A 127,310-nucleotide genomic window follows, 5' to 3' on the forward strand; every position below is an offset into this window, starting at 1 on the left:
AGAACTTGACCTCCTTTTTTTCCCCCTGAGCACTCACCGTGAAAGGAAAGGGCACTGCCATGAAAATGGGCTGGATTGTGCAGGAAAGGAGTTGAGTGGAAACGGTTACGTGCGGTGAAGCAATGACGTTACCACGCCAAATACTGGGTTATGAACCCCCACCACCAATTTCCACTCCTTTCTTGTGTCTTCAGCAGCTTGTAACTTCAGCAGGGATTCCCTCTTTGACCCAGAATTTCCTACAACTGAACCTGTCTTGAGTTGAAGTTCGCTAAAAAAATTTAATCAAAAAGAGGCCACCAAACATGAATCATCGCAAGGGAGGAAAAATGCTTTTATTCACAGAATCACAGAATGGCTCTGGTGGGAAGGGACATTAAAGATCATAAAGTTCCAATCCTCTGCCATGGGCAGGGGCACCTTCCACAAGCCCAGGTTGCTCCAAACCCTGGCTTTGGACACTACCACAGCCACAGCTTCTCTGGCCAACCTGTGCCAGGGCCTCACCACCCTCACAGGGAAGATTTTTTTCCTTATATATAGGAACATAAAGTTACCTCAAAAAGCTTTTCCCTCTCACACATCAAGGGCTTGGAGCAGGGATGGGGACTTGGAGATAAAAGATTATTTTAATTCCACTTACAAAAACTCTTCTACTCTTGAGTTCTTATAAGGAAACAGCACTGTCTGCACTGCAGGGTATGTTACACACTTAGGTTCAGGTTTTCATGGATCATAGAATCACAGAATAGTAGAGGTGGGAAAGAACCTTAAAGACCACCCAGTCTCACCCCCTGCCATGGGCAGGGACACCTTCCATTAGCCCAGGTGCTCAGAGGCCCTTCCACAGCCTGCAACAGTTAAAGGCTGAAATTGCAGCCTCTGAAATTTCCTGGTGACAGAGTCACATACAAATTTCAGCTGCAGCAGAGAACACGGTTTGTACTTCCAGCAGCTTTCTCCTGCCCCTCCAGCCACCTTTGGCAGTTTTTTCCCTTGCCAACAAAGGCCCCTCTCCCAGCTGCGAAGGATGTATCAAGGTGGCCACCAGCAAACTGAGGATTTAATCACCCACAGCCTACAGCCCCGAGATGCAGGATAGGGAAACAATCAGATTTCTCTGCCCTGGGGCTCCTCCTGCTGTCCTCTCACGGGAAATTCAGCATTAGCGGTTCCCCAGCTCTAAGGGCAGGGAAAACACAAAATCACAGAATAATGGAATGGACAGGGACACCTTCCACTATGCCAGGTTGCTCCAAGCCCTGCCCAGCCTGGCCTTGGACACTTCCAGGGATCCAGGGGCAGCCACAGCTTCTCTGGGAAACCTGTGCCAGGGCCTCCCCACCCTCACAGGAAAGAATTCCTTCCCAATATCCCATCTATCCCTGCCCTCTGGCAGTGGGAAGGCATTCCCCTTGTCCTGTCCCTCCATCCCTTGTCCCAAGTGCCTCTCCAGCTGTCTCAGAGTCCCTTTAGGCACTGTCTCTCCAGAGCCTTCTCCAGACTGAACAATCCCAGCTCTCCCACCCCATCTCCAGAGAGGAGGATGTGTTGAACTTTCACCAGTCTTTGCAGTTTTGAGCCAGACCTTGCCTGAATATCCAAGGTTGCTCTGTACCAGCACAATACACCCACCCAGAGATCTTTAGGAGGCTGCAAACATGCAAAATCCCCTCCAGCTCTGCTGTCATGGCTCTGCTGGATGAGAGAAGCTCCAAAATCTGGCTTTTAGAGTTCACCAGGCAGCTGAAGTCCTTCCACTGCAGCACAAATCCCACCTGTGTAACTGCAGCTGTATCCCCACAAGTGGGAATTCTACATCCCCTAAACAGCCAGTCATGGGGTGAATAGTATAGACATTTTTATAACCCAAATAAAGATTTATGGCACCCAGAGAGAAGGGAGCAGAAGCTGTGAAAGTGTCTGAGATGGGCAGTGACAACAGCAAACCTGTTCAGGGGCTTCTCCAAAGCTCAAACTCACCAGGACAAAAAAAAAAAAAAAAAAAAAAAAAAAAAAAAAAAAAAAAAACAACACCCCCCCCAAAAAAAAAAAAACAAAAAAACCAAAAAAACCCAACAAAACAACAAACACCCAAACCTTCAGCAGCTCTGGACCACAAGCAGACAGAACTGCTCTGATTTTGTGTTCAGCTTTTCTTGAAAGTTTGTCATCAGCAGGACATGATCCCAGGCTAAAGGCAGGAGCAGGAGGAGATGGAATCCATCCGTGCCAGGGACACATTCCCTGGGCAGCTCTGAGACTTTCCAAGATCCTTCCCTGGGGGCAAAACCCCATCAGGGGTGGGAAATTTGGAAATCCAAGCTGACCCATGGACAGTGGAACAGGTCAGACTACACCTGGCCCTCCATTGCCAAGAATCATCCTCCACAAGATGGGTGGGAAGGGCAGAACCACCAGGACAGGCTTGAGGCACCTTTCCTTGTGAGACAAGCAGATCTAGGCTATATAATAGGGGCAAAATGAAAAAAAAAAGGGGGAAATAAAAACTTCACTAACAGTGGAGCTCTTATATTGCTTCCCATCACCACTACTGGATGCTGGATTCTTAAATCCAGATTTTTTTATTTAAAAGCTGGAACTCTTAAGACCAAAGCTAAAAACAATACATTAAAAACACTGACAATTTGCTCCTAGGTTTTTCCTTTCATCTCCTTGCAGAAACCTCTTCCCAAATAGAAGAGACAGCAAGATCTTCCAGAGCTCCTGGCTCTTTCTTTTTGGTGCCAGCAATGCACAGCAAGGAAGCGCAGAGACTTGAGCCCCCCAAAATCCAGCTCAGCCACACGAAGCATTCAAACATGAAGAGTCTGCAGGCTGAGAGTCCATGGAAAACTTGGGCTCCTGCACCCAGAGGGACTCAGATTAAGAAGATGATGTCATCAGACACCATGACTTGGTTGTCATCCTGCATGTGAGCCAGGGCCATCTTCACCTCGGCGGCCGAGAAGGGCTCAGGGTTGTCGCGGTTGATGGATTCCATCATGGTCTTCAGGCCCACGGACTGGGCGTGGGAAGCTTTGAACACCTCCAGGAGAGCAGCCTTGAACGCCTTCATCCTGGCCAGGGGAGAGGGAATCATCCATAAATCCTTCCCCTTGTTCCCAGCCCAGGATGCCTCAGCCCTTCCCCATTCCAGCAGCAGCACAAACCAGAGCTGGGAGCATCACAGATGCACCCTGAGCATGGGACAACAGCCTGGAGCCACTGGGGTAGGTGGACACCCAGGGACAGCCCCCACTCACCTTGGCTCAGTCAACTCCAGCTTCTTCCCTTCACCAGCTCCTGAGGCTTCGGGCGTTTTTGGAGGGTGTGCCTGAACTGGAGCAGAAGGAAGAATTACCTTCACCCTGTGCCTGGTGATCAAGCACCCAGAAAGCAAAAGTACCGGGCTCAAGAAGCGGGGGGTGATGACAAACTGCCTCCCAATACTGTTATTTATGCTGTGGTTTGCAGGTGGATGGAAAAAAAAAAAATCAGCAATAGAATCACAAAATGGTTTGGGTGGGAAGGGACCTTAAAGATCATCCATTTCTGCACCGTACCATCGGCAGGGACACCTTCCACTTTCCAAGGTTGCTACAAGGCCCATCCAACGTGGCCTTGGACACCTTCAGGAATCCAGGGGTAGTCACAGCTTCTCTGGGAACCTGTGCCAGGTCCTCACCACCCTCACAGACAAGAATTCCTTCCTAACATCCCATCTAACCTTGTCCCATATGGATTTGTGGCTCTGAATGGTACTGTAGCACACCAGGGACCACAGGTAACAGCATTGCTGCTTCCCAGGCTGTGCAGACCCAGCAGCACCCTCAAGGAGTCAGGTGTCACCAAAGCCAGGGACTCACCCTGTGGCATCTCCTCCTCAGCATCACTGAAGTCGTATGGGTCATAGGAACCTTCCTCGCCTTCCGTGCGCGCCTTCTTCCTTCTGGGAGGGGGAAGGAGAGGTCACCCAAGGGTCTGGGTTGGAAGGGACCTTAAGGATCATCCTGTTCCACCCTCTGCCATGGGCAGGGACACTTTCCACTATCCCAGGTTGCTGCAAGGCCCATCCAACCTGGCTGTGGACATTTCCAGGGATCCAGGGGCAGCCACAGCTGCTGTGCCAGTGCTATCCAGCCAGTTCCTTATCCATGAAATTATGATGTCCCTCTACTACAAATGGGGTGGGACAAACCACCTGGCTGAGCAAAACGTGTTGTATTCCCCCAGGGCCTGTGGCAACCTCAGAAGAGGCTAGTGCCCTTTGTACCATGTGCCTCCCACTCCTTTGCTGTGCTCCTACCTCCTTGTCCTGCGCTCCTCCTTGTCCTGCGACTCCTGATCTTCCTCTTTCTCAGTCTCTGAGTCATCCTCCACCGGCTTCCTGCGCTTTTTCTCCTTCTCCAGCACCTGTGTGGCAAAGGCAGGATGGACTCAGACCTCATTTTCACTCAAGCTGCTTTTAGGGACCAACCCTAACCACCCAAAATCCCAAAGTGGCGGCCTGATCTGACACTGTGTCCAGGAAAGTTCACACCAGCAGCCCAAGGTGCTCAACTTGCATCAAGTCCAACCTTTCCAATGACAATCTCAGGATCCCTAGGGAACAGAGGGACACCTTCCCCCTACCTTTTTGAAGTAGGCAAACTGCACCAGCTCCAGAGCTGCCTCAGCATCCTGCATATCCACAGTCTTGTTCATCCTGGCCTTGGCGTGGGCCGTGGAGAGGCGGATCAGGGTCTCCAGGGTCCGGGCTGTGATGGGGGAGGTCTGGGGGCACAGAGAGAGGTGTCTGTGTGACCCTCACTGAGAAGTGTCACATCCAAGGTGGAAAACACTCATAAGAAGAGAGGCCTGTGCCTCAGCTTCCCTCCTGCTGGCCCAAGAAGGAGCTGCTCCCAGGGCTCACCCTGGCCACGTCCGAGTTCATCTGGCTCTGGCTGCGCAGGCGGGAATACTCCTCGGCGATATAGCTCGCCGCCTCCTCCGTCAGCACGGGCTTGATCATCTTTGCTACGTGGATGTACTTCCTCATGAACTCCATGCTGACCACCTTCTCCCTGTGGGAATGCATGTACATCCACATTATCCACAGTGCAGATGGGCTTCCCATCCATTTATACCCCTTCAGGGGCACCCAGATGTGTAGGGAATTCAGCTCCAGATGTTGCCCACCTGCCTGGCACAAGAGATCAAGCAAGGCTCCCTTAGCATCCTACCCATGGATGAGCTGGAGCATCACTGACAATGTCTGGATCCTCAGGTCAAACCCATGAACTTGTTGCAGTGCATCCTCACATCCAAGCAAATGTTTCCAAATAAGGAAAAGGGTTTCAGTTTCACCTCAAGACTTTTAAGGAGGAAAAACTAGAATCTTCCATGCCCTTCTTACAGTGGTTGGCTCGCTGCCAAGACAAAGGCACCTGTGGGTGTCTGTAGCTGCTCTTCAGAAATGTAGCTAGTTTCTATTGGGCAGCAAGCCAAATGCCCTCCTGAAACATTAAGTACTTAAGAAGGAGCAGAGAGGTGCTTAGGGCTTTTTGGGGCATCTTAGCCAGGTGTAAAGACTTCCCTGCACCTGCACAAGGCTTCTGTTTTGTTTTTGTATTGTTCTTTATCTTCTCATTTATTAAAACCTTTTGATTTTCAAAGCACACCTGATCAGCCATCTCACAATTATTCTAAGCCATTCTGAGAACTGCTGGACACCCTCAGAGTGTATTGAACCCTCGTGGAGACAAAACCATCTGGCTCAGAGAGAAATTCAGTATGAACCCAGTGTTGGACACCCTCAAGGAGCTCCAGGGGATGCAGGACTCACTTGCGGCGGTTGGGCCCGTGCAGGAGGTCATCGTGTTTCTCATAGACCTGCAGCTCCTGTTCCTCCTCCTGTACAAAGTCAGGGTCATCCGTAGCCAGCATGTCCACAGCACTGCCCAGGGGCATGGCTGGAAAGGGGAATGTACAGAGAACAGGTATTTACCCTCTGGAGCACTAGTCCCCAGAAATAGCGCCCAAAAGCTGCCACCAAGGGGTGACACCTGGCTGAGGAGGGATGGGACTCACCATCCCCATCCTGCTCGTTGGGGTTGCGGTAGCGGTGCATGCGCAGGACATGGTCCGAGATCTCCCTGTCCTGCTCAGGGTCCATCTGGTCCAGCACAATGAAGAGCAGGTCAAAACGGGAGAGCAGCGAGTCCTGCAGGCCAATGTTCTCCATGGGCGTCTTGTACTGGTCATACTGGGGAAGGACAACATGAGGGGTTACAGGAGACCCTCAGGTGTGGGCCTGATATTTCTGGGTCTGAGAGATTTCAGCCTGCTAGCAGCTGCTAACTCTTTCCCAAGGAAAAATTTCTCAAAAAAACTTCTTCTCAAAACAATCTTGGCAAACAACTATCCTTTCTCAAAACAATCTTTCTCCAGGTGGTGTTTTGCTGTTTCTCTAGTTTAACCAGTGGGATTAGAGAGGTATTGTTCCTATTCACCAATCATGTATCTAACTCTGTATCGGAACACCTTATAAAAGGTAGTAAGAATTAGACAATAAAGCCTTTTTTTTCTATGTTCTTTGCCTTCTGAAATATTTGCAGTCTCTCATCTTTCTTTCGTGTCCTACAACAACACTCAGGGGCCAGTCCTGGCTGCCAGGGAGGTTGGTTTGCCTTCTTGAGCAAGGCCTGAAAGGATGGATGGATGCATAGATGGATGGATGCATGGATGGATGACCTGGCAGTTGGACACCACACCAAACCCAGCCTGCTGCAGTAGTGCAGCCACTTTTCCCCACCCTGCAAGGCTCTTATTTCCAAGGAAAACAAGTATTTTTTGTGACCCCTGATGAGACACCAAGACTGAGGCTCACCACCAGCATGAGGGTCCACTGGGCTGCCCCAACACCCAGGTAGAACCAAAACAGGGTGAGAAACCCCAGGAGCTCCTCTCTCCTCTAGGAGAGCCATGACCACAACAGACACCAAACCAACAAGTTCTTTGCTGCGCCATGCATCCAAGTCACTGGTTTGGGGGATCTTTTGGAATTCACCAGCTGCCTCCTCCCAGCACCCTCCCTTCCCCAGGGAAGGGTAAGAGCAGCACTCACCCGGCCATAGACGGGGTTGGCAGCAGCCAGGACGCTGCAGCGGGAGTTGAGGCGGGCCTGGATGCCAGCCTTGGCGATGGTGACCCGTCCCTGCTCCATCACCTCATGGATGGCTGTGCGGTCGATGTCAGACATCTTGTCGAACTCGTCAATGCACACCACGCCCCGGTCGGCGAGCACCATGGCTCCCGCCTCCAGGCGCCGCTCCCCTGGAATGGGACAGGGGTAAAACAGGGTCAAACACCACCCACTGGCCCTACACATCTCCTGCCCTGCCATCCCCATCACCTCTGGGATGAGGGTGAACCTCAAAGAGCAGCAGCGTCCTTGCAGGTTGTCTCCGACCCAGCTCCACAGCAGAGAATGCTTAGGGTAAGCATCAGGGTTAGGAATGTCTTCCCATGAGGAAGGCTGCTGCTAGCCCTCAGATGTGGGACCAAGTGGAAGAGGAGTAAAGAAAACCACCACCTGAGAGAGGTGGAGAAAATACCCCAAAACACAGGATCCCATGATCACGAATGATCATTACCATAAAGTTCCTGGTGGAGTAAGTCCTGCAAGTGTCACTGCAGAATGAACATCACAAAATCACTAAATGGAAAAGACCTCCCAGATCACTGAGATCAGCAGCCTTTGGATGTCACAGATTTCCTGCCAGGAGTAAAGAGTCATCACCCCAAAGCTCCTCACCTGTCTCCTGGTCCGTGGTGACAGCAGCAGTGAGACCAACACCAGAGGAGCCCCTGCCAGTGGTGGGGATTGCCCGGGGTGCCGTGCTCAGCACGTACCTCAGCAGCTGGGATTTGGCCACAGAAGGGTCTCCTGGGATGGAGAATGGCACATTTAGGAATAATTCATCCCCTGGATACCAACTGCACCACCACCCCATGTCTGGTTTGGGGGTGTTCAGGGCAGGGGCAGGTGGAGGGGAAAGGGGACAGAAAGGTTTTGTTCAGACTTCATTAAAATAAGGTAAGGAGATAACCTTCCCACCATCATCGATAATCCCATGGGAGGAAACAGAGAAGATGGAGATAAGAGCTTTGAGGTGATGGGGTCAAGAGGCAATGGGGACAACTCAGACTACAGAAACCCCAATGGGATAGCAGAAACAGAAAAACAAGTCTCCTTGATCATGGGCAAACACTGGGATAACGGCTCGCAGAGGTCATGGAATCCCCTGGAACCATGGAAACGTTTGAGTTGGAAGGGACATTAAAGGTCACCTCATTCCAACTCCCTGTCATGGGCAGGAACACCTTCCACTATCCCAAGCCCCGTCCAACCTGGCCTTGGAACTTCCCAGGATCCAGGGGCAGCCACAGCTGCTCTGGGCAACCTGTGCCAGGGCCTCACCACCCTCACCCTATTCCTTCCCAATATCCCATCTAACCCTGCCCTCTGGCAGTGGGAAGCCATTCCCTGTGTCTTGCCCATCCAGGCCCTTGTCCCAAGTCTCTCTCCAGCACTCCTGGAGCCCCTTTAGGCACTGGAAGGGGCTCCAAGGTGTCCCTGGAGACTTCTCCAGGCTGAACAACCCCAGATCTCCCAGCCTGGCTCCAGAGCCGGGGGAGGGGGGGTCCAATCCTTGCATTGATTTCCAAGGTTCCCTCTGCACTCATTCTAGCAGATCCACATCTTTCTTGTGCTGATGACTCCACATCTGGACACATCTCCATCCCTGGACATGTTCAAAACTAACTCGACAAGTCCCAAAAGAACCTGACATACCAGTGACACAGGCTCAGCCCTGCGCACATCCCTGGGCCAGACACCTCCAGATGTCCTTTCTAACCTCAGTTACTCCACAAAACTAAAATCCAGAATCCTTCACCTCACCCCCAACGACACCACCCAAAGGTGCCTCTGCCCAGCCCTCCCAGACCTATCAGCAAGATGTTGATGTCTCCTCGGATGCGGCTCCCATTCTCCAGGATCTTCTCCACCCCTCCCAGCAGCATGCAGAGAATGGCCTTCTTGATGTACTCGTGCCCATGGATGCTGGGAGCCAGCGATCTGGCCAGCTGGTCAAAGATATCCTAAGGCAAAAGAGGCAGAGTATGGCCCATGATGTGAGCTGGAGCAAGAAAGAACAAACAATACTTCAAAAGACCATTTCAGCCCAAATTTCAGCCCATTCCTATCACAGAGCCACATGGATGAAAATTATTTGGAAAGGAGAAGATTGTTGGCCAGAGTTTTCTTTCACAGTGAGATTTATCTGAAGTCCAGGACCATCCACTGTCACCCAAAAAATCACTGGAAACTGTGAGAGCAAGGCTTGCTCCTCTGTGCTACAAAGGAAAGCTCTGAGCCTGAGAGGCTGGAGCAGAACCCCATTATCTCAGTCTGGGATGAGAAAAGAGGTGCTTCTCCTGCAGAGAAATTCCCTGGAAACCTGCTGGTACGGTCAAGACATAGCAGAGCTGCCAGCAGGAAGGATGCTCTGCAAGCAGTACAGAAACAACAAGAAAAACAACAGGGCCTGATCACAGTCTAAGCAAAGTTCAAAGGAAATGAGTTAGAAAATCCAACAACCTGCTAAGAGGGTTGAAGAGTTACTTGCAACCCAACAAGAACCTCCTTAGGTACATGCCAAGCTGAAACTTCATGCCTGGACACAAGACTTGGATACCTTGGAGCGGCTCTTGCTGAACCTCTTGATCTTGGCCACATCTGAAGCAGAGTAGAGAGGTCGGACGTCTTTGCTCATCTGCTTCACGTGGCAGGCAATGAGGATGGTCCTGGAGAAGGGACACAGCTGTTGTCAGCTCTGCAAACCCCACAGAGACACAGCAGAAGCTTCCACAGGGCCACCACTTGCTCTAGGAAACCCTGGAAGGGGCTGGGAAGTTTTGACAGCTGTATTACCCTTGATCTAACTGTGATGGACCAAAGTGGAGCATTTTTTAAAAGCATCCAAACCTTTTTTCTGGCACACCTGGAAGTCACAGCTGTGCATTGTGAAGGAAGACCTCACCACAGCCTACAGCTTCCTCACGAGGGGAAGTGGAGAAGTGGCACCAATCTCTCTCTGGTGACCAGTGACAGGTCCTGAGGGAACTGCTAGAGCTGGGTCAGGGGAGGTCTGGGCTGGTTATCAGGGAAAGGTTCCTCCCCCAGAGGGTTTTGGGGCACTGAACCGGCTCCCCAGGGAATGGGCATGGCCCAAAGGCTGCCAGAGCTCCAGGAGAGTTTGGACAACACTCTCAGGGCTGCACAAGATGGCATTGCTGAGGTGTCCTGTGCAGGGCCAGGAATTGGACTCGATGATCCTTGCGGGTCCTTTCCAACTCAGCATATCTGGTAAATAGGATCAAGGTGCAAACCACTTCCAAGAGATTTAAGCCACTGTTTGACCCAACTCTCTGATGGCCACCCACCGCAACCCACCTTCCAGAGACCCAGCCAAGCAGAGTGAAAGGGCTGAATCCCAAGAAGACCCACCTGAAAGTGCCCGAAGTATAGCCCCCTTTCTTCCCTGGCAGGCAGCGGTACGTCCCCACCACCTGGATGCGGTCCCCAGGCTTCACCCTGTCCACCAGGTCATCGTCCAGAACCACATCCACTGAGCGTGGCAGCTGCCCCGCTGGGGCCTTCTCAGGCATCTCCTGGATGGTGATGGTCTGGTGGTCCTTGTACACTGAGAGGCCAAACTCTGTCTCCAGCGGGTTGTTCTCTTCGTCCTAAAGCAGGAACCCAAATTAAGAGATGAGCACTGTTTTTCAGGAGAGCAGGGAGGAGAGGTGGGGCCAGCTGAGCAGGGGGAGCAGAGGCTGCATCACCCGACCTGCACAAGGCTGCTGGAAAGCAGCTTGAGTGCTGCGTCCAGTCCTGGGTGTCTCAGTTTAGGATGGACATTGAGTGCTGTGTCCAGTCCTGGGTGTCTCAGTTTAGGATGGACATTGAGTGCTGTGTCCAGTTCTGGGTGTCTCAGTTTAGGATGGACATTGAGTGCTGTGTCCAGTTCTGGGCCCCTCAGTTTAGGAAGGACATTGAGTGCTATGTGCAACTCTGTCCCCTCGGTTTAGAAATGACGTTGAGATGCTTGAGCCTGTCCAAAGGAGGCAACAAGGCTGGTGAGGGGCTTGGGACACAAACCCTGTGAGGAACGACTGAGGGAGCTGGGGGTGTTTAGCCTGGAGAAAAGGAGACTCAGAGGTGACCTTATGACACTCTCCACAACTCCCTGAAAGGTGACTGTGCTCAGGTGGGGGTCGGTCTCGTTCTCCAGACAGCAACTGACAGAACGAGAGGACAGTCTCAAGCTGTGTCAAGGGAAATATAGGTTGGATATTAGGGAAAAGTTTTTTACTGAAAGAATAATAAAGTACTGGAATAGTCTGGGGAGGTGGTGGAGTCACCATCCCTGGATGCTTTTATAAAAAGTCTGGATGTGGCACTCAGTGCCACGGTTTAGTTGAGGTGTTAGGGATGGGTTGGACACAATGATCTTGAAGGTCTCTTCCAACCTACGCATTCTGTGATTCTGTGAATTCTGTGAAAAGGTTTTTCAGCAAGACTGGAGGCTGGGGCTCACCAGCTCCATACTGAAGCTGGCACATTCTCCCTAGAGGAACCTGCTGCTGCTTCACCTCACCTTTGTAGGGTAGATGGAGCTGGATGGGAAAGCATCCAGGGAGGTCATGTCTGTGTATCGGCGCTCAATTGTTTTCTTGGTAGCTGGGCAATAATGGACACTCCGGACAACTTTGGGACGCACCAAAGAGCCTGGGATTGGAAAAGAGAGGATTTAGGAGCTGGGATGTCCCACCCCTCTGTCAGCAGACACCCCTCAAAAGGGTCTCCAACACTAAAATGCACTTGGGTCACAACTCCCTGTCAAACATGGATAGGATTTGCTGATTTTGAAGACCACCCCAACACTTAAGACCTTCAGCCAAGCTCCCTGTTCCCTGGCCAAGGTGGACAGGACACAGAATCATGGAATGGTTTGGGTTGGAAAGAACATTGAAGATTACCAAGTTCTACTCCCTGCCACAAGCAGGGACACCTTCCACTACCCCAGGTTGCTCCAAGCCCTGTCCAAAGTGGCCTTGGACAAGTTCAGGGATGGAAGCTTCTCTGGGCAACCACCTCACCACCCCCACAGGGAACAATTCCTCCCCAGTATCCTATATAATCCTATCCTCTTTCAGTGTAAAGCCATTCCCCTTTGTCCTGTCCCTTCAGACCCTTGTCCCAAGTCCCTCTCCACACCACAGCTCCTGGAGGGTTCCAGCTCCTGCTCCAGAGCAAACCCCTGGCACCTCCACAGCCCCTGGGTGTCCCCCAGTCTCACACTTTGTCACGATGCCCTCCACGCAGACGATGCAGCTGAGGAAACAGGCTGTCAGTGTCCGTGGGGACACGTGCTTGGAGCCAAAGCTGCCCTCCAGCCCGATGTAGAAGTCCTCATACTGCTTGGCGTAGGTGCCATCGACAGAGGCGACAAAATCCTTCAGGGCACGCTGGAAGGCAATCAGCTCCTCGAAGGCGTTGCTCAGGAGCCTGCAGCACAGAGAGGTGACAAAGCAGACGGGTCAACCCCTTCCTCCTCAACACTTTTCCCACACCCCTCCTCACTCCATAAGTTTACCAGGAGCAGGAGGTGAAACAAACCAAAGGCCACGGCAGCTCTGTGTGAGGTGCACTGGCACCAACAGCCAGGAGGAAAACACCTCCAAGCATATCTAGAAAGCCTCACATGACCCTGGCCAGATTGGCAAGGCTAGTCCAAAATATCCCCAAGCATCCTCAAAAAGGCTGAGAGAAGTGGGGTTGTTCAACCTGGAGAAGACCTTAGAGCCCCTTCCAGTGCCTAAAGCGGCTCTAAGACAGCTGGACAGGGACTTGGGACAAGGGATGGAGGGAGAGGACAAGGGGAATAGCTTCCTGCTGCCAGAGGGAAGGATTAGGTGGAATACTGGAAATTGTTCCCTGTGAGGGTAACAAGGCCCTGGCTTTCACCAGAGAACAAGGTTTGGTGCTTTCTTGTGACAAATGACCTGCAGAACCAGGGCTGGACCTTTGAAACCCCTGTCAGGCCCAGTGCCCCAGGTGCCCGCAGTGCCCCACACCCACCTGCTGGCTCTCTTCTCATTCTTGCGCCGCAGGTCGTTGATGTTGACGATGAGCCGATACTGGTTGTCACTGATCATGTCCCGGACCTTGCCTTGGTAAATCCCTTGGTCTTCCTGCAAATGGGAGTGGGGGAAAGACACCCAAAAAGCAAGTCACTTTGCATGTTCGTCTGTGTGAAAACCCCCCCCAGGTGTTCATTCCTGCAGAGCTGGATCCCTTTTATCCCACCGGCTAAGCAGGAAATGGCAACAGAAGGACCAGGTGCTCCCTAACACCTGCTAGGAATGGGGGGACAGAGACCAGGATCTCCCAAACCCCTGGGGTACATGGCGGGGAGGATCAGGTGGTTCCCAACTCCCGGGGACTTGGATTAGGAGGGACGGACGGGCACAGGGACCAGGTGTTCCCGAACTTCGGGAGCAGACATGGGGCAGGGGCCCACAGGAATGAGATGGTCCCCAAACCCCGAGGATACAGAGGGGAGGGGACATGGGGATACGGATCAGGTATTCCCCAACACCGGGGGACACGGAGGGGACGCAGCACCCGCGCCTCCCAGCTCGTCTCACCTCATCGTCCAGGAAATCGAGGTAATCGCGCTGCGCCTCCCGCAGCTCCGCATCCTCCAGCCCGCCCGCCGGCGCCGCCATTCTGCCGGCCGCCCTGGAACGGATCCCTCCGCTGCTGCTGCCGCTCCTGCTGCTGCCGGGGAAGGCGTGAGAGCCGAGGGGAGCCGGGCTGGGCCCGCGATCCGATCAGAGCCCCGCGATCCGATCAGAGCCCCGCGATCCGATCAGAGCCCCCAGTTCGCCCCCGCCGCGCTCCCGTTTCGCGCCAAACGCGGCTCCTTTCCCGCCACCTCGCGGGGAACCCGCCCCCGGCCCGCCCCGCGGCGCTGATGATTGGTCGGCAGTGCCCAGTGCCAGCCAATGGGACTGAGATACAGTGATGGACAGGACATTCAGCCTATCAAAATGTAGGGGCGGTGCAGGGGGCGGGGCCGGGGTACCGGAGATCGGACTTGATCTCGGCCCCGGTTCTTGGACGTCACCGAGGGGCTGAAAGTGCCGCTTTAAGGGGAAAAAAAAAAATTTTAAAAAGCAAACACGAAAGCAACAAAAACACCCAGGTAGAATCCCAAACTACGAAAAACCCAACAAAAACTCATTAAAAACTAATTTAGGGTTTTGGTTTTTATATTGTATTCTGGGGAGCCCCGTTTCCGGGTGTTTTCACCCCGTACGGGCTGGGTGGGCGTTGCTTTTTCCTTTGTCGTGGTGTGACTCCAGCACCCCGGTGTGAGTCCAGCAGTTTGGGGGTGAACACACAAAATCAACAGGTCCCGTGGTATTTGGAATGGAAAAGGCGATTTTGGATGGGTCTTGGAATCACAGAATGGTTTGGGTTGGAAGCGGCCTTAAAGCTCATCTCATTCCAATCCCCTGCCATGGGCAGGGACACGTTCCGCTATCCCAGGTTGCTCCAAGCCCTGTCCAACCTGGTCTTGGACACTTTCAGGAATTCAGGGGCAGCCACAGCTTCTCTGGGCACCCTGTGCCAGGGCCTCACCACCCTCATAGAGAAGGATTTTCCCCCCAATATTCCACCTTGTCCTGCCCTCTGGCAAGTTAAAAAACATTCTCCCTTGTCCTATCACTATCTGCTTGTGTAAAAACTCCCTCTTTTTCCCAAGCCTCCTCTAAGTCTCCTAAGAGGCTGTTGTAGGCAGCAATCAAAAGGTGCCGCTGCCTACAGGGAAATCTGCTGCTCCTCCTTAAAAAAAAAAATCATTGTGGTATCCCTTAAAAATCTTTATGTAAACTCTGTTTCAAAATAGAAAAAGAATAAAAAGCATGACAAAACTATTTTGATCAGCGAGGCATACCGGGCACACAAACTTGGCCGTGTCCCCTGGATATTGTAGCTCACAGCAGTTTTTTCCAGGGTAATCCTGGGAATAAATATTCACCCCGGTGTCTGTCGGGCTGTGCAAACGCTGAGGCACAGAATTCCCGCTGCCTGATCTCTCCAGAAGGAGCAGCTGCGATTCGTGTTTCATTTCAGAAGAGGAGCAGGAAACAGCCTTTGCCCCGTTTCCCATTTTCTGTTTGTGTGCCTGGATCAGATCACTCACTGGAAATGCCTGGTAAGTCCGTGGCCAGTTGGGGATACGTGCAGCCCAAGTCTTGGATATTTGTTCTGCTCGTCAGAGATTTTTTTCACGTTGCTCTGTGTCAAAGTGAAAGTTCAGAGTTTCCTTTTTAGGCCTTTTAGCTCTCCTCTGGAATAATTTGATGCAGTATTCAGTTTGGCAGGTTGGCAGAAATAAAGGATCTTATGCTGTGTTGCTGTTTTCTTCCTTTTCCCCTTTTCATTTTTCTTTTCATTTCTTTGCTTTTTCCTATCCTTTTTTTCTTTCCTCCCTTTAATCTTCCAGGTTGCCCTGAATAGTCTCCCTGCTTCTGCACACTCAGCAGGACCCATTTCCCTCCAGCTGCTCCTCAAATCCACCCTTTCCCTCTGATTTGATGGACATTTCTTGTTTTCATGAGTGGAGAAAGCACAAAGAATGAACAGAAAAAACCTTTGGTGTGCCCCTGACACTTCTATTTCTATTTCTATTTCCATTTCCATTTCTATTTCTATTTCTATTTATATTTATATTTATGTTTATATTTATATTTACATGTACCTTTTTTTTTTTAAGTGGGCACATCATCCACAGAGGATTTAAACTGGCTGAAGGAATCCATACAAGTCCCCAAAGGAAATATGATTTATCCCATATAAATTGCCAGAACCCAATGCGAGATTTCACCTCTGAGATGCTTTTTCTCCCTCTCCAGCAGGCAGAATATTAAATCCAGCAATGGACAGTCTGCATGCTCCATTGCAGATAAAATATGGGTGGAAAAATAAAATATGGGTGCAAAGCACACTGTGAGTACAACACAGAGCGGGCACCAGGGTGGGATTCAGGCACATCTACGCAGATTGCACAAGACCTCACCCACATTTGGGTGATCAAAACAAATCCCAGCCCACGAGAGGTTGTGGATGGCTGCGGTTTTCCTCCTGCCAGGAGCTGGCAGGGCCACACCGCTCCTGGCTGCAAGGTAACAGGAGTTAGGGATAAAAATAGCCACTGTTGTTATTCATGACAGAGCCCTATAGCAACTGCTGCGTGCCTGAATAATTCATCGGAGCAGGGCAGGCCGAGGAGGACAGAGGGATGGAGAGAGGTGGAGAAGGCTAGGAAGAAGGCAGAAGCCTTCCCTGCCTTTTGGGACTCCCCAGGACTGTGCACGATGTCTCCCTGGCTTCACCTCCCTGCCACATTCTGGAGGTTACGGGGTGAAAAGGCAGGACAAACTCACAGGGACATTTAGTACTTCCTGTCCACTGGAAAAAAACAGGAATTAAGCACTTAGCACACAGAGGGGCACGTCTGCAGGGCTTGAAGAGAAGCAGAAGGATCAAGGGTGGATGCAGGAGCAATTTCCATGGGTGAATTGCACACGAGGGATGCTGGCCAGAGCACTCCAACAGCGCTCAGCGTGGATTTTCTCGTCCCTTCCTCACACTTCTGTGTGTCAGCATCTACCTGCACTTGGTTTCTGAGGTTTAAGGGGGGCCTGTGATCCTTCTAAGATTCTGGGATGTTGTGGGGTTTTGTTGCTGTTGCTGTTAGTTTAGTTGAGGTTTTTTTGTTGGGTTTTTTTTCCTCTTAGTTCAACTAAATGTCAATTTTCAAGCCACAGTTCAATTATCAAGTCGCCATCCGTTCACTTTCCTGGCTACTGAGTAGCCTTGCCTCGCCCATGAAGGGCAGGGGAGGGGCTTGTGGCTCATTCACAGCTCCAGAAACGGGGGGAGAGTATCCCAAATTCGATGGAGTGTCACCTGATCATCAAGCAACACATGGGAGTGGAGGTTTCAAATCTATTTGTAATAAAATAGAAGGATAATAACATGGAATACAATGCTTGGAATGGAAAAAAAAAAGTCACTTTTTAGAACTGAAATTATGTGAAGTGAGACCACCTATGAGATGGCTTTATCTGGGTAAATTTTATGCTTCCCAAGGGATTAAAGGAATTTATATTTACTGGGCTCTCCTGAAGCTGCAGTTGCAGCAGCTGACCCCTAACCAGGGGGTGAATTCACTCTCACAAGCAGTGTTGTCCTGACTCATCACAAATAATTTAATGCTGAAGGAGCCCTTCTCAATCCTCTCTCCTGACCTCTTCCCTAATTTGGGCTGGAGAATTTCACCCCATCACATCTTTACCCGGCTCAGGCATTTCTGACATCATTTTCTTGAACTATTTGCTATTCCCCCACACCCTGGTAAATCTTTAAACGGTTCTAGCTCCCGGTTTTTTTCCTAGTTGTGGAGAAGAAAAACATGGAAAACTACTATCAGGGTGTACAAATGGAATTTCTTTACTGAAAGGCAACTGCTGGTATCTCACCAGGAGAGCATAGGAAAGTGGGTAAGGAGTTAAAGCTCTGACCTTCAGTGTGTTTGGATGGGCTGTAACCACCTTCTTTCTTCTCAGAGTAGGAGCCCAGAGCATATGGATTTGTTTTTCCTCCCAGATGCCTCTAGCATGGCCCTATCACAGTGATGGGAACATAAAATCTTGTTGTGGTCCTGCTACTCCAGATCCCGCGGGGATTCCTCCTGTTTTCCTGCTGTGCAGGAGGAAAATACAGCAATTAATAGAAAACCAAAACAAACCCACACAGGCTGTGCCTGCGGGCATAAGAAAAACTGAATTCCAAATGAAACCAGAGGAGTGGCTGAATCAACAACAAAGCTCCGGAATGGGGCAACCCAACCACATTTGCAGGGAAGTCCAGAGGGCCCAGACCCAGAGCTGAGGTTTGGTATTGCTATTTTGGTCTCTTCATCTGCTCTCATAACTTCTGGCTGTTACTAAAGGCAGTTACAGCTGGTTCCCTTTTTAAATTTTTTTTCCTATTCTCTCATTTTCTCCACCCTCAAGCCTGGAAATCACCCATCTGTATGCAAAACACCTCTGCCTCTTCCTCAGAATCTCTGGGAGCTGCTTTTAGCCCTGGGGCATGATCCACTGATCACTTCAGCAAGTTATGTCCGGCTTTAGAATTACAGAACTGTTTGGGCTGGAAGGGACCTAAAAGAACAACCAGTTCCACCCTCTGCCATGGGCAGGGACATCTTCCATTCTCCCAGGTTGCTCCAAGTCCCATCTAGCCTGGATGTACATCACCCTTATTACAAAGAATTTATTCCAAGTATCTAATCTAACCCTGCCCTTTTTCACCCATTCCCCCTTGTCCTGTCTCTCCATCCCTTGTCCCAAGTCCTTCTCCAGCTCTCCTGGGGCCTCTTTAGGCACTGAAATGGGCTCTGAGGATCCTGGATCCTTCTCCAAGTGAACACCCCCAGGTCTCCCAGCCTGGCTCCAGAGCAGAGGGGCTCCAGCCCTCATAGCATTTCTGTGGATTCCTCTGGACTCTCTCCAGCAGCTCCACATCCTTCTGTTGTTGGAGTCCAAGGCTGGAGGCAGCTCTGCAGGTGGAGTCTCACCTGAGCAGGGCAGAGGGGCAGAATCCCCCCCTCCCCTGCTGCCCACACTGGGGGATCAGCTCAGGACTTGGGGGGTTTCAGGGATGGGTCATGTCCAGCTCTCACTCACCAGAACCCCCAAATCCTTCTCCCCAGGGCTGCTCTGGATCCGTTCCCCACCCTGATGGGAAGCTGGGAAACTGCAGCGCTCCGTGTAAGGCACATTAGTAACCCCATCAGAATGTCACAATGGGCTGTCACTGCTGTGGGCAAACCACGGGAAGGCAGGAAGGTCCCGACCCCAGCTTGCTACACAATCCTTGTGCAACACGTGGGGAGCAGCTGATGGTGCCAAAATTAAATTATCAAGTGCTCCTTTATGATTGCAGAGGTTGAACTTGGTAACCCAGAGGTTTCATGGGTTTTCTTTTTTTCTGAATTATTAATTAAATAAAGCCTTAGTGTTCTAATGCGTCCTTAGTGTTCTAATTCTGCAGGATTTTTATTTAAAACTTGTCAAACAGACGATGAGCATCAATCCTTGCCCAGTGGGAAGGAGTTCCATACGGGTACAGACAGGGCAAAAAAAAATTCTTTTACCCAACTACAATAACAATAAGTTAATATTCTTTATTACAGGCAAATACAGGGAAAAGGTAACTCATCCTACTTTCTGGATTACATTTGGTGCAAAGCTGCTATGTTGCTCCTCAGCAGCAGTGGGGACATGGTGTGTGTGGATGCTTCTTGGTGGAGGGAGACCCTGATCCACAAAACATCTTTTATTGAGTAATAACTCTAAGCATCTAAAAATAACAGAACAGCCTTTTGCATGTCCCTTCCAAAGTCCCTTCCAACCCAAACCATTCTATGATGCATATTTGGGCGGGGAATTAAGGCATTCAGGACATGTTTGAGGGCACAAAGCATGTTTGAATTCTATCAGATGACTGTAGAGGGTAGGGAGAGCCCAGCCTGGTACAACCCAGTCTTAACTCTGGGACTAATCTGGGCAAACACAACCACACCTGGGTTTTGATTTGGAGGGAGCTGGGTGATTCATTTCAGGGTTTAAAATGCCAATGGCAACAGGGACTGCAGCAGGGTCTGAGATGAACTACAGAGTGAGGCTTGGCACAACTCCCCTGAGAGCCAGTGATCCAAGAGATCTCACTGTGCAGCATCCACCAGGCTTGGGGTGCAAAACAGGCTGTCAGCACCCATCCAGGAGAGCAGTTATCCCACACAGAGCTGCCCTCTGCCCTTCCCATGGCTGCCCTGGGGCATGCTTTGAAGTTAAATGAGGTAAAAAAACCTTTCACTGGAGTAAGATAGGTGCAGGTGACCCAGCAGCATTGCAATGCCCATACTGCAGCAGGGATGTCGCCTCCCACCATCCCCATCTGCCTGGGTGGTACTTCATGTCCCACCTCCTATGCCCTCTATCACCCATTTCCCCTTGTCCTGTCCCTCCATCTCTTGTCCCAAGTCCCTCTCCAGCTCTCCTGGGGCCCCTTTAGGCTCTGGAAGGGGCTCTGGGGTGTCCCTGGAGCCTTCTCTTCTCCAGATGAGCACCTCCAGCTCTCCCAGCCTGGCTCCAGAGCAGAGGGGCTCAACTCCTTGGAGCATCTCCGTGGCCTCCTCTGGAATTACTCCAGCAGCTCCACATCCCTCTGATGTTGGGGGTCCCAGATCTGGAGGCAGCTCTGCAGATGGGGTCTCACCAAAATGAAGCAGAGGGGCAGAACCCCCTCCCAGTTTGAGGAATGGAGGAGGATGATGGGGCAGTATTACAGGTCTTTCAGGAGATGTCTTAGAGGGACAGAAAATGAGTGCAAGATGTCACTGAGGGGATTGGTAGCTCCCAGTTGTATCCCATCCACATCCCTGAGTACGATGACAGAGAAAAACTGAGGTTCCTTCCCACCTTCTTCACCCTGGATGTTTTCCCTCCTTGCTTTGGGGACACTAGCCCTCCTGCAGGCTGTGAGATTTGTACTGGGATGTGCCGAACCTTCACCCAGGCGGCAGAGATCTTATCAGAGCCACAGAGTCGCATTCCTGGGCTGCTTCTCTGTGGATCCTCTCCCTGGAGAACAAGCAGTCCCTTCTGTTTCCCTCATAAACCCATCAGAAAAGAGGAGTTCTGACAGGCTGAAGCAGCAAAACCCGCATTAACCAGCTGAGGCAGAGTCTGGAGAGGGCAAACTCTGTACTCATAAATTAACCTGCTCCTGAGGTCACGGTGACCCCTACAGCTGAACCCACCACTGTGGCTTTGGCGCAGCTCTGTCCAGGATGCATCAGCCTCTCCCAGACATTTCCCAGGCATAGCTCAGGAGCCGAGGCTGCTCCTGAAAGGCCATTTGGGTGAAAATACCTGTTTTCTGGAGCCCAAAGATTTTGGTGCTGGCAGTTGGCTTGAGGCCATACTGCCTTTAGCCTGGTAATCTTGAGGAAAATCATCTCCTCCTCCACACTTGCATGTCCACAGCACCGAAATTAGGGGGTTCCCCCCACTCCATGGAGTTCATCTGGTCCAGCCCCCTTGCTCATTTAGAGCCACACAGCACAGGTTGCCCAGGTCCATGTCCAGATGGATTTTAAATATGTCAAAGGATGGAGGCATCTCTTGCTGGGTAACCTGTGCCAGTTCTTGGCCACCCTCTCAGTAAAAAAGCATTTCCTGGTGTTCAGAGGAACCTCCTGTGCGTCAGTGGGTGCCCATAGCCCCCGGTCCTGTGTTTTACTTTAAACGCAGAATCTCCATCTTTGAGAGTGATCTCCGGGGCTGAACCAGGTGACCTCCGGAGGTCCCTTCCCATCCCCAGCCACCTTGCAGTAACTTGTAAATCCTATGAGGAGCGGCTGAGGGAGCTGGAGGGCTCCGCCTGGAGAAAGGGAGGCTCGGGGGGAACTTGTGGCTCCGCACAACTCCCTGACAGAAGGGAACAGCCAGGGGAGGGTTGGGGTCTGCTCCCAGGAACAGGGACAGGACAAGGGGACAGAACCTCAAGCTGTGGCCAGAGGAGGTTCAGGTTGGACAGGAGGCACCCTTCATGGAAAGGGTGGTTAGGCATTGGAAAGGGCTGCCCAGGAGGTGCCAGAGTCCCCATCCCTGGCGGTGTCCAAGGAACAGGACGCGGCACTCAGCGCTCTGGGCTGGGGACCGATCACAGGTTGAGCTCGATGACCTCGGAGATCTCTCCCGACCTGAACGGTTCTGCGAACCTGTGACTTTACACCCGTCTCCCGGATGTGTGACCGAGCTCTCCTCTGCACCCACAGTGGGTGACAGGATCTGGGTGGTGCGGCGGGTTTGAGCCGCGCTTTGTCCGGCCGGGCTGGGCCGGGCTGGGCTCGGTCCGCGGGGCCAGCCCGGGGCGGGGCGGGGCGCGCATGCGCGGGGCGGCCGCGGGGCTCCCGGAGGCGGCGGCCCCGGGACTCGGCAGCGGGACAGGGGAGGAGGGAGCGGACACTGAGAGGGGACACTGCGAGCGGCGAGTGCGGCACGGTAGAGCCGGCATCGAGTGCGGGAGGTGAGTGCGGCCACGGAGTGCGGGAGGTGAGTGTAGACATGGAGTGCGGGAGGTGGAGAGCAGGCACTGAGAGCGGACACTGCGGCCGGTGAGTGCGGGCGATCCCCTCCCTGCAGTCCCCTTCTCTCCCACCCGGGACACCCAGCCGAGGGTCCCCAGGGAGCTCCCGGTGCACTCCGGGCACCCCGCGCGGGTACCGCCGCTCCTGCATCCCCGCCGCGCCGGGAGCATCCTTCCCTGCGGGGAAAGCGGGATGCCGGGATGGGTGCGGGGGGTGGTCGGCGTGCGGTGCCTGGTGCTTGCAGGCACCCCTGGGATGCGGGGGGATGCGGGATCTTTCCATCTGTGCTGCGCACAATTCTGGTTCATCAAGCCAGGGTTGGTCCATTGGTCAGGTGGGTGCTGGGAGAGAGCTTAAGAAGGGGAGCGATGAGCAGGGAGACACGGATTTTGCCTTAAATTCCCCCGCTACCGGTATCTCAAGGGCTTCCTGAAGGAGAGAGGTGGGTAGTGGTTTTCCTCCGTGTTTGTTTGAAATGGCTGTGGGCGGATTTTCCTTGAATGACTTTGACACCCGGGGAGCTCTGGAGGCCACGGGAAGGAGATGCATAGTTCAGCCGTGAGCTGGGAGAAGAACCAGCTCCCGGTGTTTGCCTTGGAGCTGCCGCCTGCTCCTTTTGCAGACACAAGCTGGGGCGCGTCTCCAAAGGGTCACCGAAGGGTTGTTCCCTGCTGATCTTCTCCAGGACGCTTCGGGGTCATGTCCCCTCAATGTCCCCTCTGGATTTTTTCCTGGCTGAAAACACCACAAGCATCTACCTTTTTTTTTTTTTTTCCTCCTTTTTTTTTGGAGTGGGGAGTGGTGGGGGAAGGAAGTATTGTGAGCAGTCTTAAACTGTTCTGGTTTTCTTCAACACAAATATATAGATATATGATCTCAGGTAAACATTTAACAGTTGTTTGTTTGGTGTCAAACCAATTACTCTGTGGTGTGAGCAGGGTTGGGTATGGAGCATCCCAGTACCTGTGCCTAGGTGGCTTTGTCTGGAGCACACAGGTTTTTACTGTGAGGGAGAGGTGCACTTGTTGTGGGATGCTGTGGGACTGTGGCTTCAGGGCTGGGAAATGATTTACATATCAGTAGTGGGAGGTTTTTTGGGTGGAATGAGGCTTGGAGCAACCTGGTCTAGTGGAAGGTGTCCCTGGCAGGGGGGTTGGAACAAGATGAGCTTTAAGGTGCTTTCCAACCCAAAACATTTTAGGATTCTAGGATGGCTTGCTGCATATAAGGATGAGGAGGAGTGTAATGCTGCCCTGGCAGCAGCAGTTGAAAAAGAGCAAAGTTATGGAAACGTCATGAAAAAGGATGAATCCAGCAGGTCTGAAGTCTGTTTTTGCCCTCTGCTAGGGCAGGGAGGGGACAGGCAGCCATGAATTCTGAATTCTAGCAGCAGACTATGCTCCTGCCTTGGGATGCTGTGGTGATATGTGCTGCAAACAATTCCTAGAAACCCACTCAAGGCTCATCAGGCCAAACCACACAGTTGCACATTTCCTCCCATGCAGCTGGGGAAGCTGTGGGTTAACAGCCCTGCACCCTGCAGGATTTTCTGTTTCCTGGGCATTAATTGCTTTTATTTGTTTACACTGAAGCTGCAGCTGCAGCCTGTGGCCAAGCAGAGGGCTGTGTCCCTGTGGATGCAGGGAGGGATGGCAGGGAGGGATGGCCGTGCCAGCAAGGCTGGGGACAAGGGAGGTGCCACCACTGGGTCATGTGGGTGAGCTTGCTGCTACTTGCACATCTTGAGTCAGGCACCAGCTTAATTTTTTATTTGCCGGTTTACAGGGTGACCCTTGCTCATGGGGTCAGTGGCCCTTTCATCGCATAAACAATTAATCATTAGTAAATTCCAGAAGAATAAATACCCAGGGAGGCTGTTGGAGGCTGCAGCTGTACAGATGCCATACCTTATAAGCTCCATCCTTCTCAGAATCATGGTATGGTTTGGGTTGGAAGGGATGTTAAAGATGATCCAGTTCCAACTCCCTGCCATGGGCAGAGACACCTTCTACTATCCCAGGTTGCTCCAAGCCCCATCCAACTGGACCTTGGACACTTCCAGATAGTAAGGGAAAGCTGGCTCCCACCTCCTTCCCACCCTCCAAGCCCCACCAAATCCTTGGAATTGGGTAGGGTTCTAAGCAAGTGAATGCAGCACAGCCTTCATCCTCTTTGTGGAGGGAATCTGCCATCTGGCTCTTCCTTGGAGCTTCGTAGCCTCCAGGAGGGGCATCACTTCTGTCACTGCAAACCTAGAACCTGGCTGGGAGAGGCCATGGAGTTAAATGGGATGAGGTCCTAGATGTCCTGGACAGGGACAAAGACTTTTAGTGCAGGGGAGAGGAGAGCTTGTGGCTCCACGGAGTTGGCACAGGGCTGCAGTCTCTCTCTGGCAGAACCTCCTCTCTGCCCGCAACAGCCACAGGGCTTTGCATGATTTATATACATTTTTTTCAAGTGACCAAAGCTCTAAAATCGACAGCCTTTAAAAAAAAAAAAATGTTGTTATGTGAGAGGCTTTTGTGGATGACAGCAAAGCTGAGCAGCCTCAGCCCAGAGGTTCTTTTGGGGATGATTTGAACCCACAAGCAGCACACGGCCAGTCTGGTTTGGTCACTCTGCCCACAGGCAGATGGTTCCAGGGTTGTCCCATCAGTAAATGGATCTGAGCAGAGAGGGATTGGCTGGCTGTTCGAGGTCTCCCTGTGCTAACTGGAGTTCCCAGTTCTAGATCTGCACTGAAGGAAGATTAGTGCTGAAGGAAATTTAGGAGGTGAAAGTGGGATTGCCACTGTGACAAATCCAGCTCCTTTTTTAGTCAGTGCAGGGAGAAAACCCCCACATACTTTGCTGGCACAATTCCAGTTTCAGTCCATCAGTGATTCCTCCATGGCTGAATACAGCAGGCAGGGACTGGTGGGGTGGCAGGACCAAAACCATGCCCAGGAGTGTGCTGACACTTGAGCAACCTGATGGCTATAGTTTGGGACTGTGTCCCAGTCTGGTTTGATTCCTGGTGTACTCATCCAGGGATTTCACAGCCACTTGAAATCCAGCCCCAAAGCATCAGGTGCTGTGTTGGTTGTGTGTGGGAAAAGAAAGTGGTGAGCTGATCAGGAAAGCACAAACAGCAAAGGACTAGTGAGATCAGGAAGAAAAGCTGCAGAATATTACCTCACCCTTGGGGAAACTTTTATACAGGGGGAGTGGATTTGCCAGAGGAGGGAATTCTCAGGGTCTGTGAGTAGAATTAGTGAATATTAATTCACCACCTGGTGTTGCAGGTGGGTTTCTTTTTTTTTCTTTTTTTTCTTTTTTTCAGGAATTATTGGCTGTGTTATCAGCAGCATTACCAAACTAACCCAGTTAGGCATGAGGAAACTGCAGCTGTGCTATCACAGCAAACTAGAACTGTGCCATTCCCTAGCATGGTTTGGGAGTGATAGCACAGTCCAGGAGTTGTTCCTGGCTGACAGTTTGTGTATGGCCACCCATTTGAGAGGTGCAGCAGCACAGGAATGGCCAAGCCAGCCCAGCAGATCTCTGAGAAACTGATGTTATGAAAATCAACCCCCTCCCCTTGCACCTGATGCTTGGACTCTCACAATAAAGCCACCAGCCTCATCCAATCTCTGGTTTCCTAACTTTGGGGTTCCGTTCCCATGCTTTACTCCCCCAAACACCTCAGGCCCTCGGGGGTGCCCCCCTATGTTGGGATGCTTTGCTGCAGGGACGTGGCATTTGCCAGCAGCTTTGTTTTGCTCTGTGCTCTCCGAGCACAGCGTTCCCTGCACTGGCTCCGCTGCTCTCATCCCCTGGCCCCATCCCAAAGCGCAGGCAACGCTGAGCCCATGTCAAGAGGCACTTGCTGCTCAGCACGGCTGAGCTGGCTGCTGGCCCAGCTCCCTTCCAGGCCAGGAATTGCAGGGGAGCTGACACTGCCGTGGCTTCCGTGGGGGATCCTGCCACCTCCCGCTGGTTTTCGTGGCTCGTCTCCCAGCATCACGGGACGTTCGTTTCCTGAGGGATACAAACTTGGACAAACCCTGCTTGGGCTGCACGCTGTGTGTGTGTGTGTGTGTGTGTATAGAGAAGGGGAGAATTTCAGCCATCTTCTTTAATTTGAAATTTTCCACGAGGTTACTTTGATCTTTTTTCGTAACAGATCAGGTTGTTTTAAGTCGTGCCCTTCAGGAAATCACATGGCATCACCTTTTACCTTCCAGAATATCCCAACCTGTGCAGGTCCCTGTTGGAGGAGTAACAGGCTTATGTAGATCTAACAGGGTACCTGAGTGCCTTGAGGGAAATAAAATCTTCTGTGCAATGCACTGTCAAGTAGTGCCAGCACTGCCCAGTGCATTAGGAGCATGATACCTCATTTCCATCAGGCAGATGAGGACTGATACCCCATTTCATAGATGGGGAAGTGTAAGCCCAGTTTACAGAAGCCCCAAGCACCTGGCCTCTCTCTGGTTGTGGGGATTTCCACTTCTTTGATGCTGGAGTGTAGATAAGACCTTCACACCCTGCTGCCTGCCCTGGCAGGGCTGGTGCCTGGCACAAACCTCGGAATCACAGAGTGGTTTGGGTTGGGAGGGGCATTAAAGCTTATCCAGTTCAGTCCCCCCCTGCCATGGACAGGGACACCTTCCCCTGTCCCAGTTTTCTCCAAGCCCTGTCCAGCCTGGCCTTGGACAGTTCCAGGGACCCAGAGGCAGCCACAGCTTCTCTGGGCAACCTGTGCCAGTTGCAAATCCCAGTAACTCTCCACAGAAGGGATCTGAGCTCTGGGTGTTACTGCTGCAGTCTGGAGGAATTTTGGCACCTAAATCTGTGGGAGGAGAAGGAAGCAGGTAATACCAAGACTGCACAGGACTGCTGCTTGAGCCAGTCCATGGTCTCTTTATTTTCTCAGCTCTGGAGGGGCCTTTCCAAAACACGGGGCTGAATGGGATGAAGGAGCTGGCACTGTGCTCCCAGGATGGTCTTTCAAAGTTTTCTCCAGCCCTTCAGAATGGTTTAATTACAGGAGGAGATGTTTGTGCTCAGGGAGAACCAGTCTTCAGGGTTTGAGATGGAGCTTATCAAGTGCATCTTAACTGGGTGCAGCCCTGGGGCAGCCTCTCCCAAAGCTGAACTGCTCCCTGCCATCCTGGTGCAATAGGAACTGTGACACCAAAGTTAACCCCATGTAGAAAGGGGTCACAATAAAACCCCAAGCTTCAAAATGACCCGGAGTCCCCCCCTGGGACTTTTAGCTCAACTGCCAGAAGAGAGGAATTCAGACTTTTATGACCTACACCTCTCCAAACCAGCCTGTTGGCCACTGCTGTTATTTTCATGCTGTCCGCAACCACTTCTTTTTTTCCCCTGTTTTAAATGCCATGCATTTATTAAAGACTTCCCCAAAGTTGAGAACCCCCGGTCCTCCCTGCTTTGTTTACCAGGAATTGCTGCTTTTTTGGAAGCCTGTGTAAACCTCTGATGCCTGAATACCAGTCTGCAAGCAAATCTATCACACTGGTCCAGCCGCAACCTCAGACAGTGAACTCGGGGGCCAGACCGGTGGGAAAATCGACCGTACTCTGTAGGAAATTTTCTCATTCAAACCCTTCCATCAGACTGTGACCAAAAAGCAAAAGAGCTGGGAAAAAGCTCGGGTTTCCAATTACCCTCTTCAAAAGGGAGAGAAAAATTGGAACAGGATCGTTCTCCTCCTGTGCCGGGAGTTTTTATTGTGGATGTAATGATCCAGCCTGGCCATCATCCACGCCCTCCTTCTCGCCTTGCAGCTCCCTCCCTGAACAAACGATACTTGGTTGCTGTTAATTGGAAGCAGCCAAAATAACTGAATCCCCCGGAGATGGGGGTGAGGACGGAATCTCAACGAGACACCCCGTCGATGAATGTGGCTTTCAGCTGCTCCTACGCCCCCGTGAAGGGAAAAGAATAGGGGCTCTGTGAAAGTGAAACAGCCAGTGCTGACCTTGGGTTTCTGGGTTGGTGTTTTTTTGTTGTTGGTTGTGGGTTTTTTTTTTCTCTTTCTCTCTCTTTTCTAACGTTAATTGCTCGTCACTTTGCCCCGTCACATGACCGCTGGAAACTGCCAACTTGTTCTCACTCGCTGCTATCACAGGGTTTGAAATAAGCAGGCTACCAGGTTCCCGATTTAGCGCTGTTCAGCCCGGTATCAGATGTGTTCCTTGTGATTTCGGGCTATTAATTCGAAAATCTCTGCCCCTCACAGCCTGTTTAAAACTGGCATTTTCCAGCTCTGAAAGCCGGCCTGGAATAATCTGTGCTGTTAGGGAGATGTGCAGTGCCCGGGCTCGCTGCATGCACTGAGCTCTGGGGATGAGAGACCGTGGCAAAATCCTGGCATGAGCACGGGCGGTGCCAGCCGGAGCCAGGCTGTGCCCGGGACAGAAGCTGCCTGTCTCTCTCACACCCTTGTCAGCATGCAAAGCAGGCAGGCCATGGACTGCATTCCCATGCATTCCAATTCCCAGGCTCAATTGCCACCCTCCTTATGTGTTGCCTTTGCTCTTTATGTGCAGTTTTCAGCAGGTTTCTCTGCAGGAGATGAACACTGACTCTGCTCTCTTGGAGCTGGTCTCTTGAGCAGGTCTGTGCCCTCTTGGACCTGGTTTTCCTGGACCTCAGTTCCCATTGTGCTGGGGTTCACTCTGCCATTACTCTGTGTTCTCCACATGTAAGGAACTTCAACATGTCCTTTCTTCTTCTGCCTCACCATCATGATCATGGAATCATAGAATCCCAGAATGGTCTGTGTTGGAAAGATCATTTTGTTCCAGCTCCTCTGCCATGGGCAGGAAAAAATTTTTCCCTGTGAGGGTGATGAGGCCATGACACAGGTTGCCCAGAGAAGCTGTGGTTGCTCTATCCCTGGAAGTGTCCAAGGTTGGACAGGGCTTGGAGCAACCTGGGATAGTGGAAGGTGTCCCTGCCCATGGCAGGAGGTTGGAACAAGATGATCTTTGATATCCCATCCATGCCAAACCACTTCACAGTTCCATGATTTGTGAAAGAGCTCGATTAGCTAAAAGAAGCCAAATAGACTGGCTGTACATTGGAACAGGGCAGAGCAAGTGTTGCTTTCTGTTCACACTGTGCCCTCACAGGAGTTCCTCAGAGTCAAAATTTGCCTCACCTCCCTAAATTCTGGCATCTAACTCCACAGGGATACACAACCTGCTGAATGAACTGCAAGTCCTATCATAGATGAGGACCCTGCAGACTGTTAGGACAGAAACAAAGTCTTTATGAGTGTGCACAACATTAACTCCCCAACAACTGTGCTCTCTTCAGCATTTAGTTTCACACATCTGTGAAGCTAAAACAGCATTTCCAGGTACGATTTTTGCCTTCTGTGGCTAAGGCAGCTCCATCAAACACAGCAGACAAAGTCCCCTGAGGCAAACAGGAAAAAAAAAACTCCAGCCTTGAGAAATGCTAAGGGAGAAAACCTAGGCAGTGTAGGGCAGAAAGAATTTTCTAGAAAATGAAACCTAATTATGACAGCTCCCCTCTGCTAGAATACAGAAGCAACATGAAAATATTTTGTCTCTTATCAGATGCTTTGTGTTTCTACAGGAAGTGAGACTTGCTACCTGGTTGAGAGTCTGCTCTGACTTGGCTCTTTGTGCAGTCTCACCCTGCCGGGTTCCACCTCCCTGCTTTCAGAAACTCTCTCATGGTGTTTAACACTGTCCTGTCCTCTGTATGACAGCCTAGCAGGGTCTCCCATAACAGAATCACAGACTGGCTTGGGTTGGAAGGGATCCTAAAGCTCCTCTAGTTCCAGGCCCCTGCCATGGTCAGAGACACCTTCACTAGACCAGGTGCCCACAAAAACTATTGGTGTCTCACCTCTGGACACAGCTGATATTTCATGTAACAAGAGAAAAAAATTGCTGTTTTCCACACTCAGGCAAAATACTTATTTGTGTTTCCTTTCTTTTTTTTTTTTTTTTTTTTTTTTTTTTTTTTTTTTTTTGCTACCTCCATCCTCTGTAGCTCCAGTTGTGTGCACATAAGCTTAGGAGACAGATTCTGCTCCTGCAAACTTGTTTGTGTTGGTTTCACAGGAGTAACCACAGCCCTGCACAGTCTGGTGGGGCCCCTTAGCACCAACTTCAGTTCAACATGGGCATTTTTGATGAATTCTCCTCTGTTTTGTATGACACAAACACCAGCAGGGAAGAGAGGTATCTAGGTTATCGGGAAACGGTATTGGGAATTAATTTAATGCCAGGAGTTGTTCTCCACACATTAGGATCCTGCTGTGCCCTGAATCTGAATCTTGCCAGCCAGAGCTTAGCAGGTCTGGAGGTAACCAAGGAGCAGAGCAGGCAGAGGAGTGCCCAGAACTGGGTTTGGTTGCTCTGAGCATCCAGGGACTTCTCTGGCACTGCCTCAGCATTGGCTCCATGGTTCCATTGGCTCCCAAAGCTTTGATGCTGTACCCAAACTGCTGCCAGCTTGGACGTGAAGCCTCTCATTTCTTCAGTTCCTCTCAGTCCTGATGCTTCTTACTTGTGGAAGGATGAGGGCTGCAGGTTTGGGATTGTGGATTTCTCCACTTCTCCCTCTGCCATCCTCATTACAGTAACCCATGGACAAGTTGTGTGACAGGGAAGCTTGAGTTTTTTGCAACCTCCATGATTTGGTTGGGATCCTCTTAACTCATGTGCAGACAGGCTGGCTATCCCTTAGATAAGTAATTTACATCCCAGTTTTGTCCCTGAGCATTTTGTTCTGGGGTGAAAAATCACCATGACAAATCATCAGATGCTTTCTTGCCAACTAACTGCTTCCTGCAGCCCCTTGTTGGCAGCTCGCAGCTGCTGAACACGCTCCAAGCTGAGTGCCTGAAGAAGTGGGGAGGAAGGGCAGGCTTGTGACATTGCTGTGCCCATCTGATGCAGGCTGACCTGCAGGGACAGGGCTCTGCCATCCTCCTCTGTGCTGAATTTAGGTCAGGGAACAGATACCCCTGGGAATCTGGTACTCCCTCAGACCCTTCTCTAACTCCCCAGGAGATCTGGTACCCCTAAACTTGACAATATTTGTAGACTCATGGAATGGTTTGGGTTACAAGGGGCCTGAAAGACCGTCTTGGCCCAACACTGCCATGGGCAAGGACACCTCCCACCATCCCAGGTTGCTCCAAGCCCCATTCAGCCTTGGACACTTCAGGGGCAACCATAGCTTCTCTGCACAACCTGTGCCAGGGCCTCCCCACCCTCACAGGGAAGAATTCCTTATTAATATCCCATCTATCCCTGCCTTCTGGCAGTGGGAAGCCACTGTCCCTTGTCTTGTCCTTCCAAGGCCTTGTCCAAAGTCCCCCTCCAGCTCTCCTGGAGCCACTTTAGGCACTGGAAGGTGCCGTTAGGGCCAGCATCTCAATGGTGCCATGGTTAATCCCACTGGGAATGGCAGCCTGCTCTTCTCCCTGGTGCACCACCATTAACATTTCCTCTTTCTCCCATCCCCGCAGGGCAGGAAGAGGACGTTCCCTGGCGGGAAGGCAGCGGGATGACAGCCATCCTGGAGCGGCTCAGCACGCTGTCCCTCAGCGGGCAGCACCTCAGCCGCCTGCCTCGGCTGCTGGAGGACGGCCTGCCCAAGATGCCTTGCACGGTGAAGGAGTGCGAGGTGCCGCAGCTCTTCCGCGAGCCCTACATCCACAGCGGGTACCGCCCCACCGGCCAGGACTGGCGCTACTACTTCCTCAGCCTCTTCCAGAAGCACAACGAGGTTGTCAACGTGTGGACTCATCTCCTGGCGGCACTGGCCGTGCTGCTGAGGTTCAAGACGTTTGTGGAGGCCGAGCAGCTGCCTGTGGATGCGTGGTCCTTGCCGTTGCTCATCTTTGTCCTCTCCTCTGTCACCTACCTGACCTGCAGCCTCTTGGCGCACCTGCTGCAGTCCAAGTCGGAGCTGTACCACTACACCTTCTACTTCGTGGACTATGTTGGAGTCAGCATCTACCAGTATGGCAGTGCCCTGGCTCATTTCTACTACAGCTCTGACCAAGCCTGGTACGACAAGTTCTGGCTTTTCTTCCTGCCAGCAGCAGCTTTCTGTGGCTGGTTGTCATGTGCTGGCTGCTGCTACGCCAAATACCGGTACCGACGGCCTTACCCCATCATGAGGAAGATGTGCCAGGTGATCCCAGCAGGGCTGGCTTTCATCCTGGATATCAGTCCTGTGGCTCACCGGGTGGTTGTGTGTCACCTGGGGGGCTGTGAGGAAGATGCTGCTTGGTACCACACTTACCAGATACTGTTTTTTCTTATCAGTGCTTATTTCTTTTCCTGCCCTGTCCCTGAGAAATACTTCCCTGGCTCCTGTGATATTGTTGGCCACGCCCACCAGATCTTCCACACCTTCCTGGCCATCTGCACACTGTCACAGCTGGAGGCCATTCTTTTGGATTACAAGAACAGGCAGGAGATTTTCCTGAAGAGACACGGGCCTTTCACCGTTTATCTCTCCTGCATCTCTTTTTTTGGCTTGGTGGCCTGTAGTGCCATCACAGCTTACATTTTGCGAGGCAGGATCAAGGCCAGCCTGGCTAAAAAGGACTCCTGAGAGTCGTGGACGTGACAGGCATGACATCACCGGAGAAAATCAAGGGGGCATAACATACTAGAGACATGACTGTCTTATTTGCCTAACACGCCATGACTAACCAGGACCCTGGATTCAGATGGAGGACTGGACACTTCATGCTGGATGCATTTTCACAGCAGGGATTGCCTTTTGCCATCCGGGGGGGACATGGAGTGTTTTAAGCCAGAACAAGTCACTGAACCAAGGATGCTGGAATAGGCAGAGGTTCCTTGTTCATTCTGGTAGAGCTGTGGGTGAGACCCTGCTGAAGGTCAGGGAGGGCAGCCTGGAGGCTGTGGGACTGTAGAAGGGAGTGCCAGGGCTCACAACACTGTGAGGACCATAGCTGGATGTGATGACCTCTCTGGGTTTTGCTGTATCTGTGTGAGAACTGTTCCTATCAAAGGCAGTAGGAAGGTTTTGGGAAGTCCGTGTTTCTGAGGTTCAGGTGTGAGGGCATGTGTGGCACAGTGGCTGTTAGAATCCTTTTCCTGTTCCATCCAGGTTCTCTCTGCGGTCCCCTTGTCAGGTGTGTCAATGCCAGGTCACTTAGATGGCTTTGGAAAAACAGCTTTGGAGATCCAGGCTTGATCTGGGGTCCCCTGACCTGGGGACAAACTGGGTCTGTGTCATCTGTTTAGGGAGTCTGACCAGCCTCTAGCAATGTCCATGACATAACTTGGATTGATCTGTTTGATAAAGGAAAGGCTCTGCTCCTCCAACAGCACTACTGTGGTCTAGGCCAAAAGGGTGTGAAGGAGTCTTTATTCCCCTCTTAATGGTGCTTTGTGTGCTTGGTGAGCATTGTGGGAAAGCTGACCTTGAAGCTGCAGGGTTGCTGTTGTATGACCAGTCAGGTTGTGACTCTGGCATGTTTTTACCAGTATTAGATGAAGGTGGAACAGCAAAAGACAGGAGCAGGGTGACAACATTAGGATCCTGCACAACCTCGGGAGGGGTTTGTCCTTGGGACTTGGTGATTCCTGTGTGGAGTAGCAAAGATAGTGGTCAGGGTCACTTAATGTCCATGGGTCACTCCTGTCCAAGGTAGCAAAGACTGGATTACTGTGTCCCTCACTAGAAGAATTTATTCTGTGCTTGCCTTGGGGGAATATTGAACATGGAGCCACCAAGGAGGTTTAAATCCTTGCTGAAACCAAGGAACCCATGGGATCTATCCCAGCCACGGATTTGTCTCACTGAACCCAAGGGCAGGCAAATGAATTGTGATTGCTGGTTCTGAGCAGGCAAAGTGTAGGGTTGGGGATATGGTTGGTGAGGACAAGCACTGATTTCTGCACTTCATCTGTGTTTTAGCTCTTGAGGTGGATGTGTGTTCATGTTCCATATGTGTACATGGGATTTGTTACCCAGAAAGGCTTTGCCTTGGGATTTTATATCTGCAGAGCCTCCTAGTTTGGTTAAGATTAACCTGAAGGAAACAGTGCTGTCCTGCTGGAGGAGTAAGGTGGGCCAGACAACAGATTTGTTAATAGGTGGTGGAATACAGATAGGTACTTTGCTGGTCCTATATTTAGTAGGTAAATTTGGAACTCATGGCCCTGTAGAAAATGAAATACAAAAGGGATTTGCAAATTAAATACAAAGGGAGAGGGAAGCAAGTTTGCAGTATAGGAGAAGAAATCATAGGAAAACCTTCAGGAGGTCATCTAGTCCACCCGTTCTCATCAGTCCTGGCCTCAGCTTAGAAATTAATGACTTCATTTCATAGGGTGTTTTTGATGGTACGGATGGTACAGCCATGCTGACTTAGCAGAGAATCTGCCTCAGGGGAGATGCCAAGCAGGGGTGGTCCCACTTGCACCTCACTCAACCTCTTCCCATGCACAGAAGCTCATCTCACCATGGAGCAAGCCAGTGCTGGGAGAGGGACCATTAGGAAACCAATCCTACTGAAAAAATGACTGTAATTTTCAGCTGGTTTTAACTCTGAGCCAGCTCACTTGGACAGTGCAGCTGCTGGCAGGGAAGGGCTGGAGTGGAGGCCAGCAGCAGTTCCTCCCTACATGGCAGCTGGCTGCTCAACTCACTCAGCTGTACTGATGGACTGTTCCCTCCATGGCCTCTGGCTTTGTTTGTGGGTCTCCTCCCAGTTTGAGAAAAGGCTTCCAGTGGGAGCAGATTTTTCTCACAGCCTAATTTGCCTTGGTTTTGTGGTAGGTAAGGCAGAACAAGGCACTGGGTGTGGAGCTGGCTGAATGGTATCAGTGCGTTCCTGTGTGGAAACAGAGCTAAATCAGGCTGGTCCAGAGCTCGTTCCTGGGATAAAATGGAGAAGGATTGGGTATGGCTGCTCTGCTGCTACCTGGAGTTATACTGGTACCAAAGGAAGGGATCACCCAGGTGTCCCCTTCTCTGAGGGTTTCAAAACAGATGACATGCCCTGCCCTTGTCAAAGGAGGGTGAGTACGGTAATTCCATCTCATTCAGGGACAGGGAGAGGAGCCCACATGGCTCTTCCAAGGTACTTAGGATCATCTCCTCCCTGTCTGAGCAGAAGTGACACTTCTCTGGAGCAGTGGTGTGACAGTGGAGGTGTTTTTGCACACTCCCATGTTTCCCCTCAGGTGAAGCCGCTCCCATTTCTGCGTGGCCCTGCACTCTCACCCGGAGCCGACCTTCTGGTTACAATGATGGGTGGAGTGAGCAGGGATGTACAATACAGACTGTGCTGCTGTGAGGATGCGCCCTTGTGTCACAAGGGGCTCACCAACACTGGAGCTTCCTTCATCCCTCTCTCCATCCTCCTCATCTTCCTCCAACCAGCTTCTTTATTTCCTTCATCCCCAGACTTCATCTTTGTGCTTTATGCACCCAGCTGCCTTCCTGGGCAGACTCCACATGCTGCAGTCTGCTGGATCTCAGCTGGGAAGTGGCTGTGGAAGCTTTGCCAGTGATCCAGAAGACACCAGAGCTGGATCTGGAAAAAGCCAGAGTGCTGCTGTGATAAATGCTCAACTTGTCTGAGCCCCCCAGGACCTTCTCCTTGGGCTCACTGCTTGAAGCAGGTCTCCTCCATCCCAGGGTTCCTAAGGAGGCATTCCTGGGAAGAATGTACCAGTGGCCAGGCTTGGTGAAGAGCTGACTGCCAAAGGTCGAGCACACCTGAGATCCCAAAGGGATCGAGGTCACAGTCCTCTCCCTCAGGAATCTCTGGTCCCGAGGTAGTGTTCCTGCAGATCTTGCAAAACAGGACTGCTCCCGAGAATTCATCCCAATGTGCCTTGTGCTATTCCTTTTGGGGATTAATCTTGAAGGAACCTGAGGATCAAGGGCAGCCTCTTTGCTGTCTGCTGGTCTGTGGTTGCTCTTAACAGCCAATTCCCACTGACAGGATTTACTCAGTGTACAGAGCAGGAGGGGAGGATGGAGACAGGTGCCTTCAATTTGTATTTATGCCTAATTTGTGTAACGAGGCAAGGACAGGTTCCTCATGTGCCTTGCAATTTACATCTTTTACTGACAAGATTATTTTTAAGCACTGTTTGTTACTAAACAGAAGTACAAAAGAGTTTGTATTTTTTTTCCTTTGGGAAACAGGGAAGGATATGAGTGTTCCTTATTAACCGTCCCCTTCCCAACTCCTACCTGCTGACTTTGTATTGTTGAAAACATTGACAATATTTTAAGCTTTGTACTGTACTGATCTTTATTTAAAAACCTTAGTGGAAAAAAAAAATCTGTGAAAGCAAAACAATTGGTGTGGTGTGAAATTCTCAAATGCACAACTACAGAAGGTTATGAGTCATTAGAAAGAAAAAGGGGTAATAATCACAGAGAGGATATATGAGTGATAATAATTACAATAATGAACAATAGGGTGTGATTTTATCTGTGCATCTCAAAGCACTTTCAAGGTTTCACAATACGGATTGGATTTCATTTCCTTTCCACAAGGGAAGTACAGAATGGCTGCCTTGACACTGATTAGAGAAATTTTAGTTCATCATCCACAATCACAGAAAGGCTGAGTTTGGAAAAAATCTCTGGGGCCACTTGGTCCAACCTTCAGCTCAAGCAGAGTCACCCAGAGCTGTTTGCCCAGGTCTATGTCCAGATGGATTTTGAGTATCTCCAAGGATGGAGACTCCATCACCTCTCTGGGCAACCTGTGCCAGTGCTTGGCCACCCTCACAGTAAAAGTGTTTCCTGATGTTCAGAGGAACCTCTTGTGTTCCAGTGTGTGCCTGTGGCCTCTGGTCCTGGCCCTGGGACCTGGCACAGAGTCTCACCCTGTCCACTTTGCACCCTTCCTTCAGGGATTTATATAGACCTATGAAATCCTTTAAATATTCCCTGACGCAATCCTCTTCCACCAAGGTACATATTCCTTGTTTCAGCCCTTCCCCCTGATCTCAGGGACCAGGGATTCCTGAAGTCTGATATTGCTGGTCAAGACTGAGGTGAAGAAGGCTTTTCCATGTTCTCTGTAGCCAGCTCCCACATCTTACTGAGCAATGGGCCCACATTTTCCCTCCTCTCCCTTTTGTCACCCTACATAAATCCTTCTGGTTGTCTTTGACATTCCCAAACAGATTCCAGTTAGACTTTGTCTTTCCTCATCCCTGCACACTCTGATAATGTCTCTCTATTCCTTTCTATCTGTGTCCTTGCTTTCACCTTCTCTCTGCTGCTTCTGTGTTTGAGTTTTTCCAGGAGCTCCCTGTTTATCCATGCAGGCCTGCTGGCATTCTTGCCCAGCTTCCTCATTGGAATGGACTGTCCTCAGCTTGGAGATGACTCTTCGCAGGCCTCCTTATCCCAGGCCACTCTACCAAGGGGATAGAGGCCAAAGTCTGAAGTCTAGTATTTGATGTTTACCCTTCTCCTTTCCTTCAGGATCCTGAACTCCAGCCAATTCTGCCTTTGACCCCCACATTCCCAGCGAACCATGGCTGGTGAGTCTGTTGTCCAGCAAAGCACCTCTCCTCATCACTTGGAGGAGGGAGTTACCAGCACTGCATTCCAGAAACCTCCTGGACTGCGAATCACAGAATCATAGGAGGATTTGGGTTGGAAGAGACCTTAAAGATCATCTTGTTCCAACCCCCTGCCGTGACCAGGGACACCTTCCACTAGACCAGGTTTCTCAGGGCTCCATCCAACTTGACCTTGAACGTTTCCATGGATAGGGCATGCACAACTTCTCTGGACAACCAGTGCCAGGGCCTGAACAACCCCACACTAAATAATTTCTTCCTAACATCCAACCTGAATCTACTCTCTGGCTTCACTTTGAAGCCATTCCTCTTTGTCCTGTCACTACATGTTTTTGTAAATAGTCCCTCTCCATCTTTCCTGTAGGCTCCCTTCAGGTACTGGAAGGTTGCAATTAGGTTACCCCGTAGCCTTCTCCAGGATGAACAATCCCAATTCTCTTGGCATTTCCTCTTAGGAGAGGTGCTCTGTCCCTCTTTAGTTGTCTTTCCAGCAGGTATCAAGTTGGCTGAAGTCCCCCATGAGGAGCAGGGCCTGCAAAGAGGCAACTGCCCAGTACAGCATCACCCAGACTGGTTAAACCTTGAACCCTTCCCTTGTGAGCTCTCCGTTGGTTCATCATCCCTGCAGAATTCCCAGCACTCCAGCTGTTCTCTCACTAAAGGGCAGCTCCCTCACCTCTCTGGCTTGTCTGTATCCCTTTATTACAACACTCAGGTCATGGGAGCCATCCCACCACACCTTCCCGATCCCAACAAGATCCTGGCCCTGCAGATGCACCCAGATGTCTGACTCATCATGCCTGGTTCCCGCACTGCTGGTGTTCTCTACACACACTCCAGAGAGACACCTCAGCACGCTGACTTCCCAGATTTAGGGATCCCAGTTTTAGGGATTTCTCCATCATGGTGTTTCGTTGATTTTCTGAGCCCTTTCTGTCATATTGCAGGTCCTCAACTCATTAACCTTATCTGGGAGGGTTGTGGGTGATCACATATACAATTCATCAATTTCTACTGAATTTTAGAACTTAAAGACTCTAGAATATCTTCTATTTTTCCAACCAATAACCTTCCTTCCAATTATTGTTCCTTAATATAGCACGCATACCAAGGCTTCTGCAGGTTGTGTTTTTACCCACCAGAGGGCGAGTTGTCTCCATCTGTGTTCTTCAGTGCCACGAAAGCAGAGCCCGATAAAGAATTCCTTTTCCCTTTCACGGGTAGATAGCCACGAGCTGGGAAGCTAAAAAGGCTCATCTTAACCTTGGCAAGTCAGACTTGTCTGTACAGAAGTTGTCAAGGTTGAAGCTTAATCCAGATCTTCACTTTAATTCCTTATTCCTCATTTCTCCTCTCTCCTGCTTTACAGTCACAGTTCCTAAGCATCAGCTTCTGCTACAGCTTTTCTTCTACTTCCTTCTATGGAATCCCAGAATGGTTTGGGTTGGAAGGGAAATTAAAGACCATCCCATTCCAAACCCCCTGCCATGGGCAGGGACACCTTCCACTATCCCAGGTTGCTTAGCCTGGCCTCGGACACTTCCAGGAATGGAGCAGCCACAGCTTTTCTGGGCAGCCTGTGCCAGGGCCTCCCCACCCTCACAGAGATGAATTCCCAATATCCCATCGAACCCTGCCCTCTGGCACTTTAAAACCACTGCCCCTTGTCCTGTCACTGCATACCCTTGTAAATAATTCCTTTTTGGCTCTCTTGGAGTCCCTTTAGACACTGGAAAGGACTCCAAGGACTTCCCAGAGCCTTCTTTTCTCCAGGCTGAACATGCCTAGCCTGTCATCTTTACGGGCTGTGCACCAGGCACTCTGCCACACAGCCTTGTCACAGATTTGCAGTCACTCTCCTTGGGGATGATCCTTGGCACGCAGAGGCAAGTTTCCTTCTCTGAGACAAGCCCTGTTCCCTGTTAAATGCTGCCTGGATACTGCAGCTTGAAAAATCAATGTGAGGGCTTGATCAGGGTGCTGCACCTGGGTCTCGGTCAGCCCTCTCACCAGCAGCTTTGCTGACTGCCAGATTCAGCTCTTCCAGCCCTGCTTGGCCTTCAGTCCATTATTTTCCTTTCTAAGCTCATCAGCCTCATTCTTTATCTGCCACCGTCTGGCTTTCTTCTCTCTCCCACACCATGCTCAGACAGACGGTCTGGCTGCAATTCTCCCTGCTTAACTTCTGCTTACAAAACCCTCGGATCTGCCGCCTGCCCTTGAATCACAGCCTGCCTTGGCTGGTGTACTGGTGATAAAGAGAACAAAGTAAAGATGCACAGAAACCTTTTTTTTCATGGAATCCTGGAAGGTTTGGGTTGGAAGGGACATTCAGGATCATCTTGTTCCAAGCCCTTTGCCATGGGCAGGGACACCTTCCACTATCCCAGGTTTCTCCCAAATCCTGTCCAACCTGGCCCTGAACACTTCCAGGGATGAGGAATCCACTTCTTTTGAGGAATCCGCAACTTCTGTAGGCAACAAACAACTTCTGTTTTCCACGGTGGTGGGTTTAGCTCTGTTTTCTCTCTTGCATTTGGGAGTGCACAGCCACCTTTTCCTTGATGGTATCCCTGATGCTTCTTTTTGCCCCTTCCTCCAGAGATAAAAATCATGTTTGAAAGAGAGGAATTACATTCAGTGCTACATATGAAAAAATACACTATTTCACAACTATAAACATTTTTATACGTGTATATATACATCATAAACCAGCACAACCACTTCTGTTAAAATATTTCAATCACTCCAGGTATGGATTTGTCCCTTCACAGCTGCTCCTCACCCTGGGCACCGCAAAAGAAGCAGTCCAGATGCCACCACCCGTTTGGGAAGCCAAGATGTTTTAATGTGAGGGGGTTATGAGGAGGCTCTGAGGGGTAAAAAATACCTAATAAAACAGGAGTAACGCTTTCCACGTCATTTTTTTCCACGCTGCGGGGGTCGGACTCCCCTCACGGGGCTGGGGGTTCGCCTTCCCAGAGCCCTCCCCGTTGCCACGGAGACCGCGCGCGCCGCGGCGCTCACTGCGCAGGCGCAGGGAGAAAGGCGCGAAGGGTCCTGCGCCTGCGCACTTAGCGCGCAGGCGGTTGCCGTGGAGACGCGTCGGCCGGGCCCGGAGCGCCGCCGCCGCCGCCGCCGCCGCCGCCGCCGCCATGAGCTCGGGGCCGGAGCCGGGCACGGGAATACGGCTGGGGACATGGACAGGGTCCCCGATCGGGCCCGAGCTGCCCTTCCTCCCTGGCTGCGCCATCAAGGACCCCACGGTGAGCGCGCCCGCCCACTGTACCCTCGCTGTACCGCCTTCCCACGGGAGGCCCTCCGGATCAAGGTGGGCTGGCCTGGCCCCTGGTCCCAGCTGGCGGGTGCCCCCTGAGAGGCGACCTCAGAACGGGCCTGTGCACCTCCCCGCACCCGCTTCAGGTGGTACCTGGTATCGTCTGAAGACGTTCTGAGAATCTGGTACTCCCTCAGACCTTCCTCTAAATCCACGGGAGAGTTGGAACCCCTAAAGTCGACAATATTCATAGAATCGTGTAATGGTTTGGGTTAGAAGACCTTAAAAACCATCCCATTACACCCCCTGCCATGGCCAGGGACATCTCCCACTATCCCAAGTTGCTCCAAGCCCTGTCCAACCTGGCATTGGAACTTCCAGGGATTCAGGGGCAGTCACTGCTTCTCTGGGTAACCTGTGCCAGGGCCTCCCCACCCTCACAGGGAACAATTCCTTTCCAAAATCCCATCTATCCCTGCCCTCTGGCAGTGGGAAGCCATTGCCCCTTGTCCTGATCCCTCCAGGCCCTTGTTCCAAGTCCCTCTCCAGCTCTCCTGGAGTTCCTTTAGGCACCAGAAGGGGTTTTGAGGTGTCCCTGGAGCCTTCTCTTCTCCAGGTGAGCACCCCCAGCTCTCCCAGCCTGGCTTCAGAGCAGAGGGACTCCAGCCCCCAGAGCATCTCCATGTTTTCCTCTGGACTTGCTCCAACAGGTCCATGCATTTCTTGTGTTTTGGGCTCCCAGCCTGGATGCAGCACTGCAGGTGGGGGTTCACAAAAGCAGAGTAGAGGGGGAGGCAGTTTCTTCAGGGAACATGTTACCCCCTGAACCCACACCAAGGGAACCTGCTGTTCCCTCAGATCACCCTGTAATTCCCACAAGAGGCCTGGTACCTCCTGCATTCACCAAATTTCCCTGAGACAACTTGGTGTCCTTTGAACCCAAGTCCTGGGAACCTCAAACTCACCAGACCCTGGATATGACCCCAGAAAAACCTGGTGCTCTGTAAACTCATTCGATGCTCCCCAGCAGATTTAATATCCATTTAACTCTCCCCCAGGGACTTGGTGTTTCCCGAAGCCCCCAAATACCTGCTGGACTCACTTCTGGGGGATCTGAATGCCCTGTACCCACCTGGTATCTCCTGATCCCACCCACACCTGACCTGGTACTCCCATAATTCTTCCAGTGTTATTGAACCTTGCAATCTGTTCCCAAGGGACAAAGTATCCCTGGACTAACCCTCAAGGGGACTTGATACTTTTCATCTTCTCCCCCAAGAATCCATTGCATCATGCACCCATCTTACAACCCTGAATTTGTCCTGACAGCTTTGGACAGAGACATACACACATCCCTCCTCCCCTTCATTTGTGAGCCTCATTTGAAATTCCAAAAGCTTTTTCCATAACTGCAGAGTTCCCCTGAATCCATCCAATAATTCCCCCACAGTTCATGAGATACCCTGAAGGAAATCTCCAAACTTGTTTTACAGTCCTGAAACCTGATTCCCTCAGGAAAACTGCTGTTTCTCTCAACCATCTGAGTTTTCCCAAAGCAAAAATCTTCTGAACTGATACTGTCCTGAACTAAGTTCCTTAAATTCACCTGGTACCTTCCTCAACTGGATATACCCAGGAAAACCAATGTTGAACAAACTGAGCATTCCTCCACTAGGAATCAATCCCCCAAATCATCCCAATAAAAATATTTCCTGGACATAATTTATCTATTACACGGATACACCTTGAAGTCACCAGTCTCATTGGCAATCAACACCTTCATGATACCCCTTCCTCCAAAGCTCTGATACTCCCAAAACTGCTCTCCTGGTGTTGCCTGGAGAACTGAATCTTTGACAGTCCAGGTCTGGAACCTGATAACCTGATGAGAGAAGTGGTATCCCACCACAGAACTGGTGTCACCACAGCTTCCAGAATCATCCCCAGGAAGCAACACACTCTCAGCTGCTCCCAGGTTCCCTGGAAGAAGCAGTCTCATCCTCATCCTCATCCTCTGCACCTGATACCTAAATGAGGAAGCAACTTTTCCTTTTCCCCATCCAGTGGTCCAGGCCCTAAGGACCTGATAACCCCAGATTCTCCTGACATTCTCTTGAGAAAGTGGTGCCACAAAGAAGAGGTGCTTCCATTTATTTTTCTGATATACTAAAAAAAATCCCCCCCAAAAGCTAAAAAGGGGGTTGTTTCATGCCTGGTTTGGGCACATGAGGGATTTACAGCCTCTCTGAAGAGCACCTTTAGCAGAAAACTTTCCTGGCTGCATTCAGCTTTGTGTATGAAAATTACTTCTCCCAGAATCATGGAATGGTTTGGGTTGGAAGGGACCTTAAAGATAATCTTGTTCCAACCCTCTGCCGTGGGCAGGGCCACCTTCCACAGACCAGGTTGCTCCAAGCCCATCCAACCTGACCTAAATCAGTGACAACTGAGTTCTCCTATAGTAACTAGAGTAAATTATTCAAAACAAATAATCATCCAATAATAAAGATTATCTCAGGCTTATTATCAGATAATAATATTTGCTTGAAATAATTTATAACATCTTGGAAATCTGAAGTTTTCCAATCTATAAAACTGGCATCACAATATTTGGTTTCCAAGTGAATGCTGAGAAGTTCTGAAGGAAACCCCCGTGTTCAAATAATAAAAGTGTTGTTACTGCTTAGTGCTCACGGGACAGGGAAACAGGCACTGGGAGAGGGAATGGTGTTTGTGTCAAGTGTTACAGACTTGGCAAAAAGAAGGCTTAATTCAGTGGAATTTCTCCAGATAAACACTGGCAACAACTGAGATTAGGAGTTTACATTCTGGGCTTTCCCTTTTAAATTTGCATTTGCCACCTGATCCTGGGAGATGTTATCTGGCATCCAGGCTCGCTTTGGGGGAGCTTATCTGCTCAGGAGCCTTAGGAACCAACGAGGTGCTTTGGGCAAATGTGGACTCTTGAAAGCCTGTACACTTCTAGCAAACACTGATACTGCTCAAATTAAAGACAAACTTCCTGGTTTTCCTTGAATATTTTTTTTCCACAGCTCTCCCTCGGTATTTATTTAACAGAAGGATGTGGCAGTTCTGTCGCAGTTTAAAAGATGTTCTGCTGAAATGTCTTCAGGCAAATCTTGTTTTCACCTGTTTTCCTCACTGCTCTCTCCATTGCAAGATCTACAGTAGCAGTTTAAAGAGAAAACAGGGAATTATGTGGAATTCAAGTGGGGCCTTGAAGCTATAAATAAGATTAGAGGCTTAACCATGAGGGGCGAGGGAGGGGATGGAGAAGAAGCAGTTTGCATGCCTGAGGTTGAACTGACTGCAAGCCTGGGGCTGAAAAAGGAGCTGGAGCTTGTCCTCTCAGCACTAGAAATGCGTACAACTCTGTTTTACTTGGCAAAAGTCAAGAGGTTTTATTTATCAGGGACTCATAATTTCCCCTGCTTTCTCTGGAGCTGTAAGTGTTGAAAGCCCAGTGGGGCCAGGCAGGCTCTCAACCAGTGCAGGTGAGGTGCCACGTGTGGTGGAGCATGCAGCAAGTGGAGTAGTTTGATGTCACTCAAGTCTGACCCAGCTCTTCTGTGGTGAAGAACAAGACTGGCTGACAGAGATCAGGTCCTGTGCACAGCTCTGACTGAATGCAGCCCTGGAGAAGGGAAAAGGACTTGGGGCTGCTGATGGATGAGAGGCTGGGACCCAGAAACCCCCCACCATGTCCTGGGCAGCAAGGGAGGGGACAATTCTACCCCTCTGCCCAGCTCAGGTGAGACCCCGCCTGCAGAGCTGCCTCCACATCTGGGGTCCTCAGCATAAATAGGACATGGAGCTGCTGGAGCAAATCCAGAGGAGGCCACAGAGATGCTCTGAGGACTGTAGCCCCTCTGCTCTAGAGCCAGACTGGGAGAGCTGGGGGTGTTCACCTGGAGAAGAGAAGGATCCAGGGAAAACTTAGAGCCCTTTCCAGTGCCTAAAGGGACTCCATGAAAGATGGGACAAACTTTTAAGCAGGGCCTGTAGCAGTAGGACAAAGAGTCATGGTTTTAAACTCAGAGGCTTAACTGAGATTAGATACAAGGAAGAAACTTTTACAAAGAGGGTGGCACAGGTTGCCCAGAGAAGCTGTGGCTGCCCCTGGATCCCTGGGAGTTTCCAAGGCCAGGTTGGATAGGGCTTGGAGCAACCTGGGATAGTGGAAGGTGTCCCTGCCCATGGCAGAGGTTGGAACTGGGTAATTTTTAGTGTCCCTTCCTACCCAAACTATTCTATGAGTCTATGATTGTAAAGAGGTAAGACAAAGTGCTTTTGTAAATATCATAATTACAGTTCTGTGAGCATGACATGCCTTGATTTAACCCAGCAAAGAAAATCCTGTATCATGCCCAGAAGAGGGTTAAGAAAATAAATAACAGTGGAATACACAGAGGGTGCACAACAGTGAAGGAAGCACTATAAGGCAGTAACTGAAGCCCCATGGTGCTCTGTACTGCTGACAAATTAGGGTAGGGAGCAAAGAGCTGGTGAGATAAATACCAGGGCAGATAAAGTGCTGACGCACTGTTCTAGGCACTGAATATGGTGGCAGTCAGGAAATGCAGTGATTTAAGTTCTTCCGGAGTCTGTGGCAATGCAAGGATCTGAGTTCATTCTCGTGCTTTGTACATCGACCACTCACCATTTTTTCCACATCCCCGGTCTAAGTACAAAATCTGATTTTAAATAATTGCTGCAGTAGTTTATAATAAAATGCTGGGGATGTGGGGGGGGGAGACATTCTTGATATTGCACTTTCTTACTGGGTTTTTTTTTGTGCTTCCAGTAGCTGTATCTGCTAAATTCATGCAGTATTTTGATAGCTGGATTTCCTTCCAACAGAAAACATCTTTTCATCGGTCCCAGACACTGGACTTCAAAAATGGATATGCCTTTTCCCGGCTGCCAAGAGAGGGGGTTGGTGGGGAGACACTTTATGAAAATCAGCTCTCTCAAGATGAATTAGATGATTTGTGCAGCAAGGGAGCCACACTGACCTATGGGCAAGTCAAGAGGTCTGCACCTTCCCGCTTCACTCCAGCATTCGTGGCTTATGACAAAAAGGTATAAAGAAGCTGATTCCAGGAATATCCCTGGCCAAATTCGGAGACATAAACAGTCAGCTCCAGGGTTCACAGGACTGCCTACAGCAGTTTTCACATGCCAGAGCCCTTAGTCAGAGACAGCTGAATCCCAGACTGAAAGAGGCTTTCTTTGCTCGGGAGGAGGATTATAACACATAAACGATGTAAGACATTCCCTGCAAGTTACACTTGAGCATTTCCATCAAATGTTGGAAAAGAGGTTTGATTAGCTCTGGAAAGCTCCAGTTTATAAGCATTGCTCTGTAAGCCACAGCCTGGAGCTCTGTGTTTCCAAAACTATATTGAGGTTGTAATTGAGCTTTAACTGGAAAAGTCAGTCAGCAGTGGGAATCCTGGCAGCCTGTTTGACCGTGATCTATCTATTCATGCTTGCGTGTCACAACCTGAACTGCTCCATTAGTGCTTCCCGTGTTACATCTTGGTGATCACATCAGACTGGGTGGTGGCTCTGTGTCTGCTTCGAGCAGTCCTGAGCTGACCCTTGGTTTTCAGTGTGCCAATGGCCCAAGCTGCAACCAGCAGCCATGCATGGAGCAGCTGCTGCAGTGGGAGCTGCAGTGGGAGCTGCAGGGCTCGGGAGCTCAGGACGTGCAGACTCCACACACTGCCAGCCCTGCCAGAGCAGTCTGCAGCCAGCCAGCCCTCAGCCTGGCTGTGACACAGGCTGGGGAACAGATGTGCTTTGTTAATTGCTGAGGCTGTTCCTTCAGAGTAATGTAGATGTTGCTGTTTAATCTGTCAGATCCTTCTCTGCCCCTCCCTTCAAGCCACAGGAACAGCAGGGGCCCCAGTGCTGCTGGGGATGTCACAATCCCTTGTGGGGACACTTTGCTGACTGATAGGAACTTTCTGGCTTTATCATCTCTTAATTAGTCAGGCCTCTGGGCTGATGTAGGCTGGATATGCAGGGCTGATTGGCCACCTGCACCTTCTTAGGGGCTTTGAATGATCTTGGAGGGGATATTCCTCGTACTTTTGCCAAGCAGAGGGACTGGCTGATTAGTTTCCTTGTTTCCCCAGCATAAATCAGTTTTGCTCTCAGTGCTGCATAGATGTGACTTCAGATCATGGAAAGGGACCTTAAAGATCATCTTGTTCAGCCTCCTTGCCATGGATAGGGACACCTTCCACTAGACCAGGTTGTTCAGAGCCCCTCCACCCTAGCCTTAAAATGATGACTGCATTCAGATTTTAAAATCCTCAGATGTGGTTGAACTCTTTACTAAAATCTGTGGATAACTTCCCTAAATCAGGGCTGTAAAGCTGACAGGTAAAGAGTGTTGTGTGTCAGTAAAGAAGATTACTGTCAGCAGCCAAGCACCTAGCAGTAGATGAAACAGCAGGTGATCAAGAGGTAGGGAAAAGGCTAGATTTTTACACTTGTCTCAGGCACACCAAATTTGCAAAAAGTATATCTTGATAAAAGTTCTCCTGGTGTCTCTGCTGTCACTCATAGATTAGGCCACAGTTGCCTTTGATGACTTTTAGCATCTAATCCAGTAATTTTAGACCACCAAAGCAAATTACAAATAAATTATTTGCCTTGGTAGACTTAATCACGGTGTTCAAGTTGTTTCTTCCTCTCTCCCTTTGCTACATTGTCCCTTGGGCAGGTTTTGAAGTTCGATGCCTACTTCCAGGAGGAAGTTCCTATCTCTGCAGAGGAGCATTACAGGATCCGCCACGTGGGCATTTACTACTACCTGGAAGATGACAGCATGTGCATCATCGAGCCCAAGGTGAAGAACTCGGGTCTGCTCCAAGGAAAACTCATGAAACGCCACCGGGTGCCCAAGAACGAGCAGGGGGATTATTACCACTGGAAGGATCTGAACCTGGGCATCGACCTCACCATCTACGGCCGCACCTACCACCTGGTCAACTGCAACTCCTTCACCAAGGTGTGTTGTGGGGAGGACACTGACAGAAAGACTCCTGGCAACTGCAGGGTTTTAATTACCTGTTAGAGCCCAGCAGTTTGCAGCTGTGGATTTTGTGATATGGGTGCTCGCAGTCTTTCATTTTGCTTTTTGTGTAGATTTCTTTTTGCAGGCCGAAGGGGAGTTCAGGGTCTGACATCTGCTGAGGGCAAGTTAATTCCTCAGTATTTTTGTCCCAGGACTGCTGGGAGTCCATCCTTTGTCCTCAGGACTTCTCTTTACAATAAAAATTCTAAGTTCATGTCTGGGCAGTTTAACTGCTTAGAGTCCAAATGAAACATTGTGCATACATGAGAGGGAAATGAGTGATCCTGACTCTTTTCTGATTTAATATTCCTCTCTTAGGAACAGTGGAAGGGAATATAAACAGTAATTCTGCACACATCCACAGCCAAGCCATGATCCATGGGTTGAGAATCATGGTATGAACTGACCTTTCTAAGAAAGCTTACTCATTCCCTGCTTTTCTATTTCTGGCTATTTCTGTGCCAGTAAATGAGAAAATAATGATCCAATAAAAAGAAATAAGAATTACCAATACACTGGTATCCTGCTAGATTGTCCTCGGTAAAGTATCAGCCCTGATATTTTACTACTATTCTTCCAGGCCAGGAGTTAGGCTGCTCCAGGGACCATTCCCAATAGGTGAGTTACATGCAATCAACCTGTCCCGGAGGCTGGGAGAGTTTAGGTCCATGCTTTTCCTTGTCAGTTGGCCTCAATGCCCAGGAATGTTCCCAAGTATGTATAATATAGTAGTATAAATGTGGCTGTGGAGCCAGCTCTGCTGGAACTGGGTCAAGTCAGTCCACATCAAATGAAGAGCTGATCCTCTTGTTAATGCTGGTGGAAAACATGGAATGAGCTATGTGGGTCTACATCTCAAAGCCAATAGAGTATTTATCATTTACTGACATCTTCCAGACCAGAAAATAGTGAGTCTGAAAGTGTGAACCTGCCTTGTGAGTCTCCAGGGGGTTCTCATATTCCTGTGGGAGATGTTTGCATAGGTGCTTCCTGGGCTGAATGTTTTCATGGACCACTTCCCAAAGCCAAAAAGGGAACAAGTCCCTTGACTTCACAGGTTGTTTTGGGTGACTGATGCAAGTCCACGAGTAACACCCTGGATTTTGTTCATGGTCCAAGGTAAGCAAAAAATCCCTTTATAAGCAAGCAGATTGCACTCTTTCTGTGGGAAAAGTATTCCTGAAAGATGGAATGAAGCTGCTACTGACACAAATCCTCGTGCCTGTAGGGTCTTGATGTGCCTAGTGTGGGTGACACTAGCTTCTGTCTGACACAGCCCTAAGTTCTTGCAAATTCAGGCTGAATACATCTGTGTTTATACAGCAATTTAATATTTTTCATTTACATAAAAGAGACCAACTGACAGTTATCTTCCATTTAAAGCCCTAAGACCAGGGAAAACTGTGCTAAAGTGAAATCTGAGTTAGGATGTTCAGGACAGGACTGCTCTGATTAATTAAAGGGTAAGCAAAGATAAGAAGCAGCTTAAACAAATAGATTTGTCATCTGCTCTTATTTTGCTGTTGCTGTAGAATTCTCTGTGAGGAGTGAACTTGCAGAATTCTGACCTCTCTCATCCCAGCCCACCTGTAACCTCTAGTCACCTCTTACCTTCAGAACTCCTGGCAGCACTAACACCTCAGGTGACCTTCCTAGGTGTTCCTGGAGAGCCAAGGAATTGAAATGAACCCTCCAGAGGAGCTGGTTTTGGATCCTTACACAGAACAGCGTCGGACACCTGTGCAAAAACGTACCATGCCCGCAGTTCCCGACCCCTTCAGGCAGTTTCTTACCTATGACACAAAGGTGAGAGAGCTGGGCATTACCCAAATTATTGTATAATTACCCACATCACACTGGTGAGGCACCTCCAGTCTTGTGTCCTGGTCTGGGCCCCTCACTTTAGGAAAGATATTGGAGGTCTGGAGTTTGTCCAGGGAAGGGGCTGGAGCACCAGGAGCAGCTGAGGGAGCTGGGAAAGGGGCTCAGCCTGGAGAAAAAGAGGCTCAGGGGGGACCTTCTGGCTCTGCGTAACACCCTGACAGGAGGGGACAGCTGGGTGGGGTCAATATCTTCTCCCAGGCAACTGGAAATGGCCTCAAGTTGTGCCAGGGGAGGTTTATGTTGAATTAGGAAGAATTTCTTCACAGAAAGGGTGATTAGGCATTGAAACAGGCTACCCAGGGAGGTGGTGGAGTCCCCATCCCTGGAGGTGTCCAAGGAATGACTGGACATGGCACTCAGTGCTCTGGGCTGGGTGACAAGGTGGGGGTCAGTCAGAGGTTGGACTCAATGGTCTTCCAACCTAAAAGATTCTGTGATTACAGTGAGTATGTGCTGTTGAAACCCAGGTCTTGTGAGCGTCTGCAACCTCACTCATTCTAAATTATCTCAGTCTGCTGAACAGACTCCAGATTTGCTCCTTTCTTGGCTTTAGTGAGAAACAAAACCTTTTATGTTTTTTTCTGGGCTTTGTGCCTTGTAAACAGCTCCTCTTTGGATTGCAGAGTCTGTGCTCAATATCATCCATTACTCTCTTGCTTTCTGTTGGGATGAGATAAGCCACCTGCCTCTGGAATTTAGCAGCCAGATGCAGTTCTATTGGGAATGGTCTTGCTGCATCCACTCCTCTCCTCCCCAAAAATATCGATGCCAGGTGCCAGAGCAGACAATTTCAGACAAACACAAATGCCCCTTGCTCTGACTACATTCTCCCTGTATCTCTCCTGTCTCTTCAGGAACTGAACCTTGGGGAACTCTTGAGCGTCAGATTCATCACATCTCAACGTGATGAGTTTGATTTCTGCGGTACCAAAAGACAATTCTGATCCATGTTTGTCTGCTTTTTTTCCCTCCCCCCCAGGTGCTTCGCTTCTATGTCATATGGGATGACACCAACTGTGCCTTTGGTGATCACCATCCCTGTGTCATCCATTACTTCTTGGCAGATGACACAGTGGAGGTTCGGGAAGTCCACAAGAGAAATGATGGGAGAGACCCATTCCCGGTACTGATGAGACGCCAGCGCTTGCCCAAAATCTTTGTGGACAAGAACAGTAAGTTTAGATTGGCACAGCCATCTGTGCTAAGGGGTTATTATTTCATGGCCAAAAAAAAGTTCTTCAAATGGTCACTAAATTCTTTATCTTTTGGGAAACAGTGGCAGGACAGCAGTGCCAGCATCTATCTATAACTATTTATACACCTTGCTTTTATATCCCTTTTCACTAGGAAATGTTAACATCTCCCTGATTAATTTATTTTTTCCTTCTGCTCTCTTGTCCTTAAGAGAACTTCCCAAGCTGTGTGCTGGAGATCACTGACCATGAGGTACAAGAGTGGTATTCACCCAAAGATTTTGGTATTGGCAAAACTGTCACCCTCCTTGGACGCACCTTCTTAATCTATGATTGTGACAAGTTCACCCAGGACTTCTATCGTGAAAAATATGGCATCACAGACTTCCAGCCAGTGGATGTAAATAAGAAACCACTTGAAAAAGCTCCACAGGTACTGCAAACAATTTCCCAAAAGAAGGGAGGAAAGGAAGCAGTTGGTGTAAGCTCTTACAGTAAAGTAGAGGTTCAGCCTAGTAAGAACCTGTAGAGAACAAGTTCAGCTTAAAAAAAAAACAATCAAGTAACTTGAAAAAGACAAGGCAAGAATGGTCATAATCGATATAAAAATGAAAGTCTGGCACCATTCATACTACTGAACTCTCCCTCACTCTCCAAAACAGTGTTGCCAAGTCCAAACTGCCTACTGGGGATGGTCACAGCCCTTGTTACCTGCCAAACTGAGCCTAGAAATGGTTTGGAGTTGTGGCTTAGCCCACAGGCATGATGGGGATTAGGTTACCAGTGTAACCATTTGATGGCTGAGTTCCTGTGCACGGGAAGGTTTAGTTGGAACTAGATGATTTTAAGGTTCTTTTCAACCCCAACCATTCTATGTGTCTTTAATATAGCCAAAACCTCTTAATTCAGAGAAATCACCTGACTTTCTGAGTTTCAGATTTGCTTAATCCTCTTACATTTTCATTAAATACAACACATGGCCAGGCTGATATCATCCATCTCTACTGGGCAGGGTGTCACAGCTCTTGCTACCTGGTGGCAGAATGTTTCCTTCCAAGTCTGATGGGCTTTGCTAGGTCTTGTGAACTTTGTCTTGTTTTTAGTTGCAGCTGTTTATGGTTGATATCGCCTCTGGATGCAGGTAATTCCTCCCTATAATGGTTTTGGCATCCCTGAAGACTCTCTCCAGAACTGCCTTAGTCTGTTTCCAAAGCCTCCACAGAAAAATATCATTAAGATGCTGGAGAATAATCTCAAGGTCCTGAGGTACCAGGTGGCCCTGGTAAGTGTTTTCCTTGGTGGAATAGTGCCAGGAGTATGGGAGGAGCAGCCTGCCCATGCCCAGACAAGGCTGTTGGCAAACTCTCCTTTGTGCCAGTGGGGAAAGAGAGGTCCCCGAGCCAACACGAGTGTCCCTGGTGGGGGGATGCCATGAGGTTATTGTGTGCTTGCTGTGACAATTGACAGCTCACAAAACTAGGGGAAAAAAAAAAGAAAAAAAAAAAAGAAAAAAAAAAGTAAGGCCACAAAGTACAAACCAGACCTGCTACAAACCCACAGCCATTTATGGAAAAACTCCCTCTGCCACTGCTATGTGACAGATGGCCCCAGCTGAAGCAGCCTGCACTGGGCACTGTGCCTTTGCCTGCCTGCCACCACTGCCACCAGCCAGTGCTTCATGTCTCTGCTGCTAGCTCCAGCCCCTGTCCTTCTCCAGGCAGGTCCTGGATGCAGCAGCCAGCAAGGAGCTGTCCTAGCAGAGCAGCCAACTGCTGGTGTAAAAGCTGGAAAATCCATGAGAATGGTGTTTTCCACCCACAACAGCAGCATCCAGGCCCTGGCCTTTGTGCCAGCTTTACAGCTGGTTTATTCAAGGAGCCTCTGGCACATCCAGCAGCAGCGATGGCATTTCCTGTGCTGCCTTGTGCCTGCCCTCTCCAAACACTCCGGGTGGATAAGGGCTGGTTTCTTTTCCCTATTGTGCAGGAGTTCCCTAAAGGTCACAGCTGAGGAGTTAAGATCCACTTAGCTTTCAACTAAGCAAGTAAATCCACTGGTGTGTCAGGGGAGTGACTTCCTGTGACTAAGGGCTGAAGCAGCACCAGCCTCTCTCAGGCACTCAGCATAATGAAAAGCGTAATTTTAATCTGAATTTTACAGCCCCTCTGGGATGGACCATTCCGCATAGGATATTCCTTTCTCTTGGATTACTCCAGCTGTGGAAACACTGAATATACTTGGTAACTTCAGCCCAGATTCTGCTTCAGTGGCTTGAGTAAAGCAAGTAACCTTTGAAATTCAGATCCTAAGTGCTGTCTAGTGCTTTGTTACACTATGTCAGCACATCAAGTGCTTTGTTTAGTCAGCTATAAAAAAAGCTCTGGGTGCTTATGAGTGGGTTACTAGGTACTCCTAAGCATCCCAGGTAAGGAAAACCTTGAAACAAGGTTCAAATGCTCTGATCCAAACTTGCTACCTTTGCTCTAGGAATCACCAGTGCCTGAGGACAAAAATCGTCGTTTCATCCTCTCTTATTTCCTCTCTGATGACACCATCAGCATCTATGAACCCCCAGTCAAAAACTCTGGCATCACTGGAGGCAAATACTTAAAAAGGACCAAAGTTACCAAGCCAGGGTCTACTCCAGAGAATCCCATATACTATGAGGCCTCTGACTTCACCATTGGTTCTACAGTTGAAGGTAAAATCCAGCCTGGATTTATAATGCTCTGCTCTGATATGTCATTTATTGCATGGACAGTGCATATCCCTTCCCTCACTTGAAAGATCTGCCGCTTCTGGGTCTCCTCACATCTGAGTTTCCAGATCAGCAGCTGGTGTACATTGATAAAACTTTGTTACTGTCAATGTTTGAATTTTTCAATCAGTTAAATTATTCTTACTTGAAGAAGTTGAAACAGGTAGCAGAGCTGGCTCAAAGCTGAGCCCAGCCATAGGAGATGAATCCTGCTCCCTCCTGGATAAAGAAATTACTTAAACCTGTGCTAAAAAACAGGTGACACTAATTCTTTAATGCTTCTTCTCCAGTGTTTGGCCACAGGTTTGTTATCATTGACGCTGATGAATATGTGCTGAATTATTTGGAGAGAAATGCAGAGAGTTTCCCTGCAGCAACAGTGCAATCCATAAGGGATCATTTCAGCCCACGGAAGGTGGTAGTGGAGACTACCAGCAGGTAGCTACGGAGAATGGGGTGGTGGGGCTAAATAAGACTCAGGGTTGACAGCTAAGGGCATTTTCAGCAGCCTCCCTAGGCTCCAGCCTCCTGCTCTGCTGGTGGTTCAGCTCCAGGAGGCTGTGTTTGGGCACATTCAGAGGGTGTAAAGTGTGTACAGTAAAATGTTGTGGCTGCTGCCAGCCCCAAAACCTCGTGGGACAGCTCTGGCTCAGCAACAGAGACAGGGAAGTGGTCACAGCACCCAGCCTGAGTTCAAGAAGTGTTTGGACTTCCAGCCAAAATCATAGAATCACAAAATGGCTTGGGTTGGAAGGACCTTAAAGATCAGCTCAGTCCAACCCCTGTCATGGGCAGGGACAATTTTCGCTATCCCAGGTTGCTCCAAGCCCTGTCCAACCTGATCTTAAACACTTCCAGAGATGGAGGACACATCATTTCCCAAAAGGCATCAGTTCACTGTAACAGGCTCAGCAGGTGGTGGGGGGAATCTATTTTAGAGCATTTATTCCTTTGCTTATCAGCCCATCAGAGCCTAGACCACATCCTCCTTTTAGCTGTCTGGACCCAGTTTGTGTGACCCAGTAACAACCCTGTTAGCTCAGAACATGGTTTGGAGGCAGTTATATCATGGCTCTGGTTGAAACTCAAGTTTCCCAGTTTCTGACACTGGAGCACACAGAAAAGTGCTCCTTTTTCACTCAAGTGTCACAGCAAGGCTGCCAAAATGAGTTTTTACATGAAATCCTGTTATTCCTGTCTTCCACAGTGGCATCCCCAAGAAGGACCTGGATGATTTAATTGTGGAGGTTCAGAGAGAACTGAAGCTCCAACAGCCCTTCAACACCAGGCAGTTTCATGAGGCATTTCATCATTTTGACAAGGAGGGCTCTGGCTTCCTGGATAAAACAAGCTTTTTAAATATTTGTGACAGGTTCGACGTGCCAACCAGCACCATTCTTCTTAAAAAGGTCAGATGGAAGGGGTGCTGTGCATGTGGAATTCCCCTCCTATGGCTCTTCCAAAAGACCTCTTCTAAAAACCAGCCCTAACCAGCTGCTCTAGCCTTCAAAGGGGAAAAAATTCAAGAAAAGGGGAGGAAAATCCCAGTTTAGAAAAGCTTCTGAGCTGTTTGACTGAGCCTGTGTCTTAGAGGAGATAATAATTGCTGTCCTCTATGGAAAGGGAAAAAATGTTATCCAGGTTGCCCCCCATGTTTGGCTGCACTGTAATGTATGAAGATTCCTGCTGGTTCAGGTCTTGGATGAGTAGAAGAGGTTGTGTATCATGATAGAGATCAGGAATCATGAGAGACCAGGGATAGGCTCCTGCAGAGCTTGGAGTGTCTGTGATGGCTTAAGCACAGCTGGGATTGAGTAGAGGTGACACTGAATGGTTCAAGGAATGTCCCTTAAGAAAGCTTAGAGACACTCTGAATTTAACAGCAACTGAACTGAAGGTCTAAGAACTTTAAAATTATTATTATTATTATTATTATTATTTTAGAATCATAACGCCCTGGTTAACACTTGCTAAGCACTATAAGCAACAAACAGCACATGAAGATCACAGTCTGCAAAGCAGAAAATGTGAAGGAAACTGAGGGAAAAATTCCTGCAGTGAGGATGGAGGAGGATCCTTTCAGGAATATGACTGGCGAGGATGTTTCTTCAGCATCATGGGATAGGCAGTAGATTAGTGGCCAATAAAGGGGAACTCAGACTTTAGAGAAATCTAGAGACCAGAGCGAGTTATATCCCCGATAAAATAAAAACTTTTCTAAAGCAGCCAACTGTCAGCATCACAGCCATGGTTAGAAAGGTGCATGGGCAGGAGATTTGTGTCCCTGAATGTGGGATGAATAAAGGCCCTGACAAGCACCCAGGACTCTGCTGTACCAGAGTTCATCAGAACTTATTCTGCCCTGAGGAATTTAGTGTGGCGACAATCCCTGCTCCACTCAGAGTGGGAAAGAAGTAACATTCCTAAATTTATGTGGAGAACCTGTGACAATTGAAGCTAAACTCCCACATTTGAGCCTCAGTCTGGGATGTATGGCACTAAAAACATCCATGTCCTCTCCTCAAATCTTAATCCCAGTGTTCCCAGAGCCCTGGGAAGCATGGCAGGGCTATAAATTAAACATATGGCAGAGAGTTCACTGCCTGGAGAGGAGCACAGCTGTCAGTCACTGACTGAAGCAAACCCCAGAGAATCTGTCTCCAGGCGACAAGGGGAAGAAGAATCCTTTCAAGGAATTGTGATATTAGACCTTTTCCATCTCGCTGGGTGTCAGAAGGAGATTAGTTATGCAATTAAAGAAACAAAAGCCTTCTTTCTTCCCCTGAAGCACACAAAGGCTGTGGCTCTGTAACACAATGCAGGGTCAGGCACGGACACCAGAACTGGCTCATTAATGGGGCTGTCACCAAGCTCAATTATCTGTGTCTCCCCTTTATGCCATGTGCACACACCAAAGTGACACTAGAGAACAGTGACTGTTCACATACACTGCCCCCACCCCACTTTTGGCAGGGATTTCTGAAAGATTTCCTGTGGCCCATCTCAGTCTGTGGCCATGCTTTGTGCTTTTGTGGCTCTGTTGCCACTCTGGTGAGGCCCAGAAGGAAATCAGGATTAAACTCAAACAATTTTAACTCTTCTCCTTGCATAGATTAGTGTCATCTATAAGGATTCAAGGCTGGACTTGAATATTTAGACCATCAAGTCCAACCTTTAGGTCATTGAGTTCAATCCTGAAATGGTTGGACTTGATGAACTAAAGGTTGGACTTGATGATCTTGTAGGTCTTTTCAATTCCTAGTGGTTGTGATTCCAAGTTTACCTGTGATTTGGGATTACCAGGATGGAAAAATCCATGCTGGGGAATAACGTCTCCTGCTCTGTCACACAAGGAGAATTCTGGGGACTTTCCCCTAAAAACAACCACAATTTTGCAGCCTTTTCCAATTCTTTATGGTGTTTGCTGTGTTTTTTGTCCCCACAGCTGATTGACTACTGTTCCTGTGATGACAAGGTAAACTACCGTGACTTCCTCCTAGCCTTCCCTAGTAATCTGTTCCCAGAAGCTGAAGGACAAGACCAGCAAATGACTTGCTGACTTGAAGACATTGTACTTCAAAAAGGATGTTCTGGATTTCACCCTTGCTTCATTCTGTCCCTCTCCCTTTCACAGGCCCAGCTGATTCCACTCTCATGTTAACTTTTTTCGTTCCTAACCTCTTCCTACCCTTTTAGCCACCCCCAAACTCAACCTCACAACTTCTGGATGTTGAAATGAAACTTATAGGAGAAAAAAAAAAAAGTAATTCTGAGAACCAAAGTCAGGTTCTTCTGTTTTCTCAACCTTTTAGTGCAGTGCTTCAGAGAGCTAAAGCTCTCTGGAGACTGAAGCGAAAACCACTCCAGGTTTCTCTCAGATGGGCCTTTCACCTTCAAGTAGTGAAAACTGCCAGTTTGTTATTAAATTGTAATAAAACTGTAGTTGCTATAACAGTGTTAAAAAGACTGTTTTAAATTGAATGGCTGGAATAGCTAAGGATTAAAATAAGGGTGGGGGAAAACCACACAAATTATGATTCTGGTTCTACTCAAAATACGGTGATGGTGGTGAGTTTATCTGGAGGTAACAGGGGTCTGGACACAAATCTGCTGACAGCAGCTCTGCATTTTTTAACAAGAAGTTGGGAGAACGGTTTTAGGACTGAGATCCCATCTTGACCCACCTTATCCACCTGTCATCTCACAGACAGGTCTCCAAGGAAAAGGGAACACAGGCGGTTGGCATAGCAATAGAGCTGTGACACTCGTGCTCCTCTCAGAGTCATGTTGCTCATCTCTCCGTGAAAGTAATGCATGAGCCTTCTCACCCCAAGTGACACCTGCCAGGTGTTGCCATGGTGCACACAGGAGAGGCAGCTGTCACACACACAGAGAACAAAGCTCTTTGGAACAAAATGCTGCTTTCAATCAGCTTTTGCACCGTGGATTCCCACTTCCCTCAGACAGATGAGAGTCTCCATGTGACAGCTCCCTCCTGTCTCCCCTTGTTTGGAAAGGCCACTGCTCTCCCCTTCTGGGCCCGTTTTGTGCTGCTGCTCCCCCTGACCAAGGATCTCTGGTCCACCTTGGATTTCAAGAGACCAAAAACTTACAGATGAATTTACTTGAGCTGTCGAAAGTCAGAAACTATTTTCTGCACAGGCTATGGAATCGTAACCTAACTCTCAGCCAAGTGATGTTGTGTGCCTGGGGCCAGCTGCACAAAGTACACAATATAGCTCACCAAAAATATGTGCCTAAACCACATCAGATAAATCATCTCCTACAAATACCCTTATCCTCCACTCCCTCTGATGAAAGCAGCCATGAATAATGAACTCTGGAGCAGCTGCCCGTGCTGTGGACATGGGAAATGTGGGAAGATGAATCCCAGCTGCAAGGGCTTGGGGTGACAGGATAAGGGGGAATGGCTTTAAACTGAAAGAGAGTAAATTTAGATTGAATATTGGGGAAAAAAATTCTTCCCTGTGAGGGTGGTGAGGCTCTGGCACAGGTTGCCCAGAGGTGTGGCTGTTCCATCCCTGAAAGCGTCCAAGGCCAGGTTGGACAGGGCTTGGAGCAACCTGGGATAGTGGAAAGTATCCTTGCCACATGCACAGCTCAGCAATAATAAAGCATCAGTGGAAACAGCACTGGAAGAATCTATGCCTTTTATTTATTTATTTGAGAAAAATACTTCTGCTGAGTTTATCACAAAAGTCATTGAACAACAAACAACAACAAACAAAATCCGTACAAAACCTGAAGTGACAGGAAGAATGAAACAAACGGCAAAGAACACCAGAGACTGTTAATTCCCCCCTCCCCCTCCAAAATCAGGAAATTTGCACTAAAGCATAAATATGGAAGAACAGAAGTTTTCCTCGAGTTCCTCTGTTGAAGTTGGATCAGTCAAGTTCAACATTTTCAAGGAAAAACTACACACCTCTGCCTGGCTTCTCCAACAGCCGTTCTTCCCAGAGAAACCCCACACGGCTCCAAGGAGGAGGAACATTGCTGGGCAAAAAAACCTACTAAACCACCCTTTCATGCCCCAAGAAGTTTCCTGGAAGGCTGTAAATCAAATCCCATCATCTCCATCCACTGTTGACACAGTCTGGGGTCCATCTACCAAAGGCAAGAGCCTGAGGCTGCTGTAAATCCCCAGGCACTGCAGCAAAGGCAGGGTGGCTCCAAGCTCCCAGAGTCACTTGGAGGCAAGGAAGAGACATCCCAGAGTGGCCACTCTTCCCTCCAAACTGGAAGCCTACCAAAAATACCTTTTAAAACACTGAGTTGAAGGTAAGGGGACCTACAGGGGAACTGGAACTTGGCTACTACTAACCCAAACATCATGAGTAAGAAAGAAAGAATCCTAAACAACAAGAAGACAAAACGCGACTGTAATGCCCCATAATGTGAGAGTCACTCAAAAACTGTATGTGAAATGCTACATCTGTTCTTCCTCCACCCCTTTCTCTTCCCAAGCCCATTCTCCAACTACCTAAGACAAGAAGAGAGAACTCGTGCTGGTATTTTACAGCTCTTCTAGGCTAGGACAGGAAAACACTGTACTTCACCCCAAAAACCACAGGCTAGAATTCCTGACCTCCTTAGGCTGGATAATGGATACAGACTACTAAAGCAGCCTCAAGCCCACAGGAAGGGTGTAAGGAATCTTGTCCCACTGGAAGTTTTGGATAATTTCCATCACCTTCTGCACTGTGGTGGACAAGAGCTCCTGCTCAGGGTTGGATCTTGGTGTTGGATTAAAGGTTGGACTTTGACGAGTTTGGAGGCATTTTCCAACCTCAATCACTCAACAATTCCATGATGTTTCCTGCAGATGACACAGGGCTCGGCAAGATGGGGCATGAGAAGGGCATCCACTAAAGGGAAGTGAGCTCGTGGCATTTCATAGGCAGAGCAGCCAAGGACAGACTGACCACTAAGGGCTTGCAATGAAAATGCTCCAAGAAAAAGCTCTTTGGGCTGAAAGGAAGGCTGGATCTGCTGAGAAATGACATGGACACAGGAGCAGTTACTGCGGGCTTGCAGCCCAGGGATTGTGCTTGCACTACAACACAGAGATTGGAGCAGCCCATGGCAGCCCCTCTGATCGAGAGGGGATTGCAGTGGATATCACCTCACAACAAAGGCTCAGCTCAAAAAAAAAAACAAAAAACAAACCCACAACTTGCCAGGTTTGGGTCTAACAGAAGGATGAGGATTTCTAAATATAGGGGAGGGCTCAAAAAAAAAAAAAGCCCCATCATCTATAGGTTTAAAAAACCAAAATCATAAAAAGAACACATGGAAATGCTTCAAAAACAAATGTCCCTTTTCCAGGTAGCTCTATCAAAAAGAAAACAAAAAACACGTAAATGTAGCATATGTTGTACATACGTAGTAACAAAGGAGGGTGTTCAGCTACTGGTACAGTGCACAGAGAGGCTACAACATAAGGCACTTGGGATACAAAGCATCACCAGCTACTGTAGGAAGAGAAAGGATTGTGCAAGTGGAAAAGCTGCCTGAAGCCAAGCAGGCAGGAGGAGGAATCATGCAGCAGCCGCGTTTTTGGGGGCTCTACGTGTCACCTGCCAACAGAGTCAGCAGCTCGGCTGCTGCAAGGAAAGGCCTGGCCAAGGCTCCGGGGAGGTGCCAGCCAGCAGTTGCTCCTGGAGGGCACTGGCAGTGGATGGCAGGGGATGGGAAGAGGCAGGAGAAAGGAAAAACCTCTCACACCAGATCTTTTCCATGTCCTCCGAGCATAAAGCTCTTTTTCCCCTGATCACGCTGCACTGCGGGTCCTGTCGTTGCCTCTGAGCAGAAGGTGTTTTATCCTCCCAGCACAGACTACGAGGAGCAATGGCAAAGGTACCACCAAGGGCTGTGCTCCAGTCTCCTTCTCCAGCTCCCCTGAAAATGGGGAAAGCCCTCTCCTGCCATTATCCCTCGCTTGACACTCAAATGTTGTGGGGATTGAGGAACAAGTGGAATTTGACCAACTGTCCTCATGTCCCTGCATGTTTTCTCCCTCCAGGGCCTCCTCAACAAGGAGAGGTGGGGGAAAGGAGAAAAAACACCCAGATAAACAGGAAAAAAACCCAACTCAACTCAAAGCGGGGAAGAAAATCAACTGCCACCCGTTCCTCAAAACACGACTGGCGTGAAGGACAACAGCACCAGCCTCAAGCTGGAATTGCACTTGGAGAGAGCCAGAGTTCAGCAGCCAAGGGACAAGTCAGGGGTACACCAAGGACCAGTCCTGGACTGCACATGGAGAGAACCCCAGCTCTGTGTCCCTCTCCTCACCCAGCCAAGGGGACACACCATGAGTCCCCTGCTCCTGCCGTGGCGAAGCAGAACTAAAGCTACGGCCGACTTTGCTGCACAAGAGGCACCAACAGCAAAGCCCAGCTCAGGAACCACCCCAGGGGACAGTGTGGGGACAGAGGTGCCACTACTGCTCACCTACCAAACCTAGCCTGGCGTGGCACCCCAAAAAGAAGCCCAGCAAGATGGCACTGACCCACGAAACTCCAAGCAGATGCTGCTCCCCAGCAGAGTCAGCGAGGGATCAAGCTGGTGGGATGTGGCTTTCCACAAAATCTCCTGCCAGCACGTGGAGGTGGCAGTGGGCAGAAGCAAGGGGGGAAAGTGGTCTGCAGCAACAGATGGCCTCTGAGGTAGATTTGAGACAATTCCATCTGCCAACAGCTACGTCTCGCAACCCAGGCTTTTCCTAAAATGCAAGCTGCTCCTCACAGCCCTGGCCTCCTTCCACTTCCTTCCCTGTCATCTCATTCACAGCTCAGAAGGGGATGAAGGGGCTAAGATTTTTGGAAGAAACCCTGGATTTGATAGCACCTTGGGTGGATACAAGCACTGTATCCTTTGGAAACAAAGAGTGAAGCTGGTGGCTGCCGATGGCACGGCTGGACTGGTACGGTAGGGACGAGGAAGGCTGAGGTGACAGCACGAGGGGCACAGTCCCACTGATGCAAAAACCCTTTGCAGCAACCAGTTTTTCACCTGGATGTGGTCATGAGCAACAAGAACACCAGGTCCACCAGGCACAGACAAGCTGGCAAAGGGCCTGGGCTGACAGGAGCCAAGTCAGTGCTCAGAGCCGGGTAGGCCTCAAGGATTCACGTGGAACTGAGGATGCTGCTGCCCCACAACAAAACACTGAGACCTGCAGTGCCCTGGGCCCAGCTCTTGGGGCTGGGAGACCCAGAACAACCACAGGGCAGCCAAAAGAAACCCAGCTGGGCAAGCAAAGGCTGGGAGGTGGACCTTCCATATGAAGAGGGAAGTTCTCTCCCTTCTCTGCTGCCCAGCTCTTGAAAATCCTCAAAAGCAGGGTTCAGAAAACCCCAGATAACCAGAGGTCCACCAGGAGACAAGACAGGGTTGAGCTTCCTCCATCAGACCCTGGTCTCTCTTTGCAGCATCACCATCCTGCTGAGCGCTGGCCAGATGTGCCCCATCTCACCTGAGAGCACCCCTGAGCCTCAGATCTCACAGCCCCAGCACATTCCCCCAGGAATCTGATCCCATAACACATATTTGGTGCCTTCAAGCTGTCGTGGCCCTGTCCCAGGGGCTCAGGGAAGCACCATGAAGAGAGGGGAGGAACATGCTGTAGGAGAAAAAAGGATTGTTTGGAACCATCTATGATACATTTGTAACCATTAACCAAAATAACAGAACACTAAAATAGAAAAGAATAATAATAAAAAAAATTGCACGCTGGTTTATGATCAAACAGAGGAAGGCAAAACCAAGAAGGCTGGAAAAGGTTCCTATGAGGGGGATGGGAGAACAGGAAAGGGGCCTTTTTGGTTTTATTGCAAATGGTTCATGAGAGCAAGAAAGGGAGGGAGGAGAGCGAGAGACACCTTGGGAAGATGATTCCGAGCCTTTCAAGACGCCGCTCGTGAGGAGCAGGAGGAGGGGAGGCTGCTCAGTCCTGGTATCTCACCCTCCTCCCCAGGAGACAGCCCTTGGCTTCTATGGAGACTTAAGCTTCTTGGTGCGAGGTGAGGTTCCATTCTCTGCTTTCACCACTCCGTTTTCATGGTAACCTGGGGATGGCAACAAAGGGACATAGAGCGGATGAGGGGTCTAGAGGGTAATCTGAGGGAGCTGGGGGTGTTTAACCTGGAGAAAAGGAGGCTCAGGAGGGATCTTGTTCTCACCTCCCTGACAGGGGAGGTGCAGCCAGGTGGGGCCCCGCGCCCAAGGAACAAGGGACAGGACAAGATGAAAAGGCCTCAGGCTGCCACAAGGGAGGTTCAGGTTGGACATAACAAGGAATTTCCTTACAGAAAGGGTGATTAAACATTGGAATGGGCTGCTCAGGGAGGTTTGGAGTCACCACCCCTGAAGGTGTCCAAGGAATGACTGGAAGTGGCTCTCAGTGCTGTGGTCTGCTTGACACCATGGTGATTGGTCAAAGGCTGGACTCCGTGATCTCAGAGGTCTTTTCCAACCTAAACCATTCTGTGATTCTATGGAGAAAGAAACTTTGTCCCTTGCATGAGCCAAACCCTTTATCCTCCCAGGATTGGCCCACAGACATGGATGGGGAAACCCCTATGTGTAGGAATGCATTTCCTACACCCAGCAAGTGTTTTCCATATAGGGGAAAGTTTAAGACTCATCCCTTAAGGGAAAGAACCCAGAAACTTCGATACTCTCCTGGCAGTGATTGGCTCAGCACCAGCACAAAAGCATGGATTGGGCTCTGAGAGTGTAACTCAAAGCCTGTTGTTAATTTCATTGGCAGCAGGCCAGGTTGTCCCTCCTAAAACATGCAGTATTTAGGAAGGAGCACAAAAGAAAAGAGAGGCTTTTTGGAGTGTTTTTAGCAAGGTGTCAGAGGTTTTCTTGGACACCTGTGCACAGCTTTCCTTTTGTTTTCTGCAACGTTTGTTATTTTGTTATTTTTCTCTATTAAACCTTTTACTTTAAAGAACACCTCGGAAGAGCAGTCTGGCTCAAATTAATTTTAGCCACTTCTCTGCCAAGGTTGGACCCTCAGAGACTGATACATTTACACGTGGTTCATTACACTCTGACCACGTGCTAACCTGTATCACCCATGATATCAGGACGCTGCTGGGGACACCCTGCACGGGCAGCAGCCTGCTGGGGGATGCTGAACCCCAGGACTGACACCTCCACAGTGCCACGCTCCCAGCACTCACCAGAGTCCCTCTTGAGCAGCTTGGTTTGCTGCTTAGTGCCGGCGGCAGTGGCGGCGGCTCGCTTCCGACTGCTCTGCTCATTCCAGTACTCCCTCCAGCGCCGCAGCTGGAAGTGGATGAAGCGCCACATCACCGAGGCCTGGAAGAGGCACACCAACAGCAGCACACTCATTCTGCCAGGGGCGGAGAAGAGGCAGGCTGAGAACACAGCAGCGAGGCCACCCCCAGCCCGGCCTTGCCCCCCCAACACCGGGGCTGGTGGCCGAGGTCCCCTCATGTGGCAAATGCCATCCCTCCAGCCACCACCTCTGCTTTCTGCCACCCGAGTCCAGAGCAGCTACATTCCTTTCCCTCCACACCATAAAGCCCTCAGGCTCTGATTCATTGATTCTTTCAGCTTTAGGGCAGGAATGGATGAACAGGATCATCTCAACCAGCACTGCCCAAAACACAACATGGCACAGTCAAGGGACGATGCCCTAGGATGATCTAAAAGGTGGAAGGGAGGTAAGAAAGACCCTCAGATCCTCAGGTGTGCCAGCAGTCCTTGGCTTCAAAAAGCTTGGGAATGACCATGCCTAGCGAATTCTGAACTGAACTCACAGCTGCTGCAAGGGTGAGAAAGGCTCCCAGAATTGACAAGACTGCAAGGCATGAGGAGCCCATCCCACCCTCTGCTTCCCACATCAACAGGCAGCAAAACACGGCCAAGCAGAAGGGAAAATGCTTTTTTCTTGACCATATCCATGTAAATGCACTTATAGGTACAACAGGGAAAGCTTGCAAGCATTTCTCCAAAATAGGCTTGTGCTTTATAAATTCACTTGATTAACACTTCCTGACTTTTCCCCTCCATTTTGGCTCTGTATAGCCTTTAAACCCCTCCTTGCTTCCTTCACACTCCCTTCAGCTCACTAAGACCTTCCCTAAATGGAATCAGGATCAGATCCCCACTGTCTGGATCCCATTTGGATGGAGCTTGGAGCAACCTGGTCTAGTGATGGTATCCATGACCACAGCAGGGGTTGGAACGAGATGATCTTTAAGGTCCCTTCCAACCCAAACCATTCTGGGATTCCACGATTTCCAAACTCAGCAAAACCCACGCTGGGATAACACAGCCAAGGAAGACACAGGAGACATTCCTACCTGAAGAGAATATTGTTGAAGAGGAAGCTGAAGAAATTCCCTCTCTCGGGGTCCAGGGCCTGGCTCTCCACGCGCGGCAGCCCGAAGCCGATGACCAGGATGTACAAGGTGAGGGTGAAGAGCTTGGTGACCACGAACACGACGGCCCAGACGTTAAACCTGCAGGAGGGCAAGCAGAGGTGTGGGCAGGAGCAGCCCCAGTGCTGACCCAGGAGGTGAGAGCAAGATCCTGGGCTCCAAAGGAGGATGGGAGCCCCAGGCAGGTTTCCTGCTTACAGCTTTTCGTTGTTCTCGTCCGTGAAGTAAACCAGCCGTGCCATGTGGAAGAAGAACTCAGCCAAGTACTGCAACAGCAAGAGGATCAGCCCCAAGCGGGTTAAGCTGGCAGGGAAGAGGAAGAAAAAAGCATCACTGGGCTGGTCAGCCTTTATTCTTCAACCTTCATCACCAGCTACAGCCTCGGGCCTCCTGTCCATGAGCTGCAGCGCCAGCCCAAAGCCAGACCTCTGTGCAGCAGTGGGGGCAGGACTGCAATAGGGGAAATCCCTGTCTACAAACCATCAACACAGTCCAAAACACTAGCAGAGCTGGGATGTATCCAACACAAAACCCTATGGCTGGCAAAGCTGTTTTGCTTTTTATCAGAGAATGGTTTGGATGGGAAGGGACCTTAAAGATCATCTCATTCCAACCCCCTGTCCTGGACATCTTCCACTGTCCCAGGCTGCTCCAATGCCCATCCAACCTGGCCTCCAACACTTCCAGGGACGGGAAGCCCTCTGGACAACCTGTGCCAAGTGCCTTACCACCCTCACAGTCAAGAACTTCCCAATATCCAAATCTCTCCCCTTTTAGTTTAAAATCATCCCCCCTGCCCTATATACCTGGCTAGGTAAAAAGTCACTCTCCACTGAAACAATCTCATTTATTCCTTCGAAGCCCCTCTCCCCACTGAGGATTCCCAGGTGACTCCCAGGGCAAAAGAAGCTGCCCAGCCCTATCCCTGGTGTTGTGGGGGATGCTGCGGCAGGTGAGTGACTCACTTGAGCAGGTAGGCGCCGGCGATGTGCAGCAGGTAGAGCGAAATGCAGCGCAGCTGCCGGGGGATCTCCTCCTGGCAGGGGCAGAAAAGCCAAATCAACCTCTCAGCCCTCTCTACCCACCCTTTCCTAGAGCCTCCTCTCCCAAAAACCTCCACCTGGCTCTCACCTTGCGGACTTTTTGGAAGTAGAGCTCGGGCAGAGCGTGCAGCCAGTACGCCAGCTGGCACAGGTAGAAAAACTTCACCTGGTACCTGAAATGCAGGGAGGAGCCACGTGAGCCAGCCCAGGCCATGGCAGGACCCCAAGAACCCACGTGCCAGGGCAGCACTGGGCAATCCCTCCACTGTTTTGGAGCCATGGGATTTAGGAGAAATCATTTCAGGGCTGAAATAATTTGTTAAGCCGAGAGAGCCTGACATTGAGTTTATTCAGATGTTTGTGCTGTGGCCTCTGTGCTCTCAGCAAACCTCACTTTTGTAAAAAACCAAGAAGGAAGGGTCATCCCCCCGTAAATTTCTGCTGTGAAAAATTAACAGCAAAGAGACTTTCCCAAGGTGATGCAGGAAACAGGCAGGATAAGTAACCAAGCCCACAGAGGTTTCCTCATGAAACCCTCTGGAACACCCTCCCCAGGCTCACAAATGAGATATTCCCATTCCCCATGGTTTCAATGCAGCATCCTTGCTTCAGGCTGCATGCAGAGGGTGCTGTGCTGCCAGCACCCCACTCCCAGCAGGCAAAACCATGGGGAGGAAGGAAGTGGCCAGCCCCAGAACAAAATGCCCTCAACAAGTGCTTACGGCAGATAAACATGCGGGTAGTTTTCCCACAGACTCCGGGGGTTTGAAATGTATCCTTCCTGAAAAAGAGAAGAGAGGCAAGACTTCAGCAAAACAAAACAGGTTATGAGAGGCTGGGCTGATGGTACAGTGAAATGAGGAACTGGGGATGACACCCGAGTCTCATCACAGCCTGCAGGAAAAAACACGTTCCCTGTGAGGGCCAAGGCTGAGATCCGCATCTGTGGGTCTCTAGCACACCTCTAAAATTTCACCAGGCCCCTTGTTTGGGGGCTGAAGGCTCAGCCTTCAGTTCAGAAGAGGATATTTTGGGGTTTGGAATGCTCTGGAGGTGTAGGGGTGAGATTCCTGCAGCATGGCTCAGGCAGCTGTGTGCATGATCCACAGGCTTTTTTCCCACTGGCATTTCCAACCCCAGCAGCACTTAAGTAACAAGAAGTGCTTCTGAAGAGAAAGAGGAACAGAAAACACCAACAAAAATAACTGGATATGAATTGCAAAATTTCTTTTTTCACCTCTTAACTTACAGGATGGGACCCCCTTCTCTCTCCTGCCACATAGATGCTGCCCTGGGCTTTGCAAGGAGATGCTGGCATGGGAAATTTGTCCTGCCCTTTTTTCAGCTGAGGAAGGCCAGGGAAGCACAAGGGTGACTTGCTCTGCACATGCTGGGTGTTTGGGGAGCACATCACAGCAGTGTGGGCTGTACAGGAGGCTCCAGCCCCACAGCTGCTGAGGGATGGGTCTGGCACCAGGCAAGGGGAGCCCAAAACCAGCAGCTTCAACTGTTTTGTCAAAGTTTCCTTCCTCAGAGCCCTATGAGGCAGAAGCAGTGGAGCAGATCTCTAGAAATGCTGGCCTTGAAGGGAAAAGTAGTTCTCTGAGGTGGAGTGGCAGGAAGCCCTGAGCAGTGGGGAGGGGATCTGTCCCCAAGGATCCATTCCCAGAGCCACTGGAGACCACAGCTGGACCCCAATGGCTGCTGGTAGCAAAGCATCATCACTTCACACTGCCAGAACAGTCAGATCCTTCCCATACCTCCTGTTCTTCCCTCCCCCTTGCTTCCCAAAATGACAGCTTTCCCTCTGAATTCTTTGGGTTGACACATCCCCAAGGAACACGTGGTTTCCCTGTTTTCAAAGATTCCCTCACCATCAGCGTGCCAAGGAAGGAACCACAAAGAAAGACCCCAAAATTCTGCCCATTAGCCCCACAACCCTGCAAAAGGCAGCCAAAAACCTCAAGGCACTGAACATCCATAATAAAGAAAATAAGCTGAGAAAGGCATCAGGTCCTGGAGCAGAGGATGGAGACGATGGGGCCAGGCAGGATTTTTGAGGCCCAGCTCCAAAAACATTCCACAGCCCATTCACCTGTGCCTTGTACAATACAGGAGAAGGATCTCCCAGAACTGCCCTCACGCAGTGGCTGGAAAGATCCACTGCAGCTGAAAACCAAACTGACTGAAATGTGCCTGTTTTGGCCCAGAGGGTGGCTGGGGACTCTGCTGCCAGTGAGATTTTGTGCTCCAGAGCCCACAGTTCCCCCCGGAAACCCAAATGCCAGCCCCGTGCCTTACCGTCACCACGACGTACAAGCACCAGATGACAGAGGTGAGGTGGAAGGCAACCAGCTGCCCTGACTCATTGAACTTGCTGTGTTTGACCTTGGAGAGATGCAGACGCCTGTTGATTTTCTGGGAAGGAGCAGAGGGAGAGACGAACAAGAAGAAAATGTGAACCACCATCAACTCTCTCCTCCTCCTCATCCAGAGGAGCCCCCAGAGATGAAGGCTCACTCGTCATCCCCTCAGTCCCCCAGACCACCCCCAGAACAGCATTTAACCACAGCCCCCCGTGGGATTTGAGGTATTTCGAGGACACAGGACAGGGAATGGCGCTCACGTCCAGGACATATTCCTGCACCACCGCGTGCAGGACGATGGCGATGAAGATGTAGAAGAGGATGGTGACCAGATCCTTCAGCCCATAGTGATACTGGACCAGCTCCCCATCTGCAAAGAGACCAAAGCGTGGGTCAGACCCCCACGGCCCAAAGGATTTCCAGGTAAGGGCTTGGATGGGGACACCAGAGAGAGGTCATGACTATGTCAGTGGTAGGGAAAAAGGGCTCCCTCCAGGTTAGCTCATGGCAGAGGTGGCTGGTTTCCCCTCTAATAAGTACACACCTCAAGGGAGGGGACACTGGGGACACCTTGCCTGTGGAGATGGGAATTTATCATCTGGAGGGATGAAGACATGGAAGGCTGATGCAGGTGACAAGATTAGGGATGCCCCACTAGGAATATCAGGGTTTGGGATAGGATTTCCAAGCCCTCAGTTTAACACTTCCTTATGATCTCCCACTCCTCCCTGAAAATTGGTGGAGCAGGATTCAGCTGCCTAAATGCAGATGCCTTCTGTTATTCAGAGATCTGAGGCAGCAGTACAAGGCTGGTGGATGAGAAATGGGATACATGGGAGGCTGTGCTCTTCTGGAGCAACAGAGACCCAACAGCACCCAAAATACCCCAGACATCTGCATTTAGGTGACTATTTGCAGCCCTGAAGCTTATGGGAAGAGGCAGAGTTGGGAAGGCTGCAAGAAGTATTGTCACACGAAGCTCAGCCCACTCCTGGCTGCTGCTTTTCCTCACCCTGATCCAGTCTGTCCCCTCCTGATACCAATGCTGGGAAGAGACTGCTCTGTCATCAGCCCTGCTTACTCTAAACGAAGTTTCATTCCAGGTTTCTAACATTTGAATGGGATTTATGAGCACACCTGGCACAAGGATAAGAAAACACCCTGTCCTTAGGAGCCCCCGGTGCTGTGCAGACCCAGAGGTAAAAATGGTGCCTGTATCCCAGAGCAAGGTAAATGACAGAATTCCAAGGCCAAAGAAAATAATATCATCTACTTGTGTTCTGCCTCCTCTCTCCAGGGCACCGCAGGAGCTGTGGGGGATGTGGGAAAGCCTTGGAAAAATTTAGATTTAGAAGAAGCTGCTACACCAAGATCTCTGTCCCCACTAGCTCATGCCCTGTATTGATACCCCAATCCCTGGTCCTGGGGAGGTGTTCCTGTGCCCCCTGGGACTTCTTGTATCAGGAACAAACAAATCCCTTAAAAACCAGCAGCGGAAGTTTTCTGGACTGCGCCACAGGGGAGAAGGGCCCACAATTTAATGTGGAAGCTGGATGATTCCTTCAGCCATAACCAAAGCCTTTAAGGGCAGAGCTTTTTATCTTCCGCATGTCTGCCTCATTGTAGCTCCACTAATCCCAACACTCTGCTCTTTCTTTGGATGATTACTCAAACACTCCCAATTAACTGCAGTTTTCTGCCACCAGGCCAGGCTTTGTGCCTCGGGCATTTGGCTCATCCCGAGCCCAGGCCTTTACCCAAACCACCTCCTGCTGTCTCCACGCCAGTGCCCAGATCCCTGCCAGACCCAGAGGGGCTCTGAGCCAGGAAGGCAGCAACCAGCAGCCAAAACAGGAACAGGGGCTGAGCCTCCTGGCTGGGAGCTGGGACGCTTCCTCTGGTCCGTTTGGTTCCGAGCTGCACCAGCTCAGAGCCTCCTGGAATTTATTCCCTGTGAATCTGCCTGGAGCAGGGATGCTGTGCACCACGTGCACCTCCACACCCTCCTCTCCAGGTGCAATCCCCAAAAAACAGCAGGACAGGGATGACATGCACAGCCCAGGGTGCTTGGCAAAGATGTAAATCCCTCCTGCACCTCAGGGGCGACAAGAAGATGCTCCAAGCAGGCAATCACACAGTTGGATCCTGCCTGACCAGGCTTGGAGCAACATCCCCACCCTGCAGGGATCCAAGAGTGGCTTGGCCATGGCAGAAAGAGAGAGGAAGTCTCCAAACTCCCAACCCTGGCAGCATAAAGGCTGGCAGACATGACCAGAGTGCTCTGAGCCACTCAAACTTTGCTTCTTCCCAAAATATCTTTAACATCTCTGCCAAACTGCATTTACTGCCAGACAAGACCCCGAGCAGCTGATCAGTAGAGGGTGAGCCCAAGCCAGCTGAAGTGAGGATTTGGGGCAGACCAGACTCAATCATCCCTTAGGGTTTGTGGAGCAGAGGCTTCTCTCACCTGCTGTAGGCACACTAACATTATACTGAGGTAAGATGAAGAGGAAGGCAGTCTTGGCTGTGACCTGTCAAAGACACAGAGGCGAGAAGAAGCAAATCAGTTGTTAAATCCATTTCTTTGGACTAGTTTTTTCCTATTACAATGGGAAAGGCAAATCACCCAGGGAGATGTGCCAGCATCAGCTTCACTTGCAGAAACACTGAACCTTGCACTGGTCACCCACAAGATCTCAGACAAACGTCCAGAAAGGGAAAAAATGCCTGAGATGAGGCATCAGGACATCCAAAATCCAGGACTGTGCTGCTCACTCTTCATTTATTGAATCATTGAATCAAATCATGGAATATCCTGAGTTGGAAGGGACCAAAAAGATCATTGAAATCCCACTCCTGTCCCTGCACAGGACACCCCAAAAATCCCATCCTGTGCCTGAGAGCATTGTCAAAACCCTTCTTGAGCTCTGGCAGCCTTGGGGCTGTGATCATTCCCTGGGGAGCCTGTTCAGTGCCCAACCACCCTCTGGGGAAAGAACCTTTTCCCAATATTCTACCTAAACCTTCCCTGACACAGCTCCAGCCCTTCCCTCAGGTCCTGTCACTGACCACCAGAGGTGGCCATTGACTAAATTGCCTGTAATTCAAAGAAATTATCTTCCCCAGCAGCAAAGCAGGAGGCTCTGTGGGGATGGGGCAGAGCATCCACCTCACAGGACACCCCAAAACTGCACCTCTGAGACCAAAGCACCCCCAAGCTGGGGCCACAGCAAAATTCAGTGCACAGACATCTGACACCAAACATGCCTTCATCCCATCCAACCCCACACTGGCAGCAGGTCAGCAGATTTTCTCTTCCCAGTGGCTCCCAGCCAACCCTCCAACGCTTCACAAGCACCCACCCTCAAACACAACCATTCCCAAAAAATCCTGTGCCGTCAAACACCGATAGAGATGAGCTGCATTTCACACAGACATGGCTGCCCACTGCTTCAGAGCTCCAGGCTATTAAAATCCCAGCTGGAAATTGCTCCACAGCTTGTGGGGGAGACAGGGGTACTTTGCCAAGTGCTCCCATCCTGCCACCATCAGCATTGAGCAACCGGTGCAGGCAGCCCCAGCTCGGGGACAGCAAACTCCATGGAGTGTTTCTGTGATGTTTGGGGATTTTGTTGTTTTTTCCACTTAAAAAAAAAGAAAGGAAATCCCACATGTTGTGCTCTGTTTGTGGAGGAGTAGATGCAGGAGACAGAGACCATGGGCAGAGTTTGGGGTGGGAATGGAAAAAGTGCATCGCCTGGCCTCAAGCTGGCTGAGGGAGACACTTTTGGCTCCTGCAGACCTTGCTGGCTGGGAAAGCCAAGTTGCCTCATCTCAGAGCTGCACAGCACATCCAGGACCTGGAGTTTACATCCAAACCTTGCCACAGGCTGGCACAGGGCACAAGACAAAGGCATGGAGCCTGAGGTGGCTTTGGTGCTGCAGGGATGGGTGGCTGTGCCATGGATGTGCTAACGGCAGCAGGCACAGATGGAATTACGGCTCCCCGGGAACCTGGCTGACATCCATTGCTGTGAACAGCTGGGAACAAGACTGCATCTCCAGGTGAAGCCTCCTCACCTGTCGGAAGAACACAGGCCAGATTTGTGAGCCCAGGAAAAAGACCCCAGAGTATCTCCAGGGTGGGAAGCAATGCCCAGACAGAGCTCAGCCCCAGCACAGGTCCCAAGGATTCTCCTTCTTTGCCGGAGCACCTGGTAGGATGGTTCCTCCATCCATTCCATCATCAAGCAATGCTTTGTCCCATCTCCACACCTGCCACAACTTCCTGTGGGCTGGAGAACCACCAGCAGCTTTGGGGCCATGCCAGCACCCCTCCACCTTTCCTTACAGAGGGGTAGCAGGTTGTTTCCTGAAGTCTCAGTGAAATATTTTAACAACCAAAAGACAAACGTAACCTCCTAGAGGCAGGCAACTGCAAGGCAAAAACCAGCTTTCCTTGGCTTGGGAAACAGGGATGAGCACCAGAGATGGCAAAACTCTTCAGAGCTTGCCTTGAGCATTTCACAGGCAGCCAGGGAAAGCAGAAGTTTGGAGTGGGAAGAGGAATGTGAGGATTATTCAGAGGCACAAGACTTGCTGGCTGCTTGCTCTGAAACAAGATGCTGCTATGGGAAAGGAAGTGCTGGGAACGCTTCTGCCCTGAAGTGCAGCAAGTAGAGCCAGAGCTGCCACTAAACTGCTACTGGCAGGGGCAGAATTAATGGTATCAGAGAATAATTTAGGCCGGAAAAGCCCTCTAAGACAATGGAATCCAACTGTTCCCCCAGCAGTGCCAAGCCCACCACAAAACCATGTCCACAGGTGCCACATCTACACAAGTTTTGAACAATTCCAGGGATGGTGACTCCATGACTTCCAGTCTGTTCCAATCCCTGACCGCCTTTTCAGCAAAGAAATTTTTCCTCATATCCAACCTAATCCTTCTTGGCACAACATTTTAGAGGATGGGAGAGGGATTTGTCTCCATGGGACACACACAGCAAGGGTCATGTAGCAAATGCTGTATATTTATTTCTCATCCACTCCCTGACCTGCATTAAGGGCACCTCTATGCAGAGGGAGATGTTCCTCATCCTGCCTTACATGAGGGATGTGGCACTTGGGGACATGGCTCAATGGTGGCCTTGGCAGTGCTGGGGGAATGGTTGGACTCGATGACCTTAGAGGGCTTTCCCCACATTAATGATTTTATGATTCTGTGTGCCTCAGCCAGGTAAATTTGGGAGGCAGTTGTCCTGGGAGCTCTCAACAGCCATGAAGAAGGAACCACACCCTCAGCAGTGAGCGGCTTTCTGCTGGTTAAAGCCACTAACTCAAGGACCAAAGTGCAGATGGATTGTGAAGAGGCAAAACTCAACATGTCCACCAAGACCAGAGTTTCCTGAGATGCCTGGATCAGCCAGGGATCAGGGATCATCAATAAGGATGAGGCTGTTTCTCATGGCCAGAAATCAAATTAGCACATCCACCTTGCAGCCCTGGGTGGCAGAGCAGTAAGTAAAGCCAAGCAATCCCAGCACTACCACACATTTACTGTCTACCACCTGGCATTTACTCCCTGATTAATGTGGTGATTGGAAAAATCCACACCCCCCCTAGCCTGGAGATTGCTGCCTAATACAGAGCAGCAAAGCTTTCTCCAACCTTTTTTAGAGTCCCAGAATGGTTTGGGTTGGAAGGGACCTTAAAGATCATGTTCAACCCCCTGCCATGGGAAGGGAGACCTTTCACAGACCAGGGGTGCTCAGAGCCCCATCCAGCAATTTACAGGATGCTGTTTTTACCCCTGCCATGAAATGCTCCACGCCAAAATCCCAACTCCACTTGTGCAGATGTGCAAGTGGCTTTTTAAAAGGTGTCTAAGCACACTCATCCAGGCAGTTTAGCACCTCTCCCAGAAAGTATCCACTGAAACTCTCGAATTTTCAGGAATGAGGGATAATTTTTGAGCATCCTTCTCCAGGACACTCTGTGAACTCCTGGAACAGCTTGCCCAGAGAGGTTGTGGACTGCCCACCCCTGGAAGTGTTCAAGGCCAGGCTGGACAGGGCTCTGAGCAATCTGGTCTAGTGAAAGTTGTCCCTGCCCATGGCAGAGGGTTGGAATGAAATGAGTTTTAAGGTCCCTCCCAACTCAAACAACTCCAGGATTCTATGAAACACATTTACCTTCTCCAAAGCCTCATCCCAGTGGGATTTGTCTTCACCCCATGCCATCATCCCCATGGTCCTGCTTGAGTTAAAGCCACTCTGGAGGAAGGAAGCAGCTCCAAACCTCTGGCGGGGGAGGCTGGGGGAGTTTTCTGCAGTCGGAGCCGGGAAAATATTTCCAGGGCTTGAAAAACAAACTAATTACGGACAAAATGCTGTCCAAAGGCTTTTCTCACAGCTTTGGGTTTCTTTTCCTCCCCCTAGCCAGAGTTTTTTGAAAGACAAACTCGCTGATCCACAGTATGGATTGACACAGGCCCTATATGTAAACTAAAGCCCAAACTTTGGACCAAAGCCTTTCCAAGTAAACATCTGGCTTTGACAAAAAGCCCTTCCCAAGGGCGGTGCAGCCCCTCTGCTCCCACAGACAAACTCATCCCCCAGCACGACACGATTTCCACTGCCTCAGCATCCCTCTCCTGTTTATTCCCTTTTTAAAAGTAAACCTAAATGCTGCAATTATTTTTTTTTTTATCTTTTTTCCACTCTTCCCCAGCTATTCAACCCGTCTGCTGCATGCCTCAGTTCCCACATCTGGCAAAGACCAGGGGAGGCAGGAACACATTTTGTTTTCCCTCATTAACAATGGGAAGGCCTTAATTTTTAGAGTACTATGGAGGGGACCGGGAAGGGGAAAGTATATTTAGCAGGAAGCCTGGAAATAGCAGCTCCTTCGTCAGCAGCCTTCTTCTGACAGTGTCACAACCCTGAGTTTGGGAGCCCGTGACTCACATCCCACCATCTGCACAGGGGGAAAGCCCAGCAAGGGCATGGAACCACTTCTAAAACAATGGTTTACAACTTTATTTCGTCACCCCAGGCATAAGACTGAGCCTCAGTTTTCCCACCTTAAGAGATTACAACAGCAGCCCCCATATAATACAGAAACTTCTCCAAAATCAACAAAGTTTCACCCAAACCTGACCCGACACCTCTCACAGGAGCCACCCCTGGTGGGACACAGGTTAAACCCAGCCTTCATTTTTCTGCAAAGCAGGGTGGAAAAAGATATGCAAAGTAATTTCTGCATGATGATGGGAAGCACCTGTTTCACATTTCTATACACAGTCACTCGAAATAGTTTTTCACCCAAAAAAAGGGGGGTGGAGGGGTTATTTCTGGGCTCCAGCAGCCATGCTCATGTGGCAAAATCCCTCTCTGGCACCAGGCAGCTGCACAACCAGGTGTGTTTTCACACCCTGAAGGCTTAGGGCTGGGTGGGAAGGAAAAACCCTTCATAGTGCCCAGCTCAGGACAGCTCTTTTTGGGGAAACTCCCTCCAAGCCTGGGGCTTCCCTCCCTGAGCAACACTTTTGATGCTGAAAAACACACTCAACCCTGGAATAATCAAATCCAACACACCTGCAACACCCAGGAGCAGCCTCGTGCCACCAAATTTCATTGTGACTAGTACCTGCTCCCTGCCACAGAGGAATTAGCAGCTTGGTGAGTCCATGTGGATGGGGAAAGGTTGTGCACCCAAAAAAAGATGCTCAAGGTGTAGCTTATGCAGTGCTTGGGCAGTGGGAGACCCGTGGCAGCCCCTCAGCATCACCCCGGGCAGGGTGCTGGACCAAGGGAGCAGTCAGCTCCTGAGGGATGCCTGGGAAAAGGTTAAAAATCTTATTTGTGTCTTCCCAAAAAAACCTTCCCTGCAGGAAACGGCCTATTGTGAGCAGGATTCGGCCTTTTCCGCTGAGCCTGAGCTGGGCTGTGGCCACTGACACTGGGGAAGGTGGAAGCCCAGCTGCAGGGTGGGAAGCAGGGATGAGAGGAGAAGGAGGGGAAGGGACAGTGACAGGATCTCCTCAAGGCAGCAAGGGATCAGAGCTGCCACCAAAACTCACCACAGAGGTGGCACAAACAAACACAGATGGTTTGAAGGGCTGGGCAAGAGCAGAGGCCGATTCCTCCTCCAGGGGAAAAGAAAGCAGAAGGAATAAATGTAATAATAAAAATAAGGTAAAATACCCACAAGGACCAAGAGCCATCCCAAACCCCATGCCAAGGGGAAGGGATGCAGGGATGATGCTGTTGGGCACAGGGAGCACTGGAAGCCACCCTGGCATGGCAAGCATTGTATCCCTGAGGTCTGCTAGGAGAGGAGCAAACTGCTGCCTTCAGCATCTGAAGGAGACTTAATTAGAAGACATTTAAAAAGAAGCAGAAACACCACAAACCCCTCCCTGCTGCCACCTCCAGTGGGGAGGGGGGGTTCATCATTTTTCAAAACTGCCTTCGCAGCACCGTATCAACCAAAAGCACCACAGCAGCAAGCCCAGGTACGACCTCTCCAGGATGGGGCTCCCAATATGCAACAAAAGCATCTGCAGGGAGAAACGCTGAGACAGAGATGCATCCTCAGTGGCATTTTCTTTTTAAAGCGCAAGTACGAAACTTGCAGCCCAACTTTGCAGCATTTGCATGCGGTTTTGGAATACAGCTGGCCCTCCTGGGTCGGTTTTGAAACCCTTAAATAAATACATATACATGCACAAGGACACTGAAAGGGGTTCGAGCGCTGTAAGAGACTCGTTCATTCAATGAGTTCGCAGTAAAAAAAAAAAAAAAAGAGGGGGATAGAAAACCAGGGGGTTCCAGCGGGGAGGAATTAAGGAAATGGATTTCCTCCTCCTGCGATTTGCTACAGAAGGAGCCTTTCCTCCCTCGCCAGGCCCCCCGGCCACCCCTTTCCCATCCGGATTCGCTTTGAAACGTGGCACTGCCGAAGGGGAGGGTTCAGCGGCGGAGGCGGGGGGGTCCCGGCCGGCGGTGCCGCTGACCACGGCCCGGTGCCTCGGCGTGGGATGCCCGGAGCCACGCCAAGCCGCAGGAAAAGGGGGGAAAGCAGGCGGAGAGGGGAAGGGAGCCGGAGCAGAGGGGAGAGAGCGGCGTTCCCGGCATGGCCGTGGTGGGACAGCGGCCTGTGGGGGTCTGCGGCCCCCCCGGCAGGGTGAAGGTATCCCGTGGATGCCTTCCCAGGGCCCGCAGCACAGCGGGATGGCCCCGGAAAGGCCGGGGAGCCGCCGGCTCTGCCCCAGGCCCTGGAGCCCCCCGGTGCTCGTCCCACGGCGCGGGGTCAGCGGGCTGCGGAGAAAACACCTGGAAGAGGGCTGTTCTTAAAGAAAAAAAGGCGAAAAAAAAGGCAAAAAAAAAAAAAAATCTTCCCATTTCCAAGAGCTGGGAATATCAGACAAGGCTTGGTTTCTCGCTGCGTGGGGCTGACGTGCCCCTCAGTGCTCGGGACAGCCCGGCAGCTGCGGTGGGTTTGGGGCAGGCTCGGACACCCCCTGTGCTCCCCCTCCCCAGCCAGGGACCCCCGGCAGAGCTGGAGCGGGGGCAGAAGGATGTGCCACCCCTAAAGGCAGCACCAGGCTGGGTCGCCGTGGGAATGTGGGGAACCTCTCCGGTGGTGGGTGAGACACGGGCAATGAATGGGGCGGCACCCTGACCCCAAGCCCGAGGGGTCCCGCACCCCACAGCCCCCTCCCCGTGCAGGATGGGGGCACCTGGGACGGGTGGGGACAGCCCCGAGCTGGGACAGCCCCAGGGGGGATATCCCGTGCAGAGCAAGGGGGGTCACCTCGCACCCGGGGTGGGGACACACGGACAGCCGGTCCCGGCGGGGGGCGATGGCGGGGGGGTCTCACCTCGAACATGAGGGCGATGAGGACGCTGAGCACCAGGCAGAAGCCGATGTCGGCGTGGTTGTGGATGAGGAACTCCTGGCTGAAGAGCGGGTGGCTCTTGGCCCGCCGGCGGAAGGCCATGGCCGGGGCCGAGCCGAGCCCAAACTTCCCCGGGCCCCGCGGAACTTCGCGGAGCGCCGCGATGGCCCCGCGCAGGCGCCGCCGCCTGAGCCCTCCCCGCGCCCGCCCGGCTCCGCTCGGCCCCGGCAGCGACCCCGCCCCGGCCCGCACCGGGACCGGCACCGCCCCGACCCGCACCGAGACCGGCACCGGCACCGCCCCGGCACCGCTCCGACCCGCACCGGGACGGGGACCGGCACCGCCCCGACCCGCACCGAGACCGGCACCGGCACCGCTCCGACCCGCACCGGGACGGGGACCGGCACCGCCCCGACCCCCACCGAGACCGGCACCGGCACCACCCCGGCACCGCTCCGACCCGCACCGGGACGGGGACCGGCACCGCCCCGACCCGCACCGGGACGGGGACCAGCACCGACCCCGCCCTGACACTGGCACGGGCACCGCTCCGACCCGCACCGGGACCGGCACCGACCCCGCCCCGCTGTCATGGGCACCGCTCCGACCCGCACCGGGACCGGGTCCAGCATCGGCACCGACCCGCATCGGGACCGGCACCGGTCCCGCCCACACAGGGACCCGGCCACGGAGCCGGTCCCGCACCCAAACCGGGACCCAGCACCCGATCCCCACCCTGAGCCGGACCGGACCTGGGCACGGACATGGACCTGGACCCAGCGCCAGTACTAGCACCGGACCTCACCCCAGCCCTGGACACGGACCCGGCACCAGCACAGCCTCAGCACCTGGTCCAAGAGCCAGAACCTGGACCCAGCACTCGATGGAAAGCTCGGATGTGGACCCAGACCAAGAGCCGAGACCTGGCACCGGGTATGGACAAAGACAGGGACCCTTCCCTGGACCAAACCCCAGCCCCAGACCTGGATCCAGCCCCTGCTCCAGCTCAGCACAGCCCTGGACCCAGCACCAAACCGGGACCCGGGACTCAGCCCAGCACCAGACAGAGAACTCAACCCTGGGCATGGCTCCCGCTTGCCCCACGCACACCCTCACACTCCACAGCAGGTGGAGGCACCCACTGGTTTTGGCACCCACCTCACATCTGTGCCCTGGAACTCCGCACTTCTGGACACTCACCCACCCCTGAACCCACCTATTGTGTATGTGGGGATGCCCACCTGCATCTGCACCCACTGACTGTTTGTGTGCAGAGAACCTCCTACCTCAGCACCCACCTCTGCACCCACCTACTGTGTACCCAGCACCCACCCCCTGTGCACACCCTGCAACCCCCTGACACCTTGCCCTGCATCCCAAAGTCCCCGTGCCGAACCCCGAACCTCCCTCATTAACCAGGGAAAGGCCTGAGGCATGAGGTGTCTCCCCTATCCCATCTCCTTCCCAAAACCACACCCCAGCTCTATCTGGGGTGTAGCAGTGGGGACAGAGACAATCTGAACAGGTCTCCAGGACAAAATAGTGGAACATTTGCTGTTATTTATTGAAGTCAATCCCGAAAAATCCCCCCAGAGCTCCTCAGGGAACTCCAAGGACATGAGGGGAGCTGGCAGGGCCCTTTGGTAGCTTTGCTTAGGAAAATCAAGGTTATGAACAATGTTTTGACTTGAAAGATCTCCCTCTAAGCAAAACATGGATCATTTCACTTGTTCAGCTCTTCCAGCATCCCTGGATCCCCATGGATCCCTCACAGATCTATCTAGTGTCCAGTGAGGATGGATTCACAGGAGGGAGAAAACACTCCTCCAGCACATTTGAGATAACTGAGCCATCTCAAACCTGGTGCTGAGAGCACAAAGCATTTTCCTCCAGCCAAATCCAGCTGGGGAAGCACAGTCCCTGGGTCCTCATTAAGCACTCGGTCCTATTAGGCAAGTCCTGATTAGCTGGGCTTACCCTCTGCTCCCCCCCTCCGTGGTATTGTTTAGCCTTGGAGCCATGGGCACGGAGCTGCAGCCTGGGCCCTGCATTTTCCAGCAACACTGAAGGCACCAGAAAGGGATTTGCAGCAAACCAAATTTAATTAAAGGGGGAAAAATATCCAAAGTTTCAGCTTGGAAAAAAAACAGACAAATAACAACAGCCCCAAGGCAAATATTCTGTAATGTCCAAGTATTGTGTTTCAATGTTGTTGGAAGTTAAAAGATGTTTTTTTCTGGGGAAATCTTTCTTGGGCTAGTTTGGGAGGTGTGTGTTACATCATTTTGGAGCTGGCGGGAATGTTTTTCACCTAGCCCAAAACCTGGCACCCATGGACAGTGCTCAGAAATTGGGCTGCTGGAAGGTGAGATCCCAGCAGGGCTGGGGCAGGGCTGCTGCCCCACACTCAAGCCCTGTTGGTGCAACTCCATCCTGCTTTATTTTATTTCACCTTGAAAGAGGGACAAGCGTGATCCATTAAAAATAACAAGCCAAGGGGACAGTGCCAGCAACCAGGACAGCCACGTTCCCAAGGCCAGGCACTCACCTGGGTATTGTTTAATTTCTTAGGGACGTAGCCTCTGTTCCTGCCTGTTTGCTCCTTTTTCCAGAACACCAGAGTGGCACAGCCAGTTCTTCTGGGCAGCCCTTGGGTCACTCCCTGCATTGTCAAAATTCATGCTTGGTTCCTGCTCCCATGTTGCCCTTGAGAGCTGCTGTCACCTGTGGCATTGAGCTCTCCTAGGCTGGAGCATGACTCTCCACCTCTCTAAAGTGATGGAGAGAGTTCCCTGAAGAAACAAAATGGAAAAGGTTCACAGGAGGCAAATGAGCAGAAATTTTCTATTCCAGAGCAGGCAAAAGCACTGGACAATCTGTCCCTGTGCAGTGGGATAGAGTTATCCCCTTGCTCCAGCCCTTTTGTGAGCAGTTCAAGCCCAAATGTTGGTGACGAGCACCCCCAAAAGCTGAGCAGATCCTGGTCTAGCTCAGGATCATTCCTCATCTGAAAACAGCTTCATGGGAGATGCTGCAGAAGGAGCAGAGGGTCTGGCTGGGTCTCCTCATGCATTTGGAACATTTGGAAGACAACACCAGCAGGTTGCCTGGAGCAGTTGGTTCATTTCCTCTCTGCCAGCTGCAGTTTTCCATCCTAGGTTTGGACTGGCCCAGGCCTCCATGTTGCTCCACACAGAGCAGTGACCTGGGATTTGTGGGATTTCTGCAGCCCATGAGTTGATGTGAAGACAGACCAGAGTGTGGAGTGACCAGGTCACTCACCTGGGCACAGCTCCAAGGATATAGCACCAAAATCAGGACTCAGCACCATGGTGGAGACAGCTGGAGCCACTTCCACCAAACCCCCAGGGTTCCATCGTGCATCCAATGTGATCTGGGGCGTCTCCCCTCGCACACACACCTTTGGACATGAAGGCACCATGGGATATTTACAGGTCAATGACTCTTCCCCTGAAGAGGGCAAGACCCTGACAGTGATTTTCAAACATTCCCCATGGCCCAGTGATGCCTGGGAAGTAAAAGGAGATGCCCACAGCCATGGTCTCATTCCTCCAGGCACTCACTGTGCACTTCACCTCCAGTATCCCAGAGCTCCCCATTTCATTCCCACTGGCTCCTAGTGCAGTGCCACAGCAGCATCACTCCTGTACCTCCCTCTCCTCTCCAGTCACCACCCCTGGAGAGATTCAAAAGCTGTGTGGATGTGGCATGTGGGGACATGGGTTAGTGGTGGCCTTGGCAGCGCTGGGGAATGGTTGGACTGATGAGCTCAGAGCTCTTGCAGCCTTTATGAGTCTGTAACACTGGCACTGGAGGTGCACACGGTATCTGGACCTTGAGCAGCATCTCCCTCTGGTGGCAAGGGAACAAGGAGTTTTTGGGGAGACACTCCTCCACGGCGTGATTTCCCTGGTCTGGCAGCATTGGGAAAGATCTGGAGGGGCACCAGGTCATTGGGGCATCTTCAGTTCGGCCCCCCAGAAGACAAGAAGGGTGGGGAAGAGTGTCTGAAGCTGTGATTTGCTGCTGGAATCCTACTTCAAACAGGGTTTTAGAATTCATTAAAGAATAGGTTTAGATTGGATATAGGGAAGAAATCCTTCCCTGTGAGGGTGAGAAGGCCCTGGCACAGGTTGCCCAGAGAAGGTGTGATTGTCTCATCCCTGGAAGCATCCCAGACCAGGTTGGAGGGGGCTTGGAGCAACCTGGAATGGCAGAAGGTGTCCCTGCCCATGGCAGGGGATTAGAATGAGATGATCTTTAAAGTCCCTTCCAACCCAACCCATTCTGGGATTCTCTAATTAAATAACAGGTTATTTCTACAGGTGGAGTGGCTCGGTGCTGGGACTGTGCAAGCACGAAGGACTTGGGTGCAACAGGGCTCTCACACAGGTTGGAAGCCTTTAAGGACAGACAATCCATATTACCCCACCTGGTTTCACATTGCTGCCAAGGGGAAGGCGAAGGGGAGCATGGCTCACCAGTGACCAACTCTCATCATCTGGGAACAAAGCTATGGGAACACAGCCCTCACACCAACACCCTCATCCCTACTCCAGTCCTCGTGCACCCTCTGCCCCCAGATTCCCCCCCTTCTCTTTTGCCATTCCTTGATCTATCCAGGATTTCCACAGCCACCTCACCCGAGGTCAGAGCTATCAGCTCATGGTGCACCTCTGCACTGTGGACGTGCTCTGAGAAATCAAAGTCCACGTTTACGCCGGACTCCTGTGCACAAAAGTATTCTTTACTTTCTCAAAATTGTCAGTTTCTTTTCTGACTGGCCTGTGGGGCAGTTTCATGCTGCCTGAATCTTTTTCTAACACCCAACTTTAACCTTCCCTGACACATTTTCATGCCATTCTCTCAGATCCTGTTGCCCAGATCCCTTCTTTACCCTCCCACTGGAAATCCACACAGACAATTCATCTTGGGGCTGCAAGAGCCAGGAGTGGGAAGAGAGACCCCTCCACACTTATTTTCACCCCCAACATGAGACACAGACACAGCAAAGGCTGGTTTGGGGTGTTGTGAAGCATAATTATATATTATCAAAAGTAGAAAACCAAGCTAGATAAAAATTCTTGTAACAGCCCTGCAGCGCTGCTGCCTTCTGTGTGATCCACACAGTGAGAAGGGCTCTGGAAAAGCCACTGGAACTGCTCCTGCCTGCAGAGCACAGCCACAGCACAGGGGGCTGGGGTCCAGATGGAGACAGGGAGCCTTCATCCCCTTGGAATGTGGCTTCACTCCATACTCAGCACCAACTGGGTTTTCCATGCCCCGAGGAAACATCTGGCTGGGTCAGCCCTGAGCAGTGGATGCATCATGGAAGCTTTTTTTAGTAATTCACCACATGTCTGTGCCCTTCCTGCTGCCTTTCCTGCCCTGTTGGCAGCACCAGAATCCTGCCCACAGCAGGACAACAGCTGGAGAGCACAACCAGATGTGCTCCAGCTGGCACTCAGGAGCTTGGTGGTGAATCCAGCTGATCACACCTCAATTAACGTGTCAAGCCATGTCCTGGGCACAAACCTGTGCCCTGGGCACATATCCATGCCCAGCCAGCTTGGTGGGAAGCACTGCCTATTTCTGAGACCATGGAATTGATGGTTTTAGTTCCTGACACAAATAAACCATGCCTGCACCGGGGTTTTTATGATGGCAGTAGAACTGGTTTGAGATTTGGCCTAAGTTTAGGAGGGAGCATCCAGACAGATGTGGATTATAACCTGGTAACCTGGTCTAGTGGAAGGTGTCCCTGCATGTGGGAGGGGTTGGAACTGGATGAGCTTTAAGGTCCCTTCCAACCCAAAAAATTCTGGGGTCCTGTGATCTGTAGCTGGAAGAGGACAAGGAGGAGGCTGGAGAGAAAAGACCACTTGAGGAAGCAGGACAGTGGGCAAGCAGCAGGACATGGCTTTTGGCTGTAATTCCACTTCTGAGGTTCTGGACTGCAGCAGGAAGAGGATCTGCAATCCTTTGTGACCCCCAAAAATTGAGTTGGTAAAGGCCTCGAGATAAACCTGGTGATGGAAAAAAAAAATCAAGCAATGCTGAGCCTTACTTGAGGCCTTACTCTGCCCAGAATAAAGGACATCTGGGAGTAAAACCCATCATTTTTCTGATTTAGGCACTTATTTGTCCTGAGAAAACTGCTTTGGCCAGCACTGCAGCCCCTGGAGACAGCAACCAGATCTTCACACTGGGACAGCCCAGCAGCTTGTGCAGGCACTGGTTAAAGGACACACTTCATGTCACTGTCACAAACACACCAAAGGCAGAAGGCTCCAGCTGCCTGGCAGGTCTGTGACATAAATAACCTCAATAAATAACCAGCCCTAGACTTTTAGGGCTTTTTAAGGCTTTTGAAGTTCTTCAAGACTGCCAGTGGAAGATGTACTGGGAGGGAAGGTGATGTCTCAGTGATGGAGGAGCACATCTGCCCCATGGCAGGGGCACCGTGGGGACAGTCTTTGTCCCACCACCTCCTGCCATGCTCTGCTGATGAGACAGTCACCCCAAGGCTGACCCAGGGTGACAGTGCAGCCATTTACAGGGTCACTCTGGTAACCCAGACAGGTCTGTCCCCTCTCCCAGCTCCCCCAGTCCTCGCTAGGGGTATTTAGAGCAGGCCTTAGGGGTGGAGGTGAAGCACGGTGACCTCAGCTTGCTCCTCACCACAGTCCCCTGAGGGCCATGAGGGTGGGTGTCCCAAAGATGATGGCACCCCACAAGGGCACCATCTGTCCCTGTGGGCTCTGAGTCCTCTTTGGGGGGACCTGCCACCCCACAGCTGCCTGTGTTGCCGAAGGAAGAGCTTCTCTGCAGACACCTATGGGCACAAGTGCCCAGGATTGGGCTGATGCTGGCCATCCCAAGGGATAAATCCCCTTCTCTTCCTCCTCCTTCTCCCAGGCAACCCTCGCTGTCCCTTTGCACCAGGGCCATGCTTGTGGTTGTGGTTGTCCCTGTCCCAGGCAAGGTGATGCCTCCTGCACTTGCACTGAAATACACAGAGGAGCTCTCGGTTGAATCCGGGGAGAAGCCGCTGGGATGGGATGTGGATGGAGGAAAATCAGGCTCCTGCCCTGCTCCATCCTCCTGTGCCATTCCCAAAGTCCCAGCACTGGGTTTGATGCCTCCTCCATTCCCCACTGCCAGTCCAGAGGGATGGATGTCTCTCATGGGGAGGGAAAGGTCTGCCCCAGGCTCAACACCAGGGGGTTTCCCCGTTGTCCACCCTCCAGGAAAAGCCTCTCCCACGCCACCATCTCCGAAAGCTGCGTTGATCACGGACAGATCTCCTGTCTTCAAGGCCAGCTTCACCAGCAGCCAGTGGTGATGGTCTGTCCAGCTGTCCTCCAAATACCCTTTGGACTGCAGCAGCGATGAGCTGGTCTCATTTTTGGGCTCTGTCTTATTCCCTTCCACTGGCAAGGACTCTTCATCTCCCAAAGTCCCTGAACTCTGCCCATCTTGGGAGCTCTCTCCAGACACCTCCTTATCCCCAGCTGCTGCAGCACCACAGGTTGTCTCCAGGAATCCCTGCCAGATCTCTGTGGATTTGGGATGGAGCAGGCTGTAGTAAATCACCAGTGCTGTGGCACCTGGAAAGGAGTAGAGAAGTGTCACTGAGGAGTCCCAACAGCATTTTGGTCAGGTGTGGAGAAGAGGCCAGACCTTGCTGCACCTCCAGATCAACAAGACCTTTGCAAAGATGCTTGGTGCTTCTTTGCTGAGAACCAAGTCTATGAGCAGCACATCTTTCAAGCATTTATGAGGTTGCAAGAATCACACTCGAGCAGCTTTTGGCAAAGGAAGTGCACACTCAACCCCAAATTTAATCTGGATTATTTTGCAGACTGAAAGTTGCCCAGCAGCAAGATGTGTGATGCAGGAAACCTTCCAGGTCACAGCATCCCCATCCTCTGGCCTTTAAATGAGACATCAGCAGGTTTTTAAGACAGTTTCCTACTTACACCCTAAACTCACCCAAGACCACAGAAATTGCTCCTTTTCCATCTCATTTCTTTTACACGTTTGATTTGAGGGTCTGGGGAGTTGCACAACTTCCCTCTGTCCCCATCCCACTGGGAAAATATGACCCTGCTTGGCACAAAGATGCTCCAAGGGCTGGAGCCCCCTCTGCTCTGGAGACAAGCTGAGAGCTGGGCATGTTCACCTGGAGAAGAGAAGGCTCCAGGGAGACCTCCTTCCAGTGTCTAAAGGGGAGCTGGAGAGCTGGAGAGGGACTTGGGACAGGAGTCTGGATGCTCATTTCCTCAAACTACTCTCAAAATGTGCAATCCAGGCTCTAAAATCAATGTTCTTACCTATTACAAACCCTGACATGACAGCCCCAGTCACAGTCAGGCTGTTCCTCAGCTCTGCCTGCAGGAACCGGGTGCCCAACAGCAGCAGGAGCGTGTTCTCCATCAGCATTATCTGCAGGGCAGGGGGAAGACAGTCATCACTGATTTCCTTCTGATGGCTTTAGATTTGCCTCCCATAACACAAAACACCCAGTTTCCAGATTTTTAGAATCCGAGAATGGTTTGGGTGGGAAGGGACCTTAAAGCTCATCTCATTCCACCCCCTGCCATGGGTAGGGATACCTTCCACTATCCCAGGTTGCTCCAAGCCCCATCCAACCTGGGCTTAGAGCACTTCTCCTATTATATTTTGCACCTAATTTATCAGTGAAAACATAGAAGTTGTCGAACTGAACTTCCTGCAAGGTCTTCACCTATTTTTGACCACTGACATTGTAAGGCTTCCTCTAAGGAATCAAAGCCAGTGCAGAAGGCACATCCACCTTGGTAACCACGTGGCTTTATCAGGACACAGTAAAACGCTGGATTTTGAGCAAGAGGTGAAAATGGAGAGTCTGAAGCTGTTGCTTGTCCCCAGCAGCTGCATCCATATAGAATACAAAACATTCCAGGTACTCACTGCATAAAATACGGCCACCCTGTTTCTGGAGGGGCCGGGCCGGACATTGATGTAGCAGAAGATGTACACAGCCCCCAGCAGGCAGTTGAAGAGCCTCCAGCGGCATGGCTGGGCCACGATATCCGTCTGCTGGGCCCCCAGCCAGAAGGACATGAGCAGCCAGTGGACCCCTGCAGGGAGAAGGGACTGAATTTGCAAAGCCATTCCTAGGGGAGGCTGCAAGCAGTCCCAGCAGCAGGAGCACCACAGGGCTGAGATTGGGGTGGGATGTGGGGAACAGCATCCCAGGGCTTACCTGCCACAGCGAAAACCCAGAAGGAATAGAGCCTGGCAAAGAGCACCAGGGCCAGGACCCGTGTCCCCAGCATCCCTGTCCTCCAGAGCAGCAGGCACAGGATGACAGCAGCCGGTGGGCTCAGGTGTCCAGGCTTCAGAAGGCAGGTGAAGTGGCTGTAGGAGACCAAAGCCCAGGCCAGGGACAGCAGGGACAGCCCTGCACTCACACCTGCATGGAGACAGGGGCAGTCAGGGCTCTGCTGGAGGCCCAAGTGCACAGCAGGGCCAATTCTGTGTTAAGGAGGCGTTGGTAACACAGCATCCCCATACAAGCCAGACACACCTTGATCCTGCCAGGTGAATCACAGAATCAAGGAATCACAAAATGGACCTTAAAGGCCATCCAGTCCCACCCCTTGCAATGAACAGGGACACCTTCCAGCAGACCAGGCTGCTCAGAGCCCTGTCCAACCTGGCTTGAATGTTACCAGTGATGAACCTGGAGTATTTCAACTAAATCCTGCTAAATCTGGTCTCTGCATGCTCGGCATCTCCCTGTGGATACCCTCTGAGTGCTGTCTCCATGGACAGAGCTCTGCAGCCCCAGGGCAGCTCCATCCCTGTCACTGCCATCAGACCAGAGATGAACAATGAGCAAGTGTGACCTTGCACATGCCATGACTCCACACTGCAACATCCCTCTTGGCACACCTGGAAGGTCACCTTTGGGGCAAAGCAGCCACCTTTGCATTCAGCCACAGCAGATCTTTCAGCCACACTTGTTCCTGCTGCTTCACACCGAGGTTTCCCAGTCCCTTTTGCGGCACATTCCTCCATCCAGAGGACAAACACATCCCTCACCCAAATGCATCAATCACCCCTCTACAACCTGAACCATCCTCCTGGGAACTCACCAGGGATGAAACCTGCTGGGTCCACGGCCACCACGACATAGGCCTGGAGCAGGAGGTGAGGCAGGGTCTGCAGCAGGGCCTCCAGGAGCCGCAGCACGCAAACATCCCCGAGCTGAGCCAGCACCTCCCCGGCACCGCCGCCCGCCTCCGCCGCTGTCCGCAGAACATCCCAGTACCTGCAGGAGTCACCGCGACAGGATGCCCACCCCTGGTTTGAGGAAATTTGGGGCTGCACCCGGGTTGTGGGGGGTCGGGAGGATGGCGGGGAGCGTCTCTCACCGCTTCCAGAGGCCCAGCTGCAGGAGGTGGAGGGCCAGGAGCCAGCAGCCGGGTGCGTGTCCGTCCGCCCGGAACCAGAGGATGCTGAGGAGCTGGGCGGCGTAGCCGGGCACCAGGCAGGCGATGGTCAGCCCGAACCAGCCCAGCTGCCCACGGACAAGGTAGTGGATGATGGCACAGAGCCCTGGAGAAGGGCAGAGAGGCGGCGCTGAGGGATGACACAGCCACACGCCCCCCTGCCTCCCCCAGCAACTGAGCGGTGCCACTCATAACCACAGAATCCCGGAATGGTTTGGGTGAGAAGGGACCTTAAAGCTCATCTCATTCCACCCCCTGCCGCGGGCAGGGACATCTTCCACTACCCCAGGTTGTTCCAAGCCCTGTCCAACCTGGCCTTGAACACTTCCAGAGATCCAGGGGCAGCCACAGCTTCTCTGGGCACCCTGTGCCAAGGCTTCTCCACCCTCACAGGGAAGAATTTCCTCTTAATATCCAATGTAAACCTGCTCTCTGTCGGTTTACAGCCATTCCCGCCAGAACTCCATCTCCCAGCCCGCCCAGGGGGTTCGCAGCCCTTGTCCTGGGCTTATCTCCGGCTGCCGGCTCCCGGTGGCTTTGTCAGCTGAGGCGCAGCCACAGCCACCGAGCGGCCCGGCCCCCAGGAAGGCTCTGATAAATAGCTCGGGCTCCAAAATAAACAAACAAATAAATAAATAAGCGGGCCGAAAAAAAAAATCAAGTATGAAAAAAAAATCCAAGAGGACCCACGGGGATGCCGGGAGCAGAACCGCGCATCTCCCCCATCGCGGGGCGCAGGGATGATCCCCCCGCTCCCCGGTACACGGAGGTGATTCGGGACCCCCGGGATGGCCGCAAAGGCATCACTGCCAGCATCCCACCCGCTTTCCCCCCTCCCCTCCCCTCCGCCGATGCGCAGCCCCCCACGCCCCCTGCGCGCATCCTGCGCGCCCACTCACGGGCGCCGCTCTCCGCCGCCAGCAGCGTCAGGCTGAGCCTGGGGACGGCCCCGCGCATCCTGGGAGCAGCTCAGGAAGGAGGAGGAGGAGGGAGGAAAGGGAGGAGAAGGAGGAGAAGGAGGAGGAGGAGGAAGAAAGAGCCACCGGGGCCGATCCCGCTCCGCCCGCCCCTCACCGGGCACCTCCCCCAGTGTCCCCTCCCTGGGCAGTGTGACATCACGGTGCTTGCGTCACTCCCGGGGGCTTGAGGACACAGAGACTGAGCAGGGCTTCACCAGCCGAGACCCCTGGAGCACTGCCACAAGCCCATCCCGTATCCCCCAAACTGTTGTGCAGCGGTGCAAGCCCACCCCGATGTCCCCCGGGCTCCTGTGCAGTGGCGCAAGCCCACCCCGATGTCCCCCGGTTCTTCTGCAGCGGCACAAGCCCATCCTGATGTCCCCTGGGCTCCTGTGCAGTGGTACAAGCCCATTCTGATGTTCCCCGGCGTTCCTGTGCAGCGGCACAAGCCCATCCCGATGTCCCCCGGGTTCTTCTGCAGCGGCACAAGCCCATCCTGATGTCCCCTGGGCCCTTCAGAACTGGCTCAAGCCCACCCCATTGTTCTCTGTGTTACTGTGCACTAGTACAAGCCCATCCCGATGTCCCCCAAATTGTTGTGCACAGGGACACGCCCACCCGGATGTCCCCCAAATTGTCGTGCACAGGGACACGCCCACCCCGATGTCCCCCGTGTGCTGCCCGCGATGTCCCTGTGTCCCTGTGTCGGGGATGAGCACTAGGTGGCAGCTGGGACATGGTGTGCACAGAGCCATAAATTAATCCCGTTGTTTTCCCACCCTATCACAAAAATGAAACCGTTGTGAAATGGGATCCCAAGCACCAGGGGTTGCAGGGGCCCTCTTGTGCCCGTTTGCTTTTTATCCCAATTTCCAGCCCTGCAGCCTCCAGCCCTGATGCTTTTTAGAAAATAAATGCCCAGCAGGTCGCTACAGGAAAAGCAATGAAGGGGAGGTTTAATTAAATCAAAATATCACCTCTGGTTTTGGTGGTTTTTGCAATACTTTGCACATCAGCTGGGCTGTTGAATGTACCTGTGTTCCGGGAGTTTCATACATTTATTGTTGCTTTTTAAAATTTTATTGAGGTTTTTTTGCAATTCTGGTAATAAAGCCCAGGCTCTGCTGTGTGACAGAAGTCACCAAACTGCTCAGAAATGTCCTTGCCTGGTTTTCCCTACTCATGGGGGCATCCCCAGGCTCTCTGGGGGCCTCCAGCACTGCTTTTTACCAGGAATTTGGCATCTTTGCAGGCTCAACTCTGCCTGATTGGGTTTGGGTGCCCTTTGGGTGTAGAGGACACTCACTATTTCTCCTGTCCCCCTGCCCTGCTTGTATTTGTGTTTCATTGATTAATGATGTTGGGCTGCTGGGCCCAGCTCCAGTAAAGCATTTTATTAAAGTCCTGGGTGTAATTAAGGGCTCTGGAGCCAAGTGAAGCCCAGCCTTGGCTGTCCCTGTCCTCCACAGCAGCAAATACCATGGCCCCCAAATGACCCATTCCTAGAAAACCCAATTTTTAGCATACAAAGCACAACTCGGCCTCTAATGGGCACGTCCAGACCTGAGAGTGGGATGTGGAAGAACCATTTTTGCAAATTCAGCAGTGCAGATGCTGCCAGGGTCCCTGAGGGCACAATGTGACTCTTCTTGTCACCCACAGAAGACACGAGAACCTCATCATCTCATCCCCCCTGCCCTCCATCATCATCATTCCCACACTGAGGTGTCTCAGCTGCCTTTCCTCAGTCTCTCCTCTTGTGCTCCAAGCCAGGAATAAATCCTGTGCCATCATCATGCCGGAACTTTGCCAGGCAGAGAGGGAGAAAGCCAGAAGCCCTTCCAGGAGATAATCCCAGAGCTAGCCACCCTCCCCAGATTCTCTGCCAGCTCCCAGTTGCTCTGGCTGCCTCCCAGCCACCGGTTTGGCTGCACTTTTTGCTGTTGGATTTCAGCACCCAGGAGCTTCTTTTGCTAAAAAAAAAAAAAACTCCTCAAGTCTCCAAGAAAGCTACATCCTGGAGAAGAGAAGGCTCTGGGGAGATCCCAGAGCCCTTTCCAGTGCCTAAAGGGGCTCCAGGAGACCTGGAGTGGGACTGGGAACAAGGGATGGAGGGACAGGACACAGGGAATCGCCTCCCACTGCCAGAGGGCAGGGATAGGTGGGATGTTGAGAAGGAATTCTTCCCTGTGAGGGTGGTGAGGTCCTGGCACAGGCTGCCCTGAGAAGCCGTGGCTGCCCTTGGATCCCTGAAAGTGTCCAAGGCCAGGTTAGATGGGACTTGGAGGAATCTGATCTGGTGGAAGCTCTCCCTGGCCATGGCTACAGCCCTTGGAGCATCTCCATGGCCTCCTCTGGACTGCCTCCAGCAGCTCTAAGTCTTTCTTGACCCCCAGATCTGGACTTGGTGCTCCAGGTGAGCTGCCCACAGGTGACATCACACAGACCCAGCTGTTCCTCACGTGCTGAGCCACTTTTCAGCCCAGATGTTTGGCTGCACATCTGTCTGCAAGCACCTCACAACACCTCAGGGAAGGGTTTCAGCAACAGCCCTGCCCTAAAGGACTCAGGGACCAGGGCACATCTTCTGCAGGTCCTTCCCTTGCCTGAGGTGATGCAGCAGAGCAGATCTGACAGGTGATTGTGGATGATGCCAGGGAATGCAGACATTAGATTTTTCCTCTGTAAAATGGACATTTTTCTTGCTGTACAACGGTGATTCTTAGGACAGCTGGTCCTGGCATCCACAAGAACATTTGCCTTCCTGGATGAGGTGCAAAGGACCAAATTGCAAAGCTGTTTGTGGGAGCTGCTCTGTAAAAGTGACCACAGCACAATTACATGTAACCACGTTGTGGGACCAAGTACGTTCAATATGCCAATATTTAATCTCAAAGAAAAGCAGAAACGCGGAAAGAAAAGCACCCAAAGGAGCAGCCCAGAGAAATAAGAAGCCTGCAGGGCAGCCTGAAAGTTGCTGAAAAGGCTGTGCTGGAAACTTCAGCGAAATAGTTGCTTTGATTGGGAAAGAAAACAAAGAGATCTAAGAAAAATGCCTGCAGGGCATGAAGGGCGAGCCCAGGGAGGCTCTCGCAGGGATGAGCTCAGCCGTGCTCCAGCAGCTGCCGGACGAGAATGGCAACTCCCATGGAACGGGGCCGGCCGGGTTCAAGAAGGAAAGAGGGACAAAAGAGAAGTGAAGATCCCTTTGCAAAAGGCACCGGAATTTATAGAAATGTCTGTAAATGCATAAAAAGCAGGGAGCCTTTGGAGGAATACTTGGTAAGAAAGGAGGATGCTTAGGAGGGCTGTGCTCAGAGAACTCTTCTGTCCATGGCAAGAGAGTAGAGATGATAATAAAACTAAAATTGCTGGGCATGGGCTGTAATAATTTCCATAAATGGGTATGGCATAAAATATCTTTGGTGCTATGCAGGTAACCTAGTAATGAAAGTGTTTTGGTGGAAAAAAAAAAAAAAAAAAAACCACAAAAAAAACCAAAAACAAAAAACAAAAAAAAACCAACAAAAATTCCCCACTTTTTCCATTTTTATTCTTAACTCTGAGATTTCTGTTTTCCTCTCTGACTTTTTCCCCCTACCATTCCCTAGTGCAGATCTTTTCCATGTTCTTAATTGTCCAGATTTTCCCTTCCAACAGCAGTAATGGTGTAGAATTAATGACAGCCTGTTCACTCTCTTTCTGAATTTCCAAGAAAGAACTAACTTCCCATTTAACATAGGTTTGGTAGGTTTTATTTTAACATAATTTCAGCTGATGATTATTTTACTTCTGTGATGATATATTGCCCATGTTTGTAAGGAAATATGAAACCCCTGAAAACAGATGGAAACAGAGACCTTGAGTGAGCTGCTGTGGCCAAGGGGTTGCTCGAAGGGAGGAGGCCCAGCGTGTTTTTCTCATCTCAACACATTTCCCGAGGCGATGCTGCAATGGTTTGAAAGCCAGACCTTGGTTCCTCTTAGAGCAACAGCAAAGAGGATTCAATGGGTGTCCCCAGAGCTCCTCAAAGCCTCATTGGCCACCAGAAGGCTGTGGAGGTCAAACATCCCTCACCACCCTCCAGAAACTGCACAAACTTTGCTCCTTCATCTTCATCTGCGTGGCTGACACTGATCCTGGGACTGTTCCAGCGCAGAGCTCCTCCTACCTGGTAACAACCAAAATATTCTCATTATTCAGCCTCTCTCAAAAGGTTTTGTCCTTCTTAAACAGGCTGGAGACTTCACATCTTTCGTGTTTATCTGCATTTTGTTTTATAGCCTTAGCCTTGCAGTGACTCCAGGCTGAATCATGAGGCAGTTGTAGAGGTGTCAAATGTTGGTAAGGGAGAGGAGTTTTTGTTGGCTGCAGGAAATGCAAAGACTCAAAAATTTATCCTGGAAATAATGTAATCCTTGAGGGGAAGAATAAAAAACAGCCTCTAAGCAAGAATAAGGAGAAGCTGGCTTTTGAGTTAATTGGGAAGAAATTTGCTTTTTTCTGTTGTTTTTTTTTTAGCAGAAAAGCTTTAGAAAACTCATTGTTTTGTATAATCTAGCAAAAATGGTCTTATTTTCTGAATTTTCAGCTTTAACTTCCATAAGGCAAATCAAATGTATTGCAATGCATTGCAAGTTATCCAGGATAAATTGCTGGTCACTTGATGCACTAACTAAAAGGGAATTTTAAACTGAATTTTTTCCATGGAAGTTTTTTCCTATGCCACGATCCTATGTGTACTCCAGGAAAATCTTAGGACAATAGACATGATAATGACAAAAATGTGCAATAACCTCTTTTAGGTAATTTCCAGGTCTTGAAGAACATTTCTCTGTGTCACTTCTGAGACTATGGAGGAACAAGGCTCTAACCAATGTCCTGGTCTCCTTTCTCTGCAGTGATCCAAGATCCCAGCCTACCCTCTGCCATGAAAATCCTTCCTTTTCTCCTTGTTCTCCTCTTGGTGGCATTTCACGGAGCTGCAGGTAAGGTGAGGGACTAAAGAGAAGACGTTGATGTCTTGCAAAGGTCTCCTGTCCCCTTTGGGATGTGGCGTAGCTGTCTCCTGCAAGGAATCCTCACATAAATCATCAAAACTCATTGGAGATTACAAATGAGAAATGAAATTAGCAAATACTCCAAGCATCACTTTGAAAGGGGAAACTCCAAAATTACCATTCAGCATCAGCATTTTCCTCATTAAACCCTGCAGGCTTGTACTTAAATCACTTTGCCTCTGAGTCATCCAACAAGCAAATTAAATCACAATCAAATATTCTTAAATGCACAGAAGAAAAAGAACATGTCATCTGGCCCCATGTTCTTCAAATATCCTTTGCTTTAGGAGCTGGGACATAGGGTGGAGAGGCACAAAACCATGAGTGAAGGTTTAAATGCTACTGGCAGCACCTCCTTGGCAGAGAAACATGTTCAGCCTTAAGTGCTGGTGTGGGCTGTGCCTGTTGGAGGGTGCAAAGGAATCTGGAACCCCAAACCAACTCTATTGTCCAGAAAAAGGGATTGTATTTTAATATCAGCCCTGAAAATGGCTCAGCTACATTTGCAGGGTGCTCTGTGCACGAGCAAGGGGCTGGTGGAGTTTCGATCTCTGTGGGAACAGGGTGGAAAGTGTCCTCTGGGGAAGTAAGGATGGGAAAAGACTGTGATGAACTGCAGCAGACCAGAAATGTGGGAAAAGTGCTATATGTATTCCTGGAAGGATTTAAAAGCCATCTGGATGTAGCACTTGGAGACATGGATTAGTGGTGGGCTTGGCAGTGCTGGGTTTACAATTGGACTTCTTGATCTTAAAGGTCTTTTTCAACCTAGATGAGTCAGTGATTCTATGATTTTATGTGGTGGTCTGATGTTATTCTTACCTGGGCCTCTGTCTGTGCCAGTTCTCAGAGGGAGGACACTGGGCAAAGAATTCCTTTGGTCTATTTTATGTCCTTATTTAACACACGGTGGATGTTTGGCCTGTTTTCGGTAGGACCTTCTGGGTATATTAAAGCCATAAATTTATCTGTATCTGGGAAGAAAAGTGTTTCTGAGAGCTCAGACTGCTCACAACCACCTCTGCAGTGCCCCACAGACCACTGCTTTGAGACCAGGAGTGTTTTATTCACCCTTTAAAGCACTCCCTTATTCCTCACTGGAATTTTCTGGGTGTGCATATATCACTCTACACACATGCTGGGAATCCAGCACACCAGGGATGTGCTGGATGCACTGTCCATTTGTAATACCCATTATCTGATTGCTGTAACAAGCTTCCCTCTCTCTGAATGCACCAGACTTTGTGCTGTTCCATGTATGAGCTGGAAATTGGAATTAATTCATTCATGTGCACTCAGGTGCATCCAGAACACTTCAGCTGTCAGGCTACATCCTTATTAATTGACCAAACAAGGCCAGGCAGCCTCCTGCCTAATTGCTAGTCTGCTCCCTGGAGTTGTTTTGGTCCCTGACAATTAGCACCTTCATGGATAAAACCTGTTCTGGGAATAGCACAGGCTGGTGGCCATTCCCAAAAGGCAGTTTGAATGTGAGTATCCTGTTTTAGCAGGGAATTCCATTTAGACACGTAGGGAAGGGCAGCTCCAGACTGTTCAGCCCCAGACGCAGAGGGCAATGCCTGGTGTGGTGGGTTTGGTGCTATGGAAATGTTGTTCTGCATGGATTGATGAATTTATCCATGTATGGGAGCCATCCCTATGGACTGCTGGACACCAGGACCTGTTTGAGACATGGGTGAAATGTATAGGGAGAGAGACAGCCAAATCTGCAGAACCATGGGATTGTGGAATGGTTTGGGTTGGAAGGGGACTATAAGGCTTCCACTATCCCAGGTTGCTCCAAGCCCCATCCAACCTGGCCTTGGACACTTCCAGGGATCCAGGGGCAGCCACAGCTTCTCTGGGCACCCTGTGCCAGGGCCTTACCACCCTCACAGGGAAGAATTCCTTCCTAATACCTGATCTAAATCTCTCCTCTTTTAGTTTAAAACCATTCCCCTCTGTCCTATCACTGTCTGTTCACATTAAAAGCCTTTTCTCTTCTTTTTTATACAAGTGGGACTCTCCCAGGTGAGCAGGTGCATCTCTCCTGAATATGACTTACAGGGTTTTAAGAGCTTCTAAGTGCCTGCTTCCTGTTTTCTATCAGATCTCTGATGTCCATCCCTAAAATCTGAGTTCCTAACGAAGTCCTGGGCTTGGAGACACATCAGAAGAAGGAATTAGAGTGTTTGCTTGGTTGTTGTGCCCACAGACCTCCTCCTTTGAGGGTCGAACTGTCACAACCTTGTCAGCTCACAGGGATTAACCAAAGTGCAAATCCCTGCCAGAAATAAAATGTCTCCCATCCTTGTTTTATTTGTTGGTTTATTTGTGCTTTTTTAAGGTAGAAGCTTGGGAAGACCCAGGAGACCTTACATGGAGTGTGGATATCGTGGGACCTTCTGCCACAGGGGGAAATGCCCCCGTGGCAATGATTACCTGGGGTCGTGTCGTTCTGGGTATAATTGCTGTAGGTGGTAAGTTCAGTGTTCATCTGGGGCAAAGATCACTTCCCAAATTATCCTCTGGATCCCAAGCAGCAGGATTTTCCTCATAATCATAATTCTGAGATATCCTTTCCTTTGCGTAGGTTGTAGTGTGGCGAATTGTGGAGAATCTCCAGGAGCGATCGCTTTTGACATCGTTGGATTCAAGGAATTGTTGCAGCAGCCACCAAGGATTTGTCATTCTCCTTTCAATAAAAGCAAGATCTGGGGAGGTTGCATGGCTGCCCTGTGTGGTGTTGTCATTCACTTCCAAAAGTAATTCATTTCCCACTCATTTCCCAAGTCTTCCTTCCATTAAGAATTTTAAACAAGAATCCTGAAATCAATCTAAACCTGCCAGGAATGTGTAGTTCACCAAAACATTTACCTTTCTTGGGCTGCTGTTTGAGTGAGTGCCGGCAAGTTCTCCACACATGCCTACCAGGGAATTCTCTGTCATGATTAAGACTGAGATCAGTCACCATTTCCACTGGGAGCACAAAAGTCTTCTCTAGTCTGTGACACTTCATAGCACCTCTGCTCTGAAAACTTGGGGTTCCCATCTCCTGATCCAGAGCTTTCAGACATGGGAACAGCACCTTGTTTTATTCTGAGAATTAAAGTCACACTGAGCAGGAAAAATTGATAATCTGAAGTCTGATTTTACCTGTGGCATTTCTGTCTGATATAAATTTGGAGTGAATCTGCAAAATTTATATTGGCTGCAGTTGCAAATCAGGAGATCAGAGTTAGACCTGATCTATTGCTTGAGGCAATTATAGAAACATGTGTGAGAGGCCAACCCCACTGTGCCTCTGATCACTTCTCTTCTGAGAGATTCGGCTTGTCCTGCCCTGGACCACAACAGAAAACCTAGAAGGTGCAGGTTTGTCAGAGAGCTCCTGTCCCTGCAGCTGCTCCTGCATGGTCAGGAGCATCCTTGTGCTGACAAGGAATCCTTGGTGCCCAGAGAAGCTGTGGCTGCCCTTGGATCCCTGGAAGTGTCCAAGGCCAGGTTGAACAGGGCTTGGAGCAGCCTGGAATGGTGGAAGATGTCCCTGCCCATGGCAGGGAGTTGGAATAAAATGATCTTTAAGGTCCCTTCCAATCCAAACCAAACACAAATTGAAAAAATCAAATTTCTGTGATTCTGTGAAGGGAGGATCAGTAATGGCTGACTTTCTAAGGGAAGCAACCAACCCAAGTGCAAAGGACTGACTCAAAGCCCTGAGCTGCCCATTTGTTGCAAAGCATTTGCCCACCCTTCACAGAACCACAGAATCACAGAATTTTTTAGGGCTGGAAGGCACCTCTGGAGATCATTCCAGCCCAACACCCTTGCCAAGGCAGGGTCACTTGGAGCATGTGACACCGGAACATGTCCAGGTGTGTTTGGAATGTGTCCAAAGAGGAAACTCCACACCCTCCCTGGGCAGCTGTTCCAGTGCTCTGCCACCCTCAACATAAAGAAGTTCTTCCTCAAGTAGAGCTGGAATTTCTTGTGTTTCAGTTTATGGCCATTGCTCCTCATCCTATGGCTGGGCACCAGTGAAGGGAGTCAGTCACCATCCTCTGACACCCCTTAGAGGTATTTATATGGATTACTGAGATCCCCTCTCAGTTGCCTCCAGACTGAACAGGCCCAGCTCTCTCACTCTCTGGGCCTGTTCAAAGCAGATGTTTCTGCAAATTAAATGTTTCTGCCACCATTGAAACCACAGCCTTGTGCAGGGCAGGAAGCTGGGCCAACAGCCGCCTCCCAGGGATCTCCCTGGATGGAAATCTGAGGAAATTGCCAAGTGGAGCCAAACCAGCAATTTACAGTTGATGTCCTAAGATGGTTTTGCACAATCCACATCAGGTGAATGTTTCACAAACTGGAATGGCACAAGATTTTTGCTCAAGGACTGAGGATTTTGCAGGGAGGGTTCAGGCCTTGTAATTTTAGATTCTTGTGTCTGTGGCCAGCATCATGCAGAATCCAGTCTCATCATGCTTTTAGCTCACCACCACAAAGAGCTATTCTTGCTTTTATGGCTGGGGAATGGCTTCAAGAGCCAGTTAAGAGTGAAACAGGCTGAAACGCCCTAGGATCCATGCTGCCCATCCCCTCCCTGCTTCTTATCCCAATCCCATTTCCATAGCACTCTACATGTTCAGATTCATGGAATCAAAGAATCATAAAACGATTTGGGTTGGAAGGGACCTTAAAATCACATAGATCCAACCTGCTCTGCCATGGGCAGGGACACCTTCCACTATCCTAGATTGCTCCAAGCCCCATCCAGCCTGGCCTGGGACACTTCCAGGGATTAAGCTGATGCATGTGCGAAAGAGCAATAGCACAGAAATGCAGCTAATTGCCACCTTAATGAAGCCCTGTAAAGAGCCTGGCTACTGGACATAGCTGCTCTCAGTCCCTTGCCTCCAGGGGTCTGGATGCCAAGACAGCTCAGAAGATATAAAAACAAAAATAAATATTGGGGCATGGCCTTTTCCCTTTTTCTGGCTGTAGCTGTAGGATCAGGATTTCCTTCAGTGGTGAAGGAAATAAGAAGCTGCCCTGAGTGCTCTGACTACCATGGCAGAGTAGTAGTGATCCCCCTGGGTACAGATCTGCAAATAGTTTGTACAATGTCCCTCACTGGGGAGTGGAAAAACAATGAAATAGGGTGAGTTGTTTGGATCAAAGGCATATTCATGTGTTGGCCAGAAGAACTGTGGCTGCCCCATCCCTGGAAGTGTTCAAAGACAGGTTGGATGGGGCTTGGAGCACCTACTGGAAGGTGTCCCTGCCCATGGCAGCTGGTTGGGACCTCCTGGTCCCTTCCAAACCAAATCACTGTGTGATTCCATGACTCTTGTGCCTGCTCAGTGAATACACACCAGGCACGAGTGTGCTTTTAACATCCATCCCCACACACGTCCCCACAACACTGGATGAAGCTGCAGCAAGGCTGGAAACGTTTATGAAGACTCTCCATCAAACAGCAAAGGGTTACACACGGCCAACTCCACCAAACAAAGCCACAATTAAAGCTTGTCCTTCCTGGGACTGCTGGTTGGACAGGGATGTCATCCCAAGTGGCGTCTTCCCAGTTATTTTCAAGCGAAGCATAGAGAGCGTACGCTTCCCGTGGGGGGAGGAGGAGGACAGAGCTCCTTTGTGTGGTGAAAGCTGATTGTTTGCCAAGGCCCAGTGAACAGGGATGCTGTGTGTGTGTCCCCAGAGGTGTCCAGCAAACCACAGCACCGAGCAGCCCTTACGCAAGGCGCGATGACACAAGATCCCGGGCCGGAGGCCTGGGAATCTTTCTCAGGTGTCAGATGGGGAAAGCTCCACTTTGCTTTCTCTGTTGGGGGAAGAAACAGAAAAAGAAGCTTTTGGGGCTGGACATTTTGAGGACTCAGACATCCCAAGGGATATTGTGCCACGTGGAGAGACCAAACTGCTGCTGGTGACGGGAAGCTGCGAGTCCCAGTGCATCCTCCCAGCAGTGACTGGTGACATCCCCTCTCCCCAGTTCTGTCCCCGCGCAGGTGCCACACGACCTGCAGGAAGGGATCCGCCCATTCACCTCTGCTTCCTTTCTCTTCTCCTCCAGAGCTGCGACTCCTCTGGGGACTCCCAGGCATGCGGATCCTGCCTGTCCTCTATGCTCTGCTCCTCCTGATGCTCCGGGGAGTGACAGGTAAGAAATGTGGAGGGTTTGTCCTTTGTCTGTGTTTTTTTAGGGAGGATTTGTCACCTGAGCGGACGAGTGACGTGTGAGTTCCTGTGGTGGCTGTGCCTTCACCGCCGGGGTCCCTCTCACCCCACACCTTTAAGGAAAGACTCCAGCTGCAGGTTCTGTTGCTGGGGCCAGAGCTGGGGCATTGTATTCAAGCTCTCATCCTTCCAAAACTGGGATTTGACCCCTCTCCATGCCTCCTGATCTCTGCATTTCTGAGTCAGCAGCACTGGGCACAGCAGCCCTGCTGGAGAGGAGAAGGAGGAGCGGGGAGGAAGGGAAATCCTGCTTCCACCCTTGGAGTTCTCCCTTGTTCCAGGAAGGAGGCAGCAGGCACAATGGAGACCTCTCCCAGAGCCTGCTTAGGGGTGTAGTGACTGTCTCCCACCCAAGTGCCATAAACTCACCTGGGTTTCTGCTGCAGGCACCTGCTCAGCACTCGTGGCAGGGGACAAGCAGGGGCTGGGCTAACGCTGGCCGCGCAGGGGCCAGGATCTGTGCTCAGCATCGCGGCTGAAAGTTTTCTCTCTCCGTGCCCTGCAGGGCTGCCCCCGGTTCGAGCATCAGCCCAGGACTGCGAGCGCCGCGGGGGATTCTGCTCCCACCGCTCCTGCCCGCCCGGCATCGGCCGCATCGGCCTCTGCTCCGAGCAGGAATTCTGCTGTCGGATGTGAGTTCAGGGATGCCCGCAGGGCTTCGGTTGCCGCCTGTTGGGGTTCGGGGTTCGGCTGTCGGGGAAAAAAAAAAAAAAAAGAAACAATGGGGAATGTGCAGCCCAAGGGTACAGGGACATTCCTGACCCTCACTGCTGCCCTGCCTGGGACACGCACTGCCAGAGCTTTCCTCCCACAGGCGGTGGTATCCCTGATGGGCTCCTGGATCCCCGAGCAGGACACCAGCCCGTGCCCTCGCTGCGTGGTCGGAACGATGCTGCCTGGAGGCACCAAGCACTGCCAGGGGCAGCAGCAACCCTGCACAGCCAGACCTGGATCCCACGGGAATCCCAGCCCCCAGTGTTCCCAATACAAGGTGGTGGTCACTCCCACTGCCAAGATGTATACTGGGTGTGCCTCTCTTTGGGGTGAATTCCTGACAGACATGGACACACACACACTGTCCCACCATCCACCCTCTCTCCATGCTGGCCTCAGCCACACCAGCATCTCTGCCCATGGTGGGAGAGGGGACACATGTGACGCTCATAGGAACCCAAATTCCAGCCTTTTAGCTCAGCAAGGGGACCCCAGCACTTCTCACACAGGGATGGAGGGGTTGCTGTGACCACCCTAATTTCAGTGGGGACCTGCTGGTTGTCCACTGGCTCCCAGGCTGGCTCAGGAGTCCTTATGGGGCTGTTCCATGGGACACACGGTGCCTTGGTCCCCAGCTGTGGGGCACTGGGGGTGTTGTGGGGTGCAGGGGTATCTGGGGGATGGGAGAAGTCATTTTATTTCAGAGAGAGTGGGGACTGATGGCTGTGCCACAGGGCTTCTCAGGAGCTTGGGATGGAGTTGGGGTTCAGTGCTGGGAGGGTTTCAAGGCCTGGGGCTGGGGGCTCAGTTAGGAGTCCATTGTGGATGATTGGTGTGGCAGATCCAGGATGCTCAGCTCAGGGATGCCACGGGGGTGGCCTCTGCACTGCCATGGGGAAGTCAGCATGGGGATGCTGGGGCAGGGGACACCCACTGCTACCCTCCATGGAGCAGGGCAGCCAGGGGTGGGAGCAGCCTCTCCTGGGGTACTGGGCATTGCTGTGGGTGCAGGGAAGGTCAGATCAGGGTGTCAGCAGTGGGTCCAAGTCCCAGTCTGGATCAGCAAGGCCAAGCTGCAGCTCTGCTGGGATAAGGACAAGATCCCCAGGTCAGAGCAGCTTCCCAGGGCAGGGCTGGCCCCAGCCATGGCCTCCCTGCAGTGGGGATTATAGAAGTCCTTTCCACACCAAAAGCAGCAATCCCTGGCTGTGATGGCCCTGGGTTGGTCCTGAGTCTGGTTCCAAACTCCCAGGAGTGAGGATATTCCTTGGACCCAGCAATGGACACCCAATCCTACTTCTAGAGATTGATGATTGAGGGATGTCCCCATCATGTATCAAGGCCAGGTTTGATGGGGCTTGGAGCATCCTGGGATAGTGGAAGGTGTCCCTGCCCATGGCAGAGGTTGGAATGAGATGAATTCTAAAGTCCCTTCCAACCCAAACCATTCCATGATTCCATGCATCTCTCTGAGAGATGACACCAGACCCTGTGTCCCTGATGTATGTGACCTCAGGTCCCATTCTCCTCTCCAGGACCCAGCTGCAAGAGCTTTGGTCTCTCTGAGCAATGGACCAGCACCCTGGAGACACGGCACAGACAGTTTGTACAAAAAAAGGGTTACAAATAAAGTTTACTAGGAATATGGGACAGGTAATAAGATGATGTAGGGCCTGGCCAGAAAGCAGTCATGGATACGTTGCTTCTTTCCCTCTCATGATCTTTCCTCCATGAGCCACTTGCATCTTTATCTTTCTGAAATACCACAGAATTCCTATAAATCCAAAAGCTCTCCTGATCAAGTCCACACCTTTAAGGCCCGATAAAGTCCTATTCACCTTCCTTCACTAATCTCCCATAGATTGCGCATTTTTATACAGCGTTTTGCTGCTGTTGAACCACATTTATGGGTTTTGCGCCAAGTAGGGCAATTTCAGAAGCAGTGGATTCAGATAGGATGAGGTGAGGTGTGGTCTCCCCTGACTGCATTTCCTCTTTGCACTGCTTGACTATTTGAGGAGACATCAGAAAGGCATCCTTAGGCTTATCACTTCCTGGCAAGTGGAATGCAAGACACCTTGGCAAGGATGAAGCTGTTCTTGTGATGTTAACAGAGAAGGAAACCAATTTTTTTTTTTAATGTTTCTGCGTGTCACACAGCACCAGCTCCCTAAACAAACTGACAGGACAGAAGAGACAGATATTTTAGCAAAGAATCTCAGCATGGTTTGGGAAAGAAGGGACTTTTAAGATCATCCAGTTCCAACCCCCACCACCATCAGGGACACCTTCTACTATCCCAGGTTGCTCAAAGCTCTGTCCAACCTGGCCCTGGACATTTCCCAGGATGAGGCAGCAACCTCTGGGCAGCCTGTGCCAGGGCCTCACCACCCTCACAGGAGAGACTGGGTGGGATTGGTCCCTAATTCTGCCTGCACCCTGACCAGCCTGTTTCGTCCATCCTGGGCAGTTCATGCCATGCCACCACAGCCTGGGTGCCTCTGTGCCGTGGGTGTCACAAGAGGTGTTGCATGAGGACAACAGTGACATTGATTGCAACAGCCCCACGAGGCCCCTCAGCCTCTGCCATTGCATAAGAGAGGGACAGGGAGGAACCCCAGTGTCCCCACATGGATGGGGGACTTTTTGATTGGCCAAGGAGAGATGCGTCAGCAAAAATCAGTGAATGTCCCCACGGCTTGCAACAATATAAAATCAGAGTGTTTTGGCCAAAGAAGTGATCCTTGAACCCAAGGGCTGCTGGACACAGCGATTCTTGTTGGGTTTGTTGTTGCCTGAACACCCAGACCTTTGTCAGGTAGGTGATTGTGGAGTCTCCTGGAAAAGGATCAGATAAGGTAATGGATTTCCCAGAGACTGAAACATCATAAAATGCTCCGGAGGTTGGCAGGGTGGCACAAACCACAGAATTCTTTTTAAGAGAAAAATAGAGGAAACATCTTCAGCTGTGGTTGCGAGCAGTCCCTGTGCAGTTTGGTGAACCAGAGCCCAGGTTTCTGCACCACCTGGGCTCTTGCGTGTCCCCATTGCCTTGGTGTCCCCTCTGCAGCCCTGTGAAGACCCAGGAGAGGCACCAGCCATGAAGATCCTGTTGCTGCTCTTCCCCCTGATCCTGCTGTTGGTCCAGGGTGCTTCAGGTGAGAAGGGGAAGAGGGGAAATGGGGGAAAGTGTAAGGACTAAGCAGCAGGTAGTCAAAGTCCCTGGAAATGACCATGTTTGTGGGAATGATGAGAAGGTAACAGAGGATAGAAGTTAAAGGGGTTTTTCCAGTGATAGTTCTATAGGACACAGACTTGGGTGGGAAGAGCCCATGGAAATAGAATACTGGCTTCTTTGGTGGGTCAGGAAGGTGTTTGGTTTCAAGCTTCCACTCTCCACCCTGCTGTTCCTCTTTGGATGTCTCTGAATGTTCCTTTTCCCTTTGTGTTATCTTTGCTATGGGGAGGTTGGAGCTGAATCCATCCATTGGTCAGAAATGCACAAAACACCATCAGCCTTTTGCAATCACATGATGCTCTCACAGATGATGGCTTTAATTGTTTTCTATGTTTCTTTCCCCATGGAAACCCAAAATGCAGCTGGATGCAGGCAAAGAGGGGGACGCTGCACTTATGGGAGATGCAACTTCCCTGAGAGACCCATTGGAAGATGCAGCCTGTACAGTGTGTGCTGCAAGAGATAAGGTCTGGAATCCTGCCTGAGAGTAGACTCTTTTGTCCACAATGAAATATGTGCCAAATTTATTTCCTGAGAATATCTGCTACATAATCTCCTTATCTATTCCATGTGGGAGAGATGTCCAAGAAGGGAGGGAAAAGCCCTTGTGGGTTTTAGAGCTGCCCTCAGTGGGACTGCAGCAGCCCCAGAACAGCCAGGGCCTCCTCACTCTCCTCCAGTCCCCAGGGCCTCATTCAGGCTCTGCAGAGGAGTCTCCCAAGCCAACAAGTAAGGAAACATTCCCTGGCCTTGGGCAGCACCCAGGACATGATCCACATCTTGCTGCACCTGCACACACCTGGAGCCAGGGCTGCCAGCATTGAGATAGCCCAGGTCCAGCCTGTCTGCACTAAGGACTGCACCTCACCTCCCCTGAGCCTGACTCTGCTGCACCACAGCCTGGGCATGGCAGGGCAGGGGGACAGAGTGGCAGGGAAAGTTACACCACCTGATATGATTGTCTGTTTTCTTCCTACAGTACCTGGGGTTGAGACGCTGAAATTGGCAAGCAGCGCATGGCCTTCGCTTCTGTCTCCTGGCCCCATGTCCTGATGTCCCCTCCCCTGGCTGCCTGTGCCCTGCCCAGTCGGGGTGACAGCAGCAGTGGCAGCTGCTCCTGCTGGGTGCTGCTGGGCTGGAGCCCTGTGGTGCCAGCCCTGGTGTCTTTGGGGCAGGGGTTGCTTTTCCCACCTTGAATAAAGACCAAGAGCTCTTTGGCATTGCAGGGCTGGGCCGTGTGTGCGTGTCCTGCTGCTGGAGAGGTGCTGTGCCTGCTGCCCCTGGGGCTGGCACTGCCTTGGTGGCAGCAGAAGGGCCTGGGGATGGTGCTGGGGCTGAGCAGGGGCTGTGTCTCTGGGGATGCTCCTGCCTGGCTCTGCGTTGGGGACACTGAGCCTGGCAGTGCCAGCTGGGCCAGGCTGTGTGGGGTGTCTGTGCTGGAGCTTCCCTGCACATGCTCCATCTGGGGAATTGGGATCCCTGTGTTGGTCCTGCCAGTCCCGGGTGTCCCTTGCCCCTTGAGCAGTCTCCCCTTCATGTGCAGAGCTGTGCTGGGGGCAGTGCGTCACTTGAGTGGGCATGGCCATGGTGAGCCACAGGTGCTGTCCCTGCCACTCCTCCTTGTCCTGCTCCAGCCCTCCCTGCTGTGATTGTGCTGCTCCACACCAAGCAGACAGGAGGAGGAGGAGGAAACCATGTAATTCCCAGTCTGGGTGACATGTGAAAAAAGTCCCATTTTGGTGTGAAAATATCCAACTTTTTTTATCCACATGAAATTAGCAGAATGTCCTGGCCGCCCTGCCCATCTCTGGTGGTCTGCAGTGACAATGCTCTGCTCCATCAAAGGCAGGGGCCTCTCCCTGTCTGCAAAGCAAATCTCAGACATTTGATTCCCGTGTGGTTCAATATCTGGGTGTTTCTATGGATACAGTTTGATGGGAGCAACTGGGGACCCTGCCTGGTTCACTGAAGACTTTCCCTCTCAAGAATCATACCCATAAAATTATTGATGTTGGGAAAGATCTCTAAGAATATCAAGTCCAACCATAATCCCCGAACTGTAAACCCCAACACTAAACCATGTGCACAAGTGCCACATCCACACAGCTTTTCAATTCCATCCAGAAATGGTGGCTCCATCACTGCCCTGGGCAGCATATGCCAAACCATCACTACCATTTCTGCAAAGAAATTATTCCTGGTCCCCAGTCTAATCCTTCCCTGGTGCTATTTGACACCGTTTCATATAGTCCTGTCAATTGTTACCAGCAACAAGAGACAGACCCCAAAAATGTTCGCACAGCGATTGCTTTCCAGAACTGGAGGATTTGGTGAGGGATGTTCAGATCATCCCTTCCTGCCATGGCTTTTCCTTCATCTGTGTTCACTTGTCCTGGTCCTGACTCTGGGGCTGTTACCTCAAGCTGCCTTTACCTCCGCAGTGAAGTGCTGCTCCCTCAGCCCAGGGGCTCCTTGGCCCAGAACATCTGGAGCCAAACTGATGGAGGTGTGGAGAATGAGCTCAGGGGTTACCAAGAGCACACAACGGAGTGGTAAAGGGGAAGAGAGAGAAAAAAAGAAGCACTTTTTCTCAAGAGTGCAGGAAATTTTATTTTCCCTGTCTTATTTCCAAACTCACCAAAAGAGATGTTGAGGTGTAATGAGTGGCAAACCTTTTCTCTCACCATACAAAGCTGAGTATGTTTGCAATATTTAGTCTCATCTTCCACATCCAAATCTGAATATAGAACCGATAAAATGAGAGACCACAATGATGAAAACCATTTCCTCATTTCCACTCTCCCCAACATCAATCCACCTCCCTTGTTCCCCCATCCCTCTCCTGCCCAGCCCATTGTCGTTGTCCCACAGGTGTCACAAGAGGTGTTGCGTGGGGACAATGGTGACATTGATTGCAACAGCCCCATGAGGCCCCTCAGCCTCTGCCCCTGCAGCAGGGAGGGACCAGGGCCAGCCCCAGCACCCCCACACACATGGGGCACTCTGGGGTTGGCCCAGGGCACTTGTGCCAGCAGCAACGGGGGCCTGTCCCACCCCCCAGCACTGCTATAAATCCAGCCTGTTTGGGGCAAGGCGGCATTCCCTGGCCCCAAGGGCATCTGGACACAGCCATTCCTGCTGGGTTTGCTCCTGCCTGAACACCCAGACCTTCTCCAGGGAGGTGAGTGTGCGGTCTCTCTCTGGAATCTTGCCCACTCTCAGTTCTGCATGTCCCCATTGCCTTGGTGTCCCCTCTGCAGCCCTGTGAAGACCCAGGAGAGGCACCAGTCATGAAGATCCTGTTGCTGCTCTTCCCCCTGATCCTGCTGTTGGTCCAGGGTGCTGCAGGTGAGAGGGGAACTGAGGAAATGAGGGAAAGTGTGAACCTGCACCAGGGGGAATTCAATGTCCCTGGAAATTACAGTGCTTGTGTGGGTGATGAGAAGGTAAGAAGGGATTGAGGTCAAAGGGGTTTTGTGAGTGAGTTTCCTGATGGACACTGATTTGGGGTGGAGAACACCCATGGAATGAGAATCCTGGCTTGTTCTGTGGATCAGGGATGTGGATTTTCAGGAGTCCCTGTGTGCCAGCTGTGCTGGTCCAGGCAGAGGTGGGAATGCAGCTGGGAGCCCGCACAGCTCCTCCTCAACCTCATGCTGCTCCTTTCCACTCTCTGCTCTGGTGTGTCCCCAGCTTAGGGGCACAGGGACCTTCCAGGGGAGACAGCTTGCAATTGGGATGTGGCTGGGGGGGGCTTGGAGCTGAGCCCTTCTCTTGGCCAAAAATGCTCAGGGGGCATCAGCCTGTCTATAACCACACTATGCCCTCTCAGACTATTGCTTTAACTGTTCCGTGTGTGTCTTTCCCCATGGAAACAGGAAGTGCAAATGCATGCTGGCGACAAGGGGGCATCTGCTCAAGAGGTTTTTGCCCCCGTGGTACAAGTCCTTTGGGAAGATGTGTCCCAGGTGTTTTGTGCTGCAGAAGGTAAAGATCACATCCTTGGCTGAAGAAAGATTTTCCTCCTTGTTCCTCAGAAGGCCTCTTACAAGTTTCTTTCTTGCCAACACCTGCTAAATACTCTTCTGTATTTTCGATGGGTGGCAGAGATCTTCGATGGGAGGGAATAGTCCTTGTGGGTTTGATCTCCCCTCAGTGGGGCTGCAGCCGCTCCAGGTCAGCCAGAGCTTCCCCACTCCCCTCCAGTCCCCAGGGCCTCATTCAGGCTCTGTAGAGGACTCGCCAAAGCCACAAAAGATGGAAGCATTCCCTGGCCTTGGGCAGCACTCAGGACATGATCCACGTCTTGCTGCACCTGCACACACCTGGAGCCAGGGCTGCCAGCACTGAGATAGCCCAGGTCCAACCTGTCTGCACTAAGGACTGCACCTCACCTTCCCTGAGACTGACTCTGCTGCACCACAGCCTGGGCATGGCAGGGCAGGGGGACAGAGTGGCAGGGAAAGTTACACCAGCTGATGTGATTGCCTTTTTTCTTCTTACAAGTCACTTCGGTTGAGATGCTGAAATTGGCAAGCAGCGCATGGCCCTCGCTTCTGGCTCCTGGATCCATGTCCTGATGTCCCCTCCCCTGGCTGCCTGTGCCCTGCCCAGCTGGGGTGACAGCAGCAGTGGCAGCTGCTCCTGCTGGGTGCTGCTGGGCTGGAGCCCTGTGGTGCCAGCCCCGGTGTCTTTGGGGCAGGGGCTGCTTTTCCCGCCTTGAATAAAGACCAAGAGCACTTTGGCATTGCAGGGCTGGGCCATGTGTGTGTGTCCTGCTGCTGGAGAGGTGCTGTGCCTGCTGCCTCTGGGGCTGGCACTGCCTTGGTGGCAGCAGAAGGGCCTGGGGATGGTGCTGAGCAGGGGCTGTGTTCCTGGGGATGCTCCTGCCTGGCCCTGCTTTGGGGACACTGAGCCTGGCAGTGCCTGCTGGGCCAGGCTGTGTGGAGTGTCTGTGCTGGAGCTTCCCTGCACATGCTCCATCTGGGGAATTGGGATCCCTGTGTTGGTCCTGCCAGTCCCAGATGTCCCTTTTCCCTTGAGCAGCCACAGCTTCATGTGCAGAGCTGTGCTGGGGGCAGTGTCCCTTGAGTGGGCATGGCCATGGGGACCCACAGGTGTTGTCCAACTGCTCCTCCTTGTCCTGTTCCAGCATCACAGTCCTCCCTGCTGTGGCTGTGCTGCTCCACACCCTGTCCCACCATGCAGGAGGAGGTGTCACCATGCAGCTCCCAGTTTGGTTGACCTGTGAAATGGCTTCAAATTGAATGTGGCCAGGAAATGGCCAAAATTTTACACACAGGGAATGAATGCACTGTCTTTTGTCGACCCATCTAAGGCAGTCTGGTGTGACAACACTGCTCCATCAAAAGCAGTGACTTTTCCATGTCTGCAGTGCAAAGCTCAGGCATTAGGATTTGAGGGGTTCAATACCTGTGTGTGTCCATATCCACACGGCCATGGGAGCAACTTGTGACCCTGCCTGTTGCAGTGAAGACTCTTCCTTCCAAGAGTCACAGACTCAGAGGATTAATGACGTTTGGAAAGCTCTCTGAGATCATCGGGTCCCGCCATCACCCCAGCACTGCCAAGCCCAGCACTAATACATGTCCCCAAGTGCCACATCTACATGGCTGATAAATCCTACCAGGAATTTTTACTCCTTCACTGCCCTGGGCAGCCTGATCCTATGTTTGACCATCCTTTCTTCTAAGAAATTGTTCCTCATACACAGTCTAAACCTTCTCTAGGGCTCCTTGAGGCCATTTCCTCTGGTGGTCTCAGCTGTGACCTTAGAGATGAGACTGACCCCCAAAAGGCTTCCACTGCCATTGCCTTTGCAGAAGTGGAGGGACGTTCAGATCATCCCTGCCTGCTATGGCCTTTGCTCAATGGGTTCTCACCTTTCCTGGCACTGAACCTGGAGCTGTCCCTAGAAGCTCCCTTCAGCTCTGCAGGGCAGATTTGTTCTCCCATTCCATCCCTCTCCTGCCCAGTCTGTTGTGCCACAGGTTTCACAAGAGGTGTTGCATGGGGACAACGGTGACATTGATTGCAAAAGCCCCATGAGACCCCTCAGCCTCTGCCCCTGCAGCAGGGAGGGACCAGGGCCAGCCCCAGCACCCCCACACACATGGGGCACTCTGGGGTTGGCCCAGGGCACTTGTGCCAGCAGCAACTGGGGCCTGTCCCACCCCCCAGCACTGCTATAAATCCAGCCTGTTTGGGGCAAGGCAGCATTCCCTGGCCCCAAGGGCATCTGGACACAGCCATTCCTGCTGGGTTTGCTGCTGCCTGAACACCCAGACCTTCTGCAGGCAGGTGAGTGTGGGGTCTCTCTCTGGAATCCTGCCCACTCTCAGTTCTGCATGTCCCCATTGCCTTGGTGTCCCCTCTGCAGCCCTGTGAAGACCCAGGAGAGGCACCAGACATGAAGATCCTGTTACTGCTCTTCCCCCTGATCCTGCTGTTGGTCCAGGGTGCCGCAGGTGAGAGGGGAACTGGGGAAATGGGGAAAAGTGTGAACTTTCACCAGAGGGAATTCAGTGTCCCTGGAAGTGACCGTGGTTTTGGGAGTGATGAGAAGGTGTCCCTTTGTTGTCCATCAGCTGAATGTATTATCATATTGCTGTAATTGTTTTGTGTGTGCTTTTCTCCACGGAAACAGGAGGTTTATCTGCATGCAGGCGCAAGGGGGGATACTGCCAGATTGGGTACTGCCGCTACCCCATACGACCTATTGGAAAATGTTCAAGATCCCAGCGGTGCTGCAAAAGGTAAGGCCCAGATCCCGGCATGAAGAACGAGCTTCCTCTTTTTTCCTCAGAGAGATCAGTGAAAAATTTCTTTCTAGCCAACACCTGAAAAAAAATCTCTCCTGCTTTTATTATAAGATACCCAAAAAGAGATGGGAAGAGTTTTTGTGGGTTTTGGAGCTATAGTTACGATTCAGGACGGCTCATGTAATGACACGTGGAATTCCAATTTCTTCAGAAAGAATTATAGCAAAGTTTATTGAAAGACAGTTCTTTTTTACGGTGTTTCAGAACAATGAATAGGATTTGTCATTTAGGGCACCTCCTTTTTTTAAACATCTCTCCCAGTAAACAAGTTGGAAAAACACCAGGTGTTAGGAGGAGGAGATCTACAAGGTTGTTTTGATTTCCTCCTTATGATTTCGCAGACTGAGAGAGTTCTGTCCTTGGCTTTCCCACAGGCTTCGAGGCACCGCCTGGAGCCTAAGAATCCATGTTCTGACCACTGTCAGTTCCCACATGGAGCTCCCCTGAATGGAGCGGCAGCAGCCTCAGGACAGCCAGGGCCTCCCCACTCATCAAAGCCAACAAAGAGGGAAACATTCCCAGTCCTTGGGCAGCACCCAGGACATTATCCATGTCTTGCTGCACCTGCACACACCTGGAGCCAGGGCTGCCAGCACTGAGATAGCCCAGGTCCAGCCTGTCTGCACTAAGGACTGCACCTCACCTCCCCTGAGCCTGACTCTGCTGCACCACAGCCTGGGCATGGCAGAGAAGGCAGACAGAGTGGCAGGGAAAGTTACACCAGCTGATGTGATTGTTTCCTTTTTTTCTGCAGATTTAGGGGTTGAGATGCTAAAATTGGCAAGCAGCGCATGGCCCTCGCTTCTGGCTCCTGGATCCATGTCCTGATGTCCCCTCCCCTGGCTGCCTGTGCCGTGCCCAGCTGGGGTGACAGCAGCAGTGGCAGCTGCTCCTGCTGGGTGCTGCTGGGCTGGAGCCCTGTGGTGCCAGCCTCGGTGTCTTTGGGGCAGGGGCTGCTTTTCCCACCTTGAATAAAGACCAAGAGCTCTTTGGCATTGCAGGGCTGAGCCGTGTGTGCATGTCCTGCTGCTGGAGGGGTGCTGTGCCTGCTGCCTCTGGGGCTGGCACTGCCTTGGTGGCAGCAGAAGGGCCTGGGGATGGTGCTGGGGCTGAGCAGGGGCTGTGTCCCTGGAGATGTTCCTGTCTGGCCCTGCTTTGGGGACACTGAGCCTGGCAGTGCCTGCTGGGCCAGGCTGTGTGGGGTGTCTGTGCTGGAGCTGCCCTGCACATGCTCCCTCTGGGGAATTGGCATCCCTGTGTTCATCCTGCCAGTCCCAGATGTCCCTTGTCCCTGACAGTCACGGCCTCATGTGCAGAGTTGTGCTGGGGGCAGTGTGTCCCTTGAGTGGGCATGGCCATGGGGACCCACAGGTGCTCTCCCTGCTTCTTCTTGTCCTGTTCCAGCACCATAGCCCTCCATGGCTGTGGCTGTGCTGCTCCACAACCCATCCCACCAAACAGGAGGCGAAGAATGCAGTTCAAATCTTGGGCTGGATGACCTGTTAAAAGGTGCCATTTCGCTGTGGAAATGACCGAATTTGTTTGCCCATGGGAGTATGCAGAATGTCCTTGCCTCTCTGCCCATCTCAGGCATTCTGGGGTGGCAGTGCTCTGTTTTATGAAAGGCAGGGGCCTCTCTCTGTCCGCAAAGCAAACCTCAGGAGGCAGCATTTGAATGGTTGACTGCATATGTATGTCCATGTATTTGTGTGTATAAGAGTATCTGGGGGCCCTGCCTGGTCCAGGGACAGCTTTCCACCCCAAGAATCAAAGAGTCACAGAATTATTGACGTTGGAAAGGTTCTTTAAGCTCATCAAGTGCAACCATTCCCCCAGCACTGCCAAGGCCACCACTAAACCAACTCCCCAAGTGCCACATCCACATGGCTTTTAAATACCTCCAGAGCTGGTAATTCCACCAACACCAATTACTGATTCTGCAAAGAAACTCTTCCTAATACCCAGTCTAATCCTTCCCTGGAGCTGCTTGTTGTCATTTCCTCTGCTCCTGTCAATTGCTCCCTGTGAGAAGAGACCGACCCCAAAAATTTTGTGTTGCCATTGCTTTCGAGAGCTGGAGAGTTTGGTGAGGGATGTTCATACCAACCCTACCTGCTGTGGCCTTTCCTTCCCCTCTGCTAACCCTGAAATTTTCTTTTGTCCCTCTTCTTTACAAACTCTGCAGACAAACCTGTTGAGATGAAACGAGAGGTAAATCTTTCACCGCACAAAGCCGAGCAAGATTGCAATATTCAGTCTCATCTTCCACATCCCAGTCTGAATATAAAACTGATAAAATAAGAGATCACAAGGACGGAAACCATTTCCACATTTCTACTCTTCCCAACATCAACTCACCTTCCTTGTCCATCCCACCCTTCTCCAACGCCCAGCCTGTTGTGCCACGGGTTTCACAAGAGGTGTTGCGTGGGGACAATGGTGACATTGATTGCAACAGCCCCATGAGGCCCCTCAGCCTCTTCCCCTGCAGCAGGGAGGGAAAAGGGCCAGCCCCAGCACCCCCACACACATGGGGCACTCTGGGGTTGGCCCAGGGCACTTGTGCCAGCAGCAACTGGGGCCTGTCCCACCCCCCAGCACTGCTATAAATCCAGCCTGTTTGGGGCAAGGCGGCATTCCCTGGCCCCAAGGGCATCTGGACACAGCCATTCCTGCTGGGTTTCCTCCTGCCTGAACACCCAGACCTTCTCCAGGGAGGTGAGTGTGGGGTTTCCCTCTGGAATCCTGCCCACTCTGGGTTCTGCATGTCCCCATTGCCTTGGTGTCCCCTCTGCAGCCCTGTGAAGACCCAGGAGAGCCACTAGCCATGAAGATCCTGTTGCTGCTCTTCCCCCTGATCCTGCTGTTGGTCCAGGGTGCTGCAGGTGAGAGGGGAACTGAGGAAATGAGGGAAAGTGTGAACCTGCACCAGGGGGAATTCAATGTCCCTGGAAATTACAGTGCTTGTGTGGGTGATGAGAAGGTAAGAAGGGATTGAGGTCAAAGGGGTTTTGTGAGTGAGTTTCCTGATGGACACTGATTTGGGGTGGAGAACACCCATGGAATGAGAATCCTGGCTTGTTCTGTGGATCAGGGATGTGGAATGTCAGGAGTCCCTGTGTGCCAGCTGTGCTGGTCCAGGCAGAGGTGGGAATGCAGTTGGGAGCCCACACAGCTCCTCCTCAACCTCATGCTGCTCCTTTCCACTCTCTGCTCTGGTGTGTCCCCAGCTTAGGGGCACAGGGACCTTCCAGGGGAGACAGCTTGCAATTGGGATGTGGCTGGGGGGGGCTTGGAGCTGAGCCCTTCTCTTGGCCTGAAATGCTCAGGGGGCATCAGCCTGTCTATAACCACACTATGCCCTCTCAGACTATTGCTTTAACTGTTCCGTGTGTGTCTTTCCCCATGGAAATAGGAAGTGAACTTCAATGTATACACCGGAGAGGATACTGTTCTCTTGGGAGATGCATCCCCCCTGCAAGGCCTATTGGAAGATGTACAGGACAACACATCTGCTGCAGAGGGTAAGCTGTGGAATCCTTACTGGGGAGAGAGTTTCCTTCTTTTTCCCCAAAAGATCTGTTACAATTTTCTTTCTTGTAAACCCCTGAAAATACTCTTTTCCATTTATGCGTTGTGAAAGATGTCCAGGAACAAGTGAAAAGTCTTTGGGGGGTGTGGAGCAGTCCTGAATGAGGCTGCAGCAGCCCCAAGAAAGCCAGCGCCTCCCCACTCACCAAAGCTATCAAAGATGGAAACATTCCCTCTCCTTAAGCAGCATCCAGGACATGATCCATGTCTTGCTGCACCTGCATACATCTGGAGCCAGGGCTGCCAACACTGAGATAGCCCAGGTCCAGTCTTGTCTGCACTAAGGACTGCACCTCACCTCCCCTGAGCATGAATCTGCTGCACCACAGCCTGGGCATGGCAGGGTAGGGGGACAGAGTGGCAGGGAAAGTTACACCACCTGATGTGATTGTTTCTTTCCTTCTACAGACTCTGGGGTTGAGACCCTGAACTTCCCAAGCAGCACATGGCCCTCGCTTCTGTCTCCTGGCCCCATGTCCTGATGTCCCCTCCCCTGGCTGCCTGTGCCCTGCCCAGCTGGGGTGACAGCAGCAGTGGCAGCTGCTCCTGCTGGGTGCTGCTGGGCTGGAGCCCTGTGGTGCCAGCCCCGGTGTCTTTGGGGCAGGGGCTGCTTTTTCCGCCTTGAATAAAGACCAAGAGCACTTTGGCATTGCAGGGCTGGGCCGTGTGTGCGTGTCCTGCTGCTGTAGTGGTGCTGTGTCTGCTGCCCCTGGGGCTGGCACTGCCTTGGTGGCAGCAGAAGGGCCTGGGGATGGTGCTGGGGCTGAGCAGGGGCTGTGTCCCTGAGGATGCTCCTGCCTGGCCCTGCTTTGGGGACACTGAGCCTGGCAGTTCCTGCTGGGTCAGGCTGTGTGGGGTGCCTTTGCTGGAGCTTCCCTGCAGATGATCCATCTGCGGAAACTGGAACATTGTCCTGGTGTTTATAGACCCAGATATAATTTTTTTTCCCACCACTCTACTCCCATACCAGAAAGACATAGAATATGAACCATGGTGATAGTGGCAAAACCACATCCCAAAAATAGTCACAGCTTTGTTGTAAGGTCCCAGCTCCAGTCCCAGATGCAAAATCTGCAGCAGGAGCCATTCCTTAAAGCGATGGCAGTGAGAAACCTCAGGGAGCATGGCACAGACACCAGGAGAACTCACTTGTGACTCATGAGCTTGACAGGGGGAAAATGAATACCTGAACCAAAAGGTTTACTGTGCTTCCTTTCATCTGCATTATGCCTATAAGGAATACTCAGTATCCACAACACAGCTTCACTTCAGTATCACCTACATCCTCCATTTTTCCATACATTCAATTCATAATTATCTTTCCTGCTGCTCCTTGCAGCAGCAGCAGGGAGAGAGCTCAGAGGCCAGGCTGGAGTTACTGCAAGTCCGAGAGTTCCTCTTGCTGTTTCTCCCCCTGCACCAGAGAAAAGGAGGCTTCAGTTTCCTCTTCTAACACCTCTGAGAAGGATTCCCAACCCAGGGCCTTGTGTCATCCTGCCTTGTGGAATGACCTTGTGGTGCTGTGGTTTGTTGGACACATCCAGGGACACACACAGACCCTGCTCACTGGAAAGCAGCACCAACCTGCTGCTGGAGGGAAACCTTTGCTGAGACCCCTCTAAAAACCCTCCCAGTAAAGCCCATCATCAGTAATGTGTGCAGGTGGTGCCTCTGCTTCTGCTGAGCATGCAGAGCCCATCTCCCACATTTTTTATGATTGTCACCTTGTCCCTGTGACTTCCCATCTCTGGGTTGTGAAGCAGCAAAGGTTGAGATGCCATCTGGTTCCCCTGCCACATCCCCAGCACCTCAACCCTTGTCGTTTGGGGGAACCAGATGGCTCTGCCAAACACCTGGAGTGGCATGTGCCAAATTGGGCACATGGCACAGACTCTCCTGCCCAGCAAGGACTGTCACTTGTCCCAGTGGCATGGCTGGCGTCAGACACACTGGATTCCCAAGTGATGGCTGCATCCAGCTTGTATTTCTTCACCTTGGCTGGCATTAGACGGAGGCGCAGTGTTGTTGGATCACCTGGTTTACAGGACTTGTCATCTATCCTGGTGTTGGTCTCACTCTTTCAGAAGAGCCACTTGAATGTACCCTGTTTATCCCTCTGAAATGTCAGGCGCACACACCCTTTATCTAATAAGACATTCTTGCAGTGCCCAAAATTGTTTTCCATATTCTGTGTGTTTTGACACATCCTGTGCCAATTGGTTATTTAATCAGAGAAGAGACACAGGAAAAGGATAGAATAGGGAATGGTTACACAGAGACAGGGGGAAGGTTGTACTGGGATATTGGGAAGAAATTCTTGCCTGTGAGGGTGGAGAGGCCATGCACAGGTTGCTCAGAGAAGCTGTGGCTGCACCATGCCTGTTCAAGGGCAGGTTGGACAGGGCTTGGAGCAACTTGGGATAGTGGAAGGTGTCCCTGCCCATGGCAGAGGGTAGAATGAGATGATCTTTGAGATCCCTTCCAACCCAAACCATTGCAGAGGTGATCCTGTGAGCCGAGGCAAGAAGGATTCTGCATCCCTGGGACTGGCCTGGTGCCTGTGCCTGCACCCTTCAGTTCCTGTGCCCATCCCAAAGATTTCCCAACTGGCCCCACAGCCCGTTGTGCCGCGGGTGTCACAAGAGGTGTTGCATGGGGACAACGGTGTCATTGATTGCAACAGATCCACGAGGCCCCTCAGCCTCTGCCCCTGCAGCAGGGAGGGACCAGGGCCAGCCCCAGCACCCCCACACACATGGGGCACTCTGGGGTTGGCCCAGGGCACTTGTGCCAGCAGCAATTGGGGCCTGTCCCACCCCCCAGCACTGCTATAAATCCAGCCTGTTTGGGGCAAGGCAGCATTCCCTGGCCCCAAGGGCATCTGGACACAGCCATTCCTGCTGGGTTTCCTCCTGCCTGAACACCCAGACCTTCTCCAGGGAGGTGAGTGTGCGCTCCCTTTCTCTGGAATCCTTCCCACACAGGGTCACAAAGCCCAGCAGAGCAGAGTCTCTGAAAGGATAAACTGCTGGAAGTTCCTAGGGGTAAAATTTGGCCATTAGGAATTTTTTGGGAAAGAGAAAATAGCCTTCATGTGAGTCTAAGAGATCAGAACATGTGGGAGGTGAAATTGAGGTTTCCTAAATACACGATAGTCTGGAAAAGTGCCTTAATGATGCCGGAGGGACCCAGGATTTTCTTTGCTGGGGAAATGGACACTTTCATTAGAAAAGTACAGAGATTCTTTTCCCACAGCAGTACAGAGATTTCCCATCATTTCAGGCATTCAGTAATTCCACACATTGATTTCTGTTCCCATTTCTGGCCGCCAAGACACTTCCCTGTGCTGTTTCTTTTCCCCATTTCGGTATTTGGAAAACCTTGAAGGAAATTATTTCAAAAGATTGGATGACGTAATCTATTTCCAAAAGACAGAGACATGAAACATTCCATAAGTTCGGAAAGCAGCACAAAACTAAGAACTGTTTTAAAAAGAAAGGTAGAGGAAACATCCTGACTTGTGGTTCAGAGCAGCCCCTGTGCAGTTTGATGAACCACAGAGCCCAAGTTTCTGCCCCACTCTGGGTTCTGCATGTTCCCATTGCCTTGGTGTCCCCTCTACAGCCCTGTGAAGACCCAGGAGAGGCGCCAGCCATGAAGATCCTGTTGCTGCTCTTCCCCCTGCTCCTGCTGTTGGTCCAGGGTGCTGCAGGTGAGAGGGGAACTGAGGAAATGGGGGAAAGTGTGAACCTGCACCAGGGGGAATTCAGTGTCCCTGGAAGTGACCGTGTTTGTGGGAGTCATGAGAAGGTAACAGAGGACTGAGGTCAAAGGGGTTTCTCAAGTGAGTTTCCAACTTCACAATGATTTCGGGTGGAGAAATCCCATGGAAACTGGATGCTGGCTTGTTCTGTAGGTCAGGAAGGGGTTTGGTTTCTGGCTCCATGCCTGCACCCAGCTTTTCCTGGTCTGGGAGTCTCCTGCCCTGCACTGGGATGGCAGAGAGACCCAGGGGCTGTTTGGATGGTGATGTTTCCTGGGGGATAAAGGTGTCCCTTTGTTATCCATCAGCTGAATGTGTTATTATTATTGCTGTAAATCTTTTGTGTGTGCTTTTGTCCATGGAAACAGGAGGTTCATCTGGATGCAGGCGCAGAGGCGGATTCTGCACCTTTGGGGGCTGCAAGTACCCTACAACACCTGTTGGAAGATGTTCAAGAGTCCAAGTGTGCTGCAAAAGGTAAGGCCAAGATCCCTGACTGAAGAAAGAGTTTTCCCCTTTTTCCTCAGAGGGATCAGTTAAAAATCTCTTTCTAGGCAACACCTGACAAAATCTCACATGCTTTTACAATTAGTTTAAGAGGCCCAGAAGAGAAGGGAAAAGTCCATCTGGGTTTTGGAGGTTCCCTTGATGGGGCTGCAGCAACCCCAGGACAGCCAGGGCCTCCCCACTCACCAAAGCCAACAAAGAGGGAAACATTTCCTGGCCTTGGGCAGCACCCAGGACATGATCCACGTGTTGCTGCACCTGCACACACCTGGAGCCAGGGCTGCCAGCACTGAGATAGCCCAGGTCCAGCCTGTCTGCACTAAGGACTGTACCTCACCTCCCCTGAGCCTGACTCTGCTGCACCACAGCCTGGGCATGGCAGGGCAGGGGGACAGAGTGGCAGGGAAAGTCACACCACCTGATGTGATTGTCTGTTTTCTTCCTACAGTATCTGGGGTTGAGACCCTGAAAACGCAAAACAGCGCATGGCCCTCGCTTCTATCTCCTGGCCCCATGTCCTGATGTCCCCTCCCCTGGCTGCCTGTGCCCTGCCCAGCTGGGGTGACAGCAGCAGTGGCAGCTGCTCCTGCTGGGTGCTGCTGGGCTGGAGCCCTGTGGTGCCAGCCCCGGTGTCTTTGGGGCAGGGGCTGCTTTTCCCGCCTTGAATAAAGACCAAGAGCACTTTGGCATTGCAGGGCTGGGCCGTGTGTGCGTGTCCTATTGCTGGAGAGGTGCTGTGCCTGCTGCCTCTGGGGCTGGCACTGCCTTGGTGGCCGCAGAAGGGCCTGGGGATGGTGCTGGGGCTGAGCAGGGGCTGTGTCTCTGGGGATGCTCCTGCCTGGCTCTGCGTTGGGGACACTGAGCCTGGCAGTGCCTGCTGGGTCAGGCTGTGTGGGGTGTCTGTGCTGGAGCTTCCCTGCACATGCTCCCTCTGGGGAATTGGGATCCCTGTGCTCATCCTGCCCGTCCCAGATGTCCCATGTCATTTGAGCAGCCACAGCCTCATGTGCAGAGCTGTGCTGGGGGCAGTGTGTCCCTTGAGTGGGCATGAACATGGGGACCCTTAGGTGCTGTCCCTGCTGCTCCTCCTTGTCCTATTCCAGCAACACAGTCCTCCCTGCTGTGACTCTGCTGCTCCAAACCCCATCCCATGAGCCAAGAACAGGAGGAGGAGACTGTGCAGCTCCTGGTCTGGGTGACCTAGGAAATTACTTCAATTGGCCATGGCCTGCACATGTCTGAATTTGTTTCTCCACAGGTTATAAAAACGTTGGCTTCTCCTCTCTGCCCATATCAGGCAGTCTGGGGTGACAATGCTCTGCTCCATCAAAGGCAGGGGCCTCTCCCTGTCTGCAAAGCAAATCTCAGGGATTTGATTCCCTGAGTGGTTCAGTACCTGTGTGTGTCCATGTACTCGTGTCTATGGGGCCAACGGGGGCCCCTGCCTGTTTCACTGAAGGTTTTCTCTTCAGAACCAGAGAATCACAGAATCATTAATGTTGAGAAAGCCCTCTAAGACCATCAAGTCCAACCATTCCCCCAGCACTGCCAAGTCTAATACTAATCCATGTACCCAAGTGCCACATCTATATGTATTTTAAATCCCTCCAGGGATGGTGACTCCATCAGTGTCCTGGGCAGCCTGTGCCAGTGGTGGTGTGCCTTTTCAGTGATGAAGTTGATTCCAATTTCCAGACTAATCCTTCCTTGTTACAATCAAGACCATTTCTCAGAATCACAGAATCCCAGAACATGTAGGTTGGAAGAGACCTTCAAATCATCGAGTTCAACCCATGTCCTAACACCTCAACTAAACCATGGCATCGAGTGCCACATCCAGTCTTTTTTTAAACATGTCCAGGTATGGTGACTCCAACCACCTCCCCAGACCATTTCAGTACTTTATCACTCTTTCCGTGAAAAACTTCTTCCTAATATCCAACCTGTATTTCCCTTGGTGCAGCTTAACACTGTGTCCTCTCATTCTGTCAGTTGCTGCCTGGACAAAGAGACCAACCCCCAGCTGTCTACAGCCACCTTTTAGGGAGTTGTAGAGGTCAATAAGGTCACCTCGGACTCTCCTTTTATCCAGGCTAAACAACCCCAGCTCCCTCAGTCGTTCTTCATATGGTTTGTTTTCCAAGTGCTTCACCAGCGTTGTTTGCCTCCTTTGGACGTGCTCAAGTGTCTCAACGTCCTTCCTAAACTGAGGGGCCAGAACTGGACACAGCACTCGCAGTGCTGCCTCACCAGTGCCAAGTACAGAGCAAGAATGACCTCCCTGTTCCTGCTGGCCACACTATTCCTCATCCAAGCCAGGTGCCACTGGCCTTCTTGGTCACCAGGACACACTGCTGGCTCATGTTCAGCCAGCTGTCCACCAGAACCCCCAGGTCCCTTTCTGCCTGGGCACTGTCCTACCATACCATCCCCAGCCTATACCATTGCAGGGGCTTATTGTGGCCAAAGTGCAGGACTCAGCACCTGGACTTATTAAACTTTATCCTATTGAACTCTGCCCATCCATCCAACCATTCCAGATCTCTCTGCAGAGCCCTCCTCCCTTCCAATAGATCAACACACACTCCCAGCTTAGTGTCATCTGCAAATTTACTAATGAATGATTCAATAGCCTCATCCATGTCATCAATAAAAATATTGAACAGAGCTGGCCCCAGCACAGATTCCTGAAGAACACCACTGGTGACTGGCTGCCAGCTGGATACACCACCATTCATCACCACTCTCTGGGCCTGGCCATGCAGCCAGTTCTTAACCCAGCAAAGAGTGCTCTTGTCCAAGCCCTGGGCTGCCAGCTTATCCAGGAGTGTGCTGTGGGAGACAGTGTCAAAGGCCTTGCTAAAGTCCAAATAGACAACATCCACAGCCTTTCCTGTATCCACCAGGCAGGTCACCTGGTCATAAAAGGAGACCAGGTTGGTCAAACATGACCTACCCCTCTTAAACCCATGCTGACTGGGCCTGATACCCTGGCCATCCTGTAAGTGCTGCGTGATGACACTCAGTATAAACTGCTGCTTTATCTTGCCAGGTACTGAGGTCAGGCTGACTGGTCTATAATCACTAGATATTCCCTCCCACCCTTTTTGTGAATGAGCATCACACTGGCCAGATTCTAGTCATCTAGAACCTCACCAGTGAGCCAAGTGATTGTAAATGATGGAGAGTGGCTTTGCAAGCTCATCTGTCAACTCCCTCATCACCCTGGGATGGATCCCATCTGGGCCCAGAGATTTATGAGTATCCAAGCATCTCAGTCGTTCTCTGACTACCTCCTCTTGGATAATGGGGCGACCATTCTGTTCCCTGACACCATCAACCAACCCAAGAGAACACTTGTCTTGAAGGCAAGTTGTCTTCTCACTGGAAACTAAGGCAAAGAAGGCATTAAGCACTTCTGCCTTCTCTTCATCTGCAGTTACTAAGTTCCTTCCCTCATCCAATAGAGAACAAAGGTTGGCCATATCTTTCCTTTTACCATTAACATATATGTAGAAACATTTTTTATTATCCTTTACAGAAGTCACCATTTTAAGTTCAAACTGAGCTTCGGCCTCCCTAATCTTTTTCCTACATGCTCTAGCAGCACCCTTAAATACTTCTTGAGAGACCAGACCCTCCTTCCAAAAATGATAAATCCTCTTTTTATTCTTAAGTTCCTCCAAAACCTCCTTGCTCATGCAGGCTGGAGGTTTACCTCGTCGATTCATCTTTTGGCACACAGGAACAGTCTGTTCCTCTGCCCTCAAAATCTCAGTTTTGAAGCATGCCCAGCTTTCCTGAACTTCTTTGTTTTTAAGGGCTGCTTCCCAAGAAACTCTCTAAGTCTCCTAAATAGGCCAAAGTCTGCCCTCTGGAAGTCCAGTGTAAGAGTCTGTACTAGTTTGAAATCAAACCAGTGGGAGATCATAGGTCAGAATTATAATTTAATAGGGAAAAAAATTAAAATAAATAAATAAATGCAGTAGTAGAAGAACACTGACAAAGACAGAATACAACCTGACACCCTGTGGTGGTAGCAGTCCAAGCAGAGTGGTTCTGTTGAAGAGGTGATCCTGTAGAAATAATGGATCTGAAGATCCAGCAGATCTTGTCCTCTGGGGGTCCAGTAGGTAAGCCCTGCTCTGGTGTTCAGAGTCTCAGCTTATATCCAGGCTGGAATGCTTGGTTCCTCCCTCTGGGTGGAGCATCTCACAATGGGATGGTGAGTCATGTGATAAGGCTTGATGGACCCATTAACAGGAGACAGTCCAGGAGGGAGTTATCTGTGAGTCATGTGGCAAGGTCCTGATGGGCCCATTAACAGAAGATAATCCAGAGTGGGGGAGGCAGGGAGCACTGCCTCACCTGGTTTCAACAGTTCATGAAGATGGTGATAGAATATACTTCAAGCCAGGACAGAGTCTTATTGGTGTTCCTCCTGATTTCACCAAATATCGAGAACTCTGTAATTTCATGATCACTGTGCCCCAGCTGGCCTCCAACCACCACATCTCCCACCAGCCCATCTCTATTTGACAACAACAGGTCTAGCATAGTCCCTCCCCTGGTGGGCTTGCTCACCAGCTGTGATGAAAAGTTGTCCTCCACACACTTTAAAACCTTCCTGGACTGCCTTTTTTCTGCTGTATTAGGTTCCCAGCAGATGTCTGGCAGGTAAAGTCACCTACAAGAATAAGGGCTGATGATCCTGAAACATTCTCCAGCTGCTTATAGAATAAGTTGTCCACCTCTTCCTCCTGGCTGGGTGGATTATAACAGACTCCCAGAAGGGTGTCAGCCTTGTTGGCTTTCCCCTTAATTCTTAGTCATAGGCATTCAACTCCATCTTCATTAGTTTCAATACTTATGGCGTCAAAAGCCTTCTCAATATAAAGGGCCACTCTTCACCCTTTTCTCCCTTTCCTGTCCCTTCTGAACAGCTTGTAGCCATTGAGTGCAGTGCTCCAGCTCTGTGAGTCATCCCACCACGTTTCTGTGATGGCAACTACTGCTTCCTCAGGTCTTGTCAATTGCTACCAGGGAAAAGAGACAACAAAAAACAAACCTACCCCGTCATTGCTTTCCAGATCTGGACAGTTTGGAGGGCAATGTTCAGATCATCCCTGCCATCCATGGCCTTTCCTTCCCCTCTGCTAACCCTGAAATTTTATTTTATCCATCTTCCGACAAACACCCCAGAGAAGGCTTTTGAGGTAAAATGAGAAATAAATCTTTCCTCTCACCATAACAAGCTGAGCACGTTTGCAATACTCAGTCTTATCTTCCACATCCCACCCTGAGTATTTATAACATCAATAAAATGACAGGAGACAAAGAAGGAAATGTTGTCCTCATTTCTACTCTTCCCAACATCCACCCACCCTCCCTTGTCCATCCCATCCCTCTCCTGCCCAGCTTGTTGTGCTGCGGGTGTCACAAGAGGTGTTGCATGGGCACAACAGTGACATTGATTGCAACAGCCCCACGAGGCCACTCAGCCTCTGCCCCTGCGACAGGGAGGGACCAGGGCCACCCCAGCACCCCCACACACATGGGGCACTCTGGGGTTGGCCCAGGGCACTTGTGCCAGCAGCAACTGGGGCCTGTCCCACCTCCCAACACTGCTATAAATCCAGCCTGTTTGGGGCAAGGCAGCATTCCCTGGCCCCAAGGGCATCTGGACACAGCCATTCCTGCTGGGTTTGCTGCTGCCTGAACACCCAGACCTTCTGCAGGGAGGTGAGTGTGCGGTCTCTTTCTCTGGAATCCTGCCCACGCAGGGTCTCAGCTCAAATCTCAGGACAGCAGAGTCTCTGAAAGGATAAACTGCTGGAAGTATCCACGTGGAACATTTGGCCATCATAGATGTCTGGGACAGAAAGAAAAGCCTTCATGTGAGTCTAAGAGATCAGAACATGTGGAAGGTGAAACTGAGGTTTTCTAAATACAGATTAATCTGGAAAAGTGCCTTGATGATGCAGGAGGGACCCAGGATTTTCTTTGCTGGGGAAATGGGCACTTCATTAGAAAAGTACAGAGATTCTTTTCCCACAGCAGTACAGAGATTTCCCATCATTTCAGGCATTCAGTAATTCCACACATTGATTTTTGTTCCCATTTCTGGCCGCCAAGACACTTCCCTGCACTTTGGCTGGTCCATGAGTTGGTGCTGGGGAATGTCCTTGCTGGGATTCCTGGGAATGCTCTGGAGCTGGGGATGGGCACTGCCAAGCTGATCTGGGAGGATTTTCCTGAGGGAATTGTTCAGGGTGTTTGGGGCATGTGTTTAATTCATGAAGCCTGAGAAAGTAAATACACTCTAGTTCTGTAACTTTCAATGACAATTGTTTTCTCAGCTTTTCCAAATTTCACTCCCTGGTTCTTTGGTTGAATTGGAAACACTTGGCCCTAGGTCTGTAG

The 127,310-nt window shown here is 51.1% G+C and overlaps 7 protein-coding genes and 1 long non-coding RNA gene across 8 annotated transcripts; 5 read left to right on the forward strand and 3 right to left on the reverse strand.

Moving 5' to 3' along the window:
- Positions 1 to 2,566: 2,566 nt before the first annotated feature.
- On the reverse strand, positions 2,567 to 13,995 carry MCM3 (minichromosome maintenance complex component 3). The gene is made up of 17 exons (XM_066180587.1): positions 13,762 to 13,995; positions 13,193 to 13,305; positions 12,411 to 12,619; positions 11,709 to 11,839; positions 10,556 to 10,794; positions 9,744 to 9,852; positions 8,994 to 9,147; positions 7,799 to 7,930; positions 7,109 to 7,317; positions 6,073 to 6,247; positions 5,828 to 5,954; positions 4,916 to 5,066; positions 4,636 to 4,776; positions 4,310 to 4,416; positions 3,870 to 3,952; positions 3,267 to 3,342; positions 2,567 to 3,080 (listed from the first exon to the last, which is right to left on the reverse strand). The coding sequence occupies exons 1-17, from the start codon at positions 13,840 to 13,842 to the stop codon at positions 2,882 to 2,884; spliced, it is 2,436 nt and encodes an 811-aa protein (XP_066036684.1). The 5' UTR covers positions 13,843 to 13,995; the 3' UTR covers positions 2,567 to 2,881.
- Positions 13,996 to 15,084: 1,089 nt separating this feature from the next.
- Positions 15,085 to 19,168, forward strand: LOC136287896 (uncharacterized). The gene is made up of 3 exons (XR_010720412.1): positions 15,085 to 15,338; positions 17,584 to 17,688; positions 18,906 to 19,168. It is a non-coding gene; the product is annotated as an uncharacterized lncRNA (long non-coding RNA).
- A 3,038-nt stretch (positions 19,169 to 22,206) lies between these two features.
- Positions 22,207 to 36,648, forward strand: PAQR8 (progestin and adipoQ receptor family member 8). The gene is made up of 2 exons (XM_066180095.1): positions 22,207 to 22,288; positions 31,876 to 36,648. Exon 2 carries the CDS (start codon positions 31,914 to 31,916, stop codon positions 32,970 to 32,972), a length of 1,059 nt encoding a protein of 352 aa, XP_066036192.1. The 5' UTR covers positions 22,207 to 22,288; positions 31,876 to 31,913; the 3' UTR covers positions 32,973 to 36,648.
- A 4,446-nt stretch (positions 36,649 to 41,094) lies between these two features.
- EFHC1 (EF-hand domain containing 1) lies at positions 41,095 to 58,082 on the forward strand. Its single transcript, XM_066180589.1, has 11 exons — positions 41,095 to 41,220; positions 46,113 to 46,334; positions 47,989 to 48,276; positions 49,999 to 50,148; positions 51,206 to 51,398; positions 51,632 to 51,852; positions 52,561 to 52,701; positions 53,907 to 54,120; positions 54,468 to 54,615; positions 55,385 to 55,586; positions 57,623 to 58,082. The coding sequence occupies exons 1-11, from the start codon at positions 41,110 to 41,112 to the stop codon at positions 57,734 to 57,736; spliced, it is 2,004 nt and encodes a 667-aa protein (XP_066036686.1). The 5' UTR covers positions 41,095 to 41,109; the 3' UTR covers positions 57,737 to 58,082.
- Positions 58,083 to 59,331: 1,249 nt separating this feature from the next.
- TRAM2 (translocation associated membrane protein 2) lies at positions 59,332 to 79,584 on the reverse strand. The gene is made up of 11 exons (XM_066180096.1): positions 79,415 to 79,584; positions 71,999 to 72,062; positions 69,792 to 69,901; positions 69,467 to 69,583; positions 67,888 to 67,946; positions 67,254 to 67,338; positions 67,088 to 67,158; positions 66,321 to 66,425; positions 66,045 to 66,203; positions 64,896 to 65,068; positions 59,332 to 63,770 (listed from the first exon to the last, which is right to left on the reverse strand). The coding sequence occupies exons 1-11, from the start codon at positions 79,532 to 79,534 to the stop codon at positions 63,697 to 63,699; spliced, it is 1,137 nt and encodes a 378-aa protein (XP_066036193.1). The 5' UTR covers positions 79,535 to 79,584; the 3' UTR covers positions 59,332 to 63,696.
- Positions 79,585 to 84,067: 4,483 nt separating this feature from the next.
- On the reverse strand, positions 84,068 to 91,071 carry XKR5 (XK related 5). Its single transcript, XM_066180097.1, is given in 7 exon segments — positions 84,068 to 87,063; positions 87,790 to 87,901; positions 88,409 to 88,578; positions 88,704 to 88,913; positions 89,599 to 89,774; positions 89,878 to 90,061; positions 90,855 to 91,071. Coding segments are annotated over 7 exon segments (2,064 nt in total). The 3' UTR covers positions 84,068 to 86,068.
- Positions 91,072 to 95,009: 3,938 nt separating this feature from the next.
- On the forward strand, positions 95,010 to 103,333 carry LOC136287898 (gallinacin-5-like). Its single transcript, XM_066180590.1, has 5 exons — positions 95,010 to 95,088; positions 95,816 to 95,902; positions 102,069 to 102,155; positions 102,738 to 102,864; positions 103,047 to 103,333. The coding sequence occupies exons 2-5, from the start codon at positions 95,845 to 95,847 to the stop codon at positions 103,060 to 103,062; spliced, it is 288 nt and encodes a 95-aa protein (XP_066036687.1). The 5' UTR covers positions 95,010 to 95,088; positions 95,816 to 95,844; the 3' UTR covers positions 103,063 to 103,333.
- A 2,242-nt stretch (positions 103,334 to 105,575) lies between these two features.
- On the forward strand, positions 105,576 to 107,397 carry LOC136287899 (spheniscin-1-like). The gene is made up of 4 exons (XM_066180591.1): positions 105,576 to 105,764; positions 106,017 to 106,104; positions 106,547 to 106,651; positions 107,164 to 107,397. The coding sequence occupies exons 2-3, from the start codon at positions 106,047 to 106,049 to the stop codon at positions 106,648 to 106,650; spliced, it is 162 nt and encodes a 53-aa protein (XP_066036688.1). The 5' UTR covers positions 105,576 to 105,764; positions 106,017 to 106,046; the 3' UTR covers position 106,651; positions 107,164 to 107,397.
- Positions 107,398 to 127,310: the final 19,913 nt, after the last annotated feature.

The sequence above is a fragment of the Chamaea fasciata genome, unplaced genomic scaffold (assembly GCF_029207755.1).
Source record: "Chamaea fasciata isolate MVZ Bird 193981 ecotype frontalis unplaced genomic scaffold, bChaFas1.0.hap1 SCAF_3, whole genome shotgun sequence".
In the NCBI taxonomy this organism is placed as follows: Eukaryota; Metazoa; Chordata; class Aves; order Passeriformes; family Sylviidae; genus Chamaea; species Chamaea fasciata.

Coding starts and splice junctions, on each gene's coding strand:
- TRAM2 (XM_066180096.1), bottom strand. CDS start 79,534: ATGGCCTTCCGCCGGCGGGCCAAGAGCCACCCGCTCTTCAGCCAGGAG. Junction 67,339..67,887: donor TACCCGCATGTTTATCTGCC/GTAAGCACTTGT, acceptor CCTGCATTTCAG/GTACCAGGTGAAGTTTTTCT. Junction 67,159..67,253: donor ACTTCCAAAAAGTCCGCAAG/GTGAGAGCCAGG, acceptor TGCCCCTGCCAG/GAGGAGATCCCCCGGCAGCT.
- LOC136287898 (XM_066180590.1), top strand. CDS start 95,845: ATGAAAATCCTTCCTTTTCTCCTTGTTCTCCTCTTGGTGGCATTTCAC. Junction 95,903..102,068: donor GGCATTTCACGGAGCTGCAG/GTAAGGTGAGGG, acceptor CTTCTCCTCCAG/AGCTGCGACTCCTCTGGGGA. Junction 102,156..102,737: donor GATGCTCCGGGGAGTGACAG/GTAAGAAATGTG, acceptor CGTGCCCTGCAG/GGCTGCCCCCGGTTCGAGCA.
- LOC136287899 (XM_066180591.1), top strand. CDS start 106,047: ATGAAGATCCTGTTGCTGCTCTTCCCCCTGATCCTGCTGTTGGTCCAG. Junction 106,105..106,546: donor GTTGGTCCAGGGTGCTTCAG/GTGAGAAGGGGA, acceptor CCCAAAATGCAG/CTGGATGCAGGCAAAGAGGG.
- MCM3 (XM_066180587.1), bottom strand. CDS start 13,842: ATGGCGGCGCCGGCGGGCGGGCTGGAGGATGCGGAGCTGCGGGAGGCG. Junction 4,417..4,635: donor AGTTTGCCTACTTCAAAAAG/GTAGGGGGAAGG, acceptor TTTGCCACACAG/GTGCTGGAGAAGGAGAAAAA. Junction 3,081..3,266: donor CTGGAGTTGACTGAGCCAAG/GTGAGTGGGGGC, acceptor TCCCCTGGCCAG/GATGAAGGCGTTCAAGGCTG.
- PAQR8 (XM_066180095.1), top strand. CDS start 31,914: ATGACAGCCATCCTGGAGCGGCTCAGCACGCTGTCCCTCAGCGGGCAG.
- EFHC1 (XM_066180589.1), top strand. CDS start 41,110: ATGAGCTCGGGGCCGGAGCCGGGCACGGGAATACGGCTGGGGACATGG. Junction 46,335..47,988: donor TCGTGGCTTATGACAAAAAG/GTATAAAGAAGC, acceptor TCCCTTGGGCAG/GTTTTGAAGTTCGATGCCTA. Junction 54,616..55,384: donor GTAGTGGAGACTACCAGCAG/GTAGCTACGGAG, acceptor TGTCTTCCACAG/TGGCATCCCCAAGAAGGACC.